At 42.2% G+C, this 144,179-nt stretch overlaps 3 protein-coding genes across 8 annotated transcripts in view; 2 read left to right on the top strand and 1 right to left on the bottom strand.

The window, feature by feature from the left end:
* Positions 1-27,471, bottom strand: part of DOCK8 (dedicator of cytokinesis 8) — a 210,029-nt gene extending 182,558 nt beyond the window's left edge. The window contains exon 1 of the mRNA XM_046021705.1: positions 27,342-27,471. Coding sequence (XP_045877661.1) covers positions 27,342-27,394 — 53 coding nt within the window. The 5' untranslated portion in view covers positions 27,395-27,471. The remainder of the gene's footprint in view (positions 1-27,341) is intronic.
* A 28,699-nt stretch (positions 27,472-56,170) lies between these two features.
* Positions 56,171-111,199, top strand: LOC123952818 (COBW domain-containing protein 3). Of its 6 annotated transcripts, XM_046022382.1 has the most exons (16): positions 56,303-56,431; positions 59,214-59,305; positions 60,396-60,482; positions 62,440-62,536; positions 64,111-64,202; positions 78,828-78,887; positions 80,014-80,051; positions 85,432-85,478; positions 87,643-87,729; positions 90,437-90,481; positions 96,308-96,364; positions 101,332-101,383; positions 106,914-106,982; positions 107,083-107,148; positions 110,390-110,519; positions 110,890-111,199. In XM_046022382.1, exons 5-16 carry the CDS (start codon positions 64,142-64,144, stop codon positions 110,994-110,996), a joined length of 819 nt encoding a protein of 272 aa, XP_045878338.1. In that variant the 5' UTR covers positions 56,303-56,431; positions 59,214-59,305; positions 60,396-60,482; positions 62,440-62,536; positions 64,111-64,141; the 3' UTR covers positions 110,997-111,199. The 6 variants fall into 6 exon arrangements, with proteins under 6 accessions (XP_045878333.1, XP_045878334.1, XP_045878335.1 ...); XM_046022377.1 differs by lacking the exon at positions 59,214-59,305 and having other exon boundaries at positions 56,171-56,431; XM_046022381.1 differs by lacking the exon at positions 59,214-59,305 and having other exon boundaries at positions 56,431-56,551.
* Positions 111,200-120,744: 9,545 nt separating this feature from the next.
* LOC123952616 (forkhead box protein D4-like) lies at positions 120,745-122,100 on the top strand. Its single transcript, XM_046021868.1, is given in 3 exon segments — positions 120,745-121,626; positions 121,628-121,830; positions 121,884-122,100. Coding segments are annotated over 3 exon segments (1,302 nt in total).
* The last annotated feature ends 22,079 nt before the right edge of the window (positions 122,101-144,179 follow it).

The raw sequence follows: 144,179 nt of genomic DNA, 5'->3' as shown, positions 1-144,179 counted from the left end.
GGAAGCCATGAAATGGAAAGATGTCAGCAGGGCGAGCAGAAGACGAAGGCAGAGCAGGTAGAGAAAAGAAGAAAAGGAGACCCTGAGTCCCAAATCTGTCAGGGTTTAATAACTGCCCTTTGCAAATTAGAGGAATTTAGCCCATATTTGGCCCCATAGCTGGGTGCCTTGCACAGTGAGCAACCTGCATGGCCTTACATGGAGGTCTTGGGCCCACGTCTACTCGTGGCAGGGATTGGCACTCATCTTGGCAAACCTGAGATCCCAGACCTGTGTGCAGATGTGAGGGACTGTTGAGCTCCAGGCAGAGCTGCAGAATATGCCTAGTGCTACTGGAAATTTGGATTTTCATGTGAACCCTGCAGTTTGTAAATGTTGGCGAGAGAGAGAGAGAGAGAGAGAGAGAGAGAAGAATTGCCCTTAGATTTGCAGACCCAGTGTGCTGGGTAAGTAGTCTCCTGTTCTCCTCACCTTGTGGTGTATCCTTTAAATAATCCACTATGAACAGAAGTAACCTGACAGTGTCTGTAACCCTTACAACCTGGAAAAGCCCACTGCTGTAACCAATATTACTCACCCTTAGTATGTGCTTACTGTCTGACAGGGACTGTATTAATTGGCCCATGTTTTTAAAAGATTTTATTTATTTATTCGACAGAGAGAGAGAGATCACGAGTAGGCAGAGAGAGAGGGGGGGAAGCAGGCTCCCCGCTGAGCAGAGAGCCCGATGCGGGGCTCGATCCCAGGACTCTGGGATCATGACCTGAGCCGAAGGCAGAGGCTTAACCCACTGAGTCACCCAGGCGCCCCTTAATTGGCCCATTTAATCCTCACAACAACCCCAAGAGGTAGGTATCATTACCTCTGCTTCTCAAATCCAGAACGGTTATGTAACTCGCACCAGAAAGTTGCTATAGGAGTTAAACTTCTGGCATCTTCCCTTTCCGGCAGCTTAGCAGTGGCAAGCTTAACGCGCGAAAGCTTTCCGAAGAAGGATATTAAACTTTACCCTGACTACTGAAAGGAACAGGCTTTGGCTTGTTTTTGAGACTTTGAACTCAGCTCCAACACCATGAATCCTTCCAGGGGTAAGCAGCCTTGGACTATATTCCAAACGTCATTCAAATACCCACATGAGCAACGGGCAAAGGATTTAAGAGCAATTAGGGAAGGGTGAGTTTCCACCAAATACCATTTTCTTCTTGTATGTACAGTTTTGTCCCTTTATGTTTCACGAAGGAACAAATCCCAAGCATAATAAAAGTGGAGCTCTTCGAAGTCCAAAATCTGTTCATGCACCAAATATTTGTCCGGGATGTGGGATGGGGAAGGCAGAAAAGGCACCCAGAACAGAAATTTTTATTTCAATTTTGATTCCAGCATCATATCCTGGCTTGGCCAGTACCTTCCTTTCCCTGACTCCTGGCTTCTTCCTAGAAACCTGCTCAATTCAGTCCCATCTGAAAAGAAAACCTTCATCGTCAAGCTCCTCTCTCCCTTTGCCCTGACCGCCAAGCCTCTACTTCCTCTCTGCTCCCTTGCCCTGCCCTGAGGAGGTGTCCACCCTTGCCCCTCTGCAAAAGCTGTCCTTGATCTACTAACTTGACCTTTCTTTGCATCAGACACTAGTGACCTTCTCCATCTTCATGAAGCCCCTCCCTGGAATTAAACACATCCTGCCAACTCTCTTAGCCAACTGTCCTCAATTTTGGTTTTGTTTTTTTTGTTGTTGTTGTTTTCTTCCCCTTTGGGTCCTTTAAATGTTGTTTATTCCCAAATGGTACTGGGATAACTCTGGAAATGAGAGGGAAAGGATCACCTAGGTGCACTCAGTGAGTACCTCGTATGCCTAAAACATTAAAGAAAAAAAAGGGGGGGAGATCCCAGCAAGGAAAAACCCAATATTACGTGGTATTACAGGATCGTGCGATGAGTCTGCTGTGAATATTTTCTGCAGAGTACCTAGATTATTATAATTGGCCTTTTCTCTGAGGAAACCAGTTGCTTTAATTATTTCATTCCTTCAAGGGACAATGTCAAAGTTGTGGAGCCCAAAACTGCTCAGTTTGATCATTTAGCTTACATGGAAAATTTTTTCCTAAAGAATGCAGAAAGGAATTTCTATAAAGCAATTAATTTATCCTCTTTTGCCCAGCTGAAAGCAGCAGCAAATGAGCCTGGGCTGTTTCCTGACAGTTTAATAATAAACAACTCAGCCCTCTCTTGCCCTCACGTCTTGAGCTCCACATGCCCCTCAAGATACAGTACAAGACACAGGACAACTTATAAGATCCTTAGAGTGTGGAATCCTGTTGAGAGGTTCCAATGGTCCCAAGACGTGCTTCCTGCTCATACAGCCTGTGGTCTAAAATAAGGGAAGGGCGCCTGGGTGGGTCAGTGGGTTAAGCCTCTGCGTTCAGCTCAGGTCATGATCTCAGGGTCCTGGGATCGAGCCCCGCATCGGGCTCTCTGCTCAGCAGGGAGCCTGCTTCCTCCTCTCTCTCTCTGCCTGCCTCTCTGCCTACTTGTGATCTGTCAAATAAATAAATAAAAATTGAAAAATAAATAAAATAAGGGAGAGGGACTTTGGGCCAACGGCAACTTCATGGAGTTTTCGGGATGCTACAAATTGTCTCGATGCTATAATTAAAAGTAACAGCATGTTCTCTGAAAGGCCAAAATTAACATGGCAGACTCGATATACTCTCACCGAGTAGGCATGGAAAAGAAAGGTTTGATATTGTATTTTAAACATTTTTAAGGAAAACGTACTGAGGCTGTCCTATGGGAGCTGACAACCGTCTAAAACATCACTGACTTTTCTCTTGCATTTACCTTTGGAAGGGACAAGCTGTGGTCAGAGGCAGGCTACGTGTTGGGTGGAGGCTTGTCACCGTGGCAAATTTGGGATGATGTGCACACTCTGGGGAACGAAGATCTGTCCCCAAAAGGTCATGCTACAGGGCTAGCTCTGGACTCGAAAGCTTGTCATTCTTGGCCCCAACCCAAGGTCCTGGGCATCTTCCCCACAGTCCCTTGCCTGGGCCTTCACCCCGTCTTGGGAGCTCTCAGGTAGGAAGGGTAATTACAGTAGAAATAGCAGCTACAAAGACAACCAGGCTTCAAGAGAGAAAGAAGATGGGCATTGCATTCCTCCCCGCTCTGTGTAATCCTTCTCCCGTAAGTCCACATGTGGTGCCCGTACCCAACTCTGGCACCCAGGCTGAGGTAGCAAGATCAGGCCACAAATGCCCATCTGTTAAGGTGATGATGTCTGTGGAAAGTCCCTACTTTCCAGAGTTAGTTCTGCTTCCTCGGAGAGCAACCCTGCATTTAGCTCAGTCAAAATGCAGCTAAGTCAATGAGTAATAACACCCTGAGCCCACACAGCCCAAACCAATTCATGTTGAAGAATGCATCAGCCGGCGGCTGGTTTTGAAGGTGGTTGGGGGGAAAGAAAGGTACAGTTAGAACCCTTGGAGACAATGTCTGGACGAGAATCCCAGAACATTCTGGAAATGGTGGAGCCAAAGAGGGAAGGGAATTGGAAGGTGGAGGGGGTCTAAAGGCAACATCACTTATGTCCTGATTTTCTTCAGGCTCTGATACTTGAATGAGATAAAAGAAAAAAGAGAGAGAGCTCTTTACATAGGTGAATGGTGTTTCTTTGAAAGGAAGAAATGTGATATTGACCGAATAAATCTGGTAAATGAACCAGGCCATATGATGATAGAAAGTTCAGTGTTGGAGACCAAAGAACAGGGCGATGTTAATGTTTTCTTTAAAAGGTTCATACCCAGGTGGCTCAGTTGGTTAAGCATCTGACTCTTGATTTCAGCTCAGGTCATGATTTCAGGTTCCTGAGACAGAGCCCTGCATTGGGCTCTACTCAGCATGAGGTCTGCTTGCCTCTTCTCTCTCTCTCTCTCTCATAAATAAGTAAAATCTTTTAAAAATTAAAATAAAAAAAAAAAAGATGCATACCAAGGAGAGTATAGGGAAAAATAACCAAACATCTGAGGAGTCCCTCTGGGGCTCCAGGGACACAAGCCCAAGGTAGAGCCTGAGATTGGACATACAGAACCCAGCAGAGACATCTCAAATGAGGTGTTTCACCGCTTGTTACACCAAAATGTGGACAGGTCATCTCCCAACATCCCAAACATTCTCTGTCTTTCCATCTGAAAATCAAGTTTCATGCGTTGTATCACTGAGTTGATTAAGTCTCTGAAGGCGAGGCAGTGTTTTTAGCAGATCCGCCCTAGTTTGAGTGTTTTCTGGGGCAGGGGGAGTTAGAATTTTTACATTTGAAGGGCGCCTGGGTGGCTCAGTGGGTTAAGCCTCTGCCTTCAGCTCAGGTCATGATCTCAGGGTCATGGGATCAAGCCCCGCATCGGGCTCTCTGCTCCACAGGGAGCCTGCTTCCCCTTCTCTCTGCCTGCCTCTCTGCCTACTTGTGATCTCTGTCTGTCAAACAAATAAGTAAATAAAATCTTAAAAAAAAAAAGAATTTTTAAGTTTGAAAATGCATCTCTATTCACAGCTAATTCCAAAGGAAAACTGAGTCAGTGTTGACCACTCTAACAGGAAGATTAGAAAACCAACCCCATAAAAGAGTAAGTGCGCGGTGATGAAGGGATTCTACCACAGGGTTTTCTGATGCGGGAAGGTCAGGTCTAGTTGTGTTTAGAGTGGAGACGGTCCATCTCTCTTGAAAGCTAATCCACTCGCCCATCTGAGGCAAAACTAAACATATCATGGCATATGGAAAAAACAATCTCAACAAATTCCACGGCCGGGCTACAGTGAGAACTGATGTGGGCAGGCAAGCCAGCTTGCTGGCAGCAGGGGTTGGCGATGACAAGAAGGAAGGGGTTAACCACATGGGTCTGGCCTTAGCTGGGTTTCCTACACCTGGGTTTCCACCACTGCCTTACCACTCACAACTGCATAACCTAAGCCAGCCTCTGTTTCCAAATCCACACCTTGGGATCAGAAGAACACCCTTCACCTGTTGGCCTATTACGAGAACTATAGAATTAGAACAACATAATTTAATACTAGAAGACATAATTATATGCATATGAATATATAATAATACATATAATTACATGCATGGGAAGGACATAGTAGGTGTCCATAAGTACAAGAATTAATGTTGAGGTTTTTTTTTAAGATTTTTTTTAAAAAGGTGGAATTTAATCTTTATTTACAGGACACTGCAAGAGAGAAAATTCAACATAGAAATAAGAAACCGACTGAGAGGAGGAGCTCTGTACAGTTTGTACAGTCTAGAACTGCTCAAGTAGATCTTCGTTGTAAAAGATGTTTCAATAACAAACCACACTGAAAAGGAGTAAGACAAACTCCTACCAAACAGGGCACACAACAAACCACGTTCCGCTTCAGCTGTACAAGCTGAAAGTTAAAGGTCCCAGGAGAGCCACCCTGAACTTGGAACTGCTTCTTCAGAGGCAGTTTCTGGCACAACCTTCCAATCTTCCTCTTCCTCTACAGAGAAATCCTTCTCAATCAAGGTTAAGGAAGCTTTGTACACTGACTGATTTTCGTGATTTTGCAGAGCTCCCATTTGGTCCAAACCTCCATGCCCTTCCATCATTATACTGTCTCCGTGTCACCCAATTTCTCAGCAGCCCATACAGCTTCCTTTTGTGTCTTAAAATATGCCTTGGAGAGAACACCAACGAGGAAGGGGACTAATCCATGATTCACAACTTGCTGTGTCTGGTCCTGGTGGCCAGCTGTGCCGTTTGACACTGTGCCTGTAGTTTCCTTCTCAGTATTAGCTTGATGGTTCGTTAGCAGGCTGGGGAAGGCAGCAAGCCCTCCCGCATCTATTCGCACCTGGGTGTGTTCATCTGTCCCATGGACAGTATTTCCTATTCCTATGGCTCTTAGGGCAGGAGTCACAATGGGCAATTCAGTAGCTCCTAGAAGCTTCCCAGACTGGGGCACAACTCCTGGTCTCACAACCATTTCAGACCATTCATTTGGACCATCAGGAAGGTAGGAAATGGCCCAGCAGGGATCTGCTAGTATTTCTGGATCATCATGATGTAGGAGACCAAGTGAGGTGGAAGAATCAGCTCTAGAGCATCTCACGGGGGTGCAGGATTCTTGTTACGACAAAGGTTTGAAAGCATCCAAGTAAGGTTAGGTACGTAACTGCAGCCTAAAAATGACATGTCAGGAACTGCAAGGAGAGCCAACAGCAGGTCAATTGCACCGTGCTTGATAACCAAGTCTCGAAAAACTGAACCGTCACCGGCAATGTTTCCTAGAGCCCCCACAGCTTGTTCCACGATGTGGGCATGGGAAGATGCCAATGGAGGAACGAATGCCGGGAGAGCACCTCCACCTCCCGCAGCCTTGGGCGGTTCTGAAGTCCCGGAAGCAATGGTAGTGAGAGCTCGAGCAGATTCAAGCTGAATGGGAATATGGTCAGTTCCACCCAAGAAGGACACAAATTTTGGAATCAAACCAGCCCGGATTATGGCATCTAGTGGGGGGGCTGTTCTTCCCTAGAAAGCAGTTTCCTAGCAACTTGAGCAGCCTGGAGCTGGCTTTCCAATTTGTTGCTATGTATGCCTTTGACAATGTCACGGACAGACCAATCTACAGTGCTCTGGTTGCTGTGGTTTTCCTGCAGCGCTGAGGGAGCGTCATCAGGAAATCAGCTTACACTTCCCCTTTTCAGCATCTGGTCACCCTTCTTAGCTTTCCTCAGCTAAGGAGCTATTCGGCACCACCTCATTTCTGTACTGTCTTTCCCCTTGTTCTTGAATCTGTTCAGCTGAGCAGCTGGTGAATTAACATTCTTGTTGGTCATGGTTATGAGACAAAGGGAGGAGGCTACACGGCCAGCTCAGTCTTCCATGGGAGGTGGTCCAGGGTGGGCCAGAGCGGGTCAGCTGTCCTAAGAACGTCCACTATGGATCACCCCAAGGACAGTGTGGCTAAAGATTTTATGTATTTATTTATTTGAGAGAGAGAGAGACAATGAGCTGGGGGAAGGGGCAGAGGGGGAGGGAGAAGCAGACTCCCTGCTGAGCAGGGAGACTGATGTGGGACTCGATCCCAGGACCCTGCAATCATGACCTGAGCCAAAGGCAGACGCTTATTAACTGACCGAGCCACCCAGACGGCCCAAGAATTAACGTTTTAAAATAATTATTAGTGACCACATTGTATCTCTCTTTCCTTCTGGCACGGCGAGAAACACAGCACTGGTTTCTCAGTTTCCCCAGTTTGTATTAGTCTCCCCCGTCAACGAAGACGCAGTATACAATTGATCTTTCTACTTCTCAGCAAAACAGAATTTTTTAAAAAGTCATAGTCACATTACTATCATTTTTGATAGACATGGGGTCCCAATTTCTTCTCAAGGAGAGTCTGGCACCTGGCCTTCACCCTTTCAAGTGGATGGAATAGGGGAGGATAAAATGCTGTTAGCACTGAAAGGGATGTTAGAGATCCTCTAATTATGCAAAGGCTCACTCTGCCCTTCTTTCCTGAGAAGAAGCTGGTATTTGATTTTGCTCAGAAAAAAAAAAAAAAAAACTTTAAAGAATTTTTACCTATCCCTTCCTTAAATATGGAATAAAGGACATGCTAGTTTCTTCATCTCACATGAGAATTCAATTATTTATACTGAATCATTTTCCCTTTCCCAAAAGACAGGAAGAAAGAGGAATAATATTTCTCAAATACCAACATGATAAGCAATTTCCACATAATCGCATTTAACCCCCTAACAACACTAGGAAACACAAGAGTATCTTTGAATAGATAAGGAAACTGAGGCCCAGAGAAACTAAGGGACTTGCTCAAAGCTGATCAGGAAGCAGTAAAATGGGCAATGGAACCCAGTCGTAACTCAAATATTCGTGTTCGCTCCAAAAATAACTTGATGTCTCCACAGCTCTCACCTTGTGTGATTTTCTTCACAGCAACTTAACACCACTCGACATTATATTATATGGTGACCTGTGTGTTTGTTATCTATTTCCCTCACTGGAACCTAAGTTCTATGAGGGTAGGATCTTTCTATATCCTCCGAGAGTAAAACAGTACCTGACACATAGTACGTGCTCAAGTAAATATTTGTCACATGAACAAATGGAGGAATGAATAAATAAGTTGTTGAGTTAATTAAAGAATTAGTAAGGGGACATAATAGAGAATTAAATGTCAGATTTTTCTTTAAAGATTTTACTTATTTATTTGAGAGAGAAGAGGAAGACTGAGTGATGGCGGAGGGAAAGAGAAGGAGAAGCAGATTCCCTGCTGAGCAGGGAGTCTGACATGGGGCTCAATCCCACGATCATAACTTGAGCCAAAGGCAGATGTTTAGCCAACTGAATCACCCAGGCACCCCCAAATGTCAGACTTAAACGTAAATAGCATATAACTCTGGCAATAAAAAAGAAAGTGTACTTAATAAATTATTTTTTCTAGGTGATCTCATACATTTATATAATTGTATTCTCTTTAAAAACATATGCATTTAACTGTCTCAAGAGGTCTAGTTTATAGATTCTTTTTTTTTAAAGATTTTATTTATTGACAGACAGAGATCACAAATAGGCAGAGAGGTAGGCACAGAGAGAGAGGAGGAAGCAGGCTCCCCGCGGAGCAGAGAGCCCAATGCAGGGCTCGATCCCAGGACCCTGGGATCATGACCCGAGCCGAAGGCAGAGGCTTTAACCCACTGAGCCACCCAGGTGCCCCTAGTTTATAGATTCTTGATACAGCTGGAAATGTTGGTAATTAATATCAGCATACTGATACCTTCAAATAGGAATGAGATTATCCAGAAAACCATTCACTTTAAAACTGGCTACAAGGAAACTTCAAGAATTAATAGTATTTGTCCAAGCCAAATTTATCTTTGGGTTCATTGACTCAATCACAATAATGGTTTCAGTTCGATCTTTTGAGGTTGATTTTTTACTTGAAGGTATCTATAAAAGATTGACCTTACCTGTTTGTATCTATTTGAATATAAACCATCTTTTGGTACTTCCCCCTAAGAATTAAGGAATGCCATCTTTTTCAAGGATTTTAAAATTTCCTTCTAAAGACAGATGTCACACAAAACCTTCCAGAAAGACAACTGGGCAGCTATATAAATCACTGAATAACCTTTGAGTCTGTGGTTCAATTTCCAGCATTTATCCTGAAGAATCATTCAAGATGGAAAAAAAAAAAAATTACAATCTATCTTCACAATGAAATGTTATGCATTCATTTAGAAATGTCATGCAAGAATATTTAGTGACATGAAAAGTTCATAATATATTTTTAAATTAAAAGGCAGGTTACAAAATAGTCTATAAGGCTGCTTCCAATTTTGTAGAAAATATGCATGTAATTGTATAAATACATATATATATATATATATATCTCAAGCTATTAAAAGTGACAAACTTTTGGTCAAAGAACTAGAAATTATTTATTTATTTGTTTATTTATTAGAGAGAGAGTGAGCAAGCAGGGAGGGGGAAGAGGCAGAAGGAGAGAGAGAATCTTAAGCAGGTTCTACTCTCAGCCCAGAGCCTGATGCAGGGGTTGAATCTCATGACCCTGAGATCAAGACCTGAACCAAAATCAAGAGTCAGACACTTAACTGGCTAAGCCATCCAGGCACTCCTAGAAATAATTTATATTTTAAAAATATTTGCTTCATGGGGTGCCTGGATGGCTCAGTGGGTTAAAGGCTCTGCCTTCGGCTCAGGTCATGATCCCAGGGTCCTGGGATCGAGCCCGCATTGGGCTCTCTGTTCAACAGGGAGCCTGCTTCCTCCTCTCTCTCTCTCTGCCTGCCTCTCTGTCTAGTTGTGATCTCTGTCTGTCAAATAAATAAATAAAATCTTTTAAAAATATTTGCTTCATGTGCATTCCTGCTTTTTCCATAATTCGCATGTATAGCTTTAGTCATAAGAAGCCATCTTTCACTTAAGGAAAGTCTAGGAAACAGGTCTGCAGTCTCCAATCTGTAACTCTAGCCACTAGTCTTCAGGATGAATCACATCTTCTCTGAACGGCTCTGCCTTCCCATATTTCTTCCCCATCTCTCATATAAAACATCCCTGGTGATCACAGGATGAGCCTTATCTAAGTGGCTCTACCGTTCCCTCTGCAGACTTTCAGAACTGCCCTGATTTTCCACAGAAGTTACTTTTTGGAAAAGGCAACAGTGTGTGTCTACCACCTCTTTCGGTTTTCAGAAGGTGTGATGTCATAGGGAAATTTAAGGTCCAAATTTCCCCTTGGCCTTTACATCTCTTTCCATTTGAGTGAGCTACAATGTGTGTGTGGTGTGTACGTGTGTAAATGCATACATGTGCGTGCATGTTCTGGGGCACAGGCTTTGTAAATGGGTTGAAACCTGACTTTATATTGTGGTGGTGGCTGTTTTTAACATTTCTCTACCCCTTGTGTTTGCTGTTGTTTCACTTTGTCCGTACTCACTCTTAGCTTTCTTTTCTGAGCACCTTCCTAGCTGGAGACCTGGTTGCAGGTATATCACACAGGACATGTTGACTAATCACAGAAACGTGGCACTCATTCACATTTTATTAATGTGTCATTAATATGTGTATTGTGCTCTTTGACTTAACGTACTGTTTTCATAGAGATTATATCATTTGACCCAATGACATAGGTATTATTCTGTTTTACAGGTGAAAAAACTTAAGACTCAGGGACATTAAAGAACTTTCACAAGATGCTCCCACCGAGAATCAGTGAAGGGGGACAGGAATCAGAAATGTTTGCCTCCCCAAGTTTCTGACTTGAAGGTCTATGCTCTCTCCTCCCTGCAGTGAGGGCTTTCTGAGTTGTTTATTACTACAAATGATAACATGAATGAGAAGATTGATTTCACAGGTTACTAAAATGATTAAAAGGCAAATAAAACAAGAGGATTCCTCAAACCCAAAGTAAGCCGGTCACAAAAAGCAAAGTGACTCAGCTTCTCATCAAAATTCTGTCACAGAGCGGAGCTGGGGCCATCACAAGGTCACCCCTCAAGTGGGAGTGAATGTTTTAGAATGCTTCTTTCTCTTAGATAACATCTTATTTCCTGCCAAATAAAAAATTCTCATTTAATCACCCAAAAGCTTTTAAAAGTATCTTAATCTTCTGGTTTTTCCTCAAATGCTTTTTAAATGCTTGTTCTCAGAAAAAAAAAAAAAAGTGATGAGCAACTTGGCTCCTTACCAATCTGTGGGGTTTCTAGAAAAGATTCACTTTCACATGGTACTTCTAGTGTCCTCAATTTCAATGAGATTTTAAGTTGTTTTTCTTTTTCCTACTACCAGCCACCCTACCTTAAAGGATGGGTATGCCTTGTATTCTGAATGGTTCCATCTGGAATCTCAGGTGCTTAGCTACAGACGTTTGGATATTGCTTCTCTGGTTGTTTCCACACCCATATCCCTGTGAGTTAGACCACATGGTCTTCATCTATCTGCCAACACAGCAAACCAGGCCTATCCATATGTTCATTGACATTTGGTTAACGGCCCCTCACTTGTGACTGGGGACCTGTGAGAGAGATGGCTAGTTGACCCCCAAAGATTCATGTTCCCCATTCCCAGGGAGGATCTGTTGCTAGCAAGTGACTGCCAGACAAGAACCATATCCACCAGCCCTCCTTGCATACCGGTAGACCTTGTGTGTGCCACTTTTAAGTTGAGGTGTTTAATGATTAGCTACAAAGTCTTTCACTGTGTCTTCATCTTGGCCATTGGCTGAATGATACCAGAGTAATCTAAAAGTGACAAGATGGCCAAGCTATAACATCGAAGCTGCCTGGGTCTCAGAGCCACTGCTTCGAGGAGAGCCACCTAACCTGCGTCCGTCAGTGACATAAATATAAAAGAAACATTTGTCGGGTGATTCCACTGAGATTTTGGGACTACTTGTTATGACAGCTCTTTTACCCTGATCATACTGGACCTATAAGCCCAGAAAACCCTCCTCAGGAGGCCTAGCTCATTAGGTCTGGATCATCCCTCCTCATTAGGATCCTGGAATTTGATGAGTCTGAATGTGACACGAGTATTAATGGGTTGGAGGTGGCACGATGCTACCACGGAAGTCCTGTCACTAATTCATGCCTGCTGCAGTCTGGGGGGCGGGGGACGATGCCTGAGACCGCTAATTGCCTATTAATAGCCATTATCCCCTTCCTTCTAACTCAACCCAGGTTTTGGTGGTGGTGGCAACGTGCTGGGCCACTAAAAACTGCATTGCCCAACCTCCCTTGTAGGCAGAGGTATCTCACCAAATGTGATCAATAGCAAATGTCCAGTTTCCAGTTTCTGGGAAAGTTCCTTAAAGGGGAGCAATGTTAGCCAACATGCCTCTCCGGCCTTCTGTCTTCTTCCTGTCCTCCATATTTTTCCAGTGCGTAGAGTTTCCAGAGCCACCTTACGACCACGAGCATGAGAGCCACACACTAAGGATGATGGGACAGAAAGACACAAGGTTTCCAGTGGCATCCTGGGCTCCCCTACCAAGTCTGGATTGCCAACCACTGGAGTTCTTCTTACATAAGAAAAATAAACTCTTCATCTGTTGAAGCCACTGTCTTGTAGGGTTGTCTGTTCCCTGCAGCAGCGGAAAGCAATCCTAGCTGTGATCCTTCGGACACAGACCACATCATATATCGTCCTGACAGGCTGGTCTTTCTGCCTTCCCTGCTGTGTTCTCTTCTTCTACTCACCTTACTGCTTCCCAGCCAGGGCTTACACTGGACCACCAAATCTCTAAGCCCGTAGGGTAACTCTTGAGAATAAAGAGCTCACTGACCCCATTTCTAGTCATTAGCCTCAAATCCTGCTCCTTGGAGTGACACCTGGGAATTTCCAGGTGCCCTGTCTCCTTAGTATCCTCCCACTGCTGCTTCACCTCTGCACCAGACGACTCTGCCATCTCGGCTCCATCGATGTAATTATGGGATTTAAAAGAAACCCAAGAAGTTATTAAGTTCATTCACCTGCCCCCAGGCAGGACTGTGATTAGCTCTTCCAGACATAGAGCTGACTTCCATGGGCCAGAGAAGTCTCTCACAAAGCATGACTCACTGGTAACTTTGAAGGAGTCCATTAAATCTGTTCTCAGTTTCCCAGCCAGTAAAATGGGTATTGTGATGTGAGCAGGGAATGACAAGACCTTCTGCTGAAATCCATGGAGTTTAAAGCGGAATATGTTTGCTTTCTTCAGTGCTGTAAAAGACTAAAATGGCCAAACATACCACACCTCCTCCTACTGAGAGAGCGAGTCTATCTCCCCACCCATTAAAGCTCGGTGGCCTTGTAACTTGTTTGAACCAACTAATGTGGTGGGAGGAATGTTGCGTAAGCTCTAAACTCAGCCTTCAGGAGCCTTGTGGCTTCCACTCTCCTCCTCTTAGAAAGCTCCCTCGATCCCAGAAGGAATAGCGAGCCGGACTCCTGGAGGATATGGACCGTGTGAAGAGGGACAGCAACAGCAAGGCTCCAAACTTGTGAGTGAGGCTATCAGAGACATTCCATTTCAATCAAGCCATCAGATAATGGCAGCCACACCAATGACCACAGCAAGACCAGCAGAACAGCCCCATGAGCCCAACCCGAACGGCCAACCCACAGAATCATGAGAAACAAGAAACTGCTGTTGCGCTACGTCAGTAAGCTTTGGGGTAACATATTAGTTTCCCAGGCTGCCCTGACACAATGCCACAAACCCAGTGCTATCTATTCCCTCGCTGTTCCGGAAACGGGAAGTCCAAAATCAAGGTATCGGCAGGACCATGCCCCAGGTCTGATGCTCAAGGGAAGAAACCTTCCTTGATTCCCTGTCTTCTGGGGGTTGCCGGCAGATCCGCGTTCCCTGGCTTGTGGAGGCGTGACTCCCGTCTCTGCCTCTGTCTTCACGTGGCCTCTCTGGCTCTGTGGCTCATCTTGTAAGGATGACACTGATTAGATGTGGGGCCGCCTTTAATACAGTATGACCTTATCTTAACTTACATCGGCAGAGACCCTCTTTCCAAAACAGGATGGCATTTGCTGGTACCAGGGCTCAGGAATCTTTGGGGAGAGACACAATTCGACCCACAACAGGTGGTTTGTTAGGTAGCAAAATAGAACTGATCCTGGTGCTCCTTCCTATAATTTTTGTCTTTCAAGCACAGAAATACAAAGACAATAAAATAGAAAGGATTATCGGTTCTGGAAGATAATACCTGACAGTGTCCAGAGAGAGTTTCAGAATCTCCCCGCAAGAGAACAGATAAACAGAATATTTTATTTATCCTTAAGGGTCTCAGCAGGGGCACAAAGAAAATTTTTTTATCCATCAGGCAGTATCAGATCTTATCTTTATCCACGTGTTAAGACTCATTTTATTGGAATGAAACCTACGTGCGCTTTCCCTCTCCGGTCGCAGCATGCTCTGTCCAGCATCTGTGTGACGCCTGTGCCAAAGTCAAAGGTCTGTTGGAACCTTCTGGTTACCGATGTCCCACTTTCTCTTCCGCCTCGTCCGAACTTTTTAAAGCTACCAGCTTCCTCCATTTCCCCTGCACTGACTCCCCTGCAGCCCTCTGAAATCTGACTTCCTTCCCCACAGCTTCACTAAAACTGCCGTTGCAGACCTTTACGCTGACCACCAGCAAGGCAAACCCAATGTCTCTTCCTTTGTCCTCTGACCTTTCGCATTGCCCTACTAGCTTGCTTTTCTAGCACTACCCTGTCCGCCAGGTCTGAGCCCAATACTTCTTCCTCTCTTTTTCCAGCTTTTCCCTCTTATACCAACTGGCTCGTGCCCCTCTCCCATTTTTTCCCTCTTCCCACTACATTTTCCCACCTTCACTGATGACTTCCTAATTAATAAGTGCCATCTGACCACTCATGCGAGCTCCAAGACTACATCTCAAGCTACCCTATAAGATACGTTGTATACTTTATGCTTCTCTGTATCGATCAGAGTAGGCTTGGTTATGCTATCATAACGAATAGTCCAAAAATCTTCGTGGCTTATAAATACAAAGACCTCCAGAGAGCAAGTGCGGCCCTCCCCTGACGGTCCTGACTCCAGGGCATAGGCTACGGACCCATCTGGAACATTGCTGACGGAGCAGAACAGGGAGAGGAGGCCATGGCAGAGGCCAGCCTGGCTCCTGACGTTTCACCTCCAAGTGACCACAGTAAGTAAGTAAGGGTCAAGGATAGGGCCACGAGCAAGACAGACAAGGTTCTTGTTCTACAAGAAGTCATTTTCCAGGGATGCCTGGGTGGCTCAGTTGGTACAGCGACCGACTCTTGGACTCTTTGATTTCGGCCTGGGTTGTGATCTCAGGGTCATGAGCTCGAGCCCTGCGTCAGTTCTCAGCGCGGAGTCTGCTTGACATTCTCTTTCCCTCTCCTCCTCCTTACCGGCAGGAAGGTGAAAAGTGAAATCCTCTCGCAGGGCAAGAGGGCTAACTACACACCAGCGTGCAGCCTCCTATGTTCTCCTAAACAAAAACTCTACGAGAGAAGCACCAAGTCAGCCACCCAAAACGTACTCGGATTCCAGGTTTTCATAATGACTCATTGCCACCATCCTTACGCAGTTTCCCCAAGTGGAAATCTTGGCGTTATCTCTTTTAGAAATCTCACCTTTCCCAGTTACAAAACTTTGTAGGAAAATATACATACCACGCAAACACATGCTTCACATACCAGGAAACAAAAATCATCAGTCATACAACTAACTCCCCAGGTGTAACACTGATAACCCATCCACATATGTCCTTCTGGTCTCCTTATCATATGCATTGATCTGTTATCTCTACAGGAGATATATACATATTTATTTTTCAATATGAATGATTTCATACCATACACACAGCTCTGTGGCTATCAAAATCTATCAAGATAATTGCAATATTTTCTTGCAAATTTAAGTGTCCCGCTCTGACCTCTCTCCTGAGTCTCAGATTGCTAAATAAAACTACATAATAGGAAATTTCCTACTACTATATTCCCTACATAGTAGAAAATTCCATTTGCGTTGCTCATATGCATTTTAGACTTAGTATGCCTCCAACTAAACTCTTGATTCACCCCCAAAAGCCTGCTCCTCACCCAGTCTTTTCAATTTCTGTGCAAAGCATCCATGTCCTGGGTTGCCTGCATGGCTCACCGGGTTAAAGCCTCTGCCTTCCACTCAGGTCATGATCCCAGGGTCCTGGGATCGAGCCCTGCATTGGGCTCTCTGCTCGGCGGGGAGCCTGCTTCCTCCTCTCTCTCTCTGCCTACTTGTGATCTCTGTCAAATAAATAAAAAATAAAATCTTAAAAAAAAAAAAAAAGCATCCCTGTCCACCCAGAACTCCACCCCCAGAGACATAGTGATTTCCCTTTTTCTCCCACTGTTCCCGGACCACACCTAACCCATCTGCTCAATCTCCAAGCTGTATCTCTGACCTGACGGCCCTCTCCCCTGCAGACCCAGCTGCCACCATCATCGGTCCCCTAGAACCTGACTCCTGGTTCCCACCCTTCACTTCTCTATGGGGAAGCCAGAGTGTGCTTTTAAACCCAAAAGTCAACTGAGTCATGCCTCTGTCATAGAAACCTTCTCACTGCACTGAGAGTGAATACTTAGTACTCTCCCCACGACTTGTACAGATTTGGTTGCTGCCGGCTTTTCTCCTCTTCTCTCCCACTCTCCCTTCACCGGCTCTACTCCAGTCACACGGGCTCTTTCTTTTCCTCCAGCACACCAGACTTACTCTTACTCCAGCCACGGCCCTTGCTGATTCCCCGGCCCAGTGCCAGTCCCTGTCACTGACCCACTCGGGGAGGCCTCCCTCGTCCCTTCTATTGAGGTACCCACACTCTCCACACGGCTCTTGAGCATTCTCTGCATAGCACTCATTTTATCTGTATTTCCTTGTTTCTTTCCTGCTTTATGATCTTCCCACTGGAAAATGACTTCTTTTATTTTTTTTTTTATTAAAGGTTTTATTTATTTTATTCAGAGAGAGAGCAAGTGTGTGAGAGGGGCTGGGGCAGAGGAGAGGGAAAGAGAATGTCAAGCAGACTCCGCGCTGAGAACTGACGCAGGGCTCGAGCTCATGACCCTGAGATCACAACCCAGGCCGAAATCAAAGAGTCCAAGAGTCGGTCGCTGTACCAACTGAGCCACCCAGGCATCCCTGGAAAATGACTTCTTGTAGAACAAGAACCTTGTCTGTCTTGCTCGTGGCCCTATCCTTGACCCTTAAAACACTGCCAGGCACACAGCAGGCTATAGCCAATGTTCATGACACGAGCTAATGAGTAATTATTTAGGTGCTTCTCAAGTCCAGTTGATTTCCTTTGAAGTATCTGGGGACACAGTCCCCTCTCAGTCCTTTCTCGTGACCAGAGCCTAATCACAGACCTCACTACCTCACCATGGGGATGACTGGGGTCCCCTCCAGATCCATCTCACTGAGCTCCCCCTACCTACCCCTTCCGCTCCTGGTTGGCCAGTTAATCTTCCCATTACACCAGTTTCATCTGCCACTCCCTCCCCCCCCCCCCCCCCCCCCCCCCCCCCGCCTCTGGGCCTGGCTGAACCCCTCCAGGGCTGGTGGAATTCCCTCCACCCGCCCCGGCTTCTGTCAACACTCTGGCCCTTCTCCCCACCCAGCCATAAGAACTCCATCTCCTTATGCAAGCTGCTCACTCCCACTGAATTCTGGGAAGCAGATACTGGTTGCTGTTTTTTCCCTCCTCACACTGCCTAGAGAAAGTTAAAGATAAAAAAAAAAAAAAAAACTCTTGTGAGTTGAACAAAGTGATTGACAAGAGAGCCACACACAACAGCTAAAGTGGAAACCCCCTGTAAAGGGATAGCGTGAGAACAGGCAGTGATGTGGAACAAAAGAGGGCAATACTAGTAGGTCAAGCAATCCAGGGAGCACCTCAACAGGGAGGCGACAATCTTGTTCCCTCAGAGAACAGATGACCGCCACTGCCTTGAAACACGTCTGTGAACTCACGGGAGAAGGTACATTTTTAGTGGACTTGGAGTCTGATGTTTTCTGCTAGCAGAAGGGAAAGCAGACGGTCATGCTGGTGCAAATCCCTGCCCCTGTAGGCAGCCCTGGTTGGACTCCCCAGCGACCCAGGACCCCAGGGAGAGGAGCTATCGTCTTGGTGAGAGCTCAACTTCTCTTGAGTTCTCAAGGACAGCGCCAAGAACCCAAGGCAGACAGCTAGAACACTTCTCCCACAGAAGGGGTTTTCTGGGTGCAGACTGCTTCCCTGTGACCTGTGCCCTGTGTCACAGCAAGGCAAAGCGGTGATTTGGAGGACAGACCTGCTATCTATGACCGTTCTTCTCATTTTTTCTCACAGGAGGTCTGATGCCCCAGGGGACTACATCTCCCTGTTCAAACAGGGGAGAATCCAGCCCAACCGTGCAGTCCTACCCATGCCAGAGAAGCCACACAATTCTTAGCAAACACCATACCCTCTTTTGCTAATCTACCTACTTTCTCTAATCAAATGTCCAGGCAATGAGGCAGCTGTTTCTATGTTTTAAAAACATATTATTCTATTCTATGTTTTAAAAACCATATTACTGGGGCACCTGGGTGGCTCAGTTGGCTAAGGGTCTGCCTTCAGCTCAGGTCATGATCCCGGGGTCTTGGGATCAAGCCCCACGTCCAGATTCCTGCTCAGCAGGAAGTCTGCTTCTCCATCTCCCTCTCCCTTGGCCCCTAACTCCACTCATGCTCTCCCTATCTCTCAAATAAATTTAAAAAATAAGATCTTTAAAAAATGACATATTATTAAAAATAAACATGTTATCAACTCAACTCCTTATCTCAGGTCAAATGCAAATCAGCAGATGGAGAAAAAAAAATTTTTTTTTAATTTCCTGGCTTTTCCAGGAAATGAATAATGTGACTATAATGTAAGGAGTGATTGAGAAAAGCATGACCAGACTGTACACATCTAAATACCTGTCGTGGGTTGTTTCTTTTTTCTTAAGATTTTATTTATTTATGTGACAGACAGAGATCACAAGTAGGCAGAGGCAGAGAGAGAGAGAGAGAGAGAGAGAGGGAAGCAGGCTCCCCGCTGAGCAGAAATCCCGATGCAGGGCTTGATCCCAGGACCCCGAGATCATGACCTGAGCCGAAGGCAGAGGCTTAACCCACTGAGCCACCCAGACGCCCCTCATTGGTTGTTTCTTACAACGTCACGCAAGAAGAACGCGCAGTCTATTCTGAAAGAGCTGTCTTCCTGAAATCATCTCCGGAGCTCTTCTTGGCAACTGCTTTCTTAGTTACTTGAAGAGGCCACTAAAAACCAGTTCTGTGATTCTACAGTTATATCTTTCCATTAACTCAAACTGAGATTATCTAATTTCACAGACCTGATCAAATGCTAATGACTTTGGCTCATGCCAGAAACCACACAATATATCATTTATGGATGTGTGTCCATGTGCGCGCACACACATCCACACACTAAAAGTACAACTTGGTGGTAGTGCTGGCCTCTGGAGGAGCAAAAAGAAAGAACAGGATGGGAGAGCAGAATACGGGGCCTTCAGATTTATCTGTAATGTCCTTTTTTTTTTTTTTTTCATTTAGAGATATCTAAGACAAAAGTCACAAATGTTGGGACACCTGGGTGGCTCAGTCAGTTAAGCGCCCACCACCTGGTCTTACTCAGCTCAGGTTGTGATCTCAGGGTCGTGAGATAGAGCCCCGAATGGAGCTTACTTTAAAAAAAAAAAGTGGGGGTACCTGGGCGGCTCAGTGGGTTAAGCCTTGGGCTCAAGTCATGGTCTCAGGGTCCTGGGATCGAGTCCCACATCGGGCTCCCTGCTAAACAGTAAGCCTGCTTCCCATCTCTCTCTGCCTGCCTCTCTGCCTACTTGTGTTCATTTTCTCTCTCTCTCTCTCTTTCTCTCTCCCTCTGCCAAATAAATAAATAAAATCTTTTTTTTAAGTGACCAAAAGTTCACATTTGTTCATTCTGTTCAGCAGGTCCTCTGGTACCTGCCATGTTACCATCTCTCTAAATTTGCTACATTTCTGAAACTTTCCAAGCAAGGGAAAAAGCAGATTCTCCATCAAGGGAAAAAGCTTTCATGCCACTGAGCTTATTTTTTAGAATAAATGTACTCTAAACTTTGAGAGCAGTTCTTAAAGGACCTCCAAGAATGTTCTGGATGGATTCTGAGAATAAGCAGCACGAAGCCAAAATGAGCACTTTAAAAGCACAATGTCCCAAAGGGCAAGGCTAGGAGGCAAAGGAAGTCTCCCTCCTTTCTCAGTCCTTAATCTTGGGTCAATGTCCTTGTTCCTTGCAGGCAAGGCCACGACTTCCATGACCTGCTTAGAACAGAGTAAGGCTCATTAGCTGGAGTGCATTCATGAATATGACCTCAAACTTAGGAGCCTAGGATTTGCAAAACCTCCCAACTCATCGAGGCACCAGAAAGTCAATAGATGGAAGAAAGAAGTTGATTACAGTTCTGCATTTCTTGATCTAGTTCCAGTCGAGCCTGAATACCATCAGGTAACCTGTTCCCTATTTTTTATCTTTGACCTCTTGCATAGGAAGAACAATAAATTGTATCCTTCGGATGATAAGAGCACTTGTGAAGCCTCTGGAGGTTTCTGAGCAGAGCAACACTAACATGTTGTATAAACATAGGGTCAATCCCAGAGCCAGAGGGACCCAAAAAAGTGTGGAAGAAGGCCAGTCTCTGTATACCCGGATCCAAGAGGAAACACAGTGAATGACGTCATCTGGATCTTATTTGTGACAGACAGGGATTTTGATTCCCCACCTGCCGTTTCACCTCAAAGAGGAAGCGTTTATGCGAAGGACAGGTAGATTAGATTAGATTGGGACTGCAGAAAGTGAGTGAAAGTGTGACAACTAGAATCTAAGAGAGAATGAAGAAAGTTAAGTCACTAGAACAATCTACTTTTATCATTAACCCACCTATTCAACCAACAAAGGCAGAGACCGAGGAAGATGGAGATTACCACCATCTTTAGTTGTCTATCAGACAAAAGAAGGAGAAATGTATGACCATTTCAATCCCTGAAGCATGACTTCAGAGGTCACGCAAGGATCTGGCAGAGACGTTAAACCGGAAGAAGTAAGAGACATTGAAGGGCAGGGGTCAAGCTTGCAAATAAAGATTTAAAAGAATGATAAAACCCACCAGGGGTGTGAATGTGAGGAAATGATCAGTCTTCCGGCTAGGGTGCCAGGTGAAGCAGAAGTAACTGTAACTTTCCTGGGAGACAATTTGTCCATGTGTATCAAAAACTTAAAAAAGTTTCTTTGACAAGGCAAGGCCACTCCCAGAATTTCTAAGGTAGAGCTAACACATCAAGATGTATGTTTAAGATATTCCATCAACCTCTGTCCGTTACTGTGAAAAACCAGAAACTCTCTTGAGGCACAATAACAGAAAATGAATTCAATAAATCATTGTCTATGCAGTCAGGGCAGTTTTACAGGGCCTTATGCAAATGATAGCATAGATCTACATTGACTGACATGGAGAGTTGTTCAGGGTATTTTAAAATTAAAAAAAAAAAAAAGCCCTAAAGCAGCACGCACAATACGATCTTATTTTTGTAAAAAATGGGAGGATATACATGCAAAGGTTAGCAGCTCTGATTTATGGGTGGTCGACATTTTTGCTTACTTGTTTCCTATTTCTGATGTTGAACATGGATGAAAAGAACAAAGGGCAAGGGAAGCTCTGTTTCTACCACCACTAATCCTGCTTTTTTGGTCCTGCGTCTGATCTGAGTGCAGTAAGACACGATATCCTATGCCAACTTTATCAATTTGTTTGATTTCACCAAACGCGGGCATACAGATACCTTCATATGCACTTTCAGAAATTTCAGCCTGTTTTTAGTCTGTGTGTCCCCAAGTCTCCAAACTGTCCAAACTGTGAGAACTCCAGAAGCAGAGGGACCACACTTGCCACAGCTGTATAAACGTGTGCCTCTCCCTAGACCCTAGAGAACACTCGTGGCTGCCGGTTGCTAATAAATTAGACTAGACACTTGTGGGAACTGGCAAAGTACATTCTGTTGCTTTAACCCTTTCCTACTGACCAAAACATAATAAGCTCCTGATCGGTTGCCACTGGAAAGAACTAAGGGTTCCCGTTTCTTAGGCTTCTTCGGCAAGAAGTCTGAGCATCACATCCCTGCCTCCTCGCAATCCCTGTTAAACAAGAGGATGGGAAGATGGGGAGCTCGTCACATGACCCCATTCCACCACTAGCTCTGTCTGGGGAGCTGAGATGGGACACCCAGGTCCCTGGAGCTCCACCTCTCCCCCCAGGTGACGCAATTATATTTGCTTTCCACAGGTAACCACATGATGCAATTATACGTCTATGTTCCATGGAGAAGTGAACGGTCGTTCAGCACATGCATGTGAACTCTCAGAGCTCAGAGAACTCCAAAGGAAGGACATGTCACCCTGGCAGAAGGTTCTTTCATTTGCACTTGACGCCCAAAATTCAAGGAGCTGTCCCAAGAAGGTGGAAGAAAGCGATTCAGAAAGTGAAAGACCAAAATCCTGAGTTTGATTGCCGAAAGCCTCGTGTGTTGGCCGTTGGTCTAGAACATGTCTGACAAATCACGCAGTTCCAGAAAACACCAAGACTCCGCTCCGTCCTCACTACTAATGAACAGCCTGTTTCCCTGCTGACATGCATTTAAACATAGATTTCTACACCTACGTTATCTTCATAGACAAAATAGCATACATATACTTCTCAGGGAGCTCTCTATACCTTCATCTTGTTCTGGTCCTTATGCCCAAAATCACTGGGATTCTTGAATGCAATGTTTTCGCGTTTCCTTGTTTTTGTCTTCCAGAAAATAATGGTGATTATTTTGTCCCTTTTCTACAGCAGTGCAATGTAGATGGATAAAGTTCTTAGTACAATGCTTGGCACATAGCGAGCAGTGAATAGACATTACTTATTTTATTATTATCTTAAAACTGAGATGACAGCATGGGATAGAGATTAAAGGACAGGATTTTGAAGCCAGGCTGCCTGCATTTGAACCCCAGCTCTGCCCTTCATTAGCTATTTTGTGACTTTGGACAATTTTTAGGACTTCTCTGTACTCAGTTTCTCCATGTGTAAAATGGAAGCAATTAATTATTCATAATTCATGGGGTAAATGAATCATAATGTGCCAAGATTTAAACTGCCATACAGTAGCCATGTCATAAGTATAAGCTGTTATTATTTATTCCTTTCAATCCTGAGTCTCCAGAAGATCCTGTATGTTTTTTCTGCCTTCTGCCTTTTGCTCTCTTTACCTGGAGTCCTTATTTACTTTAATATGTGCTACACTCTATTATCTCTTCTGTGTGTGAAAGAAAACCAGATTTCACTTAACGAATTTTCAAAATACTACTAATAATTTTTATAATCTATGGAAGCATTAAATGCCAGGAAAGAAGAAGGGTAGTTGATAAGACGTGGTGCTCATACAAGGACTGTATTATGACATTTAAGGCAGCGGTGTTTGAAATCCCAAATGCAAACATTACCGTGAATTTCTTAACTCAACCTAGTCCTTCTTTTGGGTACAGGAATTCAGCCACAATTACGTAGAAAGGAAGACGAGTACATGACACTTATACAGAATTAAATTTTACTTCTCCAGATCAGATCTTTTCCCCATATCTCCCTGAGACACGGGTTCTAGAGAAATGTTTAACTGTAATGAGTCATTCGATTGCATCAAAAAATTTTACTCTGTGCTCAGAACAAAACAGAAAGACCTATAGGATGGGACTCTCTACCAACATGTGGATTTCCAAAATACGGGAATTTAGGCTTCATCAGAGCCTGAGAGAGCCGTGGCAATCGTGGGGGATGGGCACTGGTGGGCGTTCCCAGGTTCCTATTTTGCTTTGGCCCTGCCCCTACACTGAGCAATGTCGCTTACAGGAAACCACAGAATTTGGGAACAGTGGGGGACGCTCGTTTCCCACTGTGAGTTAATCTGCTCACTCTTTCCTGAGGTTGGTGCAGGCAGAATGAGCTCTTTACAGATAAAAATTTTAATATATCAGATTTGAATATTTCCATAACAGGAAGCATGCTGATTTTATCCCCCTCCCCAACAAACATTTTTCAAGGGATAGTTCATCTCATTCTGAATAGAAAGGTGAAAAAAGGGGCGCCTGGGTGGCTCAGTGGATTAAGCTGCTGCCTTCGGCTCAGGTCATGATCTCAGGGTTCTGGGATGGAGCCCCGCATCGGGCTCTCTGCTCCGCAGGGAGCCTGCTTCCTCCTCTCTCTCTGCCTGCCTCTCTGCCTACTTGTGATCTCTCCGTCAAATAAATAAATAAAATCTTTAAAAAAAAAAAAAGAAAGGTGAAAAAATAGGAACCCATGCTAAATGTAGTGAGGGCCATATTTCAACACTGAGTAGGCATGCAAGGGAAAACATTCTCTTTTCCAACTGCAAAATTGCAAAATGTCACATTGGTGGTTTAAAAAACCGATCAGAACACAGAAAAGTTTGTCAGGGCTGCTAATGAGACGACAGTCTTTTAAAAAAAGTAATTCCCTGCTTGCTTTTATGGGGAATTATCATGGCTCATGCATCCAGATAGCACATATGCCCAATTAAGAGCACAGTTTCTGGAGTAGTTTGTAATCCCTACTACTGTTGCTTGTGTGGCCTTGACCAAATCACATGGCCTTTTGCAAACTGCCTCTCCAGTCTTCATTGTCCTTTTATATGAGCTTTCATGTGAGTCTCCCAGGACTTTTGTAAGGATTTAGTGGCATAAGCCATGAAGCACATCACAGTGTCTAGGACAGAGTAAAGGATCAATAAATAGTGAGTTTTTATATGATACTAATACTAGGTATGTCCTTACCAATCCACTCCTTCGCACAATACTTTCTGCTAAGCTCCTTAGTATAACTCTTCACCTGATACACAAATGCTTCAAAAGGGAAAGCAGACCACTCCCTCCCACCAAGGAATATCCAATCCTTTTTCTTGCCTGAGGATTAGGGAACCTTTCCTACTTCACTTGAATGGGGCTCTTCTTCAAATTACATCACACACCCTGTTCCATTGGGTGTGTCTCGTGAGCTCAGCACCGGGATGGAAGTCATATGAGGGAAAACACCCACCCCAGCAGCTCCAACCTCTTGCTGGCAACGGCAGACACAGCCCAAAGTGCTCTCCAACGTCAGCTTCCTCTCCTACCCTTCTCCCCTCGGCTCTCAAAAATGACGAAGTTAGAGACAGTGATGAAGCTGATGGCAATGTCAGTGGGGACAGCCGATATTCAACACGTATTCTGAGCCACGCACTACAGACACTGTATAGACATTATTTCACTCAACCTTCCCAACGGTCATAAGAAGTAGGTCCTATGATTATCCCCTTTGACTATAAAGAAACCAAAGTTTAAAGAGATTAAATAACAGGCCTGGGGTCACACCGCGTGTAGCAAGGGGCGACAATGCAAGCCGGTCTGAGGTCAGCCAAGATCTTTATTCTTAACCCCCAGGCCACGTCCAACCCCACGGCTGCATTCGAGTGTCTACAGCATTGGCGTGTCTACAGCACTGGCGCAGGTCCTGATGTTCCCCCCGGATCAACTCCACCAAACCCCACAGTCTCCAACATCCTTCTGTCCCAGCCACGCCTCCTAACCTAAAATTCACAGGACGGAGGAGCAGCAGCTGTGGCAAGTGGGACACCCATTACTTTGATTCCCATACACTTTGATTCCCATACTCCCCAAAGGAGTTTGTTGCCCCTTCTGGTTTGCAACAGCCATGAACCCTAATGCAAAAACAAAACAAAACAAAAACAAACAAACATCCCCATAGGCAGAGATTCCTGATGGACTTCATGCCTCTTAACTAGTCCTTTAGTATTCTAACATTAATATACAAGGCACATTAATAATTAAATTCATTTTAAAGATGAAGAAATAGTAACGCACCAAGAATGCTTTGCCCACAGCTACCCAGCAGGTGGACATCAACCAGGAAAGAAGCCCAGTGGGCCCTGGGGAGGTCCTTACCGCCTGACTATTGGGGGCATCTAATGCCTTGTGGCTGCATGCATTCCTTACACACGTACTGTGCCAACTACCCTCTCGCCCGCTCGGCTAAAAGAGGAATAACACGTCCTAGAGCTCTGAGGGCACCGTACAATAATAAGTTGACGCTTCAGGCCCCCGCTCGTGTTATGTTTTCACCGGACAGTCTCAATTTCTCAGGGCAAGACAAAAATGTCCCCCAATACTCGTCAGCAGTTCTCAGCGGAGGGACTGCAGCTGCGGCACGTCGGCGAGAACTTGGAGCTGCAAACGCGCTCGCATTGAGTGGTGCGACTCGGACGCGGAGGTGGATTCACTGTCCTTCGCTCTTTGCCCAAGCGCTGGAAATGCAAAAAATGCCAGCCACAGGCCATTCCTTTTTGTTTATTTAAATGGAGAATTTTTTTTTAATTTTTTTAAAATTTATTTGAGAGAGAAATCACAACTAGGCAGAGAGGCAGGCAGAGAGAGAGGGGGAAGCAGGCTCCCTGCCGAGCAGAGAGCCCGATGCGGGGCTCGATCCCAGGACCCTGAGATCATGACCTGGGCCAAAGGCAGAGGCTTAACCCACTGAGCCACCCAGGCGCCCTTAAATGGAAAATTTTTAAAAAATCACTTTTTCCACTTCACGGCTCCTTTGGACCAGGGAATAAAAATAGCGAAGTCAACAGGAACCAAACTTCTTCGGGGGGGGGGGCGGTGCGGGGGGGCGGGTGGTGAAGAGCCCGACTCAGAACAGCCAAAGTCCTCCAGCCGCTGCCTGGAAACTCAACTCTCATTGCAACCGCTTCTCGACTTGCCCCATCTCACAGCGGCCTCCAAAGCCGGCGCAGTTTAGAAGGAAGTCCGCGGCGAGCCCAGCAACAGCTCACCCCGCGCCCTTCACCCTCCCCGGCGCGGCCACCTGTGCGAGGCGGGGTCCGGGAGGCAGGTGGCCCCGAGGGCTCGCTCAGGGAAGGGACGGTGGTGGCCGGGACTCCCGGGAGGGCTGGAATCGTCTGGGAGGCGCGCGGGCGGGGGGGCGGGGGACGCGCGCGGAGACTGTCGCGCGCTCAGCGGCCCCAGCGCGGCCGCCTCGCCGGGGGGCAGGGGGGCGCTCCGCGGGTCTCAGGTGCACCCCACCTTGGCGTCCCCCGGACTCGGTCTCCGCTCGGTCCGCCGGGGCGGGACGGCGGCGCAGCGGGGCGCGTCTTACCTGTTGATCTTGAGCGCGAACGCGCGCCGCTCTGCGCGCGGCAGCGTGGCCATGGCCCGCGCGCGGCTGCTCGGCCTCTAGGGGCGCGGGGCGCGGACGGCGGGGGCCCGGCGCGCAGCGGAGCCGCTGCAGCGCACGCCGAGCGGGACGCGAGCCTCATCTGTCAGTCGGCGCTGGAAACTTCCGCATTTCCACCTTCGGCGCTGCGGTCACCGCGGGGGAGGGCCCAGCCTCGGAGCGGCGGCCGCGAGCTCGGCCAGTCCCCCGGCGCCCGGCCCCGCACGCAACGAGCGGCGGGCGAGAGGGTGTGGACACGCCGCGGAACTGCCCTCCGGATGCTCCGACCGACGGCGCGCTCCGGCCGGGACCCTGACCTCGGGCAGAAGCGAGCGCGGGCGGAGGGCCCGGCGACCCCTGGGCCAGGCCGGAAACTCCATCTGCCCGGAGCCGCCGGACTGCCAGCGCGGGTGGGCACGAGGGGCAACGTGCTGGGCGCCCGCCCCGCGCCCTCCACCCGGCTGCGGGCTCTCGGGAAGCCAGCCCTGCGCATCTCGGCGCTGGGCCTTTGGAAGGGTCCGCTCCAAGCCTGGGGGGCGGGGGGTAGGAAGAGGCAGATTTGGTGAAAACAAAAACCAACCAACCTACCTACCAGCCTACAAATCAACTTCTCCAAAAGATGGGTCCCGCATCCTTCCTGGGGCACTTGATGTAAATATAATGAATCCAGCCAAGGAATAAACATTGTAAGTCATCCCCCAACAGCCCCTTCAATTCTTTCTTTCTTTTTTTAACAGAAGGATAAATGCTTTTCGCTGGGAAAACCCTGCACGCCTCTTCTCTGTGGTGGAGGAAAATGCTACGGCCCTGCTTATTTCGCGTTCGGACTGAGAAGTCCGCTAAGAGGCCTAGACCCAACTCAAGAAAAATCAGAAAAGTCCCAATGCTCACCGGAGTGGGAAAGTACATGTTTATTTCGAGTTACTGGTTTGCTCTGAGTTTTGCTATAATAGAGCACTCTCTAAATCCTGCCTCTGTTTGGCAACTTGCCCTTTAAAAAATACTAAAGCAAGATATTTTTGGTTTAGAGCTACACTGCTGCCCAGTGTGACTGTTGACCATTGGAACAGATGGTTAGTCTGAATTCAGGTGTACTATGTAAAATGCACGTCGGATTTTGAAGACAGTGTAGAAAAAATAATGCAAAAATATCCTGTTAGTGATTTTTTTTTACATTAGTTGAATGTTCATTTATTAGTTTTGATATTAGGCAAACAAAATATTAAAATTATTTTCACCTGTTTGTTTTTCCTTCTTTAAAATGAGGCTTGCGTGAAAGAAAATTTAAATTACACATGTAGCTCACATATGACAGTCACACGTATGTGTGTGGTTGTAGTTGGCAACCTAATGTATTAGTAAAACACCTAAGGACTGAATTGAGTCTCTTCTTGATGACCTTCCTTTTCTCCGGTTTTGGCTGGCTCTGTTAGATTAGTAATTCTTCAGAGCAGGTCAGGTGACATTTCCCTGTAAATATCAATGCCTGTGGGGCACCTGGGTGGCTCAGTCAGTTAAGCATCTGCTTTGGGATCAGGTCCTGATCTCAGGGTGCTGGGATCGAGCGGTGCATCAGGCTCCCTGCTCAGTGGAGAGCCTGCTTCTCCCTCTCCCTGCCACTCTGCCTACTTTTGCTCTCCCTCTCTCTTCTCTCTGTCAAATAAATAAAGTCTTTATAAAATTTTTGAAAAAAATCAATGCCTTTAAGCATATAAGACAAAGTTCTTCAGTCCAACGTTATTATATAAGCTATGAAAAAAGATCCAAAGAAAAGAAAGCTTTTTGTAATGTGGAGTTTTTGGCTTTCAAAAATTCTGAGTTTATTTACTGCACTGGGAGCTATAAGCCAACATTTAGATCTAGAGATGCTGAGAGAACAATTCTGTGATGACTTTTCGAACTGGGAGCAAATGGGTGGTTTGTAGGTAATTCTTCACACCAGAATCTTGAGTCTGCTGTGTACCAGGTCTGCCTTTCATATGGTTTCTCGGAGTTCTAAATGTTTGTGACACAGGCGTGCCTACACAGCCAAAATATTCTGGTTTCCATATAAACACAAATAAAATGTCATGAGAGTATCTCGAATTTTCAGAATTTGTAATCAACGAAAACTTTTTCTTGTGGGGGGGGGGCGGGTAGGTAAGGGGGAAGGAATAATAAAATCTCCCACCTTATACCCGTCAGGCTGCATACAACTTGGGATTGGATACCTAATTAGAAAGGTTAGGCCAGCATTACACTCCATGCTGTCCATTCTCGGATGGTCAGAAATGACTCCAAATTTCCTCCTTGCCTTTTAACAATTCATCGTGAGTATGTTTTCCACTAATTTAGTCAGATGCCTATTTTTAAAATGTTATCTGTTCTGGGATACATTCACAGATCACAGATCACTAGCCAAAGCCCTGGCTTCTCACTATTTCTTTAGTTCCCTGTAGTTGGGTGTCTCTCTTGGCCGCCCCCCTCTGTCCAAAATGCACTCTAGAAAGCCTCCTTCTTTCCACACCTAGGACCTCTCATGGCCTTCCTCTTCCTCTGCATCTGTGTCGTGGATTTTGTTTTCATCTTCATAAAATCCCTCCCTTGATTTTTTTTTTTTTTTAAAGAGAGAAAGAGAGCGAGCTCCAGGAGAGGAAGTGAGGGAAGGCGCAGAGGGAGAAGGAAAGAACCTCAAGCAGACTCTACACCCAGCACAGAGCCGATTCAGGGCTCCATCTCACGACCCTGATCATGACCTAAGCTGAAATCCAAAGCTGAATGCTCAACCAACTGAGCCACCCAGGCGCTTACCTCCCTTGACTTCTATACCAGATATAATGTCCATCGTGGCAAATTCTCCTCTGGCTTTCCCTATGTCTTCTTCTTACCCCTCCGGAAAGCCAACCTCTTTCTTTACAGGATGTCTTGCATATTTTATTTAACACACAAATAACACTTACCTTGTACAAGAGCCTGTTGTAAGCCCTTACAAATATTAATTAATTAGTTAATTACAAGCATTTAGTGAGACCATTATGCCTACTTTGCAACCAGGAAAACTGAAGCTCAGAGAGGTTAAGTGATTTGCCCAAAATCACAAACTAGTAAGGGATAGAGTCGTTTCCAATCCTAAATTGATGCCTTTCTCCCAAATACGTCCACTTAACTATCCTAAAACTAACACTCTCCATCTCCTCTGTTTATTCGTAACCTGGCTATCCCTTTGTGATCACTCATTTCTACTGATGGCCCTCTTTCCACGTTTGCCGGTTTGAGAAGTCTGGAGTCATCTAGGGTGGGAAAAGCAGGAAACCTGCATTCTGGCTCCAGCTTTTCACAAACCATGTGACCCAGAGCCAGTCACCCCCCACTGGGCCCACCCAGCTCTCCCTCTCTGGCTGACGCCATCTGCTTGCCTCCCTCTGAACTCCGAATGCGTCAGCTCTAACTTCTTCCTCTTCTTTACCCTTTGGGTCTCCACCAAGGAGACCTGTTATTTATGCTTCAGAAACCTCACTCCTACTTAGTGTCCTTGTCCTCTTTCCTTCCCCTTGGGCCAAGCCCTCAGCAATCAACATCTGGATAACAGCACAAAGAAAAGTTTTTAATGGCCTCCCTGCCTGTCGCTTCTTTTTATTCTGATTGAATCAGACTCTACCATTGTATGAATTTTACTAAGACCCTTGTTTCATCATCTTCTTTCCCTGCTTAGTTAACTTTGGTGACTTCCCAGAGCGCTACAACCAAGGGTGTCCTCTGCAACTGGTTTATTTATAGGCCCATTATATGTAACTAACTCTGAACCTCACCTCTCTGTAGAAGCAAAGAAGATCTTCCGGCCTGGGGCCTTCTTTGCTGGTGTCATTCTTCCTGCCTTCCTCACCTGAAGTCCTAACCAGTCTCTCCTGATCCTTCAAAGTTTGAATGGAGTTTATACCTTCCACCTCTACCTGAAGGAGCTTGTCTTTCAATGTAACAGCACCTTGAACTAGCTAGAAAGGGTAGATCATCGTCAAAGAACACAACCTAGTGGAATTTAAGGGCCACAGGACTGCAGAGCAAAGTGTGATCATTTGCACAACTCCTTCTTTATTCCCCGAACCATTTAAGATTGTGTTCATCTGTCACCTTCTGAGAGCATCTGTTTAACACTGGAATGCCCTTCCCAACTCGGACACTTCTAACTCCGTCTCCAATTTTGTTTTTCTCTATAGGACTTTCTCACTGTCTGACGTACTCAAAGACTTATTAATTAATTTATGTTTATTACCCCTCATGCCTCTAGAATATGATTCCATAAGTGCAGAGAATTTTGTTTTATCCACTGCTCTACCTCTATTGCCTAGAACAATGCTTGACGCATAGTTAGTGTTTGACAAGTACTCATTGAAAAAATGAATGCACACTTGACTCGGTATTGAACACAGACCACACACTCAGTATTTGTCAAAGTGAACTTAGATGGGAGTGATCAAGTTTCCTGTGTCTTTCGGAAGAAAGTAAGACTCTTTTTATTCTCTTGAGTTTTTCAGCTGGGCCTTTGTCTGAACTCCTTTGGGTGGAGAAATGAAACCAGCAGATAGATTATTACAAGAAAGTATATACTTGTATTGTTTTAAAATATCTTAATTTTTTTAAGATTTTATTTATTTATTTGACAGAGAGACACAGTGAGAAATGGAACACAAGCAAGGGGAGTGGGAGAGGGAGAAGCAGGCTTCCCGCTGAGCAGGGAGCCCGATGTGGGGCTTGATCCCAGGACTCTGAATCATGACCTGAGCAGAAGGCAGACACCCAACCACTGAACCACCCAGGCACCCCTATATTTGTATTGTTTTGTCATTGATGGCAGATACAGAGAGATTTGTGTGCTGGCATTTTAATCCAGGCATAATGGGGCACCTGGGTGGCTCAGTGGGTTAAAGCCTCTGCCTTCAGCTCAGGTCATGATCCCAGGATCCTGGGATTGAGCCCCAAATCGGGCTCTCTGCTTGGCAGGGAGCCTGCTTCCTCCTCTCTCTCTCTCTCTGCCTGCCTCTCTGCCTACTTGTGATCTCTGTCAAATAAATAAATATAATCTTTAAAATAAATAAATAAATAAATAAATCCAGCCATAACTCAAACATTAGAATTGGAATTCCTATTTTTCTCACTTTATTCCTTATACTGTCACAAGAAATCTGGAAGCATGAAAAGAATATGGAATAAGAAACTTTCCCTTAAGGATCATGGTGATAAACACACATGTATGGGCATAATATATATATTTTTTATATGTACACTTTTTATATTTTTTTTAATTCAGGATTTAGCCCATATCCCAATGTGCAATTTTATTTCATTTTCAATAGTAATATTCATCCCACAGCATTTTGTAACTAGAAAGACCTTGGATTAATTCATTAATTCATTAACTCACTATTTCATTATCATCTGTATGCTTTTTCTTCATTCCCCAGACATTACTGAGTGGTGATCATGTATGTGTCAGGCTCTTCGCTAAGGGATACTAAGGGCAAACAATGAACAATACTTGCTCCCGGACTTCGCAGAACTCATGGTCTAGGAACGCGATGCGTTACAAAGGAAAGAAGCAGCTTGGGTTCCTGTGACAAGGCAGGGACGTTTTGTTTCCCAAAACTCGGTGAGTGCGGAAACACAGAGAGGAAGTGATTTATTCTCGTGGAGAGGGTGTTGGCAGAGGGACGGACGCTGAGGAAGAGTGACTTAACTCACGCAGTGACACGGGGACTGGGTCTTAAACAACAAGGAAGCATTCACCGGGCAGAGAAGGGCGTTCAGGACGTCGCAGGCACAAGGAGCACCGTGTGCCAAAGCGGAGAGCCCAGACACGCCATGGTCCATCCCAGGAATGAAAAGTACAAGGGGAGCTTGTACTCCGGCACAGAGTCAAGTGGTGAGAAAGGAAGCTTTGGAGGTGGGCGGGGCCTGGATAGGACCATCCTGTCGAAGAGTTGAGACTTTCTTCTACCAGGGGGTGGTTGATGTTTCTGTATCTATGTCATTGTCTCCTGGGGGTTGGTGCCTCTTACTACCTGGAGGTATGTGGTGAGGACCATCCAGTAGAGGATGGACCCAGCGTGGTGAGGATCAGGCCTCCTAGATCTGACACTGCCATCCCCATCTTTCACACCCTTCGCGCACACATGGGACACAAGTGAAGACCTTCACAGTTCTCTACAGAAGGATTGAGGCAGGTTTCCAAGAATCACATCGGATAGGGAGAGAGGAAAGATTTATGGTGGACAGAAAGTCAGGCGTGGTGCTCTGGGCTGGTTCCTTCTGCCTCTCACTGGAGTGCCTCACTGGGGTACAGTCGTTGCCTCATTCCTGACCTCCGCTCTCTCACTGACTTCCCTTAGGTCACCCCCACTGATCCACTGCCCCATCAGTCTACTTTCTTCTCCCTAAGAAAAAAATTATCCCTGGAGACAGGAGTGGGTGCTCGTGGTTGGCTTAGAAGTGCTCCGACTCATTCTCCTGTGCTGCCGAAACAGAAGAGGGACAAAGGGGAGGGTAGTTGGTGTAGACAGTGAAGACAACCTGCCATACTCACACTGTTGAGAAGTTGAGTAAGATAATGCCCATGAAGGGCAGAGCATACTGCTGGACAGCCGCTATCGTCTCGGGGCTTGTGGGCTGTGATTTTATTATTATTCAACATTTGTCCTCCTTGAAAGCCATATAAGCCGTCTTTTACATGTTTACTATTATTTTCTCCTTGCAGATTCCCATAACTGGAATTTATTGGGTCAAAAATTATAGACTACTGGGCGCCTGGGTGGCTCAGTGGGTTAAAGCCTCTGCCTTCAGCTCAGGTCATGGTCCCAGGGTCCTGGGATCGAATCCCACATCAGGCTCTCTGCTCAACAGGGAGCCTGCTTCCCCCTCTCTCTCTGCCTGCTTCTCTGCCTTCTCTGTGATCTCTGTCTGTAAAATAAATAAATAAAATCTAAAAAAAAATTATAGACTCCTGCCAAAAAAATGCATAAATCTAATCACGAGGAGGTAGTTGAAGAACTTAAATCACGGGACATTCTACTAACAGGGCAGCCTCTAAAACATGTCAGCATCATGAAAGACAAGGAAAGTCTGAGGAATGGGTTCAGATGAAAAGAGACTACAGAGGGGCACCTGGGTGGCACATTCGGTTGAGCATCGGGCTGTGATTTTGGCTCGGGTCATGATCTCAGGGTGGTGAGATCGAGCCCCAGGCCCAGCCACACGGTCGGCCCCATGCTCAGTGGGGAGTCAGATTGAGATTCTCTCTCTCTCTCCCTCTCCCTCTGGCCCCACCCCCTCCAATAAATAAATCTTAAAAAAAGAGAGAGAGAGAGAGAGTCTGCGGAGACAGAGCAAGTAAAGGCAATGAGGGATGATGCTAGACTGGACCTCAGATCAAGAAAAATAATTACTCTAAAGAATATCACTGGGGGAGGGGGAGACGAACCATGAGAGGCTGTGGACTCTGAGAAACAAACTGAGGATCTCAGAGTGAAGGGGGTGGGGGGTTGGGTGAGCCTGGTGGTGGGTATTCAGGAGGGCACATATTGCATGGAGCACTGGGTGTTATATGTAAACAACGAATCTTGGAACACTGAAAAAATAAAATAAAGTTTTTTAAAAATCAGAAAAAAAAGAATATCACTGGGGCAATTGGCGAAATCTGCATCTTGACTACGTATTTGATAACAATATATTATACCAAAGTTATATTTTCTAAATTTGATACTTACACTGTGGTTGCATAAGAGACTATCCTTATTCGTAGGGGATACATACTCGAGTTTTTAGGATAAAGCAGCAGAAAGGTATAATGTCTGCAACGTACGTTCAGATGCTCACCCTTGATGATGACGATAACGATGATATTGATAACATTAAAATAAGATGATAAATAACACAAATAAAGCAGTTGGCCAACCTAGATGAAGATTATATAAAGGTTCCTGCTCTGTGCATTTGAAAATTTTTCAAAAGATAAGGTTAAAGATAAAAAATAAAATTGACAAGCATAAATTTGACTTTGGCTGGCTCATGCCAATTTCTAAGCAACGTTTAAAATAAAAGACTTTCATTTTACCCTCATTTATGCTAGCATTTATCTGTAGTTTTGCAAGTTTACTAGCCTGAGAATATATTTTGAAGTGTTTTAATTAGGTGCGTATTGGTTAGATGAGCTGACTATTTTTCCATGTTATCTTAGGACATGGTTGTGTCTTTTGGGGATGTGTCCATTTATGTTTTGTCCCATTTGTCTGTTAAAATCTTAGCATTTTTTCTTATTAATTGTATTTGCCCTTTAACTAATATATTAACAATGTGGAGTATTTCTCTTTAAATAACTATGATCACCCTAAATATCTTGAGCCATTTGGGGAAGGACTGAAACCAGACAGGTTTAAAGAATCTTTAGAAATTTTGGTGGCACTTGCTGAGTGTCAGCATCAGACCAAAGTTTATATGAATTTTTGAAATGCTTTTCTCCCATTTCAGTACTCTTCAATATCTTCCCAGTCATTTCACTCCGCCCTGTGCCCCCCTCCCAAATCCCATATCGCCATAAACATTTAGGTACCATGACAAGCACTGGGACATCTTCAGAAGAGGAAAAAACAAGCTGTGTGGTGGTTCTTCGGACAGATTTTCTTGACTCAGGTTTCTTGAGCCCTACACACTACTGCCCGCACAAAGTCGCAGGCAGTATCACGGCACAATTTGACTGTGTGATCACTGCAATTCTTAAAACAGCATAATTACATGGTACTAGGACATAGAATATGGATGTTAGATCCAGGTGACATGACTGCCATGTCTCCAAACCAATGTCCCATTCAGGAGCAATCTGTGTCTTTAAGTGTCTTTCCCACGCTTTGCGAGTGTGGGAATTACCTGGAGAGCTAATAGTAAACAGAGTCCCAGACTCACTGAAGTAGGATGGATAAATCAGAGACCCCTCTACATCGGTCAAGTTCTCCAAGTGATTCTGTTACATATCATAATTAGAGAACCATTGTTTGAGAGCTGCCAAATAAAATGAAACTATTCCTAAAAGCATTAAGGTTAAAAAATTTTATCTGCTGGAGGTTTAGCTTAGATGAAGAATTGAGAGGGACAGCTGGAAGCAATAACAGATAAAGTAGATAATCTATACGGGCAGGTATATTTGGAATTTAGGATCCTGAAATGATTGTCTTTCTAGGACTAACTCATGGTTCAGGAATAAGCTTCTTTTTCTTTTTTAAAGATTTTATTTATCCATTTGACAAAGAGAGAGGGAGAGAAAGCACAAACAGGGGGAGCAGCAGACAGAGGGAGAGGGAGAGGGAGAGGGAGAGTCAGGTCTCCAGCCAAATAAGGAGCCCAACGACATGAGGCTTGATCCCAGGGTCCTGGGATCAGGACCCGAGCAGAAGGCAGATGCTTATCATCTGAGCCACCCAGGTGCCCCCACCAATCAGCCGCTTAAAAAACTGAGTATACTAAAGTAAAACCCATGTAACACAAATGGTGAATGTGACTGATTGATGGAACCAAAACACATCTTTTCTTATGGGTACCCACTGCCTTCCGTGGGGATAATCCTTGACAATCCCATATGGGAATGTGGGCAGGTCCCATGACTTTTCTCTTACTGTAGGGTACAATTTAGCTGCAAATATAGCTTGAGGTCTGAGATCAGAAAAAAACTCTACCTTATCTTTAATGACAGATTTTCCCGCAGCCAGCTGCAGCTGCAAAGAAGGGGAAGGATGCACGGCTGGCTTTTCCCTTCACTTTGCACCACTCCTCTTTTGTTCTTCCCCTCCGACTGGCTAGCCAGTTTCTGACCTCTTGGGGTTGAATGAATGGTAAGATATAAGAAAGCTCCAGTAATTCCACTACTGAGTATTTACCCAAAGTAAAAGAAAACACTAATTTGAAAAGATACACATACCCTTTTGTTTACTGCAGTATTATTTACAAATACTATTTATAAAAATATAGAGGCAAGCCAAGTGTCCATCCGTAGATGAATGGATCGAGAAGATTGGGTATACGCTCTCTGTACATATGACGCACGTACAATGGAATATTACTCAACCATGAAAAGAATGAGATCGTGGGCGCCGGGGTGGCTCAGTTGGTTGAGCGACTGCCTTTGGCTCAGGTCATGATCCCGGACTTCCAGGATCGAGTCCCGCACGGGCTCCCAGCTCTTTGGGGAGTCTGCTTCTCCCTCTGATCTTCTCCTCTCTCATGCTCTCTCTCACTCATTCTCTCTCAAATAAATAAAATTTTTTAAAAATCTGTTTAAAAAAATTTAAAAAAAAAAGGAATGAGATCTTGTCATTTGTGACAGCATGGATAGACCTAGAATGTACAATGCTAAGTGAATCAAGTCAGACAGAGAAAGACAAATATCCTGATTTCACTTGTATGTGGAATGTAAAAATAAATAAATAAATAAAACAAATGAACAAAGAAACAAACAGAGTCTTAGACGTAGACTCTTAAACAATGGTGGGCAGAGGGAAGGTGGATAGGGGATGGCTGAAACAGATAAAGGGGATTAAGAGCTACAAACTTCCAGCTAAAAAATTAATAAGCCACAGATGTCCATCAACAGATGAATGGATAAAGAAGAGGTGCTCTGTACATATACAATGGAATACTATGCAGTCATCAAAAGAAATGAAATCTTGCCATGTGCGCCGACGTGGATGGAACTAGAGCGTATTACGCTTAGCGAAATAAGTCAATAGGAGAAAGACAACTATCATATGATTTCCCTGATATGAGGAAGTGGGGAAGCAATGTGGGGGTTTGGGGAGTAGAAAAAGAATAAATGAAACAAGATGGGATGGGGAGGGAGACAAACCATAAGGGACTCTTAATCTCACAAAACAAACTGAGGGTTGCTGGGGGGAGGGGGGGTTGGGAGAGGGGAGGGGGGTTATGGACATTGGGGGGGGTATGTGCTATGGTGAGTGCTGTGAAGTGTGTAAACCTGGCGATTCACAGACCTGTACCCCTGGGGATAAAAATTCATCATATGTTTATAAAAAAATTTAAAAAATTAATAAAAAAATCATTCACAGGAAAAAATTAATAAGCCACAGAGATGAAAAGTGCAGCAGAGGGAACAGTCAGTAATAGGGTAATCATGTTGCATGGTGATGGGTGCTGACTACACTGACCGCAGTGAGCGTTGAGTAACGTACGGAATTGCCAAATCCATATGCTGCGCACCTGAAATGAATATAACTTTGTGTGTCAACTATGCCAAACAATTTTTGGGAGAAAAGAACTCTAGAACTGATACCGCTATGAGCTAGCTTCGAATTTTCTGTGCCTGAGAGATATGCAAAGCTGAGTCCTTGCTTGGGGTTTGTTAGGTCGGTTGGAAGACTGTTTTCCTGGAGATTTCTCTCTGGTAGGTTATTTCACTTATCTCATGCACCTGTGTTCATAGTGTTCACGGATTCTTTTACAGCTATTTCCAGTTTCCTGCGACTAGGGTCCTCTGCTCTCTAAGGGATCCTACTGGACAAGACCCCAAATGACCCTTAGTTGAATCTCACCTGGTCCTGACTCACTGAAAATGCTCCTGAATAGTCCTGCTTGATCCCAACACAGCCTCTACCTTGGTGCCCCAGGCTGCTTGAACATCCATGGTCCGGAGTCAGGCTACCTCTTTGCATCTCCCGGCTCAGGAGAATTGTCATTTCCAATTCTTGGAACGGTGTCCTGCAAGCCATGGAAGGAAGTGGTAGCCCTTCTTCATTTACCACCCCCTTTCCCCAACCAGAAATGGAAGCTCTCCTTGGGAAAATCCTCCCCCCAAAAAATCTCTTCAAAAGTCCTGTGAGGTTGAAGAGTCATATAAATAGTTCTCAGTTCCCTTGGTAAATTCTGCCTATGTAACCTAGTTTTGAAATATCTATATTTGTTGTATTTGATTATCCTAGTGAAAATTACATTTTGATTTTACATTATTGTAGTGTTGGATGCCCTACCATACCATTAAGTCACGTTTAGGGAGGCCATACTTCAGGGCATTCTTTTCCCTAGGTTTGAAGTTCTTGGAGACAGGAATAGATTACTAGAAAATGATACAGTTAATGCTTTACTTTAGTAGAAATTATTTTGCCATGTAAAATACACACGGAGATGAGTATACAATTTCATCAGATGAGTGAACGTACAGCTAGATGAACTTAACAAAGTAAACATATCCATGTCATGAGCACTGAGATCAAGACAGAGAACATTACCAACTTCCAGAAGTCCCCATGATACCCTTTCTCTGTTGGGTTCCCCAGGGTAATTAATATCCTGACTATTAACACTATAGGCCCATTTTCCCCGGATTTTTTAAAAGATTTTATTTATTTATTTGACAGACAGATCACAAGTAAGCAGAGTGGTAGGCAGAGAGAGAGGCGGAAGCAGGCTCCCCGCTGAGCAAAGAGCACAAGGAGGAGCTTGATCCCAGGACCTTGAGATCATGACCTGAGCCGAAGGCAGAGGCTTAATCCTCTGAGGCACCCAGGTGCCCCTTTCCCCCTGCTTTTGAAGGTGATAATAGATACACTTCTTTCTGTCTGGTTAACATGGCGCTCGTGAGAGTCATCCATATTTCCATGCTTAGCGGGAGATGATTCACTTCATTTCTGTGTGGCCAAGGTACAAATACACCGGGACAGTTACTATCTGATCAGTAACTCTCTTCGTGAAGGGTAGCAGACACTTGGCTTGGGCTCCCCTGACCTTCTCTGATTCCAGCTTGAATCCACAGAAGGACTCTCAAGTCACTCTAATGACCTGCCTTGGGTTTCAGGATAGAGCAGTTAAACTCCCATGATTTTTAAAAAACTATGTTCAACATTAGGCTCCTTCAGGAAGAAGTCTATTATTTCTCCCTATTCTTTTTATTTTATCCCATCAATCTGCTCTTTTAGTTTGGCTTATTTAGAATCATAGAATGTTTGAGCCAAAAAAAAAAAAAAAACCAACACATCTCCTGGGAAACATTTTGCATATGAGTTCCTATTTCCTCAGGAATTATGATAAGAAGTTTTATCACATAGCCCCAAGAAAAACTGCAACAGGCTATTCACAATAACAAGTGAAGACCAGAAATACTTCTCTGAATATTTCTTGCATTGGACTTTGTAATTATGTAGTAGATGTTATTTCAATTAAAATGAAAGGCTTCAGGGCATGATAGATTTTTATCAAGAGTAGGATGGCTTTTTAGTTTATTTCAATAACAATTCACGTTTTAAAATTTCCACAGTGAAATTCAATACGTGTTTTGAGAACTTACCAGAGTTTACTTTATAGATTAACAGCAACAACTCAGTTTAAAAATGTTGACATTAAAACAGGATCTACGCTCTTATTAATAAATGAAAAGCACTAAAGACTTGTGTTTTCATGAAATGCTGTTTAACAAACATTAGGCTATCATTAGAACATCATTTTATTTTAGTTTAGTTTATTATTTTAAAGAGTTTTTGAGATTATTTGAGAGAGAGAGAGAAGCAAGTGGGGGACAGGAAGGGGAGAAGATTCCCCACTGGGCAGGGAGCCTGATGTGGGGCTCGAACCCAGGACCCTGGGATGGTGACCTGAACTGAAGGCAGATGCTTAACTAACTTAGCCACCTAGGCACCCATAGAACACCATTTTAAATTAGAAAATCTTTTCATGGGGCACCTGGGTGGCTCAGTGGGTTAAAGCTTCTGGCTTCAGCTCAGGTCATGATCCCAGGGTCCTGGGGTGGAGCCTCGCATGGGGCTCTCTGCTCAGCAGGGAGCCTGCTTCCTCCTCTCTCTCTCTCTCTCTCTGCCTCTCTGCCTATTTGTGATCTCTGTCAAATAAATAAATAAAATCTTAAAAAAAAAGAAATTAAAAAAAGAAAATCTTTTCATTCAAACTGAGATATATATATATATACATATATATGTTATAATATATAATATATACATATATGTAAATAAATTTGTTTATTCATTCGTTCAAGAAAATATTTGAGGAGTATCCGCTGTGCACCAGGCATTGCATTAGGCTAGAGACATGTCACATGAATTTGGTTAATACTGTCGTTGTCCTCAGGAACCTATAGTTCAGCATAGTTGAGAGATAAATATGTAAACAGTTTCTAGACAGTGTGATCACTGCTTCTATATGTGCTGTAGGATTCTGGGTATGTTATAGGAGCACATAAAAGTCACCGAAAGCGTCCTAGGATGGCCATGGACTCTTCCCCCAAGCAAGTGATACCTCAGGTGGATGGCCAGATACAGGCTAGGCAGGGGAGTGGTGTAGACATTCACAAAGGCTGAAGCAACCGGATGCCATTACCCGACATAGGGCGTATAGTATAAAACTTGGATTGGAAAAGGAGAGGAGAACATAATTAAATGAGATGAGGACCTCAAAATAAATACTCAAAAAGCTCAGAAAGAAATAATCTGTAAGACAGCTTAGTAGAGGAAAGGTGGGTCAGGAGTCAAGCCAACTTCGATTCAAACCCTAGCTTCACCACCTGACAGATGCGTGAGATTAAACAGATCCTTTAACTTTAACTTTCAGAGCCTCAGTTTCCCCACTGTGTAAAAGGGGGACAGCGACGTGGATATTATAGGGTGTAAGGAAGATTCAGTGAGATAATGCATATAAAACTGCCTAGCCCATACTGAGAGCTCACAAATTGGAGGCTTTGTTATTTTGGAAGAAAATCAGGAGTGAGGGATGGTGGGGGGATGAGTATTCAAAGACCAAAGCCAGGGACACCTGTGTGGCTCAGTTAGTTAAGTGACTGCCTTCTGCTCAGGCCATGATCCTGGAGTCCCAGAATGGAGTCCCACATAGGGCTCCCTGGTTAGAGGGAAGTCTGCTTCTCCCTCTGACCCTCCCCCTTCTCATGCTCTTTCTCTCATTCTCTCTCCCTCTCTCGAATAAATAAATAAATAAATACATCTTTAAAAAAGAAAAAGAAAAAGAAAAAAACAACAACCAAACCCAGGAAGATAAAGAGAGTTTTACGAGATGCCTTTGGCTAGAGTTAAAGCTACAAGCAATTAGTTTCCTTTTCAATTAACAAGTGAACCCTAAAAGTGAATGAACTTGTGGTTGCTCAGATAAAAGCACCAGAGTAATAATTTATGTTCAGGGAACCCAGTTGTTTACCGGACATGCCTAGGGTAGGGATGGCCAGCAGCAGAATTATAAAGCAGGTGTTTGTTTTCAAACACTCCTGAGCTAGCTTTTAGTTCCCTTGTGAAAATGCAAAATGGACTTCTGGGCAGGGTGATCGATTGGATATTTGCATTTACTTCGGTTTTCTTCTGAAACCTAGTGTAATGATAGTAAAGGAATTATTATTTTAAGGCAGAAACCCACAAGTGCAGATGAGATTAGGAGGGAAGATGAAACAAACTTTAGAAAATTAGAAGCCATCTTATTTATTAGATCTGAGAAAGGTGATCCCGAAACTTGCCTCTGGAAGGCTAGGGAAGGCCTGATTGCATCACAGACCTCCCTAGAGTTGTGGGAATGTCAGTACTTCTGGAAATGGGGATCAAATGGGGCTAAACGCAGGAGGATTGTTTCGTAAGTCTGTTTAAGAAGCAGGGAGATCTCTTTAGATGCCCGAGCTAACATAGAGCCAGATTACTGCCCTCTCCCAGCCTGGCGTAGATTGGATAAGGTAAATAGAGAGCATCACGTTCTGGGGAACGCTTGGCACATTTGGGGATGGGATTCAATGCAGTGAACGGAGGGAGGTGGTTTCCGTGAACACTTACAGAAACATTTGTAACCAAATAAAAGCCAAGGTCTTTTACATCCATTCTGATTCCAGACCTGGAGACTGGAATGTCTGGGGTATTTGACCAAGTGGAGAGGAAGGACATAAAGATGTTTACATCAAGAGTGCCGCAATTATTTCTTCTAGGGGAAGAGAGGGAAAAATAAAATAAGACGAAATCAGAGAGGGATATAAACCATGAGAGGCTCTTAGCCATAGGAAACAAACTGAGGGTTGCTGAGGGGAGGTGGGAGGGGCGATGGGGTAACTGGGGGATGGGCGTCAAGGAGGGCATGTGATGTGATGAGCACTGGGTATCCCATGCAGCGATGAATCACTGAACTCTACCTTGGAAACTCATAATGCACTATGTTAATTAGTTGAATTTAAATAAAATTTAAAAAATTTTAAAAAGAATGTCCCAATTCAATGGCCCAGGCAGAGTACCAGAAACTGAAGCCATCAGTTCATGAGACCCCCAACCCCACACTGTGGGACCAGAATTTCCCAGAAGCTTTTTTAGTACTTCACTCCTAAACTCGAGTAGATAGCCACAAATTATCCGACGTTTAAGGAAAAGCACCAACATGAAAGTGTTGACGTAAAACGAACCAATCTTTTAGAATCTCTAACAAGAAACAAAGTTTTATTTGAGACCAAGTTAGGACAACTGCCCCGAAAACATGCTCTTTATAGGGAAGAAAGTGGTACGAGAGTGAATGAGATTGAAAGGTTTTACAGGGTTAGATACATTTTTACATTTTGTAAAATGCTCAAAAGATTATAGGCAGGAATCCAAGCGTTAACATCAAGGAATACAGGGATTACTGCTTGATATCTTAAGAACAAGATGGGTTTTCCCCTCTCCTCTGTAAGGCAGACCTACAACGTAACCATGGAGTGCCCTAGACCAGGCTTTTGGTTCAAACCAAGTTTATGTATAGTCCTACTAACTCAGAAAGAAATCTAAAATGCCTTCCCTTTTATATCAGGCCTTTAGAGAGTTTTTTTTTCCCCCCCTCTCTCTCTTATCGAAAGGTAGACACCAAACAAACAAAAAAAGCAACTTGGAAGAAAGCAAAACTATAATGGAATCAGAAAACCATTATTAATATGTACAGAAGGATCAGAGGTGATATTATATCCACAAATTAGAATATAATGTAATTTTAAAAAGACTATTCAAGGAATTAAGGGGGGCTTTGGGAAATTAAAAAGATACATGATAACAGAATAAAAAATTCAGAGAAATGGTACATCATTGAGTTGAGCAAATCTCCCAGAAAATAAATCAAAAAGAAAGAAGGAAAATAGTTGAAAAAAGAAAAGACAATTAGAGGACCAGAATAAGAAGTTTAATAGCTGCCTAAGAGGAGCTCCATAAAGAGAGACAGACAAAACCAAAGGAAGGAAATCACCAACAAAATAATTCCAGAAAATTCAAGGAAAGGACATGAGTTTGCAGATTGGAAGAGCTATCGAGTGTCCAGATACTAGATGAAATTAGACCCACTCCAAGACACGTCATTGTGCAATTTCCAAACACCATGCATTTGTTTGCTAGGGCTGGTGTATGAAATAGCACAGAGTGCATGGTTTAAATAACAGAAATCCGTCATCTTGGTTTTAAAGGCTGGAAGTTCGCGATCAAGGTGTTCTAGACCCCAGAATAGATTTTTTTTTTTTTTTTGAGGATGTAAAACTAAAGGAACACCTAACCCATTTGAATGTATGAAAAGGACATTTCAGACAAATGTGTAAGAGTTTAAGGTGAATTAGTGATAAGTACACAATAGTAAGTAAGCAAAACTAGAAACACAAAAACAAGAAAAACATTAATTTCAGGGAAAATGAAAATTGAGTAGGAAACAAATGCAGGACACCATGAGGCTCAAGTGTAAATATCCTTTTCACAGTCCCAATAATGTTCAAATAAATATTAATATCACCAAGACAAGCAGACACGTGGGGAGTGTGGGGAGACAGAAAGAGTGGTGGATACAGGGTGTACATGTAGGTGAGAAATGAGAGAGTTACATTTTCCTATGTACAAATCTGTGGTTATATTAAAAAAAATCACTCATCTGCACACTTAAGGTTGTAAGTTTTATCTATTGTTTATGTTTCAATTAAAAAAAAAAAAACCACCAGCTATTGCTCAGGTTTCAACTTAGGATCACAAACACAAATGCCCAGTGGGGCTGGCCAAGGAGCTTGACTAGGTGAAGCAGTCTTGATAAGATGGGATGGGGAGGGGCACCTGGGTGGCTCAGTGGGGTAAAGCCTCTGCCTTCGGCGTAAGTCATGATCTTAGGGTCCTGGGATCCAGCCCTACATTGGGCTCTCTGCTCAGCGGGGAGCCTGCTTCCCTTCCTCTCTCTCTCTGCCTGCCTCTCTGCCTGCTTGTGATCTGTCTGTCAAATAAATAAATAAAATCTTAAAAAAAAAAAAGAAAGATGGGATGGGGTATTGGTATGGACACAATAAACCCAAAAAGCTCAAGTGGGCTGTCCCTATTTAGCTCCAGTTGTAAAAAGATGTATCACAAAATTTAAGGACTTTTTGAGAGAAGCCATATCTGTAAGTTTTTACAAATGAAAAATGTCCTGATTTTTAAACCATTGCTTTATGAAAAAACATAGCTGGGGGAGAGAGTTGGCATAAAATCTACCAGTTAAAGCAATGAAGCTTTTTCATACTCTCCCGGAGGATGTGGGAGAGACCTAATATCTCTGAAATTATATTGCACTGGGTTAGTAAAGTTGGCTCCGGATGAAAGTAATTTTAAACAGCAAACCAAGGAGCAAGGACCTATAAAACTAACAAGCCAGAGAGCAAAACAAAACAAAGAAACAAAAACCTCTGGACCAGAACATTTTTCCAAGGCATGCTGATGTGATAAAATCGGAATTACTTGATGCTTATAAAATATCAAAGATTATGCCTTTGACTTCACATATTCAGAGAGAGAATTTAATTGGGATAACTTCTACAAATTAACTGAAGATCTGAAGCAAGAGAATCACTGAGATCCTGCTAATATATAGACTATCCAAAGTCCATTTTTGGTCTGAGGTCAAAGTCTGAATGACTCAACATTTCTCTTGACTTCCAGGCTTATCAGTGTCCTGCGTCAAATACCAAACAATGTGTTAGATTTAAGTCTTCTCATTCCTGAATTGTCTATGTCTGTTATTGTGCACATGAACAAGGGTGAAAAGTCAAGGAAACAAATGAGAAAAATTACAGTATTATATAAAGATAGAAAGTAGATCAACGTTTGCCTGGGACCCAGGGTAGAGAGACCGACAGTTTTGAGGGATGATGGAAGTGTTTGAAAATTAGATTGTAATCACTGTTGCACAACTGTATAAATGAATTAAAACTCTTGAATCGTACACTTAAAATAAGTGAATTTTATGCTAGGTCAATTACACTTTAATAAAGCTGTAACTTTACTTTTATTTCTTTTTAAGACTTTATTTATTTATTTCAGGGAGAGAACAAGGGAGAGAGCACTAGCTGGGGGAGAAGCAGAGAGAGAGAGAGAAGAAGACTCTCCACTGAGCAGGGAGCCCTATGTGGGACTTGATCCCAGGACCCCGGGATCATGACCTGAGCATAAGGCAGATGCTTAACCAACAGAGCCACCCAGAAGCCACAACTGCAATTAAAAAAAAAGAATAATGGATGATAAAATTAGTGGGCTAAAATGTAATGAGAAATAAGATATTGACATAGTCTCAGATTATCTCCTCCCTAGATATGTATTAACTATAATGGGGAGGCTGCCTGGGGGGCTCATTCACTTAAGCATCTGCCTTCTGCTCAGGTCATGATCCCTGGGTGGTAGAATCGAGTCCCAGATCAGGCTTCCTGCTTGGCAAGGAGTCTACTTCTCCCTTTAACCCTCCCCCTCTCATGCTTTCTCTCTCTAAGAAATAAATAAAATCTTAAAAAAAAAAACCTATAATGGGGAAAATGGTGACTTTATGGTGGAGAAATCTAGCAGATACCATTTTAACCAAGTGATCACAGGTAATATCACCAGTAAAGGGATGTATGGACCTCATGTACCCTCTGAAGTGATGCACAGAGATATAATGTCAACTTGTGAATTCCAGCCCAAAATGCGTAACCTGAATTTAATCCTGAATAAGCATAGAACAAACCTGAGTTGAGGGACATTTGATGAAATAACTCACCAAGTACTATGTCAAAGTATGAAAGAGATTGAACAATGCCCCAGAATAAATAGATTAAAGAGATTTGGTAACTAAGTGTAATGTAAGATCCTATATTGGATCTTGGTCCAGAAAATAGATGTTAGTGGGACAATCAGCAAAATTTGCAAAATGTCTGCAGGTTGGTTAATAGTATTGTGTTCATGTTAATCTCCTGCTTTTGATAATTGCACTATGATTGTGTGAGATATTAAAATTAGGGGAAGCAGAATGAAGAGTATGTAAGAATCTTTGTGTTATTTCTGTAACTTTTTAAAAATATTTTATTTATTTATTTGACAGACAGAGATCACGAGTAGGCAGAGAGGCAGGCAGAGACAGAGAGGAAGGGAAGCAGGCTCCCTGCTGAGCTGAGCAGAGATCCCGATGTGGGGCTCGATCCCAGGACCCTAAGATCATGACCTGAGCCAAAGGCAGAAGCTTAACCCACTGAGCCACCCAGGTGACCCTCTGTAACTTTTTTTTAAAGCTTTATTTATTTATCTGAGAGCGGGATAGCTAAAGAGAACATGAGTGAAAGGGGGAGGGACAGAGGGCTAGGGAAAAGCAGACTTGCACTGAGCCGGGGAGCCGGATGCAGGGCTTAATCCCGGGACCCAGGGATCAGGACCTGAGCTGAAGGCAGATGCTTAACCAACCGAGCCACCCAGGCACCCCTATTTCTGTAACATCTGTAAGCTATTTAGAAATAGTTTTAAATGAAATATTCAAACGTTAAAATGAAGTTTTACCTTTCAGCTTGGAAAACGGCAGTGGATTGATAAGAAATGAATGGTGAGGTGATCCGCCAAATTCTACCAAATTCTAATGTTAAGAAAGCAATAAGTAAGAAAATAAGCCAATGCAGAGATGTTTTTAAATGAAGTACTAAAAATCAATATTATATTAATGATTCTCTCCTTCTTATTCCTCCCCTCCCTAGAGAGCCATACTATACATGGTATTCTGCATTTCTTTTTCTGTTTAACAATATATCCTTTTTAGTGACTCTTGCATTAGTCAAAGAAAGCATTTTTTTAAGATTTTATTTATTTTTTATTTGTTTATTTTCAGCGTAACAGTATTCATTGTTTTTGCATCACACCCAGTGCTCCATGCAATGCGTGCCCTTTCTATTACCCACCACCTGCTTCCCCAACCTCCCATCCCCCGCCCCTTCAAAACCCTCAGGTTGTTTTTCAGAGTCCATAGTCTCTCATGGTTCATCTCCCCTTCCAATTTCTCTCAACTCCCTTCTCCTCTCCATCTCCCCATGTCCTCCATGTTTTTTGTTATGCTCCACAGATAAGTGAAACCATATGATACTTGACTCTCTCTGCTTGACTTCCTTCGCTCAGCATAATCTCTTCCAGTCCCGTCCATGTTGCTACAAAAGTTGGGTATTCATCCTTTCTGACGGAGGCATAATACTCCATTGTGTATATGGACCACATCTTCCTTATCCATTCGTCCGTTGAAGGGCATCTTGGTTCTTTCCACAGTTTGGCGACTGTGGCCATTGCTGCTATAAACATTGGGGTACAAATGGCTCTTCTTTTCACTACATCTGTATCTTTGGGGTAAATACCCAGTAGTGCAATTGCAGGGTTATAGGGAAGCTCTATTTTTAATTTCTTAAGGAATCTCCACACTGTTCTCCAAAGCGGCTGCACCAACTTGCATTCCCACCAACAGTCTAAGAGGGTTCCCCTTTCTCCACAACCTCTCCAACACACGTTGTTTCCTGTCTTGTTAATTTAAGCATTTTTTTAAAATTTTAAAATCTTTAAAACCCGAGTCCATGACCTGAGCCTAAGTCAGGCACTTAACTGACTGAGCCACCCAGGTGCCCCTGAAAGTTTAAGTTCTTAAAGTAAATAAGATACATATCATATAATTTGTCTTATGAAAGACAAATTATAAATATATATAAAAATATTAATTGCAGGGGCATCTGGGTGGCTCAGTGGATTAAGCCGCTGCCTTTGGCTCAGGTCATGGTCTTGGGGTCCTGGGATGGAGCCCCGCGTCGGGCTCTCTGCTCGGCTGGGAGACTGCTTCCCCCTGACTCTCTGCCTACTTGTGGTCTCTCTCTCTGTCAAATAAATAAATATACTCTTTTAAAAAAATATTAATTGTATATGCCTTTTTTTTTTTTTTTTTGCATATGCTTTTTGACCTAGAATTTCTACCAAAAGCAGTTGTTCTAAAGGGAAGATGTTGGAAATGCCCTAACTATCCACCGGTAGGGGTATGGCTAAATGAATTTGGTTCATTCATATGTTGGAATACTATGGTCCCGTAAGGCTTTACATTTTATTTACATATGAAATTGCTAGAAGCACCTTTATTTTGAACAGCCTCCAAGAAAAAGTTGGACAAAGAAGGGTGAAAGGAGCATTCTGATTAATAAGAGACACTCCACTAAAATGATGGTAGTTTTTTTTTTATTAATCACAAGTGGGGTGAATTCATATACAGCTTATTTGAAAACATTGAATTCCCTGTAATACCCATATCCCATAGATTAACTATCCCGTAGATTAAACAATTGGGATTTCCTTCAACAACCATGTTGATGAGGTCATGACATGCTTTAAAGTTAAAGGTTACATTCCAGGAGATTAAGTAACTTCCAAGTTAACAATCAACTCACCTGGAGAGCTACTTGCTATTTTCCGGTACACATTGATGAAAAAAATTAATACAACAGCAACAGCACAAGTATGATAAGTATATCATAACAGCAACAGCGCATACTCAGACCTTTGCCCTGCCTGGTGGGTGCTCTTTTGCATTGGGCTTCTGTGGTCATCAGAATGTAAACATTCACTTTATTAGCTTTACCGAGCAACATAATAACCAGCGCAGTACTTTCACTTCTAAAAACTCTGGGGTGGATAAGATTCTGCCTTGCCAAGTTTTGCATGAAATATCGTTGTGACCCATAACCTGTCTTTTATATTAAGTAAAGCAGAATCACAATTTTAGGTGTAAAATATTTTATTTGAGGGGCACCTGGGTGGCTCAGTTTGTAAATCATCTGTCTTTGGCTCAGGTCATGATCCCAGGGGCCTGGGATTGAGCCCAGCATCCATCAGGCTCTCCCCTCAGCAGGGAGCCTGCTTCTCCCTCTGTCTGCTGCTCCCCCTGCTTGAGCTCTCTCTCTGTGTATCAAATAAATAAAACCTTTAAAAAAAATCAGGATCCTGCTATTATTAAAGCAGGGGATGGGGAAGGGTATTGGGTAACACACATACCTAATTCAGGGAGGTTCAGATTGTTCTACACATAAATTTGGAGGGGTCACTAAAATCCAGGTAGACTGTAGAAGTATTAAGTGCACTGGAAAATGCTGATCCACTATGTGGTCCAGATGTAGGTATGGAAATGGCTCAGTGGCTTGAGGAGAGGGGCTGCCATGTACTTGGAGTAGTCGACTCTGGGACCCCAGGCCAGAACAGACACAGGAATATCATAAGAGGAAAGTAAATCAGTCTGAAAAGGATTCATGAATCTTTCTTCCTAGTGAAACCATGGTGCTCACGGAGAGACAGAGCTACGGGACTCAGAAGACTCTCGCTTGAAACTGGGAAGACCTGGTTTTTCTGATCGCACAATATTTTTGTATTAAGTGCAACTAAACACTCTTGGAGAGAATTTGAAGGACTAGGAAGAAGAAGGAAGAATGAAGGCATTTTATTTTTGTTTCTGTGTCTTTTACTTAGATTGAAGAAATCATGCGTAGGTGCCCGTGGATTTTGCCACTTCTCTAAAAGTATAAAAGTTAGAAAGTAAAACTTAAAGCCACAAATGTCACTTTTAAATGTTCCCTGACAAGAGAAGAGGATGTTATTTGGACAGTCTCCTAAACTATTACAACAAGATCATTGCACAACTTATTTTTTTAGTTTTGCTGAATGTCCAGTCCTTGCCTGATAGTATATTTTGGAGACAACAATGCACCACTCAAATGGTCAACTTAACAAGCTTTAATGGTGTTTTCCGTTGTGTGTGTGTGGGAGGGGGTGGTGAAACTGATCTAGGAGTGACTGCACTGTAAGTTAAGCCTAATTAACAGAATGCTTTAATAGCCTGAGACAAGGAATTAGCATACTATGACTTAGAGCCTTTGAAATGAAAATCACATTCCCCAAAACAAGGTGTCTATTCACCTGCCAGCCACCATCAGCATTGGGGGGTGGGGGTGGTGGTGGAGAATATTATTTCATGTCCTTACAGTGGTTTTACATCATAACAGAGGGCATACGATATTTGAATATTGATATTCTATCCTGATGGAAGTGGTCACAAAAAGCCTTTGGCTTCCACCTTTCAGGGATGTTCCTATTAAGTTCATGGGCTCCTAGTGAAAAACAGCAAATAAATGGATAAATATCAAGTGTTTAAGAGATGCTTCGTTTGTTTGTTTACTGACCACAGCTAGGTAAGAGGAACTGGGTTAATTCTGAAACCCTCAGTTTCCTTTCCTCTAAACCAGTAGCCACTGCGGGCCACTAATATGTTCTTTCCTTTGTAGGAAGTTGCAAAATGAGAGAAGAAAAAACAAACTAAAACAAAATTATCTTTAATTTTAATTATCTTTAGCTTTCCTCTGATTTGGATATAGCTCCAGCCCTTACTTTCTCCCCTGGCAGCCCTCGTCATATGCTTTCAAAGGAGTAAAATGAGGCAAAGGGGAGGAGGCAGGGAATTGTGCCAAAGGCCTTAGGGCAAGATTGTTGTCTTGAAGCTGAGGGGCAGGAATCCAGATAACCAGAGTGCTTTTCTGCCGGGCTCCAGTGCAGGGAGGCTCCGCCCATTAGGAAGACTCAGGTGCAGCCTAAATCGGGTCCTTGAAGACCAGGTATCAGTGTCCTTGGAGAAATAGTTTAGTTGACTGTTTCTTGGCTCTGCAGAAGCTTTCTATCTTGATGAAATCCCAAAAGTTCATTTTCACTTTTGTTTCCCTTGCCTTTGGAGACATGTCTTGAAAGAAGCTGCTGTGGCTGATGTCGAAGAGGTTACTGCCTATGTTCTCCTCTAGGATTTTGATGGATTTCGGTCTCCCATTGAGATCTTTCGTTCATTTAGAGTTTATCTTTGTGTATGATGTAAGTGAATGGTCAAGTTTCATTCTTCTGTATATAGCTGTCCAATTCTCCCAGTGCCATTTCTTGAAGAGACAGTCTTTTTTCCATTGGATATTTTTTCCTGCTTTGTCAAAGATTAGTTGACCATAGAGTTGAGGGTCCATCAGAAAGGATGGATACCCACCATCTGCATTGACATGGGTGGGACTGGAGGAGATTATGCTGAGTGAAATAAGTCAAGCAGAGCGTCAATTATCATACAATTTCACTTATATGTGGAACATAAGGAATAGCATGGAGGACTTCAAGAGAAAAAAGGGGGAATTGAAGGGGGTGGAATCAGAGGGGGAGACAAACCATGAAAGACTATGGACTATGGGAAACAAACTGAGGATCTCAGAGGGAAGGGGGTTGGGGGCTGGGGTGAGTCTGGTGATCGGTATTAAGGAGGACATGTATTGCATGGAGTGCTGGATGATATACGCAAACAAAAAAAGAAATAGTTAAGATTCTTAGCTTCAGACCTTCCTCTGAATATTCATATGGTGGTAACTGTGGTGCCTAACCCTGGAGGGCAAGGGGTTGTGGCAATGGTGAAGAATTTACAAACTAATCTTAAAATAGCAAGGATGCTATTGAAAAAAAATCGTAGTAAATAAACAAAAAAATAGCAAAGATGATCTATTTTTGCAAAATTTCATTTACTACAGCATAACAAGGCAGAGCATGTTAGCTTAGATCTGCAGCTTGTGGGCTGTGGCTTATCACCTCTACTGCCTGCAAGCTAAGAATGAAAAGAACAGTATTTCATGACAGTTGAAAATCACATCAAATTCAAATTTCAAAATTTGCAGAAAATTGTTCTCTCTTAGTTCGTATATCCTTAATATCCTTGAATTTGGCTGTTGACCTGTTAAACATAAAAAAATTTACTACCTGACCCTTTACAGAAGAAGTTTTAAAACCCCTGGTTGAGAAGAGCGTGGGATCCTGTCAGGTACTTCTGGAATGAGCTCCAGGGCTGCCATTTGCTGACTGTATGACTTTGAGCAAGATATTTACCTTCTCAAGGCTTGGTTGTTCTGTCTATAAAATGGGCACATGAATAATATTTATCTTGCCAAGTTAAATAAGATAATGCATTTGATGTGCTTAACACAAGGCCCATCAGATGGCCAGGGGTCCACCCATTACTATTATTGTTGTGGTGGTAGTTTTGCCCCAAAGCTACTGAAACTAAACAAAATGGCAAAACTGAGGAACTTTTAAAGTTACCTTAGAAAATGCAATAGATTCTGCAATATATGATTATGATATTTTTTACTTATTTTAAATGACCTTTGGGATTCAACAACAACAACAACAAAAGCTCCCTCAAAATAGGATGGATGGGGCGCCTGGGTGGCTCAGTGGTATAAAGCTTCTGCCTTCGGCTCAGGTCATGATCTCAGGGTCCTGGGATTGAGCCCCATGTCAGGCTCTCTGTTCGGTGGGGAGCCTGCTCCTCCCTCTCCCACTATCCCTGTTTGAGTTCCCTCTCTCACTGTCCCACTGTCTTACTGTCTCTCTCTGTGTCTCTGTCAAATAAATAAATAAATTTTAAAAACCTGGAGTGTCTGTCTCTGGGTTTCAGCTCAAGTCATGATCTCATGGGCCATGAAATTGAGCCCTGCGTGGCAGGGGAGGGGGTCATCTGCACTCAACAAGGAGTCTGCTTGAAGGTTCTCTCCCTCTGCCCCCCCCATGCTGTCTTTCTCTCAGATAAATAACTAAATCTTTTTAAAAATAAACATTTCAGTGGTTTTTTGTATTTTCACACAGTTGCACTACTATCACACAATCAGTTTTAGAATATTCTTATCACCCGCAAAATGCACACGTGATCAGCCACTCCTCTCAGCGCCCAGTCTCTGGTAACAACTAATCTACTTTCTGTTTCATTGGATTTGCCTACACTGCACATTTCACGTAAATGGAACCATACAACATGTGTTTCAGGTCAATGGAATCATACAACATGTGTTTCACGTAAATGGAATCATACAACGTGTGGTGTTTTGTGAATGCCTCCTTTCACTTAGCATAATGCTTTTGAGGGCCAGTCATCTTACAGCAGCTACTTCATTCCTGTTTGTTGTGAGATAATTTTTCATTGTATGGATGTGCCACGTTTTGTTTATTCCTTCATTGGGTGATGAACATTTGGAGCGCCTTTAACTTTTGACCACTGCGGTGTGTAAAAACTCTTTTTGCTCTGACCAAGGCTATATACTGTTACAGCAATATTTGTCAGTCACCTTGACTGAGCTGGCCTTTTGGGCACAGGTTGCTGTCGGTGAGATAAGAGATGTAAGTATAACATTCTGTCAGAGCCACGTAAGGGAATCTGCAAGAATGTGTCTGAGAATTGTGTAAGGGAATGTGGTCTGGGCTGTCACAGCTTCTGCTCTGGCGGTAATACGGTGCTGAAGGGTCACTGAATGCTGTCCATGAAGCAAAACTGGGAAATAATTGACAGGAAATGAGTGAAGAAATTGCTGTACAGTCACATAGCAGAGCAGAATACAACAGAGGAGCTGAAAATGTAGATAACCCCAGGAGATTACATACTGTGTGATACTCTTCATGAAGTTCAAAGACAAGCAAAATTAAACAACATGTTGTCTATTCGCATATATATTTGATAACACTAAAAAGAAAGGAGCGGGGGCGCCTGGGTGGCTCAGTGGGTTAAAGCCTCTGCCTTCAGTCCGAGTTGTAATCCTGGAGTCCTGGGATCCAGCCTCAAGTTGGGCTCTCTGCTCCACAGGGAGCCTGCTTCCTCCTCTCTCTCTCTCTCTCTCTGCCTGCCTCTCTGCCTACTTGTGATCTCTGTCTGTCAAATAAATAAATAAAATCTTAAAAAAAAAAAAGAAAGGAGCGAATGATCAGTCACCTGAAAACAATTCAGGATAATGGTTACTGTCTTAGGGGAGAGGCAGAGGCAGAGGGTTGGAACAGGGTACTGGCTCCACACAGATAGGTCTAGCTTATTGGTAATGTCTGTGGGCTAGGGATGAGGTCGAAGGAATTCATTAAAAACATATAAATATAAAGAAGGGCTTTCCATGGATTAACGATGAGAGTGTCGTGAACCAAAGAATATGATAAACGAGCACAGGTTACCTGAGTCTGAAGAAATGAAGAAAGAAAAATAAATAAGAGTAATTCATATACATTGTAAAAATTTGGATATACATGTAAAATATATAGTTATAAGAAAGAAAAAAGTTTCGCTGGTTATTCCTTCAAGGAGAATAAATACAATTAACATAGTAGTGTTACAGCTTCCCATTCTTCCCCCTATGAATTAAAAAAAGTTTTTTAAGGACACTAAAAAAATGTCAGATTGATGGAGTCTGTTCTCTACGGAGACTGTTGAGGTCAGGCTACCCATTCCAGGATCCCACCAGCCAGGGACTCACTCGGTGCACACAGGGACAGCACGGAGCCCGGAACCATAACAACTCCGCCCAGCTCCGCTCAGGTTTAGAGAACACGCCCCGGGGGTGTGGTCAACTCCTCTGGGGGCGTGGCTAAGAGGCAAGGCCGGTCTCCGCTCGGGCCCAGGTAATCCGGGCGGGACTGGGAGGCGCCGCACGTCGCGGCGTGATGACGTCACGAACGCGCCCGGCGTGGCGCTTTCGGCGTGCGCGGCTGCGTCTCGGCGTTTTGGTTGTGTCTCCTGAGGCGAGGTAGAGGCATACTGTGTGCACTTGGCCGGGATGTTCCCGGCTGTGGGTGTTGTGGGTGAGGAAGAGGAACTGGCCGAAGAGGACTGTCCTGAATTGGTCCCCATTGAGACGAAGCTGAGAGAGGAGGAGGAGAAGTCTGGTCCCGACGCTCAGATCCCAGTCACAATTATCACCGGGTATTTAGGTAACTAACCATCCCGGTCAGAAAATGCCGTGAACGCTGGTATCCTGGGATTTTGGGGGCTGCCGGTGCCTCTTTACCTCAGGCATCTGGGCCTTCTGGCCGACAGCACAGGTCTCTGAGGTAGGGGCTGGGTCCCTCGCTCCCCGTTTGGGTTGCTCTTCATCTCGTGGCTCGAGGACGCCCAGACCCCTTTGCGTTACATGCGCGTTTATCGAGGGAAACAGAGTTAACCTCGCATTTTGAAAACTAGTTTTGGCTTTGCCCCGAGAGGGTTGGGCCCGCCCCCTAATTACCCACGTGGCCTCTCACCCGTCGTTCTACGTTCGTGAAGCTCGTGAACCTCACTGGAGAGTGGAAGTAACATGGGTCACCCGTTTGAGTTTGTTTTCTCACCTGTTCCGTGGGGCGGGAAACACCCACCCTTACGTCTGTTACCTTTACAGGGTGCCCTGTCTGTGCCCGACCCACGAGGGGGCTTCTTTGGTAGATGCCCCTTCCCCGCGAGCCAGCCTCCTCCCGCTGTTCGGGGAGAGGATTCCTAGCAAAGTTTTTTGTTCCGTTTTTGTTTTTCTGAGGTTTGTTTGCAGAGCGCTCTAGGAGAAAGTAAGGATAAAATCTCTACCCTCCCAGATTCTCTTTCTCAAGCCGAGGACGTTCGGGAGTGCACACGGGCCCTTGAATTCGTAGGTGTGCAACCGCGCAGCTTCCTGGAGCATAGTTTATGGCCTTACACTGGAGGAGCTTGGGCAAATCTGAGGAGTATTATTCTAAAGCCTTACAATTTACGGGAAGGGCTAGAGTAAATACAGGACCATATTGCAAGTGGGGGGCAAGTTAAGAAATGTAAACACAGTGAAGTGATTTGGGGTCGGTAATACCATTCCTAGATGATGCCAAAGACAGCTACAGACTCGGCGCACCTGAGGGTCTTTTACACAAAAATAGGAGTTAAATCTCTGTTGTCGTCTTTTTTAGCTTTGTCGACTGAGTTTATTCTCCATTTTCTTCTGGACTAACTTTATAAAGGAATTTATTTTTGATGTGTCCCCACTATTACGCAGAGGCCGCTCACTATTACCCCGAGGCTGCTCCACTAAGAAGTTGAGCAGATTCCTTGTCTGAGACAGAGGTTCAGTCTCGCCCCTCTGGCCTTTACCATTTTTCTCATTCCTAAGTCAGGAGAGCATTGGAGGTAATGATCCGAAGCTCAGGAATGAGGACTTTTGCCAACAACCTTGTTGCTGAATATAGGGGATCTAGTTTCACTACTTATTCTTGGCCATTTTCTCTTTCTTGAAACATTGTTGTATCAGCTTCCATCACATTTTTCTTATGAAATTTCCACCTACTTCTCTGGCTTTTTTTTTTTTTAATTTTCTCCCACCTCTGTTCGTCCTTTTAACTTCACACTCAAATAGTTTCTATTTTGATGTCCCACAGACATCTCAAACTTAGCAGGTCCAAAACTTCATGCCACCCACCGTCCAGTCCTCCTGCTCCCCTGATTCCAACAACCGGAATATTTAAAATTTTTCTAACTAGCCTTCTGTCATGCTTCCCTTTAATATATTCTCTGTATTTTAGCCTTAATGATCTTCGTAAATGTCAGCTGTGTCACACCCTTCAGTGATTTCCGTTTGGGTTGCTGTTCAAATTCCTAAACATGAATCAAATGGTCCTATGTGATCTGGCTCTTTTTTTTTTTTTTTTTTTTTTTTTTTGGTGATCTGGCTCTTGACAGTCTTTCTAGCCGACCAAACTGTGGTCCAGGCACATTGGTACTTTTACTTTTAAACAATGCCAAGTATTTTAGCCCCTGGAATCCTTTTCTTTTTTGTTACTCTTCTGCCGAGACCTCCCTTTTAGGTGCTACCGAACATCTTGTCTATCTCCTGTCCACTCTATAATCCTGTGACATCATTGCCTCTTTATCCGTCTGAACTACCGTCCATTTCCCACTTGCTTAGTCCTTATAAGCATTGTCAAAGTAGAGGCAGATTGTCTCTGTTCTGTGCACTTGCCGCCAAGGCCCAGCGTGAGATCTGCCCCATAGTAGACTTTTGAATGAATAAGCTGTGCCTCAAGTCTTCTGCTTCATAATGTGGTTAATTATTAAGTCCTCGTAATTTTCTTAGAAGGTCTCTTATATCCACCTCTGCCTTTCCATTTTTACTGCCACTACCTAGTGCTGCCCTCATGTTCAGGGTCTCTGTCTCACAGTTGGACTGGTTGTAAGAATTTCCTCATTGCTCTGTCCCTTTCATTCTATACCTCACACTTATGTGATGTTGAGGTTTTTAAAGCTCTCTAAGCATAAGCTTTTAGTCCCTTCAGCAGCTTTTAAAGGAATATGACTTAAAAATGTGGAGATATTAGTACCCTAATGATCATCAAATCCCTTCTAGTTAGAGGCAAAAAGTCTCCTAAATGTACTTCAGAAGTTGTGTACAGGCTTACATGTAAAAGTTCTTAGCAGCACTGTTTGGGAAAATAAAACACTGGAGATAACCCAAATATCCACCAACAGAAAAGTAAATGAATGATATACTCATACAACTGAACTACACTATTGTCCAGTTGTTTTTTCTTTTCTTTGAACTTTGGTGTGTATAGTTCACAAGGTAATTGTTTTCCTTTTACTTGAGCTGAACATACTAGGTTTAACATGCCACCTACTGGATAAAGTTAGTGTAGCTTTCTGAATTTTTCTAAGTACTGAATATTCTGCATATTGTTAACATTTTTTACATCCTTTCTCCTATTTTGTGTGTGTGTTTTATAGATAGGTAGTCAGATACAGTTGACCCTTGAACAGTGTGGGGGCTAGGGGTGCCGACTTCCTGCATGGTAATTTTGGACTGCCCCAAAACCCAGGTAATAGTCTACTGTTGACCAGAATCTTTACTGTTTGATATAAACAGTTGATTAGCACATATTTTGTATGTTATACATATTAAATATTGTACTCTTAACAATAAAGTAAGCTAGAGAAAAGGAAATGTTATGAAGAAAATCATAAGGGGGAGAAAATACAGTAATGTACTATATTTACAGGAAAAAGGCCATGTATAAGTGGACCTACAACCCACACAGTTAGTTGTTTGAGGGTCAGCTGTATATATACACGTATTTTCTTATAGGTTACTTTAAGTACTAAAAGTAGCCCTATAGTCCGTTTGAATTTGTGTGTGGTTAATGATGGATATTGAAATAAAAGATAGGGCTTTATATGTAAATTTTTGGGAAGTAAACCATACATTCTTGGCTAAGAAACATTGTCATCATGTGAAGATGTCTAAATATTTTAAATAAAGTACATTAGTAATTTAAATAGTTTAAAGTTAAATTTAAAGTAAATTTAATTTACCTTACATTTTAATAAAGTAAGTACATGAGTACTTTATTCCCTGGAAGCCATTATTTCAATAATTCCTTACTTAATAGAAAATTTAGATGTCTTTATATTAATTATATTATAAATTGTTTAGAAGGCATATTTTCGTTGTATGAGGTTGAAGAAAACTGTGATCCAAATTGAAGGCATATTTATAAATATTTACAAATTTTATGTCTACATAAAGCTTTTTTAATAGTTTGCAAGAGATACTTTAATCTTTTCCTTTAGAATCTTCTATACCATAGTTAAAAAATATTTTTAAAATAGCACACGAATTTTTAAAAACATTGGGACTCTATTTTTGTGTCTGTGCCTTTAAAATTAGCCTTTGAATGTTTTTTAAAACAAGTTTTTTTTTTTTTAAGATTTTATTTATTTTTTTTGACAGAGAGAGACACAGCAAGAGGGGGAACAGAAGCAGGGGGAGTGGGAGAGGGAGAAGCAGGCCTCCCACCCAGCCGGGAGCCCAATGTGGGGCTCGATCCCCGGACCCTGGGATCATGAGCTGAAGGCAGACGCCTAACGACTGAGCCACCCAGGTGCCCCTAAAACAAGTATGTTTTACAGGTGCTGGGAAGACAACACTTCTGAACTATATTTTGACAGAGCAACATAGTAAAAGAGTAGCAGTTATTTTAAACGAGTTTGGGGAAGGTAAGTAAAGTTCAGTGAATGCGATGCTGTAAGAATTTATAGGATAGCTTATGGTGAATTTTGATATTCCATATTTAAAATGAAAATACAAGGTATTGTAATGTGAATACAATACATCGAATACATCGATGAAGATAGTTTTGGGAAAATTAATTTCTGTTCAGCTTTATTTTATACAGATTTGAGGTACTGAAATTAGATCATTTTTATAAAATTTTATAAAACTTCAGAATTCATAACAACAGAATTAAATTAAGTTTTTGCATGAAATAACTCCAGAAATAAAAAGCTAAACATATGAAAGGAAGTTCTTTCAGGCTTTTCTATGTACTTTTATACTGACTGTATTGTTCATTTGTAACTTTTGAAAAATTCTTTAAAATGTTCCAGTTTTCATAAGTTTATGTTGTTGGGTGTTTATTGTTTGCAAAGCATTTAAAACTGAAGATTTAAAAAATAAGCTAAATATATGGTTTCCATATCAAAAATCTGCAGTTGTCTGTGGAAAAATATGCATTTAAAATTCTATTTTTTTATTTTAATATTGACTGTGCTTTTAAAAATACATACACAGCAGTGTATTTTTTTTTATTACTTTTAGAAGTTTTTCTTCTTAAGTGTGAATTTTAACTATAGCTCACTTTTAGCCAAAAAAATATATCTTATGTTGAGCTATTTTTTAAAGTATACTATTTTCTCTGTTGTAAATCAATAAAGGAGCTAAGTTTTATGAACAAGAAGGGAGACCTGTTAAACTTGGTTTCTCATTTTTTTTTTTTTTAAAGATTTCATTTATTTGACAGAGACACAGCCAGAGAGGGAACACAAGCAGGGGGAGTGGGAGAGGGAGAAGCAGACTTCCCGCTGAGCAGGGAGCTGGATGCGGGACTCTATCGCAGGACCCTGGATCATGACCTGAGCCCAGGGTAGACTTCTAGCGATTGAGTCACCCAGGGGCCTCTTGATTTCTCATTTTAATAAGCTATTATAATAAGACTAGTAAATCTTATATTCTAGCTTATTAACTGATCTGTTGGGCACTAATCATTACATTTTTTATTGTTACTGTTTTTCTTTATTCCTTCTGGATCATTTATATAATTTTATATAAACCATTTATTTGCAGTACTTTCCTTTGCATTTTATTCATATCCCCTATACCTTGAATTCTGTAGCAGTCCCTTTCAAAGTTCTTTATCCTTGCCTAACTAAAATATAAACAAAAAATATATACATAAAAAATTACCAAATTTTCTTTTGTGGCCATTCGCTTTACTGGATATTTGGAACTCTTCCTTGGCTTTAGTATATTTCTTTATTGGAGGAAAAGTAAGATATTTAAAATCATTCTTGTATGGTAACAACCATCTCAGAATTTCACATATATATTACTCTTTCTTAAGTAAGCATTGCTAGGAAATCCAGTTTGAAATTTTAATTTTTAAATGGGCACATTGATACCCTGGCCAGGCAAACTTGCTCAAAAAGAAGTAGAGTTTTTACTCATACCGGGAATATTGGGTAGTCTGTCTAATAGAAACAAAAACAATTTAGAAGAAGAAGGGAAAGAAAAAAATAGATAAGGCAGTCTTTTAAGAGGGTTAAGGGCATATAAAAACCAATATATTAAACGTACTGGTTGGCCATGGCCAAGGAGTGCTTTTGAAATAGCTGCTCTATTAGGATATAGGAGTGGGCAAGTGAGAGGACCAAAGAAGAAGTAGGTATGAGTCAATTTTGGATTTGTCTTGTTAGGGACTTAAATCCTCTTTGAAAAATAAAAGCCTAAATAATCTAGAGTAGTATAGTTTAAAACACTGAGGCTGCACAAACAATGAAAGAATGAAAGCTATAAAAGGTATTTGTATCAAATGATTTGAAATCTGTTATTGATAGCCTCATCTTTGCTTTTGCTAGTGAACATAATCTAAAGAGTGCTTCTTGTTAATTATTCCAGGAAGTGCAGTGGAGAAATCCTTAGCTGTCAGCCAAGGTGGAGAGCTCTATGAAGAATGGCTGGAACTTAGAAACGGTTGCCTCTGCTGTTCAGTAAAGTGAGGAATGTGCTTATTGTGTGCTTGTTGGTTTGTTACAAATGTTTATTGATTATATTTCCAGCTTTGATTTTCTTGTGTAATGTAACAGACTTATGTAGTCTGCTTCATGATATTTCCACATAGAAAATAACTTACTAGGTTGTATTTTCTTAAAGTGTTTCTTGCTATCCTATTTATTTTTTTGTCTGCTCTAGTGCTTTGGTTTCTTTTATTGAGTTTCTTTTTATTGTCTTTGATGTCAGGGTTTAATTATTAATTTCTGTGGTACATGAAAGTCACATTTCATGTGTAAAAATTATTATTTTACATTAAATGAGTCATTGGTCCTATTTCCAAGGATTCACCTTCTATAAACAAAATAAATGACCATCAAAGGTGAAAAATCTCACGTTGTGTTCCACAAGTGGTAATTGCTTCCAAGGACAGTATCTGGGTTTTGTGTTTTGGTTTTTTTTAGAAGATTTTATTTGTGTATTTGACGGAGAGACAGTGAGAAAGGGACCATAGGCAGGGGGAGTGGTAGAAGGAGAAACAGGCTCCCCACTGAGCAGGGAGCCCGATGTGGGGCTCCATCCCAGGACCCTGAGATCATGACCCAAGCCTAAGGGAGATGCCCAACAACTGAGCCACCCAGGTGCCCTGACAGTATCTATTTTTTTCACTAATAGACCATAGATCTTAGAAAAGGACCTGACATACCTATCCACTCAAATATTTTGTTAGTGAATAAGGAAAATTAATACCTGTACTATTGACTTTATATATTCTAGTGAACTAAATTTTTTCTACATTGTTTACAACTTAGGTATTTGACTTTGAGTCAAATTAAAATATAATAGGGGCTCCTGGGTGGCTCAGTGGGTTCAAGCCTCTGCCTTCGGCTCAGGTCATGATCCCAGGGTCCTGGGATCAAGCCCTGCATTGGGCTCTCTGCTTGGCGGGGAGCCTGCTTCCCTCTCTCTCTGCCTGCCTCTCTGCCTACTTGTGATCTCTGTCTGTGAAATAAATAAAATCTTAAAAAAAAAAAATTAAAATATATTAACAAAGCTAAAATCATGACAGATTTTCTTGAACAAACATAATGAAATCCAGTAAATATTTTCTTGGGCTATCGATGTTCTAAGAGAAAAGGGAAATTAAAGTCTGATACCCTTACTCAGAACAGAATTGAAAAGTAGTGATTGTGTCCCTTTAGATGTTATATTAAACCACGGTAATTCATAAATTTTATCATTGTTTTGGATGTTGAGTTTTTTCTTCCATGATACTATAAAAATGGCCGATTTTGACTTGTCAGGGGTATTAAAGTTTCCTCTACTTTTAATTTTAATAAAGTTAAAATATTAACTCCTCATGTATCTGATTTATTTCACTTATCAGTATATATGCCTCCATTTTTCTCCACCATTGGTAAATATTGATGTTGTGTTAGCAGTTTGGGAATGAGTTAAATTTTTACATGCCTAAAGGTATTTTTGTCTCAGGTTGCCAAATATATTTTAAAACGTTTATAATGATCACTTTAAAATATTCAGATAATCAACTATATTTTATATTTTGGTATTCTCCAGGGACAATGGCCTTAGAGCTATTGAGAATTTGATGGAGAAGAAGGGGAAATTTGATTACATACTATTAGAGACAACTGGGTTAGCAGATCCTGGTAAGAAATGACATTATTAATAACCAGAATATAGTTCTTAAACATTTTTAAGGTATTGAGAAATATGTAAAGTAAGCATTAAACCTGTACTCTAGACTAAACATTTTTTGTTTCTGTTTAAGACAGGAAAAATACTGGATTATCATGTTTGTTTTGCAGATAAGTCATAATCAGAGTACTTGGTACTTTTAACTTGATAATAGGATTGAAGTTCAATTGATTGATTTAAGTCTACTGGTAGGAACACGAGTTGTTAAAAGTATGGAAATTTAGGAAAAATGAAGACATTCCACTTCTACGTTTTACTTTTATATTTGATTGATTATACTCTACAGAGATCTCACTTCTGATTACTTTCCTTTTTTTTTTTTTAACGATTTTATTTATTTGACAGAGATCACAAGTAGGCAGAGAGGCAGGCAGAGAGAGAGGAGGTAGCAGGCTCCCTGCTGAGCAGAGAGCCCGATATGGGGCTCTGGGATCCCAGGACCCTGGGATCAAGACCCAAGCCAAAGGTGGAGACTTTAACCCACTGAGCCACCCAGGTGCCCCCTGATTACTTTGTAATCCAGCTTTCTTGGAGGGTCATTTAAAGGTACTTAAGGGCTTTTAGACTCTAATCTTAGCATTACTTAATTGTTTTTCAGTTAATTATTAGCAGTTTGTTTTTCTACTAAAGTTGAAATAATTTTATTTGTAAATGCTGTCATTAGGTACAGAGTTAAATTAAGGCTAATGGACCTTTTTCTGGTGTGGAATTAATGATTATCCATGAAATTTTTATCTCTAAATAGAATTACATGTAAATTTCTCTTTTGAAAGCTACACAAAGTTGAACTGTTTTAACAATCAGTTTCTGTTTCCTTCTTACCAAATATCTTTTAGGTAGCACCTTTATTCCTAGTTTGCGGAACATTTTGTTGTTCATTGTATAAGTCTGACCATACCTTTTTTTTTTTTTTTAATTTGAGTTAATGGTATTGGACCATAAAGCTATATAAAAAACTGTATAAAAGTACTGTTTAGGAATAATTTATTAGGGGCCGTAACTGTTTAAAACAGATACTGAAGTATGCTGAAGGGCCAAATGTAAACAGTGGTTATTGTGCTTACAATTGTTACATAATAACATTGTCCTTCTGTTTTCAAATTAGTGTTGAGTTGGGCTGTTTTGGTCCTGTAGTAGACCATACTATATGTATTTTCCTACATTTCCAGTAGATTTGACTGATGATAGGACTTGGACTATTACATTGATACTAAATATTAAATCTGGTAAGATGGGAAAATATATGCCTCCTTTTTGAAATTGCAAATATCAATTTCTTTCATGGTAACCACTTCATAGAGAGAAACTCTCGTAACTTTCCTTTGAGAGTAGGTGAGTTTTATAAAACATGGTTCAGCTTTTCAGAGGGAGAAGGAAAGTTAAATAATGATTTCAGAGAAAGCTTTTGTACAAATTGTAGGTATAAGTAGGTTAATGTTTGTAGCTTCTAACTTTCTTTAGAATAAAGATTTTATTGTTTGAGTGAAAATGAACATTTGTTATAAAAAAAATTTACCCGATACCTAAGAAAATGCAAAGAAGAAAATTAAATCACACTGTATCTCACTACCATGAAATGCAAGTAGGTAAGTTTTATTTCAGGGATTTTTATGTGACAAGCTATTTGCTGAATGACAGCATCAGTCTCTGAAACTTGTGAAAAATGCAAATTCTTGGGCCCCATCCCAGATCTACTAAATCGGAATCTGCTGGGTGAGCCCAGCAATCTGTTTAAATAAGCCCTCCAGTGGATTCTTATACATTCATGAATTTGGGAAGCCCTGCCCTATGTGCTTCTGAAAGCTGTTTAACAGACAATTTTACAAAAATGTGATTGCATTCTTTGTGCTAGTCTTAGTAATTATTTATTTAGTTTTACTTGAATCTAAAAGGAGAGAACTTGGAGACAGTTCAAGATGGCAGCTTAGGAACACCTTGAACTCTTTCTGTAGACACACTAGATTTGCAGTTACTTATGGAATAATTCCTGCTCAGAAGAACTGAAAACTAGCAAAACAGCTCCTTCTACAACAAGGAAATAAGGGCCACATTGAAATGGATAAGAGAGGTGGAGACATAATTTTGCCAACAATTTCATGCCCGGTGCAGCAAGTCAGAGTAGGGAGGGGTTTCATAGGTCTGGAGTCTTTACCTGAGGAGGGATGGGTTTATAACTCACTTAGTGTATGCCAACCCTTGGAACCTGCACTGGAAAGATGAGGCTCCCCAAATGGATTTGGAAACCAAAGGGGCTTGTGTATAGTGAACCTGAGGGGCTGAGGGGAATCTGAGATACTCCTTTTGAGGGGCTTACACACAAGCACACTCATCTTGGGACCCAGTGCAAAGGCAGCAATTTGAAAGTGTCTGAATTATGTGGGAAGGAGATTCATTTGCTAATTCTAAAGTGTTTGCTGGAGTAGCTAGGACCAGTTGGTATTTTCTTTGGGTCCAGAGGTGCTTGTGAAGGCCATTTTTGCCTTCTCCTTTCACTTTGCTAGTGCAGTCAGTCGCCATGGACACAGCTTCCTAAGGCCATGGGTTTGCCTTGTCCCAGCCATCTCCGTGCCTCACTAAAGCCTTGGGTATATCTTGCCCACATTGTTCTCCTGCATCCCTAAAGCCATGGATGTCCTCCACCTCAGTTCTCCTGCAGCCTTGCTAAAGCCTGCCTTTGAGTGAGGTTCACAGAGGGAATGTCTGTTGATCACTTGTCCCTGGTGGCCGGAAGAGCTTGAATTTCTGCACCCTATGGGACTATAATAAGATAGTTTGCGGGGGGGCTACCATACCCGAGGTACTGCATAGACAGCCTGCTGAAACACACTACTAGTCTGCCTATGAGGAAGGCCCATCCACTTGTCCTGGAGCCAGCCTAAGGGACAGGCTTCAAAGATGCTCTCAAAATGTAGCCAGGGAGACACCATCTTTGATCTCTCTTTCGGCCTCAGTGCAGCTTGCTGGTGCATTCAGAAAGTTTGTGTGCTTGTCTGAAGCCCTAATTTTTGCAGGTTGAGTTCAGGAGACACCTCCAGATCTCTTGGACTGGAGGTCAGCTGGATTTACAGTTGGTAGTGCCACAGGGCTGTATGTTTGTATACTCCAAAAGCCCCTTCCTGTGGATCTTTTTTCCAATGGATCTGTCTTCCAGTCAGTCTGAAACCAGGTGCTGAGATCATTCCCTTTGAAACACTGGCAGGTCTTGACATACTCTCAACAATGTGGGATCTACCAAGAAAAATTCAGGCTAATTAGGTAACACAAAGCTTCAGAGAGACAGCCAAAAGCTAGAGCAAGGTTGAAAAATAAGGTTTATCTCCTATACAAGGCCACTCCTTCAAGACTGGGAGAAGTAACTGTTTTGCTTAATAAGTAGAAACAGAGAGTCAAGCAAAATGAGGAGACAGGAATATTTTCCAAACAAAAGAAGGACACAAAACCTCAGAAAAAAGACCTTAATGAATTGGAGATGACTAACCTACCCGATAAAAATTTCAAGGTAATGGTTATAAAGATGTTTACCAGAGTCAGAAGAATGGTTGAGACTTCAACCAAGTAAGAGAAAATATGAAGAAGTACCAAATGCAAGTCACGGAGCTGAAGAGTACAGTAACTGAACCGAAAAGTATACTAGAAGGTTTCAGCATCAGAATAAGTGAAGAATAAATCAGTGACCTGGAAGACAGGGCAGTGGAACTCAGCTAAACAAAGCTACAACAACAACAACAAAATTAATGAAGATAGCTTCAGAAACCAATGGGACAATATCAAGTGAAATAACATTCATATTATAGGGATCCCAGAAGGAAAAGAGAGAATGAAAGAGACAGAAAACTTCCCTAACCCAGGGAAGGAGACAGACATCCAGGTCCCAGAAGCACAGAGAGTGCCAAATAAGATGAACTCAAAGACATCCCCCTCAAGAGACATCGTAATTACAACGTCAAAAATTAAAGAGAGGGTCTTAAAAGCAGCAAGAGGAAACAACTTGTTAAGTACAAGGAAATCCCCAAAACCCTATCAGCTGATATTTCAGATGAACCTTTGCAGGCCAGAAGGGAGTGGCATGATAGATTCCAAGTGGTAAAAGGAAAAAATTTCCAGCCAAGAATATTCTACCTGCCACAGTTACCATTCACAATTGGAGGAGAGTTTTCTAGGAGAACAAAACTTAAAGGAGTTCACCACTAAATTGGTCTTATAAGAAATGTTAAAGGGACTTCTTTAAGCTGAAGAGGAAAGGTACTAATGAGAAAACATGGGAAGATAAAAATCTCTCTTGTAAGGGCAAATATATAGTAAAGGTTGTAAACCATTTATAAACCTACTATGTAGGTTAAAAGACAAAACTGAACTTAAGTATAACTATAAAAATTAAGAGTTACACAAAGAAGATGTAAGATACGACATCAAAAACAAAATGTGGAGGGAAGAGCAGAAATTAAGAGTTTTTATAATACATTCAAATTTATGGTACTTTCAACTTGAAACAGGCTTTTATTTATATATATAAACATCTATAAGTATAAATATAGACATAAGCATATGAGTATACAAACAAGTATATAAATATATATATAAGCCGCATGTATGTATGAGCATATTTTGTATGTATATATAAAAATGTATGTATGTATGTATATGTAGTCTGCAAGGGAAGTGAGCGAGAGAAAAAACAGAGGAACTACAAAAACAGTCAGAAAATAATTAAGAAAATGGCAAGAAGTACATATCTATCAATAATTACTTCAAATGTAAATGGACATACTCTGCACCTATATATGTAAATGGACATACTCTTTTAAAATAATTTGATTTTTTTATTGATTTTTTATTTTGTACATCTTCAAAGATGTCTAGTAGTTGAACAGATTAAAAAAAAGACTCATCTATATATTGCCTATAAGAGATCCACTTCAGATCTAATGATGCACAGACTGAAAGTGAAGGGGTGGAAAAGATATTCCATGCAAATGTAAATGAAAGAAAGCTGATGTGGCTCTACTTATATCAAACCAAATAGACTTTAAAACAAAGTCTGTGATAAAAGATAAAGGGCATTGCACAATGACGTCAAGCCAACAAGAGGATGTAATGTTTGAAAATTTTTATTCACTCAACATAAGAATTCCTAAATATATAAAGCAACTATTAACAGACTTAAATGGAGAAATGGACAGCAATACTATTAAAAGACTATAGTACTCCATTTACATCAGTGGATAGGTTATCCAGACTGAAAACCAGTAAGAAAATAACAGCCTTAACATATGAGATCAGATGGACTTAATAACTGTTAACCCTTGAACAACATGGTTTGACCTGTGTAGGTCCACTTACATGCAGATTTTTTACAGTATGATACTATAAATGTATAGAATATATATATATCTATATATCTATATATATATATAGAATATAAATGTAACAGAAATGTATTTCTGTTCCATATGATTTTCTCAATAATACTTTCTTCTTTCTAGTTTATTGTAAGACTATGATACAAAATACAACCTACAAAATATGTGCTAACCGATTATTTATATTATCAGCATGGTGTAGGCTATTAGTATTTAAGTCTTTAGGCAATCAGAAGTTATATTTGGGTCATCTAGGTGGCTCATTCAGTTAAGCATCTGCCTTTGGCTCAGGTCATGATCCCAGGGTCCTGGGATCAAACCTGTCATTGGGCTCCCTGCTCATTGGGGAGCTTGCTTCTCCCTCTCCCCCTCCCCCATGATTGTGTGCATGTGCGCACTCTCTGTCTCTCTGTCAAATAAATAAATCTTTTTTAAAAAGTTATATGTGGATTTTTGACTGCATGGGAAGTCAGCGCCCCAACTCCATTGTTCAAGAGTTAATTGTATACAATTCATATCATCCAAAAGCAGCAGAATATACATTCTTCTCTGCGTATGGAACATTCTCATAGTAGATCACATATTAGACTACAGAAGAAGTCTGAGTAAATTTAAGAAGATTGAAGTCATGTCAGTTATCTTCTTCAATGATAGTGGTATGAGACAAAGGCAATTATAAAAAAACTGGAAAAATCATAAATATGTGGAGATTAAATAACATGCAACTGTTATAATCAATGGGTCAATGAAGAAGTCAGGAGAAATAAAAAATACCTTGACACAAATGAAAATGGAAAGACAACAATCCAAAATCTATAGGATGCAGCAAAAGCAGTTCTGAGAGCAAGGTTCATAAAGACAACTCTACCTAAAGGAACTAGAAAAAGAACAGATGAATCCCATAGGTAATAGAAGGAAAGATAATAAAGATTCAGAGCAGAAATAAATGACATAGAAACTAAAAAAAAAATAGAAAAGATCAGTTAAAGGAAGCTGGTTTTTTTAAAAAGATAAAAATCAGAAATGAAAGAGAAGTTGCCATACCACAGAAATCGAGGATCAAAAGAGACTACTGTGATAATTAAATGGGTTAATTCCTAGTAACACATAATCTCTCAAGACTTCCAGTCTTCCACGAAGAAATAGAAAATCTGAATAGATGCATTGCTAGTAAGAAGATTGAATCTGTAATTAAAAAAAAAACTCCTAGCAAGTTCAGGACCAGATGTTTTCATTGGGGAATTCTACCAAAAATATAAAAAAGATGTAATATCTATTCTCAAACTCTTCCAAACTATTGAAGAGAAGGGAATGCTTCTAAACTCATTTATAAGGTCAACATTACCCTGATACCAAAATAAGAAGGACACCACCAAAAAAATAATAAATTAAAAAAACAAATAAAAAATTACAGGGGGCGCCTGGGGTGGCTCAGTGGGTTGAGCCTCTACCTTCGGCTCAGGTCATGATCTCACGTCCTGGGATTGAGCCCTGCATCAGGCTCTGTGCTTGGCAGGGAGCCTGCTTCCCCCTCTCTCTCTGCCTGTCTGTCTGCCTACTTATGATCCCTCTCTGTCTGTGTCAAATAAATAAAATACTTGAAAGAAAATTATAGGCTCATATCCCTGATGAACGTAGATGTAAAAATCCTCAACAAAATATTAGCAGACTGAATTCAACAGTACATTAAAAGAATCATACACAGGGCGCCTGGGTGGCTCAGTGGTTTAAGCCGCTGCCTTCGGCTCAGGTCATGATCTCAGGGTCCTGGGATCGAGCCCCGCATCGGGCTCTCTGCTCAGCGGGGAGCCTGCTTCCTTCTCTCTCTCTGCCTGCCTCTCTGCCTACTTGTGATCTCTGTCTGTCAAATAAATAAAATCTTAAAAAAAAAAAAAAAAAAAAACCAATGGGGCTTATATTCTCAAGACCCAAATGGCTATAGCATTTGGTGTATGCAACACGATCAATGGAATTTATTCCAGGAATGCAAGGATGCTTTAACATATGCAAATCAGTGATACACCTCTTAACAAAACGAAGTGTGGCAATCATGTGCTCATCTCAATAAATGGAGAAGAAATCTTTGATAAATTTCAGTGTCCATTTGTGTTAAAAACTCTTAAGGTGGGTATAGAGGGAATGTACTTAAATATAATAAAGGCCATACATGACAAACTCATACTCAATGGTGTAAAGCTGAAGGCTTTTCCTCAGCTTGGGAACAAAATAATAATGCCCACTCTTGCCTGTTTTATTCAGTATAGTATTGGAAGCCCTACCCACAACAGTAACGCAAGAAAAAGATAAAAGCATCCAAATTGGAAAAGAAGAAATTAAAACAATCACTATTTGCAGATGACATAATTCTGTATATAGAACACCCTAAAGACTCCACCAAAAAACCAGAATAAGTGAACTTAGTAATTTGCTGTATACAAAATCAGTATATACTTATCAGTTGTGTTTCTATGTACAAGTAATGAACTGTCAGAGAAATTAAGGAAATAATCCTTGCAAAAAGCCTAACAAGACAATTTGCATCAAAAAAAAATACGTAGGAATAAATGTAACCAAGGAAGTGAAAGATCTGTACGTGGAAAACTGTAGGACATTGATGAAAGAAATTAAGTCACAAAATCTCTCTGCCTGCCTCTCTCGTGATTTCTCTCTGTCAAATAAATAAAATCTTAAAAAAAAAAAATAAAAAAACCAGAAAGTTATTCCATGCTGTTTTTTTTTAAGACCTAATACTTTGAAATGTCCATACTACCCAAAGCAATGTATTCATTGTCAACTGTTTCAGAATTTTAATGCCATTTCTCACAAAGCTATAAAAATATTTTAAGTAATCTCTACACACACACCCCCCAACATGGGGCTTGAATGCGTAACTGCAAGATCAAGAGTTGCGTGCTCAACTGACTGAAGCAGCCAGGTGCCCCACAAAAATTCTAAGGTTTGTGGGGAATCACGGAAGACCCTGAATAGCCGAAGCAGTCTTTTTTTTTTTTAATGATTTTATTTATTTATTTGACAGAGCACAGCTGGGGGGGAGGGAGCTGTAGACAGAGGGAAAGAGAGAAGTAGGCTCCCCATTGAGCAGAGAACATGATATAGGGCTTAATCCCCAGACCCTGGGATCATGACCTGAGCCGAAGGCAGACGCTTAACCGCCTGAGCCACCCAGGTGCCCCATAGCCAAAGCAGGCTTGAGAAAGAAGAACAAATGAGAAATGTTACAGTCCCAGACTTCAAACTGTTCTTCAAAGCTGTAATATTAAAGCAGTATGGTATTGGCATAAAAACAGATCAGTGAAGCAATAGAGAACCCAGATATAAACCCATTCTTTTCTGGCCAATTAATCTATGACAAAGGAGGCAAGAATATACAATGAGCAAAAAAGATAGTTTCTTCAGTAAATGGTGATGGAAAAACTACACAGCTACATGAATGAAACTAGACCACTGTCTTACATGATAAAAAAGTTAACTCACAATAAAGGAAAGACTTGAATACAAAACCTGAAACCATAAAACTCCTAGAAGGAAACAGGTAGTTAGCTCCTTGACATTCATCTTGGCGTTGAATTTTTGGATCTGACTAAAAGCAAAGGCAACAAAATAAAAATCAGTAATTGGGACTATATCAAACGGCATCTGGACAGCAAAGGAAGCCATCCATAAAATGAAAAAACAGTCTACTGACTAGGAGAAAATATTTGCAAATCATGTATTTGATAAGGGGTTAATATCCAAAATGTGTAAAGAACTCAATAGCAAAAAAACAATCTGACTAAAAAGGCAGAGGATCCAAATAGACATTTTTCCAAAGCACATATACAGATGGCCTACAGGCATATGAAAAGATGCTCAGCCTCACTAATTATCAGGGAAGTGCAAATCAAAACCACAGTGTGATACCACCTGACACCTATTAGAATCAAATCGGCAAGAAATAAGTGTTGGTGAGGATGCAGAGGAAAGGGAACCCTCATGCACTGTTGGTGGGAATGCAGACTGGTGCTGCCACTGCAGGAAGTGGTTGTTTTCCATTTCCATACACTTTCATTACTATGGTGATTCCTCGAAACATTAAAAATAGAACTATCATGTAATCAGCTATTTTGTTGTACGTAATTTTCTGAAGAAAATGAAAACTAATTTGAAAAGATATTTGCACCCCTATGTTCATTACAGCATTATTTACAGTAGCCAAAATATGGAAGCAACTTAAGCGTTTGTTGATGGATGAATGGAGAAAGATGTGCCATATATATACAGCGGCCTTGTTATTTGCAACAACGGGGATGGACCTTGAGGGTATCAGACTCTGGAAAATAAGTTAGATTTCATCGATCTGTGTAACCTAAGAAAAGAAAAAACAAAACTCAGATACAGGGAACAGATTGATGGTTATCAGAGGGGAAAGGGTTTAGAGGACTGAAATGCATGAAGGGGGTCAATTGTATGTTGTTGGATGGTAACTAGATTTCCTGTGATGATCACTTTGTAATGTACACAAATACTGAATCATTATACAGTACACCTGAAACTAATATAAGGTCATATACCATTTTACCTCAATTAAAAAATGTATTTTATATACGTAAACCACTTAATGTTAGCCAACACATGTTAGATACTCCACTAATCACCTATTAATATCATTAAAATTAATTTAACAAATTGCTCAATAAAAGGTGGGCAGAACTTTGAGTTTCACTCTCTTTTTGTGGACTTTCATACGTAATAAAAGATTAATTTAAAAAAGTGGGCAGAAGCAAAAATTACTAAGTAATTGAAAAAAGAACTTGAAAGAAATGAAGGAATCCTGAATTATCAGAAAAATGCTTTTCCACTGGAAGGAATATGAGTTAAGGGGGAATAAAAAGGTTATAAAAAACATAAACAGGGGCGCCTGGGTGGCTCAGTTGTTAAGCTTCTGCCTTCTGCTTAGGTCATGATCCCAAGGTCCCAAGATCGAGTCCCACATTGGGCTCTCTCTGTTCAGCGGAAAGCCTGCTTCTCCCTCTCCTATTCCCCCCTGCTTGTGTTCCCTCTCTTGCTGTCTCTTTATCTGTCAAATCAATACATAAAATCTAAAAAATAAAACCATAAACAAATGGGACGAGTTAGTTTTTTAACTATATGTGTCAGTTCAGAGTATTTCTTGACTCCCTGACATAAAGGAGTAGGGTATGAACACTATCACTTACTCCCATCTCCTGGTTTTGGTTGATTTCTTGTGTGTGGTGGTATTAAGATTTCTAGCATCTGCATTCTCTCATACTTTGTTTAGTTCTATGTTAAACAGTTTTAGTCCTCATTAGCTCAGTACTGTGGCTTCTCCATTCCTGAGTTGATGAATCTCTTGATTGGACTGATTTTCATGGTCAGGTAATTCTTTCAAACTACAGATGCTGTGTTCCTTCACTTTTTTTTTTTTTTTTAATTTATTTATTTGAGAGAGAGAGTTGGGAGCAGAGACAGAGGGGAATGGAGAGAAAAGTCCCAAGAGGACTCCATGCTGAGCACAGAGCCCGACGTGGGGTGCAGTCTCATGACACTGAGATCACGACCTGAGCTGAAACCAAGAGTCAGATGCTCAACTGACTGAACCACCCAGGTTCCCCCCTTCTTGAATTCTTGCATACTTCCTTGAGAATGCTTGTCTTTTGTTTTTATAAGTGAAGGATTATTTGATTAGGTATAAAATGTCCAGATCACAATTAACTTCCCTCAGAACTTAGCAAATATTACTTCTTGATCTCTTGGTAATTTTTGATTGGCTGGATTTCCTTTTTTATTTCATCAGAAAGGATTTATGAGTGATGTATTTTTTGAGTTTTAATGCTTTTGTTTCCTTTAATGTATTGTGTGTGTCTACCTGGTGTTTTCTTTGTTGAAAAATAACTTGGCAGGAGGTAATATCCTTAGGGAACACTTTCATTAGAACTTTATGATCATTATCTTATTATATTGGGGCAATGACTGTTACTATAGAAAAGTCCAATTTTTTTTTCTGCCTCCTGGAAAGTGACTTGCTTTCTCATCCAAAATGCCTGACAATTGTTTCCTTTGTTTTTGAAGGTCAGTAATATAACCAAAGTACATCTACATGTCATCTGTAATCATTTTTTCTTGGATTACAGTATGCTCTTTTGTCTGTAAGTTTATGTCTTCAGTTAGGTGCATTTTCCTTATTTATTACCATAAAGATTTTTTGGGGGTCCAATTTCCCTTATATTGAATTTTCTTTTGCTTCTGTATTTAATCACCTCACATGTTCCTTTTCATCAGTAATTCTGTTTCCACCAGTGTCTATTCCATCCTTGATCTTTTAAAAGAATTCATTAAGTAATGATATGTTTATTGGGTATATATGTTCATTTCTTTCACAAAGTACTGTTTCATATTACTCTGCTATCTTGCCTTTGAGAGTTTGTTTTTAATTGATTATGTTGTTTTTAAGTTCTCTATTATGAATAGACCTTTGAGAATTTTCTTTGATTTCTTGGGTTATGTTTCCTTCCAGAATGCGTTCTATGCCATTTATATGCCTTATTCGTTTCTTTAACTTTTTCCTTTCTTTCATCTTTTTTGTTTTCTTCTAAGCTATAATATATGTGCATTGGTGATTGACGTAGAGAACATCGGTCTACTTACATATGGTGTTGAATTACTTTTAATATCTTACCCATCTTACCTAAACATGTTTTTCTCCTTGGCCTCAATTTGAATGCTGGGTATTGCTGGGAGCAGGGAAGGGGAGGCAAAGGAAAAAGGGTGACTGAGAGATCCAGTCAGATCTCTCAGATGGGCAATCAGACTTTCAGGCTCAGCTCTCTTTAAAGTACCCAAGTGTTCCTCTCTTGAATTTCCTCCAGCTACTCATGAATATATATTCCATACCTTGTGTGGGTATATCCTCGAGCCTCAGACCTTTCAGTTCATTTTGCTCTGAGCCCTAGAAGCCCCTCTGAGCCCCTCCTCCAAAAATGTAGAAATGGTGGGCGCCTGGGTGGCTCAGTTGGTTATGCGACTGCCTTTGGCTCAGGTCATGATCCCGGAGTCCAGATCAAGTCCTGCATCGGGCTCCCAGCTTCATGGGGAATCTGCTTCTCCCTCTGACCTTCTCCCCTCTAATGCTCTCTCATTTGTCTCTCTCTCAAATAAATAAATAAAATCTTTTTAAAAATGTAGAAATGGTTAGAAAATTTACCCTTGGTTTACTTTTTCCTGTATTACTTACTTCTTGTTCAGTTCCCCGTACCATTTTGAAAGCTGTTTCTGGTAAGTATTTGGATTCTGTAAACTCTTTCCCTACAACCACTTATTGGTGGGGGTAGAATGAAGAATTATCAGAAGTCACATAGGACTTTGTTTCTTATTAGACTATCAGTCTTCAATATTCATTATAGGAGGTTATATATTTTGTTATTGCTGATAAAAATTTGGGTTTTAAAATTTTATTTTGAATTTTTGTTGTAATTGGTTTTGAATAAGGGAGATTCTATAATCTAGCTAAGTGTTTCTTAACATTGGCACAACTTAAATATTTTGGATTGGATAGTTCCTTTTTGTAGGGGATTGTCTTACGGATTGTGGGATGTTTTTGTTTCTTTGTTTTGTTTTGTTTTGTTTTGTTTTTTTGCCTTGTGGGATGTTTAACAGCATCCCTGGCTTCTACCCACTAAATACCAGTACCATTCCCCTAGTTGAAATGATTAAAAATGTCTTTGGACGTTGACAAATACTCCCTGGGGAGAAAAATCAGCCTGGGTTTGGAACACTGATCAACTTACTCTCTCATCTTTATTCCTCTTGCGAAACACCTCATCTGAGTTTCAGATAGTTCCTTCCTGGGTAGCCTGATATTACCAAAGATGCACATCAGATTTAGAAAAAAAGCTCCAATACCCTCTTGTAATTCAACTTAATACAACACGAATGTTAACTGTGTAGGACTTGTAAGCTATGTGAATAGTAATCCATGAATTTACAAAAAGGTTTATGAGCAAGGTGGAATTTTGAGTGAAAAAAATTAAGTCTCTTTTATGACTTACTATTTGGAGTAATGATGCTCGTAGTAGATTTCCTTTTTTCTCCCTCATTAATTAAAATCATGTTGTTAGCCAAGTAAGTGAAGAAAATTCTTATTGGCAATTCAGTTGTTTCCCGTTTAGGAGACTGACACTCTCCAGTTCTAAGCTAAATAATTGTCATGGTAAAGTAATTTCCTTGAAAAGAACGGGCATTGATTCGCTCCTGTTACTCACAAATCCTATTTCAGTCAAATTGGAAAACTATTAAGTTTTTGGAAAAAAATCAATAGGTATCAGGAAACCATTAGATCTTGTGGCCCTTGCTATATCTTGCATGAGTAATCACTGTAAACAGCTGACAGGTATTTCACTGTTGACACAGAGTGATGCTTGGGGGACCACATCTCCTCGGGGTAGGTGGACAGCTTCAGACACGGGAATGAGTTCACTTATCCTTGTTTTTCCCCAGTACTCATTCTTTTAGACAGCCCTGTCACTAACTGGACCTGTGATGCTTTGAAAAATCAAATAACTTTCTTTACGGCCAGTTTCCTTTTTCTTGTGTGGTAGCATACTAATCAGGGCGTGTGCTTTGCTACTGAACCAGTGTGTGTCAAAAACAAGTTTTAATTTCTTATTTAGAAATTCTTTTTCCTCAGACCCACATTTTATATTGGTATTAAATAAACAGTATAAGGTTTTACTGGTAATGCCATAGAGTATACAATTTTGCCTCTGGTCTTTTTCTTCTCTAAAACTTACAAGTTTTTCTTTTTTTCAGTCAATGGCTTCCAAATTATCTATGTCATGTTTTGCTTCACTTTAGAGAGATAATTGATTATTATTTGGTAGTATCTATTGGCAGATTATTATGGCATTGACAGAAGCTTGGTGTTGGGTTTGTGTGTGATAAGAGCTGATCTGTTTTTCTTTTCCTTTCTTTCCTTTTCTTCGGAGTTGGGGGCGAAAAGGGAGAGGGGAAGAAATGAGTACAAATAGCAAAAGATTCTGTCATTGTAATTCCTGTAAAGAAATGTGGAAAGCCATACATCATTTGTATATGTGTTTGCCTGCTAATTCTGTTAGGACATGTTAAAACAGCTTAGTTAGAATAGTGTTTCTCAGTTTGAGTAAATATTTTTGTTTGATGAATATTTTATATATTTTTCAGGTGCTGTAGCTTCTATGTTTTGGGTTGATGCTGAATTAGGGGTTGATATTTATCTTGATGGTAAGTTGAGAAGCAAATATTCTTTTGTTTTCAAGTAAAATGTTGTGGTTACAATTTTTTTTTGTTCACATTATAATTTTAATTTTTGCATTTTTACTCTTTTTAAATTTGTTCCGTTTGATAATGAAGTAAGATTCCAAAGCCCCAGACAGTAGTAGAACTAGATGTAAGGACTCAAGGTCAGCTCTCAATTTAGTGCTTCCACTGAGGTTTTCCTTTTAAAATGCTATGTCAGTTTCTTATATCCTTTGTTTGATTTATTCTCCTTTATTTAAACTATGCAGTATGAGGATCCTATTTCTGCTTTCATTTTCCCTTGAAGATAAGAATTAAGCAAAGCCCCCACCCACCCCTTACCTTTTTGCCTTAACACTTTTGGGCAATTTTATTCATAGACTTCATTTAAGACATAAGGAAACTTTCTGAATGAAGTAACTATGACCTGCCTACCCTTTACCTTTCTTTAAACCAGGTCTTCCAGAGACTCAAGAGTGAAATTTAAGACTGTGCCTAATCATTTGGCTCTAGTATATGTAGTGTGTAGCTGGTTGAATTCCCTAGGCATCATCAGACTCATTCTGCTCTTACCACTTGAAAAAATTACAAATTCAGAGGTTGCCAAACTAATTGACCATTGGAAACTTAGGTACGTGTTATGGAAAATACTTGTGTGAGTTAGATTTGGTACAAATTACTAGGAATAAGATATCTTAAGGCATCTCAGATTTATTAAGCAGTAAATGTTAAGAAAAGTCTTGATTTTGGTAATGTGAATATAAACTGGAAATAACCTGTCTTGTGTAGTTTATCACATTCCAGTTTATATTATGGAATTTGTCTCATCATATTTTGGATTGTAAGCTTTTTAAAGGCCAGAGAAATCTTATTTTCTTATTTATTTCTTTGTTTATTCAATTAAAAAAGTATTTTATAACCCCTCTAATGCCTTAAAATGGTGCTAGGCACTCAGTACACATTTGAAATGTGTCTGCTTGTTCATGGAATTGAATTAAATTTCAGCTTTGGCATGACAAAAAAAAATTTACTGAGTAAAATTTGAGAACTTAAATAGGTTGTGATTTTCATTCTCAAACATAAAGGTGACTAAAAGTGTATTCTTTTGTAGGTATCATAACTGTCGTGGATTCAAAATATGGATTAAAAGTAAGTTGAAAGATTGTTGTGAGTTGCTAATAATTTGTTAAAAGCTAGGTATCTGGGAATTGATTATATTATTTTTTCTACATTTTTGTTTGAATATTTTAACAAAAAGTGTTTTTTAACTTCATCTATTGCTCATATCATAAGCAGTAGATGAAACTTCTGTGTCTTTTAATTATTGTTTTAAAATTAAGTATTTATTTTTTGTTACTCTAGCTTAATGTGCTAGAAGTTGGAAGTGTAATATTTTGTAATGATGATATTACAGGATAAAGTTTGGGTATGTGTAACTCCTTACTGGCACTCAACCTTAATGTTGATGTATTTTTCCATTTGGTAAAAGCAATTGAGCTTGATAAAGCATATGAGAACTTTTTTCTCATGTTAAACTTCTATCAGACACAAACTGGAAGTAATTGCATTAAAAATAATTGCTTTACCTTATTTTGAAGAAATCAGGATTTATACATATGTGTATTGAGGATAAACTCTCCCTTAAAAGGCAACCTCCTGTGAATGTTTTCGTAACTACCAAGTTCTTCAAATGCATTTAAACGGACTTAAGTTCATAAAATGCACTTAGTAAGATTTTTAGAAACATGTTGCATAAAATAAAACAGTATTTTTCAACTTTCCAAGTGAAATACTACTAAAGGGAGAAGAGAATGAAATTATCCTCCATCTCCCGGTCTCAATCTAGGATGTGGTTAGCCTTCTAAATAATCATTTCTCAGAAGTTTAAATTTAATATTTAAAAAATACACATTCGGGACACCTGGGTGGCTCAGTGGGTTAAGCCTCTCCCTTCGGCTCAGGTCATGATCTCAGGGTCCTGGGTTCGAGCCCCACATTGGGCTCTCTGCTCAGCGGGAAGCCTGCTTCCCCTTCTCTCTCTGCCTGCCTCTGCCTACTTGAGATCTCTCTCTCTCTCTCTGTCAAATAAATAAATAAATAAAATTAAAATACACATCGGTTTTGTATTCTATTCCATTGTATATCTGAATTTGTTAATTTGAAAACATTTTCCTACTGGGGCACCTGGCTGGTTCAGTTGGTAGAGCATGCGACTCTTGATCTCAGGGCTGTGAGTTTGAGCCTCATGTCAGGTGTAGAGATTACTTAAGAAAATAAAATCTTAAAAATGTTTTCCTTCCAAACCTTCAATACAGTTATGCTCTCAGAATACAGCAGGCTTATTAAGTGGTTCCCAATATCCCTTCACTAGCTCTCTAGCTCCCTCAGGAATAGAGCACCTAATTTGACCTGTTTGGAAAATGATTTCTTTGTAGATTTTAAGTCCAAATTTATTAGTCATCTTAAGAATCAAAGAAAAGAAAGAAAGAAAAAAGAATCAAAGCAAGATTTCCAATATTACAGTTTTACTCAGAAAAATTCTGACTTTTCTGAAATCATGATATTTCTTTTTCTTTTTTTTTCCCCCATTTTATTTATTTTTTTCAGCGTAACAGTATTCATTCTTTTTGCACAACACCCAGTGCTCCGTGCAAAACGTGCCCTCCCCATTACCCACCACCTGTTCCCCCAACCTCCCACCCCTGACCCTTCAAAACCCTCAGGTTGCCCCAACCTCCCACCCCTGACCCTTCAAAACCCTCAGGTTGTTTTTCAGAGTCCATAGTCTCTTATGGTTCGCCTCCCCAAATCATGATATTTCTAATAAAGTATTTATGGAGGAAGCCAAATAAATCAAGTTGTTAGTTCTGTATGTTTACTATAGGCATGTTTGAACTCCTCTCTTATATACATTTATTACCAAATTTGGGATGCCCATGGGAGAGGTAGCAGTTAAGATATTTTATTTGTTTTCTTGATAGACTTAAGGTATCACACCCAGAGTTGAATAATTTTATGTGTATATTTGGATGTGCAAAGGAATTAAATAGAATCTATTATCAGTGTGATTGAGGCCAAATAAACAAAGCAACATTCTGAATAATGCAAACACAGTAAACGTTTAACCTCCTGCCACCTTGATAAAACCTCTTAAATTATTAAATCAATATACCTACACAAAACTGACATACTGTCAGGATAATGGAAACTTTAGATTTTCTAAGTCAGATGCCAGATAAATAACTTTTCCTTTATATGAAGGATTTGCCCACTTGTCCAATTCCTCTGGTTGCACAGCTTGACCCCAGTAGCTGCTTGTGATTCAGAGCATTCTGAGGCAGTGCAAGTAATGACACTTGGATGATGGGCAGCAATTTAAGGATGTCATGCTTCACAGAGCCAGCCCATCACAAGGAAAGCTGAGAAATGGTACCCTGTGGCCGGGCAGCCAAATTGAAACTGAAGTGGTAATTGATATCATGGGCTATCACTCTAATGGGATTGCCACCCATTGATCTGAAATATTCATTTTTTAATCACGGGCAAAGAATTGGACAACTTCAAATGACAGCTCTCTATTCTCAGGACTTGACACCCAGGCTACCAACATTGTTCTTTTCAGTTCTACAAACGTGACAGCATTGAATGCAATAGAATCAATGGATGAAGTTACACAGGAAAGGTCAAGTGAGAGGTTTCTCTCCGGCTCCTCTGTTACACTGCACTAGCTGTTGAAACAATTCAGTCAGAAAACAGTTGGGCTTGGAAAAGACTGGAAAAATAAATAGACTGACATTATGCAACAATCGTTTTCTAACAGCTGAAATAGCGTCAGATCTATAACCAGTCCGTGGAGAAGAGAGAGCTGCTTATGCTTTTTTTTAGATGTCGTCTGACATCTCTGACACTAGATTTCTTTGCATTTGGGTCAAAAACAGTGACCCAAATGGAAAGAAGTGAAGTAAGTCCAGCTTATTTCTGTTTCTGCAGGAGAGGATACCCAGTAGCCCTTGCTGAAGTCGGGTCTACAGTGGTGTTATTTCAGAGGGTTTCTTTCTTTCTTACGTGTGCTGAGTTGGAGGGTTGAACCTTGATTTTTGGGAAGTGTTGTGTTCATTAGTACCAAAATCATTTTTGTCTTTTTCAATATATAAGCAAAAGCCATGGTCTCTCAGCAGTGATGAGGAATCCTTTGGGTATATGTATACATTCTCACACACACACACTAAAATTTTTGAAAAAAAAAAATTTGCAGATGTTTTCCTTCCTTGCTTGTACAGGTAGAATAGAACATCAAAATTCCCACTTTTTAACTTTATAAAGGGAAGTTATCCAACTGAGTCATGAATATTGGAGAATGTCCCTTTGAATAACAGACACTGATTTTAGTCTTTTTGCAGAGTTTGGCTTGGGGAAATAGGAAATTGCGTTAGGGAAGTAAATATCAGGCTGATAGCCAGAGAAAATAAATGCTAGTGTGCATTTATTATTTCCTTATGTTTGTATGGCCTTCAAAAATGCATAGAATGGGGATTTTGTCTCTTTTTCTATAATTATATGTGATAATTATGTGCTTTATCCATAATAGAATTGTACACATTGGCCATTTTTATTTGGGGGATTTTAACGTGTTTTTATATTTGGTACTTCTTGACAGCTTGAAGGTAGTAAAATGTTGGTTTTTCCCAGTTAGCTTTACATATAGATTTCCAATCTTCTGGAGAAGTAAATGTGTTAAAAACATGGGTAACTTTGTGAAACTACTATTAGTTCCATTTAGGTATGGAAATTCAAAAACAAAAAATCTAATTTTCCTGCCATGTCCTTTTTTATACACCACCAACTCACAGCCAGAAAGCCCCAAATTCATATGTAAATAAAGCTCCCAAAAGGTCAGTGATACAATATTTTGAAAAATGTTTCAAATTTTCAAATCTGGAATATCCCAGGATCTTTCAGAAATAGGTACCTTGCTAAAAATACATCTTTATTAAATAGATAAACTGCTGAATAGAAGGGGATTTGTTGCTGCACATTATATAGAATATTTCAAATAACAACATCCACTCATCTTTGTCAACAAATAGGGGTGTTAACTAGAATTCATTCAACAGATATTTGTTGAGCCTGGTGCCAGTTACTATTTCCAAGATGGTAACAGCCTTATTCTCTACAGGACATAGTAATAGGGTTTGCCATGGCCTCAGGCTAAGAATAATTAACAAAAATAGTAAACTCGTCTTTTGGCAAGGAACAGTTTTTGATTCAATACTGTAATAATAATGGAATAATGAATGCAATTTTTAGGTAATCTCTATGAGTATACTCTTATGTGATTGTTAACACTTATGTAACATCTGTATCCAAGATTGATTTTATGTGACATAAAAAGCTTTCATTCACAAGGTTTTAAAATTATGATCATTTTACTTACATTGAGTGTGATTTCAGTTTTTGAAAAATACCCCATATAAAAGAGTATCCTGTGATACTATTATGATGCTATTGTGACAGTATTAGATTTAGTTTCTTCTTTTATAAAATGAGAATAATCATTTCCTCTAATTCTTTGAAGGCTAAATGAGATAATGTATGTAAAGTGATTTAAGAATTTGCGAAGTTTGATTTCAAATACAAAGAATATTAATATAATCAAATTTGTCTCTAACCTCACAAGGCAGCTTTTTTTGTGACAGGGAGCAAGTATTGAACGTTAAAAGTAACGAAGGTGGAATGTTTTGCACGACGAACCTTATGGCATTAATGCCTTTAGGGATTTAAATAGAATTATGGAAAAGTAATAACTCCTTCTAGGGAGATGAAAGCTAGCTTGTGGGTCCCTGGGTTAGTGTCACAATATTTTTTTGGAGCTGGCTTGACTCTGGAGAGGTCAGCAAGGTAAACAGTTACACTGAGGGGCCAGGTCACTCAGGTGTGGGTTTCTCTAAATGATCAACTGTTCTTAGGCTAGAATTGGGGCTGTGGCCTTCCCACAGCTTGTTTGGAGGGACTAGGAAGGGCTCAGCACTGAATCTGTATTGTGTGTGATGCTGGGGTGCAAAGTGAGGTGTGGGACTGGGATGGATGGAAGTGTATTAGATTTTAAGAAAGTTTATTTCAGTGGTTACCTCTTTTATATGTAAGTAATAATGAATATTTAGAACAAAATGGTTTTGTGAAAAGGAAAAGGCCTATAATTTGAACTGTAATGCTCTTTGTTTTTATTGGCATTATTTAAATCTGGAAGGTTTTCCTTTTAAGAAAAAGGAGATGTCAGGGGGACAGAATTTAAATCCTACCCCCATACCCCCCCAAAACTCCCACAGGTTCACTGTGGGAAAATAATTACAAATGGGGAGTAAAATTATTTCATTAGAAAAATTAGCTCTGCATTTGTGTATTCCGTAATAGAACTTGTTGAAATCTATATTAGAAGCAAGAAAGGTGTGTCGAAGGTAAAATTCTTTGTGTTGACATTAGCATTTGTGTTTTCCCATAGTAACTTTTTTCAAACTTTGTTTTTGTTTAGCATTTAGAAGAAGAAAAACCAGATGGCCTTATTAATGAAGCTTCTAGGTATTCATATTCAAAGTATATATTGATTACTGGCTAATTGAAAAGAGAAAATTATTCTGAAAACCAAAGTGAGAAATATAGAAACACAGTCAAGGAGAATTTGTTATCTTTTTTCCCTATAATTGAATTGCTCTTTATAATGGTCTGATAACTAAAAAAATTTTTTTTAAAGATTTTATTTATTTATTTGGGAGAGAGATCACAAGCAGGCAGAGAGGCAGGCAGAGAGAGAGGGGGATGCAGGCTCCCTGCTGAGCAGAGAGCCCCATGCTGGCCTCCATCCCAGGACCCTGAGATCACAACCTGAGCAGAAGGTAGAGGCTTAAGTCACTGAGGCACCCAGGTGCCCTGATAACTAAAATTTTATTTAAAACTTTTATATACAGCTTAAAATGAGTGTTGTTGGGCATAGCATTTCTTTGAGAGGAGCTTGGGAACGGTGAACATTTAAAACTGTTTTTTTGTTCTTACATGGTTTCATTGGGATTCAAGAGGATTATAAAGAAAAGAGTTGGTTCACTTACTACCTTCTTCAACAGTAATTCATTTGATTTACATATTCACTGTTATTCAGAATAAAAGAGGAAGAAATATGAAAATAGTTTTAATTGGCATTTAGCGCATTTTTTTGTTTAATACCTTAGTCCTAACTGGGTTGTCTTAAGACTTAGAAATATTTAAATCAGTTTGCCTACCCTAAGCATAGTCTTCCTAACGGAGGAGGAAGGCTTTGGGATATACCACTGTTGCTAAGTGTGCTGCTGAGGTTAACGGGGGAGTCTCCCTGAGATTTGCTAAGGATGATCCAGACAAATAATAGAAGGCAGGCAAGCAGTTGGCTCCCTCTCCTTTTGCATATGGTGCTCTGTGGTGCTGTAATCCTGCCCGAACACTGCAGTGCGTATGTAGGTATGATTCAGATTAAACTGAACTTAAACACTTTTGTAACTTTCTTCCTTATTAAAGTATATTTATTATGGAAAATATAAATAAGCCAAATAGAAATAGCAAAGTGTCATAAAAGCAACAATAAAGATGGGCACCTGGTTGCCTCATTCAGTTAAGCGACTTGATTTTGGCTTAGGTCATGTCTGTGGGTTTGAGATCGAGCCCCGAGTCAGGCTATGTGCTCAGCCGGGAGTCTGCCTCTCTCTCTCTCACCCTATCTCTCTGCCCCTTCCCCCCACTCCTTCTCTCTCTCTCAAATAAATACATCTTAAAAAAATAAATAAATTTAAATGTAGAAGGCCTCCAATTTAAAGATAGTAACTGTTTATATTTGGTGATGTCCACATTAAATCTTTATTCATAGAAAACTTAAACAGAAATGAGATTGTGATGTAATGTACATACTGTTGAAACTTGCTTTTTCAGTAAATCAAAGTTAACCTATTTTTAAGAATTTGACTATCTCCTTTGAAATAAATGGCTTTATCTTCAGGTAGCATAAAGCTAGAATTAGGAATAAATAGCCCAGTGATTAAAATTTCCTGAAGAATTGAAGAAAATTTAAAGAATCCTCAGCTCTACTACTCATGTTAACAGAAAATAGAACTTCTATTTATAGTAAGCTATTTTGTTATCTAGCATTCTATCAATGGGACAGAATAGCATTCTTTAACTTGAATGTCTGTGTATCAGTTTTACAGATACATGTACACAGATACACTTATAGTGATGAAGAAGATATTTGTTTATGATCCTGATGTATCTTCTGTAGTTTTAAAAAACCCATTTAGTGTTATTGTTAATTTGTTTTATTTTTTTGAAAATTCCACGTGATAACATGGAATATTTTAGTCAGTAGACTGTCCATATTTTTACCATATTGAATATCTGAATTATATGCATTTCTTTACAAAGAAAATTAAGAGTTGAAAATGATTGTTGACTGTAAACTTTTGGGGGTTTGTCTTTTCAGTTTCAGAGTAGCAAGTGAGACCACTTAGTAAATATTTTTTGAATGAATACATGTGAAAACTGAATTTATATAGTGATGGATGTAATTTATTCCTACTATTTGAAGAATGATATATAGGAGTAAAACCAATTACCATATATAATACTATATAGTCCTTAGTGCTATTTGATCTGAAGATGTTGTTTCTATTTTTAATTTCTTAACATTTCTCTTTTGACATCTGTTCTTTGTTTTCTAATTTAGACAAGTTGCTTTGGCAGATATCATCATCATTAATAAAACAGACTTGGTTTCAGAAGAGGATTTAAGCAAATTAAGAACAGCCATTAGGTATGAAGTTTTAAGTGTTAACTACCTACAAATCCAGACTGCACTATACAAAATATTTTTCCAGTGTTACCCTATAGAAACTTGAGGTTCAAGGTTGACCTGCTTCAAATACTGTTCTGGAATCACTTATTGTTGATGCCTAATTGACTCTTATGTAAATAGTAATATATAAAATCATTCCCCATTTCTTACAGAATATAGTTAGAATTCATAGACTGATATTCACGGTCTTCTGACTCCATCCTCTTTTTCCTGTGCTCTCTTTGACTCTTTCCCTACAAGGAGTTCTCCAGCTTAACTAAGGACGACTTACTTTCCCATGGGTGTGTCTTGCCATATCCTTTCTTTACTCTTACATGTTCTCGCTCTCACTCTGCCAGTCCTTGAATTCCTTTGTTGTCTCTGTTTTCTTTGCTTTATTTTTTTTTTTAAACAATTTTATCCATTCTGTAGAGTCATCCCAGCATCTCCTCTTCTACCTTGGGCCCTTGTGAAATCTGCCCTGACTCAGGTGGTCTCCTTTCCCTGAACCCTCACTGACCTGTCTTCCTTGACTATCAACTAAATGTGTCTGTCTTCCAGCTTGCTTTAATGTCTTCAGAGTCCATGGCTAAGGTTGGTCAACATGGGACAATATGAATGGTAGTCAATTATATGCTAAATGACCCAACAGTCATTTGGACTTTTCAAATGAGGTGAGAGTTCAGGGACTTTGAATTATCTTTTAAGACCTAAATTAAGAAATGCCATCTACAAAGAGACATTCAGTAGCTTTTATTATTAGTCGTCTTTAATGGATGTAATCTGCTGACATCGCATTTTGATTCTGTCGGTACCAGTTCACATAGTATGTTATAAATTGAATCAGTAAAGGTAAGGCTCATGAGGAGATTGGCTGCAGTGATTAATGATTAAAGAAGAAAGAAATTCCTATTTTTCTGCATATTTTGTTTTATTTTAATGTTGATATCCTTTGAATCTTTACTATAGAAAACTGTAATACTGTCTGCATGTGGAGGGCAGGTAGTGCTGTATAGTGTTTAAGACGATGGATTTTGGAATCTGGTTGGGTTTTATTCCTTGGTTTGTTTCTTGTTGTGCTTTTTTAAATTCTCCTCTCTAAAACAGGAAATAATGACTACTTCATTAAGCTCGGTAACAGTGTTCATGACGGTGTTGGTAAACTTAACACTGTGCCCGACACATAGCAAGTGCTCCGTTAGCTACTGTTATTGTTAGAGTGTAGATTTTGTTTCCTGATTTACATAGTAATTTCAAGCTACAGTGAATATAAGAAATGGAAAAATGGTTGATATTTTTGAAAAGTCTAGAAAGATGAAAGCAGTGAATGGAGAATAGTTCTTTTACCCCTTTTGACACTCCTAAATTTTGTTTCTCTTTTCAAAATCCTCTACATCATTGTGATTGCTGGAAAGGAAAACATAAATCCATGTAGCAAACATTTTTGTCACAAAAGGAAGGATTGTTGCTTTCTGTCCGCCTGCTGACTGTTTAAGCTGGGTCTCTAACATCAGCACTGTTGACTGGTAGCCAGCTCCTTGCCGGCCTGCTCTGTACAGCAGTACCAGGAAGGAATTTGGACACAGTGCTTTGATAAATTACAAACCCTTCGGATGTTGACCCTCCATTGTACATCAGACTTGAAAGTGAACATATCTGAGAGGAAGTGGCCATCAGGTTATACAGTATATTCAGTAGAAAAGATTAAGAACTATGTGAAATGGTAGAGAGACTTGACTTAGAATCATTGTAGATGGGAAGCCTTACCCATGAGAATAAGCTTGAAAAAAGGCACATATATTAAGCAAGTAATGCTGAAGGCAATGGAATTGATGGTCTAAAGAGAAATAGATGAGGTATATAGTATGTTGAAAAGAATTTAACAAGTATTTTGGTGCCATACAATGGGAGTCCTCTTTCTTTATCTTAGTAGTATCAGAAAGGGAAGGACGGGCAGAGTGGGTATGGATTCTAGTTAAAGAACAAAGACGTTATTCTGTGGAAGAACCTGGATACCTGACTTACTGTGAAAACTGAGGACAGGCTGGGGTCCAAGCCACTCACAACTAGGTTTTTATTTCTAGCCTGTGGATAGCCATTTCCACAATGTGTGCTTGCGGATAATTGAGTATCAGTAAAAGTCTTGATTTATCTTCTCATTTTGAGAACATTAGAATTACTGGATGTTTATGAATCATTTTTTCTAAAGTGAAGGTCTCTTTATAATTCACAAAGTAGCCCCTAGTTTGGCAGTTATGCAGTAGCTTTTGCCTGTCATGTTTATAATACTGAAGTGGAAAATACCTGATTTATGATTAGATAAAAAATGATGAGCTATAAGAAAAATATAAGTTTTGGGGCACCTGGGTGGCTCTGTGGGTTAAAGCCTCTGCCTTCAGCTCAGGTCCTGATCCCAGGTCCTGGGATCAAGCCCCGCATCAGGCTTTCTGCTCAGCAGGGAGCCTGCTTCCCCTCTCTCTCTGCCTGCCTCTCTGCCTACTTGTGATCTCTGTCAAATAAATAAATAAAATCTTTAAAAAAAAATGTAAGTTTTGTTTTTCTGTTTTTTTTCCTCTGGATGTATTTGTATATGCTTATTTTCTGTTTTAGAAATAATATGCTTTTTGATCTTTAAAAAGTTTAACATTTACCTTTTTACCCTTCTCCATTTTTATGTTTATTTCAGATCAATAAATGGACTGGGAAAAATTTTAGAAACACAAAGATCAAGGTACTTTTAAAATCCATTACCAATATCAACAGTAAATAATTTAAATTAATAATTATTAAGTATTAATAATTAATATTAACCAATAAATATTTTTTATTCTATTATAAGAAAGATACATGTGCGTTTTAAAAAAATGGGGCCCCAAAATGTTTTGAATGTTCTTTATAAATTAGTTTGGCATATTTGGTTAGTATGTTTGCTTCTTATAGCTAAGACTAAGATTCATGGTAAGACTGGGTAACCGTGTTTTTGTTTCATGAGGAAAAAAACATGGGACTTTTCATCCACTCATAAAAGTAACTAGTATAGAAATCTGTGAGAGTATATTACTAAGAATCTCTGGGGTGCCTAGGTGGCTCAGTTGTTAAGTGTCTGTCTTCGGCTCAGATCATGATCACAGGGTGCTGGGATCGAGTCCCACATCCGCCTCCCTGCTCCGCGGGAAGCCTGCTTCTCCCTCTCCCACTCCCCCTGCTTGTGTTCCCTCTCTGGCTGTCTCTCTCTGTCAAATAAATAAATAAAATCTTAAAAAAAAATATATATATATATATATTACTAGGAATCTCATCTTAGCTTGAGGTACTTAAATGGCATCCTAATATTTTTTAAAAACTTCTTAGTTTTTTGTATAGCTGCAAAAATAATCTGTCATGTAAAAATAGATGGAACCTTTAAGTTCCTAACACATTCGTTTTTACATTTTTTATTTCCATTTCCTGTAGGTTCTTCTTTTTATTCTGTTCATACAGATGTGCATGACTTTATAAAATAGACATAGTCTTGAAACATCCATGAAATATATTTGTTTGGATTGAATTCGGTTTTCCAGTGAATGCTATTATGATTTCAGAAAATTTCTTACAGGGATATGTCGTTAAGCTCATTTTTTAGCAGGAATGGTTGAGCAGCTGATAGGCCCAGCGGCATGCAGCCAGCAGCTCTGGGGCTCACAGCTGGCAGTCTAGCGCCAACCCAGTCCCTAATTCAAAGATTCTTTCCTTAGAAGTGCAGCAGAGGTCTTAGCTGAGAGGCTTGTCTGCTATGGCAGAGATTAGAGGTGCTGACAGACTACCCTCAGCGTTAGGCATAACGGAGGCAGCTGCTTGTGTGCGTGTGAACAGCTGGGGAATGAATTTGGTATGCATTCTCAGAAGCCACTCATCTGTTGGCAGCGGTGGCAGAAGAATGCCCTTAGTGTAAGTCTTCTCCAAGCGCACACCAAATGTGCTCCCTGCATTTCAGATTCCAGTGTAGAAAGTCTCTCATCATCTAACCCATACCAGAGCCATTCTTCAGTTACCCGTCTTCTTTCTATTGCATTTTTACCATTTTCTTTTTCCTTAAATTTTCTCTTCATTACAAAGTGACACACAGATGACCACATAAAGCTGAAATAAGTTCTTTAAAAACCATATCCATAAATAGCTGTAGTAGCATTTATTTGGTTCACAGTCATAAACATCTCAGATCAGTTTTTACAGGCCCCTGGATTTACCTTGCTTAATATTTTTTCTGTTTGTTTTCATTTTAGACCTTTATGCCCTGCATAAAGGTTTTATCTTGAAGAGACTATTATGAAACAATCTTGATGTTTATATGACATTTCTTTCTTTTTTTTTTTTTTTTAGATTTTATTTATTTATTTGACAGAGAGAGAGATCACAAGTAGGCAGAGAGAGAGGAGGAAGCAGGCTCCCTGTGGAGCAGAGAGCCCGATGTGGGGCTCGATCCCAGGACCCTGAGATCATGACCCGAGCTGAAGGCAGAGGCTTAATCCACTGAGCCACCCAGGCACCCCTTATATGATATTTCTAACAGTTGTTCTGTTATGTTATAGAACAGTAAACATGCAGCGATTAAATATAGTTACTTCAAATGGGTGAATGAGCAAATGAATAAAATCTCCTTTCCCCCCCCTTTTTTTTCTGTTTCTTCAGTGTCTTGTATTTGCCGTTCTATCTGAGAATGTAGGGACTTTCTGAAATAGTACTTCCTTGCCATGAGGACTGAAGTTGGATTGGGATCTTTTTCAGTGAAGATCAGACCTCCATGGTAGAATTCTTAGAATGGTCACGAATCTTACATTAAATATTTCCCCCAATTCCTTGAGGCACAGCAATTTGAGCTTCCCAGTTTAGAAAGGAGAGATCAGGTTTTTAACAAAATGGTTGAAATAATTGATGGAAGTTTTGTCTTATTGTGTTTGTTTTTTTGTTTTTAAATTTTAATGCCTCAAGCATTTTGTGGTTGATAAAGGCTGATAGTAGTAAAACTGACAATAATAAGACTGCTGTAAGCATATGTAGAAAAGGTTTACCTTGAGTATTTAAGTTGAGGAGTAAGAATCAGGTGTAGCATTGTCTTACTAATAGTAAGACTTAAGTTGACTTTGAGACAAATGGAAGTTCTAATGGGCCATATAGACTTCAGAAGCAGGGGTGGGAGATCAGAAGAAGAGCCATTCTTATCTCTCCCTGACTCCTTTTTAATCTTGGAGATTTCAGAGGATGGAACAGGAAAACCAAAATCCAGTTGTTCAGTAATAAGTGAATCAGTTCAACAAACTGTTGGGCATTCTGTTAGCTTTCAGGTATTTCTTGGCTTGTTGAGGATTTAAGCAATGGATAAGGCAAAAACTCTGCCTTTGTGGTAGGTGATGAGTCATTTGGGGGAGACAGAACTAAACAAGCAAAACCCAGTGTATTAAAAATTATTAATATAACAGGAGTATTATTTGTGTAGGGAATATAAGAACAGGGATATAGAGGAACAACTGCTTAGCTCTTCTTGATGAAGATTCAGCAAAATTTGACTGAGAAGGTGATTATTGACCTCTTGAAGAATGAATAGAATTTTTCCAGATAAACAAGAGTAGCAGTGACTTTTTAGGCATAGAAAGATTTTGTACTGCAGGGACCTGTAAGTATTTTAGAACAGCTAGAGTACACGGTGTGTGGCAGAGAGAAAGAGGTGTGACTAAGGAGATGGAGAACTTTCCACAAAGGATCTTGACTGCCTTGACATATATACTTTGGATTTTTTTTTTCTGTGGGCAGCGAGGAGTCAGTGAAAGGTTTTAAAAGCAGTATGAGTCCTGGGAGAAGGATAGAATATGGTGCAGTTCTCCATGGAAGGAAATACCAGAAGGAGGAACAATTTCCGGGTGAGGTAGTGGTAGCAGGGGTTTGGTAAAAGGTGTTTTGTTGAGTTTTGGAGATACTGAGTTTGAGGTACCACTGGGGAAGGCCTTCAGAAATCTGGTTCTAAAGTTCAGGACTTAGCTATTGGATGGATTTGACGGTTTGTAGATCTGGGATTGGCTGGTGGCCCCTGTTTAGGAGACTTATTGAACCTTGGAAAGAGAACTAGCAGACATTAACCCCGGGGTAGCAGCTCAACTCTGCTCCCCACTATGTAAAAACTGATGGAGGTAGTCTTTTAATTTTTTTTATTTCTCGTATTACTATTTTGGAAATATCTGATGCTGTTATCTTTAAAGGAGGACACTAAATATATTTTATGCCATTGAAATTAGTTTTCTAGTTGGATGAGTGAAGGAATTTATTTTCCATGGTGGTACTAGATTTGGTCACGTCCATGTTAACTCTCATCTGGAACCTTAAACTTTTCCTCTTTAATTCTCCATTGAGAATCTGGTGAGATGTAGTGAGAGGCTAGTGTTACTTTATTCTCTGTAGATTTTTTTTTTTTTTTTTTTTTTTTTTTTTTTGCTTTTTTGCTCCCTCCCTTCCAACACTGCTGTAACATCCTCCAGCCCCCAGTGGTTCCTGCAGCTGTCTGGGTGGGAGACCCCCCAGAGCTCCCCTAGCCCTATTCCAACCCCCTCCCCACATGTACAGAAAAGAGAGGCATGCACCTGGCACCTCCAGCACCCCCAGCTCTGCCTCGGGAACAAGGGCAGCGGCTGGGTTGTGGCAGCCTCCGTGCGGACTCTATTCTCCATAGATTTTAACCTGTGCAGATCTAGTGTTGATCCTGTGTGTTTTGGAAATATCAAAAGATTCTGGGTATCAAGCAGAATTATTTCTAAATGTGTGATGTGGATTCTTAAGAACACTGTCAGAGTGAAACTGTTTATTTTAGAAACTTGTGTTTCAAAACTGACTTGTGGTATTCATACAGTTGGCCTGAATTTTGATATTCAGATGATTGGCAGGTGTACTTTTTAAACTAGCTATTTCCTAAGGTAAAGACGATAAACTTGGGGGACGCCTGGGTGGCTCAGTGGGTTAAGCCTCTGCCTTTGGCTCAGGTTGTGATCTCAGGGTCCTGGGATCGAGCCCCGCACCGGACTCTTTGCTCAACGGGGAGCCTGCTTTCCCCTCTCTCTCTGCCTACCTCTCTGCCTACTTGTGATCTCTCTGTCAAATAAGTAAATAAAATCTTTAAAAAAAAAAAAAAGATGACAAACTTGAGGGAGAATTTCATTCATCTGTCACATATCAGTACATATATTTACTCAATTGTCACGGTGAAGATGGAAATATGTTTAATATTAAGGGTTTGATGTCTTATGTAAGTTGTTATTTTAAAAATTTATGGAATATTTACTTCTTTGATGATTTTCCTGATTCTTTTCATCTAGAATGTCCAGAATGTGAAGTGTTGATATAGTTTATTAACATATAACTTTAGAGTATTACTCTTTTCGTAAGATAGGTATTTGTCTACCTTGTGCCAGGATAAGTACTCCTAATCAAACAGTATTGTTGCCACAGGCACCAATATTTGGCTGGCTGTTGGGAATCAGCAAAGCAGCCAGAGCCCGTCACTCCTAAGTTAGAAGAGGTGGTTTGGCTTACACATTGGCGTGTTTTTAAAAATCTTGAATTTGACTAGGTTTTGTTTTCTTTGTAAAAGAACTTAGATGTTTGGCAAATTCCTGGAGTCTGATTTTGAAATTCATACTCTTGTGATTTTCTTGAAACTTTCCTTCATCGTAGCTTTGATTATAGAGAAATCACTGTCCTCTACTGTTTTACAAGCTCATGTAAGAATTGGAACTCACTAGTCTTTATGTATTTCAACCAAAACGAATGCTCTTTGATGTGATATTCTCTTCTGATTTCAATCACTGCTTTCCTAATAAGCCACAATTACCTCTAAATAATTCCCATGGAAATAATGTTTATTCACATAGTGCACTATCTGGGATGTTTCAGTCAATGCAATCCTGATCTGAAGGAAATAAACCACATTCTTTGAATGTAGATTAGGGTCCTAGAGTGAATATTTATACCTTAGTTGTTTGACTCCTCATATTCTTAAAATATTACCTGTTATATCATGGTGGGGTGGGGGGGAGTGAAGTAAAAGAAACCCAGACCTTCTGAAGGTCTGGTACTGTACTGTGCTAGTCTCTTCTCTTCTCGCATTTCATCTTTTGAGTAGTAAACTGCTGCTTTGAAAGGTTCCAGTTCTGTAACTGATGTGTTTTTTGTTTTTTGTTTTTTTGGCTGTAAAAATGTATTTGACATCAAGCTCATAAATATCCAGGATTTTAAAAAAATTGAAAGTATAAATAAAAATATATGTAGTTTATTGAAGCAATAATCAAGTAATTTTCTGCCTTGAATTTATACTATTTACCATTTTTTGAATTTTATGAAGAAATTTATTAAAAAATTTTACAACAAGCTTTTTGTTCTTTGCTTGTCATTTTTATGTGTTTCCCAAATGGTATGATGTTGATTAAACTTTATGTCTACATTTTTGGCAAAAGATTCACAGAGATTTTTTTTCCTTGATTAATTGAATATATTTCACAGAATTTCCCACTGTTTACATTGGATTTCTTCCTTTTAGAGTTGATCTTTCTAATGTATTAGATCTTCACTCCTTTGACGGTCTTTCTGGAATAAGGTATGTTTTCTGTATTTTGTTCACTTTTTTTGTAATGTACTTTTTATTCCATGATTGTAGAAGTTACAGGAATGATATATACAGATGCATACTTGTTTTAAGTTTCTGATCATTCCTATGATGTACAAGAGCATTCCTAATGTTTAGATTCTTAAAATGTTATTAATTTGATGTTTGGAAATCACAATACATTTTCCTATAGAAATTTTAGTATAAAAGGTAGTTAACTTTGGGGTGCCTAGGTGGCTCAGTGGGTTAAAACCTCTGCCTTCGCTAGTATCCAAAATCTATAAGGAACTTAGCAAACTCAACACCCAAAGAACAAACAATCCAATCAAGAAATGGGCAGAGGACATGAACAGACATTTCTGCAAAGAAGACATCCAGATGGCCAACAGACACATGAAAAAGTGCTCCACGTCACTCGGCATCAGGGAAATACAAATCAAAACCACAATGAGATATCACCTCACACCAGTCAGAATGGCTAAAATTAACAAGTCAGGAAATGACAGATGCTGGAGAGGATGTGGAGAAAGGGGAACCCTCCTCCACTGTTGGTGGGAATGCAAGCTGGTGCAACCACTCTGGAAAACAGCATGGAGGTTCCTCAAAATGTTGAAAATAGAACTACCTTATGACCCAGCAATTGCACTACTGGGTATTTACCCTAAAGATACAAACATAGTGATCCGAAGGGGCACGTGTAGCTGAATGTTTATAGCTGCAATGTCTACAATAGCCAAACTATGGAAAGAACCTAGATGTCCATCAACAGATGAATGGATAAAGAAGATGTGGTATATATACACAATGGAATACTATGCAGCCATCAAAAGAAATGAAATCATGCCATTTGCGACGACGTGGATGGAACTAGAGCGTATCATGCTTAGTGAAATAAGTCAATCGGAGAAAGACAACTATCATATGATCTCCCTGATATGAGGACATGGAGAAGCAACATGGGGGGTTAGGGGGATAGGAGAAGAATAAATGAAACAAGATGGGATTGGGAGGGAGACAAACCATAAATGACTCTTAATATCACAAAACAAACTGGGGGTTGCTGGGGGGAGGTGGGATTGGGAGAGGGGGAGGGGGCTATGGACATTGGGGAGGGTAAGTGCTATCGTGAGTGCTGTGAAGTGTGTAAACCTGGCGATTCACAGACCTGTACCCCTGGGGATAAAAATACATTATATGTTTATTAAAAAAAAAAAAAAATTGGAAGGGGAGGCGAACCATAAGAGACTATGGACTCTGAAAAACAACCTGAGGGTTTTGAAGGGTCAGGGGTGGGAGGTTGGGGGAACAGGTGGTGGGTAATGGGGAGGGCACGTTTTGCATGGAGCACTGGGTGTTGTGCAAAAAGAATGAATACTGTTACGCTGAAAAAATAAATAAAATGGAAAAAAAAAAAAAAAACCACCTCTGCCTTCTGCTCAGGTCATGGTCCCAAGGTCCTGGGATCGAGCCCCGTATAGGGATCTCTGCTCAGTGGGGAGCCTGCTTCCTCCTCTCTGTCTGCCTACTTGTGATCTCTCCGTCTCTGTCAAATAAATAAATAAATAAAATCTTTAGAGAAATAATAATAATTTTTAAAAAAGGTAGTTAACTTTAAGGATCCATTGTTAATATTTCTACACCAACCACTGTGTGTAATACTTTCTATGAGAAAAATGGATGAAATACAAAAAAAACTTTTAGCTTGAGATATTCCTACACACTTCTCCTTTCTCTTAAGTGATGGATCACTTTCCTGTTTCTTTCCCTGGAAGGAATCTTTTTTTTAAGATTTTATTTATTTATCTGACAGAGAGATCACATGTAGAGATCATGACCTGAGCTAGAGGCAGACACTTAAGTGACTGAGCCACCCAGGTGCCCCTGGAGGGAATCTTTTGATAAGGGAAAGGAACATATCTTTCTTCCCTGGACATCATTATCTTTTTTTTTCTTTTAAATAATCTTAACCGTTTTTAAATGTACAGTTCAGTAGTGTTAAGTATATTCACATTGTTGTGCAATAGATTTACAGAACTTTCTCATCTTGCAGAACTGAAACTCTGTTGAATGACAGCTTGCCATGGTCCCCTCCCCACAGCCCCTAGCAACCACCATTTTGTTATCTGTTCTTAAGAATTTTCCTACTTTATGGGTGCCTGGGTGGCTAAGTCACTTAAGTGTCTGCCTCTAGCTCAGGTCATGATCTCTGGGTTCTGGGATCAAGTCCCTCATCTGGCTGCCCACTCAGTGGGGTGTCTGCTTCTCCCTCTCCCTTTGCCTGTCCTCACCATTCGTACTCATGCTCTCTCTCTCTCTCTCTCTCAAATAAGAAATCCTTAAAAAAAAAAAAAAAAAAAAAGAAAAAAAAAAAGAATTTGACTACTTTAGATTCCTTATACCAGTGGAAATATATGGCATTTGTCTTACTGTAACTGGTTTACTTCACGTAGTCCTCAAGGTTCATCCATGTTGTAGCATGTGACAGTTCTTTCCTTTCCATGCTAAATAGTACCCCATCATATGCATGTGCTACATTGTGTTTATCCATTCATCCAGTGATGGACTTTTGGCTTGATTCCACTTCTTGGGTGTTGTGAACAATGCTGCTGTGACATGGGTGTGCAAATGTCTCTTCACAGCTCCTGCTTTCACTTCTTTGTAATATTTTGAGGCACACTATACTGTTTTCCACAGCAGCTGCACCATTTTAACTTCCACCAGCACGGCACAGGGTTCTGCTTTCTCCGTGGACTTGCCAACACTCGGTATTTCCAGTTGGTTTTGGTAGTAGCTGTGCTCGTGGGTGTGAGGTGGCAGCACCTTGTGGTTGTGCTCTGCATGTCCCTCACGGTTAGAGACCGTGACCTCTTCTCATGTACTTAGTGGCCGTTTGTAGATGATCTTTGGAGAGATGTCTATTCAAATACTTGGTCCATTCTTTAATCCCGTGGTTTGTTGCTGTTTGTGGCTGAGCTGGAGAGCTTTTTTATGTATTCTGGGTGTTACCCCTAGTCAGATAGGAGATTTGGAAATCTTTTCTCCCATTTCCTCCGAAGTAGTTGAGTCATATAAGCCTTATGTGAGAGGTACCCACCCAGTGCCCAGAGAAAGGGAGCATCCTTTCTCTGCAAACTAAGGTGCACACAGAGGAACTGAAGAAACCGGCCTCTCTGAGTATCACCCAGTTTACTGCACTTGCTTTGTACCCTGTCCCATTTTATCTTTCCACAACCTTCCACTCTTCATCAAACATAGCATAAAAACGCTCAGGTTTAACCATTTCTTTCGTTCTTCATTTCTTTATGAAGGCTCCTATGTTACATAAAACTTACATTAATAGGGGTGTCTGACTGGCTCAGTTGGTTAAGCGTCTAACTCTTGGTTTCTGCTCAGGTCATGATCTCAGGGTCCTGAGCTCAAGCCCTGTGTTAGGCTCTGCGCTTTGTAGAGAATCTGCTTGGGATTCATTCTCCCTCTCCCTCTTCCCCTTCCCTGCTGTGCACTCTTTCTTTCTCTCTCTATAATAAATTTGTACCATTTTCTCCTGCTAATCTGTTTGTCAATCTAATTTTCACGCCCAGCCAGACACCGTAGAGGGTTGAGGAAAACCTTTTCCTTCCTTGTGGAAGTTTTTGGCAGTTATTTTTAACAACATTAAATATTGAACCTAAGGAAAGAATGTGTGATTTTTTTCAAACATTTTCTAAGGTAATCTCACTCCACACTTGCTTAAGAACAGTGATAATGCATTAGTGACACTTAAAGAAGTTACTATTTAATGTGAGCCCATTCTGTGACGTAAGCCTGTGCATAACTTTCATTGTACTCAGTTGCCGAAATGGAGAATCCTTTCCTGAGCAACCAGCTGGGAAGGATTTAATTTGACACTTTCTCTACCAGGACCTCCCTCCAGTGAGGCTCATTTCCCTTCAGCAGTTTCTACAATCCTTTTCTTTTTTCTAAACTCCCTGTTACTAATTTACCCCTCACTGTTGTGCAAAGCAAAACATCTGCAAGGTTTTAAGTCTTTTTCCTCCTCCCAGCCTACCCGAGTCAGTGTCCAAGTGTATGCTACAGTTGTTAAGGTTGTAACTGGTTGTGCCATATTGATCTTCTTACTCTTTTTCATATCAGAACAATACATTTTTAAGATTCTGTTTGTTTTCTCTCAGTCATTGGCAAGTAACTATATAGAAGGCGTGTATTTATGGATGTTACTTATTTCTTAATAAGTAGATACGTTTAAGGGAAAACACTGATAAAAAAATATACCCTTCTGAATTTGTTTAGGTACTAGCCTTGTTTTGACATTAGGAAGCCTGGGACGAGTTGAAATTTGGAGCAGTAGTAAAATGCTCACGTGTCTTTTTCTAGGCCGTAATAGATCTGTTGGAATTAGAAAGCAATCTGCTGATATGTTTAACCTCACAGAGTAGTGTCACTAAAGATTAATTTTTTTCTATATTGCGTGTATATGTATGCATGTGAATGTGTGTACATTTTTTATTGAAGTGTAACATACAGTGTTTTATTATTTTCAGGTGTATCGCATATTGAGTTGAGAATTCTTTATCTTAACTCAGTCCTCACCTTGATAAGTGGGGTCACCATGTGTCACTGTACATTGTCACTGCAGTATTAGTGACTATATTCTCTGTGCTGTACTTTTCATCTTTGACTTAGTTATTTTGTAACTGGATGTTTCTACCTCTTAGTCCCCTTCACCCATTTCATACCAGTCTGTTTGCTTGTTTGTTGAATGTGTACACATCGTTAGAAAAAATCTTTAAACATTTTGCTAGCTTTTCTCTATTAGAATGTGTAAATAGTATGTAAATCTGGAGCCACATAATAGAGTGAATTGTGGAAACTCCCTTCTTCGCTGTGCATCTCTAAGTAACATATAAGGTTAAATTGAAAGTATATTGCTGTCTTAATTTATAATCAGTTTTTTTTAGTTTGCAGAAAAAACTTCAGCATGTGCCAACAACACAGCCTCACCTTGATCAGGTAAAACTGTCTTTAAAAAAATTTTTTTAAGCATTTAAAAAAAAATAAGTTGTTTCTTTTAGGACTGTTTTATTGGAGCCTTGCTTTAAAAAAAGTATTTTTGAAGTTTGTTGATAATTTTCAGAATTTGGATGCTTTTAAGGTAATCTCATCTAGCTTCTTAATACATATTAGGAATTCACTAAACCAGAGTTATTTAGAATCTCAAGAAATCGTGCTTTCTAGCTTCTCTATTCAGTAGGTCACTCAGCGTATTTTGATCAGTTCTTCTGATGGGAATCACTGCTTAAAAGCAGCCTGGGGGTTCTATATGCAGCCTATTTTTAGCTATGTTGAACCAACAGATTAATGGAAAGTCTGGTAAAAACCTCTATGGCTTATTTAAATGAAAATTGACTTGGAGTTTCACCTGGAGATAGCACTGTAAATTTGAACTCTCTAAGGTATCCTTCATTTAGGTGGTCTAAAGCTCTTAATATTTAGGTGCCCTAAATTAAAATTTAGGTGGTCTAAAGCTCTTTCTGGTAACTTCTTTGTTCCACTGAAACACAAAAGGGGCATATGAGTGAGCCATAAACCGTCTTCCCTCCTCTGTCTGGAAACCGGCACTCACTCTTGGAAGCATTACTGGTTGTGATGGGGCTACTTGTTCGTCTGTCTTCATTTTGCCTCGCATTTATGGGGACCGGTACTACTGTGTTCCTAGCACTTTTCCTCTGGGAAGCTTAATAAAATATTCATCTTTGTATGTCTTTAAAATGAGTGAGTGAGAGAAATACAGTTCTCTGGCAGTAGAATTTTTGGAAAAACCCAGCTATTTACAATACTCAGTAATAGTCATAATGATGAACCGGAAACATGTTCTTACTTTCTAAGTGAGGGACATTATCCTAGGAGTCATGTAAAAGATGAAAAATGTAGTAGTCTCTTCTAAGAACCTTTATAATGGCCAATATCTCTACGTACGGTATCTTGCGTATATCCCTCTCATGGCGTTTATAATGCCCTACAGTTTGGGTTGAAATGCTTTTTCCTTGTAGTGGTCTGTACGCTCTTTAAGTGTGGAGTCCTCAGTGCTCTGCACAGGGCACGGTGTGTGGTGGCTGCTCAGTGAATCTATGTTACAAAAATGAAAAGCTGTTTATCAAATGGGAAACATCAGAGTCACCTGTGGAACTTTTTAAAAAATATTGGATGTTCAGTAGTCCCCCACCTCGTATCTCCAGGAGTGGAGTTTGGGTGTGTGCAAATTAATGTGTATGTACATTTTTAACATTTTATTGAAATTTTTGAAGATACACAAAAGTACAGAGAATAGCAATAGGAACCCAGTTGCAGTGGTTGTCAATGTTTTGCTGATTTTATTGCCTCTGTCTTCCCAGTATTTCTTTTGCTGGGGTATTTTTTTAAACAGAAAATTTCAAAAATACATAAAAATAGAATGGTATAATAAAACTGCAAGTGCCCATTACCTTTGCTGGAGTGTATTAAATCCAATCCCAGACAGGGTGTCATTATTTCATCGGTAAATAGGGTACGCCTATTTTTTTTTAAGGCTCTACAGGAGATTCTGAGGCACTTCCCTGCTTTAGGCATATAAAAAAGGGCAGAATGCACTACTGCATACAAAGGCTCTGGGATTCAGGGGAATGATGGTCTCCTTCGGTTTAGTGGATCTGAGGCTTCATGAAAGATACTTTTTAAAAAAAATGTACAGTAAAGCATACAGATTTTTAGCATAGAAGTCCATGTGTCTTTGCATATATTTGTGCTTGTGTATCAGTCCATCTTCACACATGAACACATATCTCTGTAATCCTCTCTTAGATCCAGATACAGAAGATTTCCAAAATCGTTAAGAGAGTTCCTTTGCGTCTCTTTCCAATTAGCAACATTCTTTGCAAAGATGCAGCTGCTGTTCTGAGTATGACATCAGAATGTAGCCTTAAACTAGGTTTTTGTTTGACTGGAAGAAGTAAGGGAAGGAGTAATCCAGATTTTAAAAGTGGGAAAGTGAGAATGCTCTAGAAGAGGAGGACTGCAGCGTGGAAGTGTTGGTGGGATGCTTGGTATTTTAATCCTGAGCTAACGTGTTGGGCTTCCATGTGTGGGGGCAAGCAGAACTCACACTGGACTGTCCCACAGTGTCAGGTGAGCTGGGTTGGAGCTGATGGCAGGAGACCAAGCTGGAACATACCCTGTGACAAGGGCCTGGACTGTGTGGGTGGCAGGGGGCATGGAAATGGGTTAAATGGAGGGCTGATTCGCAGGTAGACTTGCCAGAGTAGCCTCACTGACTGATGCGGAGACAGTAAGACGGGGGAAGTGATGGGAAACAGGCCTGATTGACTGGAGGGACTTAGGCTTGAAGAAACCTGGAAGGCACACTGATTTGGAGAAGGATGGATGCCAGACGTTCAGCTTCATACTTGGTGGCAGGATATCCCATAGAGATAACTCAGGAGGAGCTTCACATTTTGGTTGAGCATGTTTTTAATGGGCTCAGTTTCCCAAATGAAGAAAACATGCAGAAGTTATTGCATGTTAGATATTGTTTGCCAAAGACTGGGACACCAAGGGAAATAACCTGGGAGGTGGAATCAAAATTAGACCAGAAAACTAAAATTTTGGAGTTATTCCTAAATTTTATTCTAGCGGCAGTACCTTATTTTACTTTTGTTTTCTGAATGATTGCTTTGGTTTTCTGCTTCTTTCTGTGTCTGGGAAAAGGAGAGTTAATTTTAGATTCAAAACAAAAGCTGGGAGAAAAGTCTGAAATTGGTAATACTTGGTACATAATAGTTATGTTATTGACGTTTTATCCCTGAATCATCTGTAATGCAGCCATCTTTCATGGATTCCTTGTTCCCTCCCTATAAGGAGGGCCCAGGGTTGGAGGGTGAGAAGGTGAGAAAACCCAAATGGCAGTCTGTGCATAGTTTATTAAATTAGGAATTTTGAGTTGTGACTCTCGTCCTCTGCAGAGGGAATTGGATGATTTAATCTCTAAGATTTGTCTACTGCAGGATGGCTGGGTGGCTCAGTTGTTAAGCATCTGCCTTTGGCTCAGATCATCATCCCAGGGTCTTAGGATCGAGTCCCACATCAGGCTCCCTGCTCAATGGGGAGTCTGCTTCTCCCTCTCCTATTCCCCCTGCTTGTGTTCCCTCTCTGGCCGTGACTCCTCTCTCTGTCAAATTAATAAATAAAATCTTAAAAAAAAATTTGTCTACTTTAAGAAGAGTTTATTGAGTACAGAAAAACCTCAAGTTCTAAAATGTGTATCTCACTCCTTGAGTCCCTGATGCATTGTTGTAATTTTTAAAACCCTTTTTATCTCATACTGGAGTTTATTGTACCCCTTAGAAATATCATCATATTGCTAACCTGCCAAAAACAACAGTCATTCCCTGTAAAAATTCTTTGAGCTACAGTAAAGCAGTATTGAGTTCCATGTTGAGACCTTGCCAATATTAAAAGCCAAGTTATCCAACTTGAATAAAATACATTTTAAGCAAGTTTGAAGGTTGAATTGCTGCTGTCTTTTGAAAATGACAAATTATGTTTCATTTAGCAACCTTTTTGCTATGTATTTTGAAATGTTATATGATTTTCTATACATTTTGATATGGATTTTTAGGTATTGCAGTGATTGCTTTAAGGGGAAAAGAAAACTTTAAGTGCAGGATACTATTAAACTTACAAAACAAATAGTTTAAAAGCATAGTGTGTTTATTTAGATTTAAAAATAAGTATTTTTAAAAAATTATGATAAACCCACGTGATCTACCCTCTTGACTATTTTTAAGTATATAGTGCAGTATCACTAGCTAATACTGTCTATGTACTGTTGTACAGCTGATCTCTAGCCCTTTTCCATCTTGCATGACTGAAACTATATTCATTGAACTGCAGCTCCCCATTTCCCTCACCTCCCAGCCAGGCAGCCGCCATTCTACTTTCTACTTCTATTAAGTTTGACCACTTAGATACCTCGTGTAAGTGGAGTCACGTAGTATTTGTCCTTCTTTGACTGGCTTATTTCACTTCGCCTGTTGTTCTCAAGGCTCATCCATGTTGGGGCACGTGGCAGCATTTCCTTTTCTTTAAAGGTAAATAATGGTTCATTTTTATACTGTACTATTATACTGCGTTTTCTTTGTCCATTTAGTCTGTTGGTGTTATATTGTTCATCTCTGGCTATTGTGACAGAACAAGTACTTCTAGTCTACAGCCGTACCACCCTGAACGCACCCGATCTCGTCTGATCTCGGAAGCTAAGCAGGGTCGGGCCTGGTTAGTACTTGGATGGGAGAACAAGTACTTCTAAAAATCTGACATTTCAAAGTCCATTTTAGTTGACTTTCGTGTCTCACATTTTGCAAGAAAGTCCTTTCTTTTTGCTTTTCCCATTACCAGCAGCAGTGGAGACTAAGTATCAGTGTATTTTGTCCTTACATTATCTTTAGTACTTACCTTTAGTAATCCTCTGTGTTTGGATAAAAAGCAATTTGGTCTTTCCATATTTTCTGCTATAAGCCTGTGTGCTTTTCTGTTGGTGAATAAAATTGCTCTTAATATGTGCAGTTGTAGGAAATGATGCAAGGCCGTGCTTTACTGTTTTTTCTTCCTGTTTTAAAGCTTGGCTTGAGCATCTTCTCCTAATTATCCAAGGTGGGGTTTGTGTTTTCATCATCTTATGCTTAGCTCTTGTGTATTTTCATCACTAAGTTGAAATTTTGGTTACAGGAGCAAATGGAGCTTTGGATTTTAGTTATGTGACCAACTACAGGCGATCTTGAACTTCTGGTTCCTTAGAGTGGACAGTGAGAGATTTATCCAGAGCAGGAGGAAAAATAAATATCAGAGTTAACATTCTAAATGATGCCAGCCTTCTCAAACCAAAAGTGATATTATGCTTATCATTCTCATCTCCACGTACTCTTCTCCTTTGGCACATAGTTGGTCAGAGATAAACTGAATTTTCTTTTACATTTTTCACAGAGAACAGAATTACACTTTTGCATTGGAGTTTTACTCCCGGCTCTGAGTAGTTTATTTTTTCTGAGCGTTATTTTTCTCAGTTTATAAAAGGGAAATAATTCTCTTTATTCCACAGGATTGTTGTTTCACAAGTAAATGAAAACACGTAATGAAGTGGCCCAGGCAAAAGTAACTGGCTCAGTACATAGTCGGTGCACTGTGCACATTACCTTCCCACTCAGTGCTGAGCGTCCTGGAAAGAATGAATGACACTATGAGTGTCCTTTCCTGAAAGTTTCTCTGTTTAAATACTAACTCACTGATCACCTCTGCAGAGTACAGAAAATGGAATTGCTGCTACCAGAACTCAGCAAGATAGTGAAAAATATTGACCCTGTATACTTGTCAGGCAGCATGCATGTTCATGACGTGTTCCTTTTTGTCTTCAAATATTCCGACATCACTATAAAATAATACTGATGTTCTAAAAAGTACACCAATATTACTATAAAGAAAATCACGATTGATTATCTCCCTTGATTTATAGAGCATTATTACGGTGACATTTGAAGTACGAGGAAATGCAAAGGAAGAAAGTCTGAATGTATTTATTCAGGTGAATGCAGTATTTCATTGATAATGATTCACCACGTGTTGTGTTACACGGTGTTGCTGGCAGCAGTGGTTGGTCTTATTAAATATGTCACTTGATACAGAATCTTCTGTGGGAGAAGAACGTGAGAAACAAGGACGATGACTGCATGGAGGTCATACGGCTAAAGGTGCGGAGTACGGTCTACACTTTTATACTTTGGGACAAAGGCCCTTTCCTTTTTCGACTGTTACATAAAACTGTATTTAGGTTTAAACACCAGCACTAGTTTTAGTACAAATAATCTTTACTGATTTCCTTTTTTTCTCATTTCCATTGCTGAAAAGCAGCTTCGAAAATCACTGTGTAAATCGTAATTTATTTGCATAGCTTCATTTAGTGTTGCAGCTAAAACAACCCATGCCTTGAAGCATCACCCCTCTTTCTCTCCTCCCAAGTGTTCCGAGCAGTTACTTGGCTGATGAGCTTGACTCGCTGGAACTCTCCTTTCCTCAGCACATGGTTTGGTTGGTTAAGGAAAACTGAATGAGTGTCCTTTTTTTTTTTTTTTTGGTAAGGGAATGGTGGGGTGGAGGGAGAAGGAGACACAGAATCTTAAGCAGGCTCCGTGCCCACTGTGAGCCCCATGTGGGGCTCAATGTCATAACCCCAAGCTTGTGACCTAAGCTGAAATTAAGAGTCGGACACTTAGGGGCACCTGGATGGCTCAAAGGATTAAGCTTCTGCTTTTGGCTCAGGTCATGATCCCAGGGTCCTGGGATTGAGCCCTGCATCAGGCTCTCTGCTCAGCAGGGAGCCTGCTTCCCCCTCTCTCTGCCTGCCTGCTTGTGATCTCTCTCTCTCTGTGTCAAGTAAATAAATAAAATCTATTTAAAAAAAAAAAGAGAGAGAGAGACACTTAACCGATTGAGCTACCCAGATGCCCCCGAACATCTTTTTGTGTTTAATTTTCCAAGTGAGCTTCATTAACAGAGAATGCACATTAGAAATCTTGCTGCAAGGGCGCCTGGGTGGCTCAGTCAGTTGGGCATTTGCCTTCGGCTTAGGTCGTGATCCCAGGGTCCTAGGATGGAGCCCCGCATTGGGCTCCCAGCTCAGCGGGGTGCCTGCTTGTCCTTCTGCCTCTGCCTGTTGCCCCTCCTGTTTGTGCTCTCTCCCTCTGTCCAATGAATAAAAAAAATCTTAAAAAAAAAGAAAGAAAAAGAAAAAACCTTGCTGCAGCTGAACCTGTGTTGCTTGGTGCATTTAGCAGACACTGAACAGTTTTCATAAACAGAGATACAGAACATCAAAGAAAAATTCTTCCTCTGTATTTGGAAACCCATTCATGTTACTTGGCATTTCGGTATTTATGTCACGGAAGGTTTTGTTTCTAGGGAGCATTGGTTCTAGATTGTGTGCTTACCCAATCAGCAGTCATTTGTCTGCTGCTCTGTTTCCAGAATTGTACATAAACATTTTATTACTACTATTTGTTATTATTACTGTTAGTAACTAAATTTTCCTGTGAGGTTAGCTGCTGATTTCCTGGGGTTACTAGAACGACAAAGGGAGAGACACTCAAGAAACCATTCAGGTTTAGATTTCTTTACTCCCTGTGCTGGCTCCACCTGGGATGGGCTTCAGAGCACCATGGGTGAATCTGTCTGTTCCCAAGTCATTCCCATGCAGAGGAGCCAAGCGTGACCCTGCCGCTGTTACCCTGACCGCAGCACCATCTATGTTCCACGATCGCGCCTGGCAGATTGTGTTTCATTCTGTCACTGCTTTTATCCCCTGCTTCTGAATGGGCAGGGGAGCACTACAAAGCTGCCCTTGGGGCACGGATGCTAGTGCTGCCCCCAACACTGGCACACACGGTTCAGTGGCTCTTCCTGCCCCATCCCAGGGTGGATTTTGTCCTTAGGTGTGTGACAGGTTTTTTGCAGCTTTTTGTCCTTTTGGTTCTTCTCTTCGCCTTTGTCTCATCACAACAACACTGAGAACTGGGGCAGCACAGCCTTCACCTTCATAGATGTCCTCCTCTTCTGGCTACAAAATGTTAGTTTGATAATGATGAACCTGTTTAAAATGTTCACTCAGGGAGGCACCTGGGTGGCTCAGTCAGTTACGTGTCTGCCTTTGGCTCAGGTCATGATCCCAGGAGATCTCAGGGTGCTGGGATGGAGCCCCACTCTCTGCTCAGCCCGGAGCCTGCTTCTCCCTTTCCCTCTGCCTGCCATCCTCACCACCACCATCCCCCCTGCCCCGCCAAGCTTGTGCTTTCTCTGTGTCAAGTAAATAAATAAAATCTTTTAAATAAAATAAATTGTTCACTCAGATAGCAGCTAGCACTTCAAAGTCTTTATACAAGGAACAGAAAATTGATGTTTAGATAATTCTTTCCAAGGAGTTTTTATGTATTAAATTTAAAAAGCAGAAATCAAATCATATTATACACCTTAAACTAGTACAGTGCTGTATGTCAATTTTATCAGTAAAACTAGAAAATAAAAAGCAGAAAACAGAAGTGGTCAAAGGAAAACAGGAAGAACATACACCTAAAATACACAAATACACCAAAAACACACAAAGCTTATGTGGCGAGAGTGACGATGAGTGGTGTCTCTTACTGTTCTGCAGTACATATATTAACTTTATAACAAGTATAACAAACGTTATTTCAGAGAAATTATTTCATGCCCAGAGGGGCCAGTTTATCATTTCTGCAAATCAATAAAAAATGAACTTAATCCCGACAGTGTTTCCTTTCCTTTATTCCATCATTCCCTGCACCATTCATTGCAACCCAGTCAGAATTATCACCCAAGTCCTTTAACTCCTCATATTTTCCCACTAAAACTAAGAGAAACAGGTGTAAAATCCTTGAAGTAGAAACATCAGTAGAATTCGATGCATGTTTTGTCATTTGGTTGTTTAAATTTTTGGTTGTCATATCACTGAAAGCACATCCTAATGCATGTATTAATTTTATTGTTCGAGGGATTATTTTAAAAAACATTGTGCACATCAACTTTTTTTAAAAATTGGAGGCTATGAGGCGCCTGGGTGGCTCAGTCATTAAGCATCTGCCTTTGCTCAGGTCATGATCCCAGGGTCCTGGGATCGAGCCCCACATCAGGCTCCCTACTCAGCGGGAAGCCTGCGTCTGCCTCTCCCACTCCTGCTGCTTGTGTTCCCTCTCTCTGTGTGTCTTTCTCTGTCAAATAAAGAAAATCTTTAAAAAAAATTGGAGGCTTTAAAAAGCTGTTTCTAGAATGCGCAGATAACTGGATTTAAGTAATTTTAACAGCATCTTCTTTATGGGTGTGTATTTAAAATTGAATAGGAATAATTAATCCACTAAGATTGATGCTCAGTTTCTGCTTTAAATTTGAACTGCGGCTGATTGAACCATCTCGTCTGAGCAGGGGTTGGTGTCCATCAAAGACAAACCAAAACAGGTGATTGTCCAGGGTGTCCATGAACTCTATGATCTGGAGGAGACACCACTGAGCTGGAACGATGACACCGAGAGAACAAATCGACTGGTTCTTATCGGTAAGTGATAGTTAAATTTCTAAAATATACATTTGAAAGTGATATAATAGTGCTACTTAACCAGTATTAACTGATCTCAGTTCCTTTTGTCAACCTAAGCTTGTGGTTAATGTATTTGTCTTCATGACGTGATAACATTCAGAAGAACTTGTTAGGCATTGGGTTCCTCTTCACATGTAGAGAAGTCATTAAAATGCCAATTTGATTCTGAGGGACTTAACTAGAAATAGGAAGTTAACGGAGCGGATCACTGATTACTTAGTTTTTGTAAATTTCTGAAGATTATCAAGTTGTTAATGATTTAGAATTGGTAGGCAAACTCATTTTAATAAGCATCATATAATTACATCATATTTTATTCTGTTTGCAGGCAGGAATTTAGATAAGGAGATCCTCAGACAACTATTTATAGCTACTGTGATGGAAACAGAAAAACGGTGGACAACACATTTCAAAGAAGATCAAGTTTGTCCATAACAGTAAAAGCATTTCTTATCAGAGGGATTGGGTGACAGATCGAGAGTAAGTTTCCTACTGGGTGTATTTCAAGCATCTATTCTTTGCATTACTTCTGTTGTGAATTCCAGTGTACTTTAAAATAGTGTTTATTTTATGGAACACATAAAATATAGTAAATAAGTACTTAAAACATTTGACGTTCATACAATAAAATATAATGTCCTCTGAAGTATTTGGTTTTTGTTTCGTTTTTTTTTTTTTTTTGAGAGTGAGTGTGTGAGAGGTGTGTGTTGGGGGAGGGGCAGAAGGAAAGGGAGAGAGAGAATCCTAAGCAGGCGAGATCTCCCCTTAGCGTGGAACCCGACATGAGGCTTGATCCCAGGACCCTGAGATCATGACTGGAGCCGAAATCAAGAGTTGGGCACAACTGACTGAGCCACCCAGGCACCCAGGGTTTTGTTTTGTTTTTTGTTTTTTTTTAATAGCTGGTTCATAAAAGTGTCTGTCAGAATTGGCTTTGAAATTTTCATATGTTGAACTTTTCACTTGTGGAGTTTTTTATATTCCTAATGATAAAACTTACTTTCACGTTGTCTTTTTCCCTTAGAACTGCACTGACTGCATAGATATAATTTTATTGTTATTAACAAAAATTATTTAAAAACAATATCACTATTTTTATTAAATGGAAGTCTTGTTGCGGCTAGAGACTTACGAGTGGAAGAAATCTGAGTCAAAAAATTAAAACCATCTCTTAGTCAATTCTAAGCTTTCCTGTAGAGTAATGGAACTTCCATTTACTTCATAATATATTTAGATGATTCCAATTTTAGAGCTTTTAATTTTAAGTAGAAGTTACTACTGGTATTAAATTCATCATGATTTCTTTGAACTTCTTTAATTTTCAACATAAGCAAAAAGTGACAAGGTGCAAAACTTCAGACATAACTGGCAGATAACGTAGGATAATTTAACCATCTTTATATTAGTGGTTGGTGTGTAAATGTATAGTGGCTTACTTATCTCCTATTCCTACTAAAGGCCAGGTCCGCATAACTGTATTCAGATCGTAAGAGAAGAGCATCAGATGGGAATTAAAGAAGCGCTTTCCCAAACTAATGATTAAGTATCAGAAGGCTATCAAAATACCTTTTGGAATTTTTTTCCCAGAATTTTATTTTATTTTTTTTTTTTTAGATTTTATTTGTTTATTTGACAGACAGAAATCACAAGTAGGCATAAAGGCAGGCAGAGCCAGGGAGCAAGCTCCCCACTGAGCAGAGGCCCGACGTAGGGCTCCATCCCAGGACCCTGGAACCATGACCTGAGCTGAAGGCAGAGGCTTTAACCCACTGAGCCACCCAGGTGCCCCCTTTTTTCCCCAGAATTTTAAATAGAAGAGTTACATCTCTGTCTTGAATGGTTCTAGTGTTTGGAGGCAGGCTTATTGACTAGATTATCTGTCTCTCAGGGCACCTGCATGGCTCAGTTAAGTGTCTACCTTTGGCTCAGGTCATGATTGCAGGGATCTGGGATCAAGCCCTACATCAGGCTCCCTGCTCAGCAGGGAGCAGCTTCTCCTTCTCCTGCTCCTTCTGCCCTCCATCCCCCCACACTCATGCTCTCTCTCAATGTATAAATATAATCTTTAAAAAAAAAGACTCTCTGTCTCTCCTCTCCTACATTCTGTCTCTTTTTAAATAAAAGTTCTCTGTATTTATCCATTTGCCTCCTGAACCCATTCTCTTAAATTCATGGTTGAGAGACAAAGCTTACTTGGTGGTGGCAGATTGCCCAATAGAAACTCATTTGATTTTTGTGTCGGATCTGGGCTGTGATTCCACTTCTTTTGCTTCTTGGCTATGTGATCTTTGGCAAAGTATTTTCTCAAGTTTGGTTTCCGTATTTATAAAGTGGACGGTGATAATATCAATCATTCACTGTTGTTGGGAGGATCGAATAGGTTTCTAATGCACCGAACTCAGCTTCTGGCACACAGCAGAACCCGGATAAATTTTTTCTTCTTCCTAACAACTTAAATTGATTTATTTTATAGTTAATGATGACACAATAATACTCCATAATGGTTTTTGGCAAACAATTAGTATCTGGATTCATCTGTTCTAGAAACATGAGAAAGAGCTTACTTTAATTGTCCTGTTGCGGGAGAAGTGTTTGAAGTAGTATCAATCAATACTCTTATGTTTATCAAACTCACAAATACTTGTTTTTTCTTTAAAATGTATTAATCTCTAAATATTTTTTATCACATAAGTATTGACTGAATACATTTGTATTGTAAAAAATGCAAACGTTGCAGATGAAGTCAGCCTCCCCTGACCTTTCTCCTTCTGTCACTGTCAGTCCTTGAGAGTAAGCGAAGTTGTCAGCTTCCTGTCTGCCCTTTTCCATGTTTCTTTTCACTCGCACACATGGCTTGCGTTGTCGCCTGAAGTGAATTGCTTTTCAGTGATTAGAACCATAATTTAAGCTGCTTCCTCAGGATATTTAGAAGCTTCTTATAAATATTCTCAAGGAAAGATTTTATTTTTATGTGTGTGTTTTAAATAAAATATTTGTATATTGTAATGGAGCTTGCTTTTAAATTATTTATTTAATAGAGAGAGGGAGGAAGAGAGAGTGCACCTGGTACAGGGGTGTTAGGGGGGAGCAGAGGGACAAGCAGACTCCAAGCTCAGCACGGAGTCAATGTGACACTCAATCCTACCACCCAGAGATCATGACCTGAGCCCAAATCAAGAGTTGGCCATGCAACTTGCTTTTTTTTTTTTTTTTTTTTTTAACTCAGCTATTAGTCTTAGATCTTTACATGGTCATATTCTTGCTGCATAGAAATTCATAGCATAGCATGGAATACATTCATTTAAAAAATCATTTATTGAGAGCTTCCAGTCTGCCTACACATGAGCGCTGGGCTGAAGCTGCACGGGCCAGATAAGGGCCAGGATCTTACTGTGTACATTTTGGTGGAGGGACATAAATAAATTAGAAAATGCCAGGGAAGTAGGAAAGCCGATAAAAGTACTGGGTGGGCGTCCCTGAGGAGAGGTGGTTTCCAAGTTGAGAAGGGAGCTGAAAGGTCGTGCATTGGAAGTAGGGAAGAGAAGAAGCTTCCACCGAGAGGGAGCAAGCAGTAGAACAAGCCTTTTAGGTGGAGCCCGCACAGTGCCACGCAAGACCAGGCCGGAGGCCAGGGCGGCAGAGGATGGAAAACCAGAGTATGAAGAGGGACTGGGACTGTGCGCTGGGGCCGGGCTTGCTGTTCCTCATGCCACGGAGCAGACCACATGTGTTTTATGCTGAATGCCTTGAGGGTTTTAGCTGGGGAGTAATGTGGTTCGTGATGGCTGTGGCAGATGAACCAGTCCTTTCCTATCTTTGGAACTGCAAACAGTGCTGCTGTGAGCAGCCTCCTGCAGCAGCCTCTCTGTTCTCGTGTGACCGTTTCTCTAGAATGGAGAGGTACGGGTGGAATCACTGGCCTCGGCCATGTGCACATGTGAAATGTTTAATAGAGCTGATAAACTGCTCTTCCAAATGCCTGTAACTTTATACAGTAGGGTATGAAAGTACCCATTTTTCCAAACCTGGTTAACACACTCGAACCTTCTCAGGTCTGTGTGGAATGGCGTCTCACTGTTTTAATTAATTGATTAAACATTTTATTTATCTATTTGACAGTGCGCATGCACATGAGGGAGGGGGGGAGAGGGAGAAGCCAACTCCTCGCTGAGCAGGGAGACCAAGACAGGACTTGATCCCAGGACCCCAGGATCATGACCTAAGCCGAAGGCAGATGCTTAACCGACTAACCCACCCAGGCGCCACTTCACTGTTTTAAGTTTCACACTGTATTTTTATGTTGCTTTTATGTCATTTTAAAGATGTGTTGTTTTGTTCTTCATTCTTATTTTCCCCCAAATGAAGTATTTTTCCATGAGCAGAATCATTATTCGTTTAACCTGCACTTCAGAGGACTTGGGAACTTGCCATAGATATCCTGGAAAGAATAATTTTTTAATAATAATGCAAATCAGTGAATAATATGGGCTGTTACTCTGCTAACTATAGAAAATTTGAAGGGTGTTGATGAGGAGGGTCAAGGTTTAGGCGTAGTTCATCTAAAACTCTCTAGTTTACGGAGTAATATAGGATAGATTACTAAATCTCTCCGCGGCTTTGCCTCCTTATTTCATAAGATGGAGATAAAATGCAAATCTCTCTCCATTGTTCTAGGGGTGAAATTTAAAGCACCCTGAATACAGAGTCTCTGTAAATGCAAATTCTCTTTTTATAGCAAGATTTGATTTTTTAAAAATTCAAACTTTCTGCATACCTTTCTAAAGCAAATAGTTCTTTTCTAGGCTTTTCCCAGCTTTTAGTGTAAGGGGCACGAACATTGGTTCTGAGTGCAAGAAAGCTGTAGAAAGAGGTCAGCACAGGGTGTGAGGGAACACCAGGTGACTGAAAGGGTCTATAATTATTATGACATTTGAAGGAAGTTATCGGCAAAATAACGCTAAGAAGTTTTAGGCACTTAGGAGGTTGGTTGCTTGCTACAAATTGATTAATAGTCTCCTTTAGATTTACTAGTGTACGTGGGAAAACTATTTTTAGATTGCTTTGAAAAGACTATTCCAGTGTTAGAAATGCCATTCATTGTGGAAGTGATGTTGAAAGAAGTAAATTCTGCCTTCATGGACTAGCAACTTGACCTACCTGCTTCGATGGGAAAGATACTTTTCTCAATTAGTCTTAATATGAGAATCAACTTTAACCATTGATGACTACATTGCATTTAATTTTCAGAGTGAAATGGAGAGAAATCAAACATCATCCTTTTTGTAGATTAGTTTAGAAGGTTTGGTTTTTCACACTGAGATGGCGTTTTGTGAGCTTGATAGGTTTGTTCAGAAAAAAAAATTGTTAGGAAAGAAGTAATCACCAATTATTATGGAGTGCCCACCCTGCACTAGGCCACGTTTTAAATATTGCAGGGGCTGCAAAGGAAGTCTTCTCATTCTTATGGCAATACTGAAACTAAAAGGATGGGACAGTAAGGGTTCCTTTCCTGCTTTTTTTTTTTTTTTCCTTAGAGTGACTTGGCATAATGGAATCTTTCCAAAACACTCAGTTTTCATTGATAAAGCTCTTTGTTTTTTACACTGACATATTTTGTATAACAGTTTTGTTTAGTTACAATTCATGTACAGTAAACTTCACCTTTTTGAAGTGTACAGTTCATGGTTTTAGTATATCCACAGGTAGTGGCAAGATTCCAGAACATTTACGTCTCTCTCTTTTAAAAAAACTATCCACCAACAGTTACCCTCATTTCCCCCTGCTCCAAGCCCCCAGCAACTGCTGATCTACTTTCTGTGTCTATAACTGGCATATTCCGGACTCCTTTCACATACCATAATGTTTTCGAGATTCACCCATGTTGTAGCATGTATCGGTGATTTCTTTTAATTGCTGAACAAAAGTCTGTACCACATTTTATTTATCCATTCATCAGCTGATGGACATTTGAGTTTCCTTCTGGCTATTAGGACTTTTCCCCCATATTTAATTTTTTAAACTAATAGAATGTAATTTTCAGAACAGTTTTAGGTTTACCGGTGTTATGCGCCAATAATGGGTCCGTGATTAAAGGAGCGAGACTGATATAAAGCGAAGGTCAAGCAAAGCTTTATTTCGTGCCAAGCATCAAGAATCTAACCGAATATTTGGGGCTGCACCTCTTACAAGAGAAGGTGACCCTTCTCTGTTTCACAGACTAGCTTTTAAGGGCAAAGGCCATGCGGTCGGGCCTGGCCACGCAGAGGTGACCAATGAAATTGTAACACACACAGGAAACTCCACAGTGATGCTAGGTGACCAATTGAATTACAATTTACCCTAGTAGACATTAGAACCAGCCTATTACACCTTGATTAGGATTGGCACCAAAAAAGCTCCCAGAGGGCGGGTGTCCCTACTCCTTGGTAACCAGGGAGACAGTATGCAAACCCCCACTGATCAGATGTCTCCACCTGGCCTGACCCACCCTTGTTTCTGGGCTTTGTTACCTGGAGCTTGTTTCCGGGACTTGTCTCCAAGTAAATCCCCTGGGGGAAGGGGAGCAGGGACAGTTTCTAAATAGGTCCTTACACAGGAAAATTGAGCAGATAGTATAAGATAGAGATACAGATAGTAGATGCTCCCATATCCCCTCCCCAGTCAGTGAATGTCTTGCAGTAGTATGGCACATTTGTTATAATTAGTGAACCAATATTGATACATTATTATTAATCAAAGTCCATAGTTATTCAAATATCCTTAGGTTGTTTTGTGGGTTTTTTTGAAGATTTTATTTATTGAATAAAATGAGTGAGAGAGGGAACACAAGCAGGGGGAGTGGGAGAGGGAGAAGCAGGCTTCCCACTGCACAGGGATCCCAATGGGGGCTCGATCCCAGGACTCTGGAATCATGACCTGAGCTGAAGGCAGGTGCTTAATGACTGAGCCACGCAGGTGCCCCCAAACATCCTTAGTTTTTACCTAGTCTCCTTTTTCCGTCCCAGGATGTCACCCAAGGTGTTAGTTGTCATGTCTCTGTAGACTCCTCTTGGCTGTGACCCTTTCTTAGACTTCCCTTGTTTTGGTGACCTTGATAGTTTTGAGTATGGTTTTTTTTTTTTGTTTTTTTTTTTTAGATTTTTATCTATTTGGGAGAGAGAGCAGGTGTGCACCTGCCCGCACAAGCTGGGGGGAGGCGCAGAGGGAGAGGGAGGGGCAGCCTCCCCAGAGAGCCACCCAGGCGCCTGAGGATGGTTTTGATTAGGTACAGAAGATGCTCCTCTCTTGGAACTTGTCTGTTTTTCTCCTAACTTCACGGGTTTTGGGGAGCGAGATCACAGAGTGCTATTTTTATCACACACCAAGGGTACATACTATTCACATGGTTTATGACTACTGGTGTTAACATTTATCCCCCGATGACCCGGCTGAAGTGTTTGTCAGGCTTCTTCACTTGTAAGATTATTCACTGGCTCCCCGTGCCCCCCACACTGTAGTCTGGAAGGAAGCCAGTCAGCGTGCCCACCACAGTAAAGGAGTAAGTGTACGCCACCTCCTCAAGGGTGCAGTATCTACATTACTGGGAATTCTCCTGCATGGGAGACTTCCTTCTTTTCCCTCATTTTTGGGGGTCTTGCTTTGTTTTGTTTTAAAGCAAGCTTTATGCCCAGTGTGGGGCTTGAACTCAGGACCCTGAAATCAGGAGTCACATGCTTTACTGACTGAGCCAGCCAGGTGCCCCTCCCTACCCCCATTTATTAATGTACTTGATCATTAATTTTTATCAGTATGGATGCTTGAATATTTACTTTATACTTTGGATTGTAATCTAATCTTTCCTTAAATTGTCTGAGCTTGGGCCACAGAGTGGTTGGGGGAGGATGGGAGGGGGGCTCTTTCATTTGTCCCCTGCACCCTCTCTGACAAACCTCCAAGAACGGAGGTAGTTTCAGTTGTTTTGTTTTTGCATGCCTTTCCTTTTCTTCTTTCATTTTTAAATCACCCAAATCCCCATAGAAGTTGACTCTAGGAAAACTAACAATACTCCCTTTCCAGGCCATCTGGATTCCTCTTGCTCCTGGCAGAAAGGTCCTTTACCTGCAGGGGGTCCATGGGGAGGCAGCTGGGCGCCTGAGTTTGAATAAGACACCTGTTGCAGCCCTCCTGGAGCTTAGTTTAGTAGCTCACACAAGTAATAACTGGTGACTCTGGGATTCAAACACAAATCGGTTAGGCTCAAAAGTTCTGTCATTTGTCCTTCAAGTTACATTTGACTGAGAAGCCTAAGAGGGTGAGAACCTCAGGAGTAATGGATAAGCTTTTAAAAGACAGGAGAGAAAACAATTTTCAAAAATTTTATCCTGAAAGGACTAGCTAGTTTGAGCTTTTTTTTTTTTTTTTGAGCTATTTTGTTTTGTTTTGTTGTTCTATTTTGCCCTTGTACCTGGCTTCTGATTTTTTTTCCTGAAAATTCATTAGCATGAATCCAGAGTAGAAGGTTCATTCTGTGACAATCAATGCCTGCATTTTTCTTGGATGCCTTCTCAAATTCTTTTCACTAGTGGGTGGGTATTAAATTCTGAATATATACTGCTGCTCAGCGTTTCAGCACAAGATCCCCTTATATAACACACAATATACTCCACTGCACTGCTGCTCTAGTCTCTGAGCAGATTTAAATAAAGCCAATCTAAAAATCCTTACTTCCAAGGACGTCGAGTGAGTTCATTGGCTTCTCCGCCGTGTCGCTCCCCCAGTGTAGGGAATAACGACCTAGTCATTCGGTAAACGTGCTGAAACTGCACCTCTTCCTTTGCCTTATTTAAGTTTCAACTTTAGTATTATTATAGTAAAGGTGCTTAATGTTGGCTTTAAAAAGGGGAGGAGGATAGAGCACACTGGGAGCGACGGACTCTCACACTGGTGTATCCCTTCATGTTTTGAGGCTATTTTTTAGAAAACAGGATTTTTCACCCTGGCTCTACTAGTTAGTCTGTGGCAAAAACCAGTTGTTTGTCATGGCCATTTTTTTTTAAGATTTTATTTATTTATTTGACAGAGATTACAAGTAGGCAGAGAGGCAGGCAGAGAGAGAGGAGGAAGCAGGCTCCCCGCTGAGCAGAGAGCCCGATGCGGGGCTCGATCCCAGGACCCTGGGATCATGACCTGAGCCCAAGGCAGAGGCTTTAACCCACTGAGCCACCAGGCGCCCCAGTCATGGCCATTTTTAAAAAGAAAAAAGGAGATCAGTGATCACTTGTTTCATGGAACCCATTTTAGTTACAGAAATCTATCCATCCAAGATCATGACATAAAATGTATTTCACACTGCGGTTCAATGTTCAAAGAAGTTCGAGAATCAGTGATGCAAGGGGACTTCTCTTTAGCTTTCCTGATTTTTTTCCGCTCTGAACTTCCATAACTTAATGCCAAGGACATTTCAGCCTTTTCTGGAAAGCCGAGCGGGAAGAACACGTTGTAGAGCTAAGGTGCGGAGTAGAAGGGACCATGCAAGCCTTCCTCGCATGCCCCTGAGCTCATGGATGTACTTATTAGGACATTAAGAATGTTTCAGTGCATCATTGTGGATGAGGACTCATGAAAATGATTGATCACCAGCTCTGAAACACGAAAACATACTTTTACTGTTACACATTGTTTTACAGTCAAGCACCGAAGACACTTACTGTCCTCCCACCTTTTCTGTCCTCCAGGGGAGAGGCCCGAGTGGAAGTAGCCCTAGATTGTTGGGCACCATACTTTCCTGCCTCTTCTTTCTGTGCACGTTTCCGAAGGGCTTTAACAGCGCATCTTTGCTGGCGGGTGGGTGTAAGGAGGAGGAGGCTGAAGGTTCTTGCCCTGTCGGGTAACGTGCAGAGGACCCTCACCATTGGACTGCGTCGGGAGGAAGTGGGAGCTCTCAGAGGTAGGGGAAGAAGGGGTATAAAGGGGAGGGGGGAGCCAACCACACAGGGACTCCAAGAAGCCTTAATAAAAGGCAAAGTGCATCTTTGCTGGACGGTGTTGGGAACGAGGAGAAACCAACAGAAAAGGACACCACCAAAAGGGCAACCGCAAGAGTTTCTGCTTTTTGGAACACTCTTAACCCAGGGCTCCAGGCCAGTCCCCCGCGAGCCAGGTGAGCCGCCGCCACCTCCCCGGCGTCTGCGGGACCTTCTCCTCCATGAACTTGCCAAAACCGGAGCGCCAGCGCCCCGTACCGCAGCGCAGTCTCCCGAGCTCCGACGGGGAAGACGGTGAGGTCGACATCCTGGGAGAGGAGGAAGATGAAGACGAGGAGGAGGAAGAGGAAGACGAAGAGGCGGAGGAGAGCCAGCGGCTCCTAAGGGAGCTGCAACCGCCCGGGACGCAAGAGGCGCGGCGGGGCGCGGGCGCGCTTCCCCGAGAGCCCCCCGAGAGCGGCGGCGCCCCGAGCGACTCCTCCAAGTTCGGCGCCAAGTTCCGGGCATCGAGCGGCCCTGCGGCGGCCTCTGGGGACGGCCCGCAGCCGGCAAAGCCCCCCTACTCGTACATCGCGCTCATCACCATGGCCATCCTGCAGAGCCCGCATAAGCGCCTCACGCTCAGCGGCATCTGCGCCTTCATCAGCGGCCGCTTCCCCTACTACCGCCGCAAGTTCCCCGCCTGGCAGAACAGCATCCGCCACAACCTCTCGCTCAACGACTGCTTCGTCAAGATCCCCCGCGAGCCCGGCCACCCGGGCAAGGGCAACTACTGGAGCCTGGACCCCGCCTCCCAGGACATGTTTGACAACGGCAGCTTCCTCCGCCGCAGGAAGCGCTTCAAGCGCCACCACCCGTCCCCGGGAGTCCACCTGCACCACCCCTTGGCCCTGCCCGCCGCGCCCGCCGCCCTGCACGGCCCTTACCCGGGCCTGCTGCTCGGGCCGCCCGCCCCGCCGCAGCCAGTCCCGGGACCCTACGCTGCGGCCGCCGCGAGCCGCCCGTGCGCGCTGCTGCACCCTCACCCCCTTCGCTACCTGCTGCTGTCGGCCCCGGCCCGCGCCGAGGCGCCCAAGAAAGCGCAAGGCACCGACCTGGCCACCCAAGGCGCACTCTCCGCCCTGCAGCCCTCTCTGCGTTCGCAGCTTCGGGAGGAGGGCAAGGTGCCGGCGGCGCGGCTGGGAGACGGATGCTCACCCTTCAGTATCGAGAGTATCATGCACGGGGTCCGGGGAGGGGGCACCAGGGCCGCGCAGAGTCCGCCCCCGACCCCGTGGGGCTACTGCCACCTGCTGCAGCGCCCGTCGTGTCTATGGCACCACCGGGCCGCTACCCCCTTGCTGCACGCGTCCGCTGCGGCCGCCGCCCGAACGATTTTAGGCCAACAGCAGCCGCCGCCGCAGCCCCAGCAGCAGGAATGTACCCGCGGCTGCACTCCCAGCGAGGGCGCTCCGCTGGGCCAACACCTGTCCGCAACCGCGGCGCTGCTGGGGTGTCAGCCTGGAGCAGAAGGCTCTCGGCTGACCACGGTGGCCAGCCTTTCCGGCAGCGAGGTTATCTGCCGGCTTTTTGAGTAGCATCCACACCTTGTCCTGGCGCTGACTCCGCCGGGCGCACCTGCAGCCAAGGCATAGCGCAGAGCGAAGAGGGGTCCCGCTCTTTTGGTCTTCCGCTCTCACCCTCACCACCCTGCACGGCAGGGACAGCGCGGATGCATCTGAATCCCTCAGCCGAACAACCACACACTGAACCTTACAGTTCGGGTCGCTTTACAAAGCGAACGTTACAAAGCTCAAGTTCGATGCTGTTCCGACAACCGGGACATAAACTTCGGCCGGCGGCAACTCTGGTCCCTTCTTTTCCAGCCTCCAGTTGTGGCTCCCAGGGCTTTTCCGGTTACACATTTCCAGAGGAAGTTCGAACGTGAGTGGGACATTTTGTTCTGGTTAAAAAAGAAAGAAAAAGAAAATAAAATGTCCAGTGCACAACTTGTTTCCCCTTGTTCACTCCCTAGAAATTGTGAACATTAGTCCCAAGTCAAATGCAAAATACTTATGTTCTTTATGAAATGGATGTGTAATATGGAATTTTAATTTTGACACATTTGTTTCTCTGTGTGTCTGATGTGATGTGACATCGTCTGCGGAAAGATGTTAAAATCAAAAGCTAGCTATATAAACTAAATAAAATGCGAAATCACTACACTACGTCGTTTATCTCATATTATGTCTCCATAATTGCTTTCCAGATGGAACTTCTTTCAAAACTTAGTTCTTGGGGCGCCTGGGGGGCTCAGTCAGTTAAGCATCTGCCTTCTGGGACCTCAGGGTCCTGGGATCAAGCCCTAGATTAGGCTTCCTGCTCAGCAAGGAGCCTGCTCCCTCTGCCCTTCCCCCTGCTTATACTCTCTCTCTCTCACTATCTCTCTCAAATAAATAAAGTCCTCCAAAAAATAAAAATAGGGGAGCCTGGGTGGCTCAGTGGATTAAGCCTCTGCCTTCTGCTCAGGTCATGATCTCAGGGTCCTGGGATGGAGCCCCGCATTGGGCTCTCTGCCTGCATCCTCTCCCCGACCCACCCCGCCTGCCTACTTGTGATCTCTCTCTCACTGTCAAATGAATTTTTTTTAAATCTTTAAAAAAATAAAATAAAAATAAAACTTAGTTCTTTCCTCCCAGTTAAACAATTCAGTTTTATAATCCATATTCATTATAGGTATCAAACAATTTTCAAAATGGCTTTCAAAACTCAGATGGTTGAAGTTGAAAAGGTCCTGAATTTTAAAATAATGGGATTCAGTATTTATGAAACCGATAGAAGAGAAAAAATTGGAGGAAACTGTAAATATATTCTCCATTTGTTCTTCTTTTTTCTAGAGACATTGATTTTTCGCCTGAATAAAGTGGAGCACCATTTGAGATCAATATAGAATGTAGTGGCCAACATTTACTAGAGAAAAGTAAAAGGCAACTTTTAAAAAGCATTAGAATTTTCAGGTGCCTGGGTGGCTCAGTGGGTTAAAGCCTCTGCATTCTGCTCGGGTTGTGATCCCCGCGTCCTGGAATCGAGACCTGCATCAGGCTCTCTGCTCGGCAGGGAGCCTGCTTCCCCCTCTCTCTCTGCCTGCCTCTCTGCCTACTTGTGATCTCTGTCAGTCAAGTAAATAAATAAAAATCTTAAAAAAAATAAAAAGCATTAGAATTTTCAAAAGAAGGGTGGGGGAGGGTGGGGAACAAGTATCAAATGAAGCAACTGGAATTTGGACATTTACAATTAAAACATTTTTCTCCTTAGATGGATGACTTCTAAGGGCTTATAGGCCATTTCTTTAGAACAGAAAGAACTTTGTTGTTGTTTCTAAAAGAAATTCTGAAAGAACTTTGCAACCAGAAAGGTTTCACTGTCATTTGGCTCCAGGTGACCCGGTGGGAGGGAAGCCAGAGGAAGATGTGCATCAGGAAATACTCTCCAGAGAAAGCAAGTTTCTAGAGACCCTGCACCTCTCCGGGTCTGGAGGAGGGGTCCTTTTCAGAATTGCATTCCTTGGCGCCTTAGGAGAGTTCACTGGGTGAGTGTGAGAAGGTTCTTCCCCTTCATCTACTCCGCTGTTGCAGCTGTGAATTTCTAGGGAAGACACATTTTTACAGCTGTTTAATTGGTCCACTTTTACCCCAGTTTCTCATCTCCTCCCCAGCACTTAGAAATTCTTCCCAAGTCCTGCCTGCTCTCCTCACCTACTCCACGCTTGCAGTAGGGCAGTTCTGGGGGGCGTTCTGGAAAGTTCTCAAACCCAATCCCGGGTAGCAGCTGAGACTCGAACTTCCGTTCTCTCTCCGCCCTGCACGTGCTGTGCAGCCTTAGTCCTCGCTGCCAGAACCACTCCCCCCCCCACCCCGCCCCAGCCACCTTCTGTTCTCAGGGTTTGCCCCGTCTTGCCAGACCCTCTGCACCCCCGGCTTTAAGATCCGATCATCGTATTTGGCAGGTCTGGGGTTACCTGTGTTTGACAACAAGCCATAGTAAAGAGAGTTTATTTCCTGCCAAGAACAATCCCGTTCAACACCCCCCCCCCCCGCCCCCCTCCGCTTTCGATTGAGTGCGAAACCCTCTCCAGGCCTACATGCGCTCATTTATTCGGTCAGCAAACCTAGGGAGCGATGGGTAGAGCCGCCGCCGAGCCTAGTCAACCCTCCGATCTGACGCCGCTTTCTTCCTTCCCTTCGCCCCAGGCGGGACGAGCACCGTCAGGAACACGGGTGTCTGAGGGTCAGAACCCAGCCCAAGCCGGCCCCCGGCTCCTACTAATGAAACCATATTGAACATGACATTTCGAGAGAAACGTTGATTCTGTGGAAGAGTAGATTAAACGCTGTTCTCCAGTTGAACTTGGCGACGGCGTGGACAGGTCGGGCCTTGCGGGGGCCCACGAGCTGCCCCTGCCGATCCCCCAACCATGGCCAACGCCAGCCCGGCCGTGAGGACGAGCCTGGGCAGAGGCCTCACTGCTGCCGAGGCGGTGCGGGGGTGCAGGTGGGTCTGTGCAGGGGCGTCCGCGCGCCTCCCGGGGTCCCCGCGGCTCTGGGCTGCAGAGCAGGTCCGCTGTAAACGCCCGCGCGCAGGGCACAGCGCTTCGCAGTTGCGCAGAGGGATCCGGAGGTGGGGTTGCCCTCGACCTTCGGGCTCTTCTTGAGACCGGGCTGACTGGACACTTCCCGAGCTGAGGGGAGCGGAGTTTACCTGCTGGCAGGCGCAGAGAGGCTGGGGCGAGGGCAGGAAGGAAAGCGACTCCCGCTCGGGTCCCACCGGCTAATAATAGCACTAATAACTAATAACAGCAAGGGCAGCGGCAAACGTTCTCCTGGGCTCCTTGTCTGCCGGCCAGGCACTGGGCTCCCCTGTAACCCTCCCAGCACCCAGTGGAAAAGACACGCTGGAAGCCCCATCACACAGTTAAGTTGGCGACTTAGAGAAACTGAGAAACTCGCACCGGGCCCTCTTTGGTTTCTGAACCACTAACCCTAACGGCGCCCACGACTTTCTCCTGCTGGGGCCTCGGGTGGGTCACAGAGACCCAGGCCTAAACGGACCCAAGTTCCCGGCTTCCTGCCCCAGGCCCGGAGTGCCGGGAAGCGCATTTGTCCCCGCAGGACCCGAGCCGCCCCAAGCTCACGCCGTCGCTTCCCCACCCCAGCGCCGTGCACTCTGCTCCGCGTTCCTCTAGGGAGCACTTGGGCCGAGAGATGTTCGGGAAGGTCATGCACCTGGCTGCGCCCAGGTCCGCGCTGAGCTACCACACTCGACCCAAGGTAGCCAGCCGGGAGGCAGAGGAGTCATGAGGATGCGTTCTTCCTCCACAGTGGGATTTGCGTCCTCTTGCCGCTGGTGAGTCCCAAGAACGCATGCACACCTGAACGCAGTTGGCGGTGTTGCAACCCCCAGTCCACCTACGGGTCCGCAGCCGCCGCCTCTCCCTGCCGCCAGCCCTCTGCGGTGGAGTTAGGTGGATGGCTGCCCCGTGCTGCCCCACCGGGCCACAGTTCCTCCGGGGAACCTTGACCCTGCACTCCATTTCGCGCCCGGGGCCAGGCGCTGGTTCGGGACTGCGCCGAAGTGTCGTGATGTGGCCAGGGAGCTGGGCCGCCCCAGCCTGGAGAGAGCTAGGGAGGGATGGTGACGCTGGGCTGGGAGAGGGCCGGCCCTGCCTTTCGCCCTCAGGTCCGAAGGTCCGGGCCCAATACAGGGGAGCGAAGGTGAGGGCGCCTGCGGGCAAGGAGAGAGGGCGCCTGGGAATCTGGAGACTGAGCTGGGAGAAGACTGCGAGCCTCGGTGCTGCTGGGCGGCAGGTGCGCTGTGGCGCCGCGGTAACATTCTCCGCGTCCTGCTCTTGCATACTTTGGGTGTCCCAAGTGTTTCAAAAATATTCATGGGAATATAGGTAACGTAGCTCTCATCTCCGGAAGAATGTTCAGAAATGTCTTCCTACGTGAATATCTGATTCCAGTCTGAATCGTAGTCTTACTCTGACTGCTAATGTTCCCTACCTGTAATTTCTGCAAAAATGGTTTAGGCTTAATGGCTGTTTTTTCATATCAGCAACTGAAATTACTTAAGTGTTTCAAGTATTCATTGATTCCATACACATCACTTGGTTCAAAGAAATTGCACAGATGGTAGCTAATAATACCAAAATCTGCCACCCCCCCCCCCCAAAAAAAAACACCACGGAAAAATAGGTGTAGGAAAAGCAAGAGTTTGAGAATCCAGTCTGAAATTCAGTTCCACACCAGTTCCCCGTAGCTCAACTATTAAACATAATCAAGGTTTATATGTCAAAATGGATGCTTATAAAAGAAATGCCCAGATATAAACTTCATCTTCTTATTTGTTCTGGGAATGCAGGTGTATGTTTATTAAAATCAGTAATTAAGAACATTTTGGGCGTAGTTATGATTTATTCAGCTAACGAAATGGTTTCTATTCCCAAATACTGGCAAAGAGAAGAATAAAATTAAATTAAGTGTAAGAGGGGCGCCTGGGTGGCTCAGTTGGTTAAGCCACTGCCTTCCGCTCAGGTCATGATCCCTGAGTCTTGGGACTGAGTTCCACTTTGGGTTCCCAGCTTCACGGGGAGTCTGCTTCTCCCTCTGACCTTCTCCCCTCCCATCCTCTCTCTCAAATAAATAAATAAAATCCTTTAAAAAATTAATTAAGTGTAAGAGATTTCCTTCTCTCAGATAATTTTGCCATGAATAGCTGTGTCTATATTTAAAGCCATGTTTATGACCAGTGTTCTTAAAATTAACATGACTGTTATGGTGTTATCTGAAGTATCTCTTGTATAAGAGATATTGTGCCATATTTCAAGCAGTATCTACTTTTCCCTTAAGTTTTAAGTCTTTTTGAAATATGTATAATAGAAACTTCCAAACATATTCAAAGTTAGAGAAATTAGTATAATTAACTTCCATGTACCACCCCCTTCCCCAGGCAAGCCTGGTTTCATCTTTACCCTCTGACAGTCCTCTTCCCACTGGATTATTTTGAATCAAATCCCAGATATCCTGTCATTTCACCCATAAATATTTTTGAAAATTTCTCTAAAAGATAAGAATTCCATATCATGGCACATAACCACCCTACTATTAGCACACCTGAGTAACTCATGCATAGCATCAACTTCTCTGGGCAATATTTATATATTCTGAATCCTCTCAAAACTTTTTGTTTAGTTGGTTGGTTTGAATTAGAACACAAACAAGGGCCACATGTACATGGTTGATGCCATCTCTTCTGTGTCCGTGAAGATTCTTCAGTCCCCTTTATTGTACTGCATTTTTGTTGTTGCAGAAACTGGACTGTGTGTCTTGAAGAATTTGACATTCTGGATCTTGTGGTTGTCGGCAACATCTTTCTGGTAAGATACTCTCAAGCATAAGGTTATTTATTTATTCATTTACTTAAAGATTTGTCTGTTTATTTGTTTATATGAGAGAGAGTGAAAGAGCACGCAAGTAGAGAGAGTGGTAGATGGGGCCCGCAGAGGGAGAGGCAGAAGCAGGCAACCCGCTGAGCAGGCAACCCCATGCAGGTTCAATCCCAGAACCCTGGGATCACAACCCTAGCCAAAGGCAGACCCCCAACCCACTGAGCCACCTAGGTGCCCCAGCATAAGATTATTTATTTAGACTTTTGAATATTAGCAGATAATAGAACTGTTTGTAGAGGGACAGGGAATAGCCAGGATACCTTGAAGTGTCAATTGTTCAGAGGATACATTTTTATTAGGGGAAGGATGGGAAGGCTTATATGAAATTTTCCTAAACGTATAATTTTTAAAAAGAGGTTATTTTCGGGGCGCCTGGGTGGCTCAGTGGATTAAGCCGCTGCCTTCGGCTCAGGTCATGATCTCAGGGTCCTGGGATCGAGCCCCGCATCAGGCTCTCTGCTCCACGGGGAGCCTGCTTCCTCCTCTCTCTCTGCCTGCCTCTCTGCCTACTTGTGATCTCTCTCTCTGTCAAATAAATAAATAAAATCTTTAAAAAAAAAAAAAAAAAAGAGGTTATTTTCTGGGATGCCTAGATGGCTCAGTCAATAGAGCACAAGCAGGGGAGTTTGCTTGAGATTGTCTCTCTCTCCACCCCTCCACCCCAATAAGTAAATACATCTTTTTTTTTAAAGGAAAGTAACCGTTTTGGGTTTCCATTAGTTTAATAAGTATATACACTAAATAAAATTTCCATTTCCATTCTTCCATTGTATATTGGACTTCCTTTATCTCACTTGTCTCATTCTGCAGGGCTTGCACACGTTTCTATGTTATGCACTCTCTGGAATCCCTGTGAGTCTTACTGATCTTTATATCTCAAATGACGAACAGCACATTGTCAAATTCAGGTGAAATTAATTTAAATCAGTTGCATCTATAATATTGATAAGTGTTTAAAAGCGTTTTCATATATTGGGCTCCTATTTGAGCTTGGGTGGATCTAAATATTTAAATTACCAACATTGTTTGAAAATTATTATTCATCCAGAATAGACAGAGATTTTAGGTAAGCCTGGATCTGTATGTTATAATACCTTAACTAATAGGTCACATTTCCCGACCATTTAATTCCTGTTTGGTAAGCAGTCGATGCTCTGTACAGTGCTTTTGGGTCATTTCTGTTTGCTTGAATGTCCTGATTCACTGCATTCAGCACTTAATATGATATAATAAATCTGTATATTATATGTCATCTATGTGTATCTTCTATGTCTATTACATGTGTATATTTGGCATTCAAGAGCTTTGGAATTTTAATCCTGGAATAGACTTCAGTGTTTACTAAAACTGTTTAAATACCCACTGCAAGGAAAAAGCTTTTATTTGTTAAAAAACAAAAACAAAAGCAAAACCCCAGGCTCCTGTTTTCTCGGGGACTAGCGGAGGATAGATGGCAGCGAGGTCTGGGGGTCTCTGGATGAAATGTATGTTGGTTTGCACTTCTGTTCTGCCTCCTACTAGCCTTGTGATCTTGGGCAAACCACCCCACCTCTCAAAGCCTCAGTGTCCCCATCTATGTGGTGGTGATAAGGACAGATTTCATGGTGAGGGTTACCTGGAATAATGCTTGTGGAGTTCTTGGCACGGTGCCTGGTGCACGAATGCTCTAGAAAAGCCAGCTGTTGTTTAGTGATGATAATAACTACGATGTGTCCCCAAAGTACTGTTGGAATTTTGCTTGACATTTTCTTTGGACAATGTGTAATCTGCTGTTGATCCGATCCGGGGTATTTTTCATCTGACGTATTATAATGTTTGTTTCTATAACTGCATTTGGGTCTCTTTCTCTGTCTTCCATGCCTCCAGTGACAACGCTCAATCTTTAGCTTCTGGAACGTATGGAATACAGTTACGTAACTGCTCAGATGTATTTGTATGCTAACTCTATCATTTATGTCATTTCTGGGTTGGTTCTGATTGGTTTCTATCCTCATCCTGTGTCCTACTTTCTTGCTTTTTCACATCTCTGATAATTTTTGACTGGGTGACAAGTTTCACTCTGGTGGGTGCTTGATAATTTTGTACTTCTCTAACTCATCCTGAACTTTGTTCCGTCACACTGTTCAGCTACTTGGAAAGGGTTTGATCTTTGCAGATTTTATTCTATTAGGCATTAAGAACCGCAGTTGAGGGGTGTCTGGGTGGCTCAGTCGGTTAAGCATCTGCTTTTGGCTCAGGCTGTGATCCTGGGGTCCTGGGATCTAGCCCCGCATGGGGCTCCCTGCTCGGTGGGGAGTCTGCTTCTCCCTCTCCCTCTGACCCTGCTCGTGTTCTCTCTCTCTCAAATAAATAAATAAAGATCTTAAAAAAAAAAAAAGAAGAAAAGAAAAGAAAAACAGCACTTGGTCTAAGACTGGTTTGTCTCAAGCACTGAGGCAGAACCCAAAGCCTCATCGAGGCTTCCCACTCTGGCTGACGGCACCAGAAACTAACCCTTTCCAATGGGAGCACCAAGTGCTGGTCCCTTTAATCCTGGTGGTTGGTCCTTTCTCCCATCTCGGGCATGCTCTCACAGGCAGGCTCTGATCGGTACTCTGCAGGATACTTGAGGGGGATGAGTATTCACAGCCACTCCCTGCAGCGCTGCCCTCCCCAGTACTCCCCAGTACTCCGCTCTGCGTCCTCCAGCCACCTTGGCCTTCCCGGACTCTCAGCTCTGTCTTCTCAAGTCAGGGAGACCTCTGAGCTCTGTCTACACCTGCTCCCCGGGCTGTGGCCAGGAAACCCCCAGGATGCAGGAAGCTGGGACAGTGGGAGTGCTCCCCTCATCTATTTCCCATCTCCGGGGGACCCCTGTGCTTTATTGTTTAGTTATAGTGTCTTCGTATGTGTCGTCTAGTTTTCTCCTGTCTCAGGTGGGGGGGGGGGGTAGCTTTGGTCTCTGTGGCTTCATCTCAGCCAGAAGAAGTCATTTGCCCAAGCACTTCAAAATCAAAAGGCATATCATTTTACTTTAAGTTACTTCTTTTCCCTTTAAATCTCCTTTACCTTCTATCGATTCTTTGGAAATTCCTTTCTGTTCAGGTCCCACGATCCATTTTGTTGATGCAGTGTGTGAGGCATTCCAGAACAGCCGTTACGCCAAGGGAGATTGCGTATGATGGGGTGAGAACCGCAAGCCTTGTGCCCACAGAGACCTTACAGTTCACTCCGCATACGGAGACAGTCTTGAAAGTGAAAGGGTGTGCTCTTAATAATTACATGAGGACATGGTCCTGGCTAGATGTCCCAGGCAGCCTGGGTCACACTTGTGCCCCAAGCCTACTCTGTGTCCGTTTGCATCATTACTATAGCCTCTACTGAGCCAGCTCTGTGCCCGGGGCTGGCATTGCCAAGATGAAGAAGTCCATGCCCTGCCTGAAGGCGTGGACACAGAGAGAGAGGAAGCACTTGGCACGATCCGGTGTGATCTGTTCTCCGATACAGCCCAAGGATCCGATGAAGGCCTGGTGAAGGGCGCGTCTAACTCCAGTGCAGGGGTGAGGAGTGCAGCTTCCCAGAGGAGCTGAGTCTTGACGTCTGTTCGCTGGGTACTCAGGACAAGAGGTTGGGGGAAAATGGTATTCTGCTGTGTTGGGGCCAAGAACCAGAGGGACGGAGTGTAATTAGAGGTTCATTCTGGTGGGCGGGAGAACAATGTGCATGCCATGTGGAGCTGAGAGCAAAGGAGAGCAGAAAGCAGTACTTCTCGAAACAGAGCGAACATTTACTGCTTGCTTATCCCTGGCTGGATGCAGTTCCAGGCACTTCCGACATTTAGTCTTTACAAGGACCCAGTGAGGAAGCTATTATTATTATTGTCCTCATTTTACAGAGAGGAATCTAATCTAATCTGAGGCACAGAGAGGGTAAGTCCCTTGTTGAGGACCACACAGCAAGGACGTGGTAGATCTTGGAGTCGAGTCCGGAGTCCCTTCACTCTCAGCCCCTGAGAGCCAGATGCTAAGAAGTCTCACTCTTCTGAGCCGAGCTGTGCTAAGTGTCCTGCAGGCAACCAGGAGCCTCTAAAGCATTTGAAGCCAGAAGTGACGTGTCTCGGGACAGTGTGAGAAGGCTTCTCCCCAAGGGAAACATTAACACGGGACTTCTTAGGGATTTCTACCAGGGCAAGAGGAAGTGAGAGTCGGAGTTAAAGCTGCAGCAGCGGGGATGGACAGGAGGGGATGCACGTACCTGCTGGGTGGTGTCCTTTGGCGTAGTGAGCACTGTGAAGGGGTGGTTGCAGGCCAGGGAGGCACTAGGCGTCGGACTTGGGCCCCTGTGGGCACAGGGTTATAGCAGGAGAAGCAGGTGCGTTCGGGAAGGAGATTCCAGATGAAGACTTCTGCCTTCGCCATGAAGTATTTGAGTGCTCGTACCAGTGTCAGGCGGATGTCCAGGAGGCAGGAGGAGATGGAAACCTGGAACTCAGGAACCTGGAAACCAGCAATGCAGTGGTTTGGGCAGGGGGTGTGGGGAGGCGTCAGCATGGGCGCGGCGGGAGAGCTGGTGTTTAGATGAGGCTTGGGTAGAGGAGAAGACTGGCAGGGACGAACGCGGGACACCCCTGTTCATGAGGGGCCTGGGTGGGCGGGGGCACTGGGGGGGGGAGGGGGCTGAGAAGATGCCGAGGGGAACTAGGGGCCAGTCACGTGACAGACGCAGAGGAGTGAGAAGGGATAAACGAGTAGCGAGAGCCCAGAGAGGTCAGGTAAAATGAGGACTGGATTTAGCACTAGCAGGTCATGTGCAGAAGGATCTCAGAGCCCCAGAGGGAAAATCATAGTGACTTACAGGGTGTCTTAGTTTCCAAACCGCGGGGCTTTAAACAGTAGCAATTTACTCTCTCCGGGTCCTGGAGGCTGAAAGTCTAAAGTCACGGTGTCAGAAGGGCCATGCTCCCTCTGGTCACGGTGTCAGAAGGGCCATGCTCCCTCTGAAGGCTCTAAGAAAGTCTGTCCCGTGCCTTTCTCTTAGTTTCTGGAGCTGCCGGCAACCCTGGGGTTCCTTGGCTTGTAGACGAAATGACCCAGTCCGTGCCTTCTCCATGAGCCCTGGCCGTGTCTCCTCGCCTCTTCTGGGAAAGTCACAGGCCCCACGTATCTTTACTATTTTACTAACTTCTCTAATTTGATCTGCAAAACCCTATTTTCAAATAAGGTCACCCTCTGAGATTCCTGGGAAAAACATACATTTTGGGGGGCACTGATCACCCCACTACAGGGGTATGTAAGTATCAAGGAAGAGTGTGGACTTTGCTTTAAGCAGCTGGAGAGAGAGATGGGAATAAAGGGAAGCTTGTTCTCCCCCCGCCCCCCCCCCCCAAACAGGAGAGTCTTAACACGTTCCTCTGTTGGATACATGAAGGAGCCCAAGGGATGGCGAGGTCAAGGATTCTGGGCTGAGAGGGAGTGATTCATGGTCCACGTCCCCGAGGGGCTGGGGACTGGAGCCCAGGTGCTGGGTCCACCGTGGGCAGGCAGAAAGGTGGGGCAGGGGGCGAGGCGAGGTGGGCCCCGCAGACAGACAGGGAGGTGTCTGAGGGCGGAGGGGACACCCGGAGCTCCGTGCGGGTTGGAGGTGCTCCGTTCAGCAAACCAAGAGCAGATGTCAGCGTGAGCAGCTGAAACAACAGCTTGAGAAACTAGTCCTCCTTGGTGGGGAGTGGATTAGTTAAGGACTCTGGCCGTGGGAACCCAGAGGAGGAGGTGGTCTGTTCGTGCCTGTTATAGAGGAATGGGGAGCAGTTTCAGTGTCAGTGGGAGAATGTTCGTGAAGGCCAGAAGGAGAAGCCCTGTCATCAGGAGAGCCAGCCCCTGTCTTGGAGACAGGTGCACACGGAATGCCGTTGTTGCCCTCCACATTGTAATGGTCCTCGATACGGCTATCTGGAGGAGTCCTTATGGCAAAGGATGGAGGGGGAGCACGAAGCTCCAGTGGTGAGATAAAACAAATAAGGTAGGGAGGGGCTGGCGGAAGAGGGTATAGGAAGCCGGTTCCTGTTTCCAGGTCAGCCTGGCATTCGGTCCCAGGGGGGCAGAGCCATCCCCAGCCTTGGGCGGCAGGCTTGGGAAGTACTCCCCAAGAAGCACTCAGGATGCGAAAATTAACACTGGGGTGCCTGGGTGGCTCAGTGGGTTAAGCCTCTGCCTTCAGCTCAGGTCATGATCCCAGGGTCCTGGGATAGAGTCCCGCATCGGGCTCTCTGCTCAGTGGGGAGCCCGTCTCCGCATCTCTCTCTGCCTGCCTCTCTGCCTACTTGTGATCTCTGTCTGTCAAGTAAATAAATAAATAAAACCTTGAAAGAAAGAAAGAAAGAAAGAAAGAAAGAAAGAAAGAAAGAAAGAAAGAAAGAAAGGAAGAAAGAAAGAAAATCACCAACACTTGCCAAATGCTGGGAAGCCCCTCCGGTCTCTCTTCGGCTCCAACCCCCCTCCTCTGCCCCTTAATCACAGACAGTCTATGAGAGCAACCGGGAGGTTTGAGGAAGAATTACTCCAGATGAAATCCCTAGTGTATTCTGTTAATCACATGCAGGGAAAAACACAGAACAGTGTTAAGAGTTTTCACAGAGTTTATTTCCATCCCATCAGTGCTGGGTCCACAGGCAGGAGCCTTTTCTGGATCAAACTATTTAATTGTTGTGGAGGGCCTGGCCTAAAATCCGAGCAGATGAAAACCGTTTTAGGAGAGCTGAAATTCTAACCCTTGATGGGACGAAGCAGCTGAGCCCCAGCCCCGCGTTTTCACACATCTATTTCAGTGAGCTGCCCCTGCCGCTGGGACCACGGTTCCCAATTTTGTCCCCCAGAGGATATTTGGCAATGTCTGGAGATTTTTTGTCCCTTCTATTTTTAAAAAATCGTGGCAAAATACACAGAACACAAAATTTAGTGTTTTGACCATTTTTTAGTGGATGGTTCTGTGGCATTAGGCACGTTCACACTGTTAGGCATCCGTCACCACCGTCCACCTCCAAACCTCTTTTCATCTTTTATTTTATTTTTAAAACTATTTATTTATTAGAGAGAGAGAGAGAACACAAGCAGGGGAAGTGTCAGGCAGAGGGAGAAGCAGGCTCCTGGCTGAGCAGAGAGCTGGATGCGGGGCTTGGTCCTGGGACCCTGGGACCATGAGCTGAGCCCAAGGCAGATGCTTAACCCACTGAGCCACCCAGGTGCCCCCTTTATCATCTTATAAAACTGAAACTCTGTGCCCGTTCAAAGATAACTCTCCATTCCTTCCTCCCCTCCAGCCCTGGGCAACCACCATTCCTCTTTCTGTTCCTGCGAATTGGACTTCTTCTCTAGGTACCTCACACAAGTGTAACGGGACCATCACAGCTGGGGGAGGGGGTGCTGCTGCCCCCCAGGGCATCCAGGCCAGTGATGCCTCTTAACATTCTGCAATGCCCAGAACAACTCCCACAGCTCAGCATCGCCCAACCCCAAGCGTCCTTCTTACTGAGCCTGAGAAACCCTGAAATCAAAGAGGTCCATTCACAATCTCAAGTTAGCGCGTGTCCATCAGCAGAACACTAGGGGTGCCGCAGAAATAAACCATCTCCAGATCTGTGATTTAACACAAACGAGTTTAATTTTTGCTCCGACATGAGGCATCGTTCGTCAGTGACCGGGGCATGGTGAAGTGTGTGACGGCTTTGAAAGCTTCCATGGGAAGTGGCCACATCCCTTTAATCCACATTTTATTGGCCCCACCAAAACCATATGCCCATATGCCTCACTTCAGAGGAAGTAAGGACAGGTATTTTTTTTTAAAGATTTTATTTATTTATCTGACAGAGAAATCACAAGTAGGCAGAGAAGCAGGCAGAGAGAGGGAAAGGGGGAAGCAGGCTCCCTGCTGAGCAGAGAGCCTGATGCGGGTCTTGATTCCAGGACCCTGGGATCACGACCCAAGCCGAAGGCAGAGGCTTTAACCCACTGAGCCACCCAGGCGCCCCAAGGACAGATATTTTTTTAAAAATATTTTTTTTTATTTATTTGACACAGAGAGAGCACAAGCAGGGGAGAGGCAGGCAGAGGGAGAGGGAGAAGCAGACTCCCTGCTGAATAAAGAGCCCCAAGAGGGATTCAATCCTAGGACCCCGGGATCATAACCCCAGCTGAAGGCAGGAGCTCAACCAGCTGAGCCACCCAGGTGCCCTGAGAAAGTTTTTTTTTTTTAACCTTGTTGTTATTTTCTTAAGACCATATATATTTTCTATTTTCATCTTATTACATTTTTTTTAATCGAGGTGCACTTGATGTAACATTGTATTATTTTTAGGTGTACAATGTAATGATTCGATATTTGCGTATATTGTGAAATGATCACCGCAGTATATCCTGTTAGCATCCACCACCATATGTAGTTAACATTTTTTCCTTGGGAGAACAACTTTTAATTCTTTCTTTTTTAAACTTATTTATTTGAAAGAGGGTAAGCAAAGGCGTGTGTATGAGTAGGGGGAGGGGCAGAAGGAGAGGGAGTGAGAATCTCAAGCCAGACTCCCGCTGAGCAGGGAACCCAACGTGGGGCTTGATCTCACGACACTGAGATCATGATCTGAGCCGAAACTGAGAGCTGGCCGCTCAAAATACCCAACCACCCAGGAGCCCCATAACTTTCGATTCTTTTTTTTTTTTTAAGATTTCATTTATTTACTTGACAGACAGAGATCACAAGTAGGCAGAGAGGCAGGCAGAGACAGAGGGGGAAGCAGGCTCCCCGCTGAGCAGAGAGCCCGATGTGGGACTCAATCCCAGGACCCTGAGATCATGACCTGAGCCGAAGGCAGAGGCTTAACCCACTGAGCCACCCAGGCGCCCCATAACTTTCGATTCTTGACACGGGCGTGCAAGGGTGGTACTTTTTAGCCCCTGTGCTCTGCAGCCAAGGAAACTACAGTCCAGGAGGGGCTACGCAAGATCACACAGGTTATAATGTGCAGACTTGGGCTTCGAAGCCATATCCAGAAACGCAAAAAACTCTTTGCTCTTTTTATTATATCATGAAGCCTAAACTTGGGGCAATTCAACACAATTTGGAGTCAAAGCTTTCCCGCCGAAATCTCAGTTCCGATGTTTGCATTTCTGAGTATAATGTTCGTGGCTTCCTGTTGACTCAGCACAGCACTTCCAGAAGCATTTGGGGCCCCCTGACAGCCATCAAAAAGGCAGCCACCCTGTTCCTGAGACAGGCACCCAGGTGCCCCATGAACCAGGTTTCTATAACATTTAAGAACACAGAATTGAAGACATTTTCTGTAACATGGTTAAGTCCCTGTTGCAGGACCCAAGTCCTAAAGCCCCATTTGAGCCCCAAGTCTCCGGCAGACCAGGACAGCTCTGTTCACCCATTTTCAGCTTCTAAAATTCTGTTGACTTCTCTCTTCTGCTGATAGTTCTCCTATTTTCTTTGTCCTTATGGGCTTTGGTCATTAAAACCTGCACCTTCGTGTTTTGGGACAAAGTTGACACAAAGAGTTGTGTTCGGTCTTCCACGTTTTTTCATAGGACTTAGGCATCTCCTGGTTCTGTTCGGAATCTGGATGTTTGTGTCTTTCTCTCTTAGCAGAAAGGGCAATGTCACAGGCTTGTATGGGATTGTGTTCTTGACCTCAGGAAGGTTTGGATGGGGCTGGAGTGGCTGAAAGATGACAGGTTCTGAAAGGGGAGCGGCTTCAGTGTGTCCCAGGTACGCTCATGGGGCCTGCCATCCCCGTAGACCATCACAAACCCTATAATACAGCGCTTGTGTGCGGTGTGAAGGGAAACGTTTCTAACTGGGAAAAGGGCTTGGAGGATGGAAGGGTTTGGGAGCAGCCCCCGAGCTTCAGCAGGCAGATGTTGGAGATCAAGGAGGGGCATTCCTGGTGGAAACAGCTCCAGGTCTGGGTCAAGCTGAGAGGCCTGGGGGAATTACATGGGGTGAGGAGGCAGACAGAAGCCTGAGGCCATGGCAGGGGGTGGCACTGAATGCCAGCCTGAAGAGTTTTGAGTCTGTTCTGCTTGTGGAGAGGAGCACAAGCATGGTACACCCGGAAGGAACACTCGAGAGAAATCTGGTTCGTGCTCCAGGCTTTATACAGGAGGAAACCAAGGCTCAGGTTCGCACAGCTGACAAGTGGCCAACATTGGAAAGTCCTGTGGGGGACAGAGTTTGAGCACTGGGCAGGCTCCTGTGATAGCCCTGGTGGCAGGAGCTGGGGCTCTATGGATGGGGAGGGCAACTACCCCAGACCTAGGCTCCAGTCTGGGGACCAGGGGGCTCATGAGACACCAGTTGCAACGAGGAAAGAAACTGAGGCAGGAGCCATGCTTTGCCTGGATGTCTGAGGACAGTCAAGGAAGAGGGCCTGCGAAGATGAGAGAAGAGACAGAAGAGAGTGAGAGCATCTGGTCCCGGAGAAGTCAAGGCACGACAGGATTTAAAGGAGAATTCTAGGAGTTTCAAAGTTTGTGTTGGCCATGGTTCCTGCTATCAGGCACCTGACGGCAAGGGGTTGAGGGAAAGGAGGAGAAAACACGGATCTGGTGGGCACAAACAGAGAATTCCAGATGTTGGCCAGAGTTGGCATCCAAGAGAGGAGGGAGGCTGGACAGTGGAGGGAGTCAGAGAGTATGTTTTAGGAAGGAGAAATGTCCTGTTTGGCTTGAGGGGAATGAGCTAATCTTGCATAATGGGATTAAGGTTTTCTTTTGCTTTCATCTCTGAGACTTCCATCTCTCATCTTTAAAGCAGGGATTAGAAAGAATTTGTCATAGGTTTATTGGGATTAAATGGGAAAATGCAAGAGTAACCTTTAGTACAGTGCCTGAAACATAAACACGTAGCACATGGTACTTATTTTAAATATTTTATTGCTACAGATTTGCAAAGGACTCAATCCTGAGGCAAATATTGCTTACATTTTAAATATTGGTATCTTATATTTATCACTTCATGGCGGTACAGTTGATAAATAAATAGGATTTCACATATTTTGAAAGTCTGGGCTGGAAACAGGCCCAAAGAAGCATTCTTTTTATCTCTCATGTACATGTGGAAATTATACATTTTAATTAAGTGCTATTACACAAGCCAAATTCCCTCCTCCTGGATGTTGGTGGGAGTTTCCATTTTGGGAGGGAGACTTTGGTTTTGGACTTATTACTTACATCTGCGGCAGGAGTCAGGAAGAACAAGAACAGGACGTTCTCTGATAAGCAATTTGACTGGTTTTTTTTTTTTTTTCATTTGAGCTGTAATCTGTAATCCAAGATTTTAAAAAAATAACAAAACCCTTTTCTGTAGGCTGGAATGATCTTGTTTAAGCCAGGATAAATTGTAGGTGATAGACTTTTCTCTTGGAGTCGTTCATCTCTGTGCTTTTTTAGTGCAAACTTCATTAAAAAAAGAACCAAAAAAACCAGGGGTGGGGGTGTGGCATGGTCAGGAAACCCAGATACAAAATAGTTTTTTTTTAAAGAAGACACCTGTGATTCCAGCTCATGAGCACGGCCACATGGGGCGGAAAGGAATTAGTTACAGCCCTAAACGAAGGAATTAGTTACAGCCCTAAACGAAGGATAAAGGCATCCGGTGGCAGATTAACTCCAGCAAAGAGTCTTGCTTTGTCCAGAATGCTCCAACTCAAAAGCAGGCAGTTTCAGCGTGTGAAGACAACTTCTCAGTAAGCCAAGTGTGATGGGTGCTTCTTAGGTGGGGGCACAAAGCAACATCAGCAGGTCTTAAAACCACGACGTTGAGTGCAATGATAAGAAAAAAGACTCAAGGGGCACCTGGGTGGCTCAATGGGTTAAAGCCTCTGCCTTCGGCTCAGGTCATGATCCTGGGGTCTTGAGATCGGGCTCTCTGCTCAGCGGGGAACCTGCTTCCCCCTCTAACCTGCTTCCCCCTCTCTCTCCCTCTGCCTCTCTGCCTGCTTGTGATCTCTGTCAAATAAATAAATGTTTAAAAAAAAAAAGAAAAAAAAGACTCAATATGATGCTAGTAAGCCGTTTTAAGCCACGTATGTGCACCCAGTAGCACAGTGGTTTCTACAGAGACGCACGCATTTAAGGACACGTATCTAACAGAGAGGCTGCCTGAGAGGTAGAGGGGAGGCGTGTGGGGATCAGAGATAAGAGGGGAAGAATAAAACAAGACAGGGGCTTTGCACAGAATGATAAGGATAATGTGCTATGAATTAACCCTGATTTTAATAGAAGTCTTGGAGTCGTTGGTCTTCTCCTTGTGGCCGTATCATCGGTCGGATGCGAAGGCAAAGAAATTTCAGGCAGACGTGTTCTAGTGGTAACGGGTTCTAGGGATTCCTCGGGGCGGCTTGGGATGGCCTCCAGAACGTAAAGCAAACCCAAGGAACATTGTTTCAGGCCAGGGTCAGAAGCAGGGCACCACCTTCGTCAGAACTCCAGGGGGCGCTCCTCACGCAAGCCGGGGACGGGCGCACCTGTCCCCTCCCCCGCCCCCGCCTCTGGAGCCCTGGAACCCTGAGCCCTGCTCCTGCTTTTTCAGGGACTGTCTCCCAGGATATTTTTGTGACTTATGTTTGGACCGCGTTCGGGTGGAGAAGTTATTTTTTGAGGATGAAAACAAGCAAGCTGGGAACTACGTCACGGCATTTTTACAGTAAGAAAAATAAGAATATAGGAGAGCACGGATGGAATTCCTTAAATATTTTAGGACTCAGCCCCCCCCCCCCTCCTCCGCCTTAAGATGCTTGTTTCAGCTGCATCTTGTCTGTTGGCCTAGAACCCTTCTTGGAGTTTGAGGTTTGATCTTGTATGGCCCATCTTGCTAGGGGGGATTCTCAAAAGGCGGTCCTAGGACCTACAGCACCAGCACGGAACTCCTTAGAAATGCAAATTCTCAGCTCCCCGGGAAGCTCTTCGAACCCTGGGGTAGGGTCAGACCATCTGTGGTTTCACTAGCCCTCCCGGTGTTCCCCAGGCAGTTAAAGCTTGTGTCTCAGTGTTGGCTGAGCAGACTTTCCTCGTGCCAGCTTCTTATAAGCTGAGGTGTTTTTTAAAAACTCCCAGGCCAAACCGTAGACACTTATATCAGAATCTCTAAGAGGTAGGGCCCAGACATCAGTATTTTTTTTGTTTCTCCAGGTGATTCTAATACGCTGTCAGGTTAGAGAACCATTGATCTAGACCAGGGCTTCTCAGACCCTGACTGTTCACTTGCATCAATGGAGACCAGGTTGTAATACAAGTTTGGATTGAGTAATGGGATGGGGCCTGAGCTTGGGCCCTTTTTACAAGCCTCCAAGGCACACTGCTGCTTCTGGATCACCAAGCACACTTGGAGAAACAGGGACATGGGGTGCAAAGGAAATAGCGTTGACTGAGGCTTAGTAGATTTGGGGTTAGAAGGTAGAGGAGGAGGGACCGTTTTCTCACTGAGAAGGCACTTTGGGACTGGCAAACAAAGCAGGCGACTCCATACAAGATACACAGAGTTTTGTTCAGGATTACTTACTGATGGGGGTGGGGGAGGGACATTGCGAGTGACAGCCCAGAGCTAGGCAGCTGTTCTCCGCAAAGTCTGGATGTTAGTCCATGGGTTTTATAGAATGGGGGGCATGCAGAAAGGCGTTGCTGTTAGATCAAAGGGTTCACATGCACCTAATTGACGATTAACCTTTCATTAGATCTTGCGGCAGCATCTGTGTGTCAGGAAGAAGAAAGACTGTGTTATTTTTAATACACTTACAGGGGCCAGAGCAAGACTCCCCCATCCCAGCCTTGGTGGGCAGTTCCAAGGTACATGTGTTAATCACCCAGGGGCCAGAGCAAGTAACCCAAGAGAGGACATGACCAAGATGGCGGCCAAAGATGGAGTTGTTACTGTCAGCCCTTCTGTACCTGGATTCCTAGTCATGGCTTACATTTCTCTGGCTGCTGTCTTGCTTGGACTGCCACTTCAGTTCTCCAGGCCAAAGTCTGTCCTCCTTCCTTCCCTCAGAGGGAGGTTGAGAACACTGAATGAGTAACACAGAGTTGTTTCCCAAGTATGCGTGAAGCACGTGCCCCATGAATTTAGAGAGTGTGTGGAGAAACATTTAACATTTTTAATTGCTCTGAGTTTATTGTTATGAGGACTTAGGGCAAGAGACACTGGCCTTCAATATATATAATAACTATAAAGCTACATTTTATTTTATTTAAGATTTTATTTATTCGAGGGGTGCCTGGGTGGCTCAGTGGGTTAAAGCCTCTGCCTTCGGCTCAGGTCATGATCCCAGGGTCCTGGGATGGAGCCCCACATTGGGCTCTCTGCTCAGCGGGGAGCCTGCTTCCTCCTCTCTCTCTCTGCCTGCCTCGCTGCCTACTTGTGATCTCTCTCTGTCAAATAAATAAATAAAATCTTAAAGAAAAAGATTTTATTTATTTGAGAGAGAGAAAGAGTACAAGTGGGGTGAGGGTCAGAGGGAGAACCAGACTCCCTGCTGAGGATTCTGGGATCATGACCTGAGCTGAAGGCAGACGCATAACGACTGAGCCACCCAGGGGCCCTAAAGCTACCTTTTAAGAGACATGTTACCTGCACTTAGAAACTGAGGCCATCTGAATAAATAATAGTAGAGGTCCTTGACAGACAAAATTAATGAAGGTAGGATGAGAAGGACTCAAGTTTGAGAGATGGTGAGAAAGCAGATACAGAAAGACCTATGGGAGTTAAAAACAAAAATATAGCCCTTGATTTCGAGTGGCAGAATGAGTTTATCTGTTAGATCATTTGAGGGGTAGGTATCCTGCCGCACTCATACTGCCCTCAGCGGTGAGGGACTCATTATTCAAAAAATATTTATTGGGTGCTTACTTTGCATTGGATACTGTTTTGGTCACTGGAGAGAGAGAAATCATTTATGTCTATAAGGAAATTATAGGAGGGCAAGAGGTCATGAAATAAACTAATATACACTTTTTAATTTAATAGTTCATTAGAAAATATTTAAAAAAAAAAAGAGTCTTGGTCACTAACAGCTGGCAAAGCTGCCCTAACAGAATAATTCATTCATGCATGAATCACAATCAGGGAAAGTCCAAAGTCTCCATTTTGATAAATTCTAATGGATCAGCCACGTTTACCAGACATAGGGAAAGGAGCCAGGCTCCCGTGCCTGGGATGATTTCTTGAACGGACTGAATGGTCTTTGTGTAGTTACGTTATAAGGATGTCTGTGACAACCATTAGGACACAGCTCAATGAATTGGAAGGTCACCGACTGTGACTCAAAGTAAGAATTTCTAAGGTTCCTAAATGATGTGGGAAGGAATCCAGGATCATTCAGCCATACCTCGTGGCCCTCGGCCTCTGCGCTTGAGCCTGTGTGGGGCTTGTTGATGGTCACTTTCTGTTTTATTTATCTGACACTTTGGGAACAAATGACTCAGCCTCCTCTGGGCTTCAGTGTCCTCCCCCGTGAAGTAACGGGACTGGACAGTCACCACGTCCTCTTTAGGCGTAACATTTCGGTATCCATGATTTTAAATTGGAGGAGGGGTGTCTAATGGGAAACACAGAAGGGAAGAGCTGAGGGCTTATTAAAGTGTAGTTAGATGCTGATTTGTAAGAATAGCATTTTCTAAAAATGTCTTTGTCCCGTCAAGGTTTGGGATCCTACCTGATTATAGCATCTGGCAGAGAGGGTGTGTTAAAAATGTGATAAAAAAGACTTTATTTGAACTTATCCATAATGCTGATTCTTCTCTTTGGTCTGAGGGTGTTAAAGCTGTTGAAAATGTGCCCTGAATTGGGTCTATCCTGGCAAAGTGAAGGTAGTGTCGATGTTGGATGAATTTAAATAATGTAGCCAATAAAAAGAGTGACATAAGCACCCCCCCATCACCAACACCCATCTAGAAAAAGAAAAATCCTTATTTTTAATTGTAGGGTTTGGGGAATTCAGATGCAGTCATACTGGCTTACGCCTCTCCATTCTGACTCGCTAGCATACAGAGGCATTGAGAGGACTTCTCCAGGCAAGCCTCCCTTGCCAAGCCTCCCTCGCCTGTAACCTGCCATCTGGAGATAGAGGTCTGAGATTTATTTTACTTTAACCGAAAAGGAGCCAAAGGGAGGACAGAAATCTGATGGCTTCACTGCTCCATGTGG

This window comes from Meles meles, chromosome 11 (genome assembly GCF_922984935.1).
Source record: "Meles meles chromosome 11, mMelMel3.1 paternal haplotype, whole genome shotgun sequence".
NCBI classification, from domain to species: Eukaryota; Metazoa; Chordata; class Mammalia; order Carnivora; family Mustelidae; genus Meles; species Meles meles.
This window is presented reverse-complemented; position numbering and strand designations above follow the sequence as displayed.

Excerpts from the sequence above, each read along its gene's own strand:
- LOC123952818 (XM_046022377.1), top strand. The coding sequence starts at position 56,278 with ATGTTCCCGGCTGTGGGTGTTGTGGGTGAGGAAGAGGAACTGGCCGAA. Across the intron at positions 90,482-96,307 it reads TTAGAAACACAAAGATCAAG|AGTTGATCTTTCTAATGTAT; the intron begins GTACTTTTAAAA and ends TCTTCCTTTTAG. Across the intron at positions 110,520-110,889 it reads AAATCGACTGGTTCTTATCG|GCAGGAATTTAGATAAGGAG; the intron begins GTAAGTGATAGT and ends TTCTGTTTGCAG.